Here is a 138,924-nt window from a genome sequence, read left to right on the forward strand (position 1 = left end):
TGGTTATTTTTAGGACTCACATTAGTCTAATTCTTACAATTGTATGGATTTTTGAAGTCCGAGAAGATCGGATTGATTCCCTTTGGTTAATAATTTAAAATCAATTTTTGTTAATTCAATCATAATTTTTTAAACGGACCTACCAATAAAAAATCTAAGAAGAATCAAAAAATACTCAAATGATATTATTAAAGAAAGTAGAAAAGATTATATAAATTTCGTTTGAATAATCGAGATACATAGATATATATGTATTAGGGTGTTTTTTTTATTGAACTATTAATTTTTTTTCAGACCCGTCACGAAATTTCCTTGGAAATACCCTAAAAAAAATCCCTGAAAATTTTACCTCTTAATATTAACATTAAGAACGGGACCAAGATCTGTAAAAATTTTCCATAGAAAATACACTGCAATCGTGAGTTTTTATCTTTAAACTCCTACAGATCAGAGGTATTTTATGGCATCGCTTTGACTTGAGACGCATATTTCTCAGAATTGTTCACTCTACAAAAGTGCCTAGTGCAAGAAAGCGTAACTCACACCGTCGAAGTAGTACGGGGCTCTAAACCCGATTTTTCCAAGAATTTCGCATTATTTTGTATATATCTCGTAAATGACAGGAGCTATAGAAAAAATTTAAATGAATTTAAATTTGTAGGAAATTTTATTTGCTATAAAAAAGGTCGAGGTCAAAATAGCTATCAATAGTACTTCTCGAGATATTCGGCTTTTTCCGTGAGGCAGGGTCCTGGCGCCTGTTGCACGATAATGCGCCGTATCATCGGCCGACACTTGTCACTGATTTTTTGACAAAAAACTCCATATTAACCATTAATCACTCACCCTACTCACCTGATCTGGCACCCTGTGATTTTTACCTATTTGGAAAACTTCATTTGACCATGAAAGGACACTGGTTTCAGGACATTTCAGCTATCCAAAAGGCGACGACCGATATTCTCAAGAGCATTCCGAAAAATGACCTTAAACACTCAATTGAAATGCTTATTGACCGGACTAAACGCTGTATCGAAGCACAAGGAAACTACTTTGAATAAAAAAATATAAATTTTGAAAAATATTAATTTTTTGTGGTTTTTTTAACAGTCCTGTTTATTTTGCGAAAGACCTTGTATATGAGAATGAGCAGTAATGCAGGAACTTTTAAATCGTATTCCAAATAAACTTTAAAATTTTTGAAATGAAGTTATATAATATATTAAAAAGACCTGTGAATGTAATATTATTTATAAATTGTAACACAATTTCTCGTTCTAAAAAGTTTCTGAAGCAACATGAGTTATTAAATGGGTAATAATATACTTAGTTGTTAAGTCAAAAAAATAAAATCCAAAAAAAATAAAGATATTATTTAAATTTTATTTAAATGTGGTCTGAAAGCACTTGCCTAATAGAATATATTTTTATTGATAAACTTTTTGAACAGAAAATATTGAGTTTAGTTCAGACCTTGTTCTAATAAGATCTCCTGACAAATTTCTCAAATTTTATGAAAATATGTAAGCGAATTTTTAAACCAGAGACTAAAAGCCTAATAACAATCACAAACGAGCACTGTATAGAAAGCAATTTAGTGAATGCCAAACAATAGATGGACATACGAACAGAGTTGATGCGCCCCGTTAGCAATTATACAGCAGGTACCTCAACCTCAGACACTCCCGTCAACGTCACTGTGCACGGCACTGCCGCAGTCCGATCAGCACGAGAAAGGAAGCGTGTGTTAGTATGAGTCGGCGGTGGTGGTCTGCTAAGCACTATTGCTGTATCTCTTAAATGCAGTCACACATGCGTACATACATGTACCAACCAAGGTGTATTGTCGGAGCAGCAACTCCAGACTGTCTTCGTCATTGCTTGTACCTTATTTCCAAGAAACACATACAAAGTTGCCGCGCCAGCCAAGCCAACGCAGCTCCGGTGCTGAGTAAACCTTTTGTTCTCGTTGCCATATTATTAACGTGCACATGGTTGCGGCTATTGTTGCTGTTGCGAATGCTATAATCTGACATGTATTGTTGTTGTGCAAAGTTGGTACATGGGTATATTATACGAGCAAAGGATCCTTTCTTCTACAGCAACTATGTAGTAATAATACTCTCAACTGCCTTTCGATTGGAACTGAGTGTTTCTATGCCTATCCAATATAACTTGTATAGCACACACACATACACGGGTAACCTTCGGCTTAGAAATAGTGGTGGGCTCATCTTTTCAGTTTCGTATATCTCTAAGAAATGCTGGCACTGTTTGCCTCGATACTTATAGTTATACCAAACAAAAAATCCCGTAAAGACAACAGAGACGACCTAACGGAAAATCTACCTGTTCGAGTTTGCTGAGTTATTGCGACCGTACCCGCCTATGGCCGTGCAGTGCTGGCTTCGGGGGAAAAATGTGTAAAGTCGCTGATTTATGTACGATTTCCATCGACACTTTTAGTCCCTTCCTTTTCAGCATCCTTCGTCATGCCATCGCATTTTGTCCGACACACAAATATACATACATACATATGTACATATGTATGTTCGTTATAAGTGTGTGTTTCAACCAAAATGCTAACGAAATGCAATTGTTGAAGCATCTTCTTTCTCCGCTTTCAGCGTGCGGACGTAAAATCACTGACGATCAGCGCGACGATCATTGCTTCGCATAATAATGAATTCTACCTGCTTGGCATGCCGCTGTGCAGCGTTTCGAAACAGGTTTCTCCCCACATCGCCGGCGCACACTTACGCTTATTGGGGTAAATAATGAAAGATTTTGAACTCGAAAAATAATCTTTTCGCTGAAAAATACACGGGGGAGCGGCGGAACGATCGAAGTGAACAAATATCGAAGGTGAATGCAGACGCGCACAAAAGCCAGCGCACAGGAACAAACGTGAGAAAACACCTGAAAGCGTACCCCGAAAGTGCATGCAGATAATAATCGATTGTATTACGCTTAACCTGATATTTAGTAAGTGTGGCGGTCGTTGTGGTGGCGGGGAAAACAGTAGAATGTCAGTTTGCTTGCGCAAGAAGCTCGACGAATTGAACAGTGCATGTGAAAATATAAGGCATTAGTTCGTCGATCGCTATAGAGTTAAATTTAAGTAACACAACCGAAGATTCAACACTGTCAATGACATAATGAAAGTATACTACTAGTAGTCCACATTGAGTGCAAATTTCAGGATCCGTATATTTCAGAACTGTTAATTTTCTGGCTAACATCATCAACATAAACATTCATAACGCCCGAATCCTTATAAAGTATGTCGTCAACCAAAATGCAAAACAGCGTATCATCAAAAAAATCGAAATTGTGTTTTTTATTGTTTACGATTCACTGCATCATACTACATATGTACATACATGTAGCATAAAATTTCGGCTTCCACTGTTAGATATAACCAATATATAACCATTTTATAACCAAAACTCAAATATTGTTTCAATATGAGTGGTTCCTATTATTGTATATCGTTTTTCCTTCGCCTGTAAACTCATCAAAACTGAGTTGTTTAGTCAAAGAGACTGAAGTCCATGTCGTCGTCTTCCTTGGACTCCGATTTAGCCAAGTCTGGTTATATATACACGAACAAGTCCCTGAGTTTTTGAGATACCGATCTGTAAATTTGCACACTCCTTTTTTTCTTGGGGAGCTCTTGTTTGAACCGATATATAGGAAATATAGGATAATCCCGTCATGTCATGGATTATTGCCACAGGTAATAATACAATATATATTGTTCAAATCGGAAGAGTAGATGAAGATAATGATCTTAATAAAAAACATTTTTTTTGCTAAGTGCTCTTAAGTCGTCTTGAAAATCGTTTATATCAAACAACATGGCTAGAAAAACCAAAAAAATTTGATCTTGAAAGCAAACCGTTGGTTAGGTTTTCAGAATAAATTATACTTATAGTTGCTATAAAAAATGCATCTATGAAAGGTTAGAATATGTATGCAATGTCTTTCCTGATTATGTGATATACTACTGTGATCAAATTGAAAGGTCGAATCGGTAAATTGTTTTTTTCTCTAAGTTCATAGTATTGTTAGTGACATCAATGCTAAATTTCACGTCAAAATATTAATTAGTATTTACGATACGCGTCGTTTTGTGAGGCTCTAAAAGTGAATTCTTCGATTTTTACTATGTCTTTATGAATTTATGAATATGAATTTATTGAACAAGGAAGTCCGATAATGCACCATCTCATACTGCATTGATTATTCGTGATCACTTCGCCACATTTTCAACTAATATCGTGCCGCAACCACCGCATTTGCCTGATTTACCTTCGTTTAACTTCTGGCTATTCCGCAAATTCACATGACCACTCCGAGGACACCGTTTTGACTCAATTGAGGATATAAAAGCTGAATCGAAGAAGGCCACATGGCCATCACGACTTTAAAGGAATAACAAAATTATATAAAAGGAAATGGAAATATGATGAGTAGATCAATCAAGACACATGAAAGCCTACCGGCGGTTAAATGGTCATTTTCTGAAAACACCCTTTAAACAAATTAGGCAAGTAGCTTCTTCAGTGGCACGCGGCCAATATTTACCGACGGAAAAGTATTCACTGTTAAGAAAATTTTTTTATATATAAAGGATTGCCAAATCTATACAAAAACTTCCAATGATGCAGGAAACTGTATTCCAAAGGTTGGACGTCGACACCATCCAGCTGCTGTAATGATTTGGTGGGGAGTCTCTTGTTAAGGCATTACAAATCTTTACTTTTGTGAAAAAGGAGTTGAAATTTAAGGAAAAGTGTTGCTGCAAAATGTTGTTGAAGGCGTCGTAAAGCAGTTAAGCAATATTAACTTCGATCGAGATTAATAGATCCTCCAGTATGATTCTGCTCCTGTACACAAGACAAAAACCACACAGCAGTGACTTAAAAGCACAAAATCTGGTTTAATAGCTCCAGATGATTGGCCGTCTGGAAGTCCAGATTTGAATCCATTGGACTAAAGATAGTAGTCAGAGTTGGGGAACAAAGCTAATCGAATACCACACAGAAATTTAGAGAGTCTCTCAAAAAATCTTTAATTCGAGCAGAGTCATCAAATCCAGCGTTGCAAATTTCTCACTTCAAATTATGTTTAGATTATATTTTAGTTTTATAATGCCGATCGGAATGCCCAAGATGTTTTGGATTAAACATTGAAAATTTCAATTTTTTAATTTAATGTGGAAGTTTGCCAACCAGTGTACTTCTAGAGTATTGAAGATGATGGATCTGTGCGAGCTCTAGTTTAAAATACATAGCAGTATACGGCAGGACTAAGTATAATCCAAACTCATCTACTAAAAAATCTCAGAAATTACACAGTAGATATCTTATCTCAAAAAACTATTTCACCATGATTACTGACACTCTCTGCACCCCGTAAACCATTCATACTAAATTATTGTGGGCGTTTTACAGCGCTAAACTCAAAAATGCTGTAAAAATATGAAAAACAACAACTAAATGCAGTCTGATTGGCTCACATTGACAGTTTTGCTGCACCCAAATCAGTAGAGATTTGTAACACTGATTGTGATGATGACACTTTCGCATTAATGCGCAGCGCTGTAGAATGAAATACACGCACGCATGCGCAGAGATGCAGCAAGAGATGTATAGTTATGTATGTACATTTATATATACATTTTCATATCGATCTGTATATTTTTGGTTGCAACCGCGATAAAAGTGAAATCGGCGTTAAGGCACAAGCACAGGCAATAAAGCTTGTTTATTGAGCCTCCAGTCTGGTGCAAGCTGTGTGTGTGCCAAGTTATAATATTCGCACATACAATAATATGCCATACGTGTGTGTAGGTGGGTGGGTGATGTGCATGTGGGAGATATCCTCTACAACTGAAGTGCCAATTTGAATTCAACAACGCAACAGTATTGAACCTCAGCGCAAACATACATATATGAATAATTCGTAAACGAGTGCGATAATGAAGTCCCAATTTCTGGAATACCAGTTCCCCTGTGGAGAACATTTTCAGCAGTGAATACTTTATATAATACGTTCTGGTCACTGCAACGGGTATAAAACCGTGTGTAGATCCGATATTTTTTTCGTAATATTATGATTTTTTTCCTGAACTAATGAAAAGCTTAACAAGTATGAATCTGAAGCTGATAAAAAATGATCTTTGTCGGTTAATTTTGGTGATTGTATTAACAAATCGTGCAATGTTTTTTTGATAATTTTTTTCTTCAAACGCGCCGCGGCGAGACGTGTAACATCCGCTTCTATGCAAATTTTAAAGATAATCACAACATTTTAATTCGACCGGATAAAAATTGTCAAAGTTATTTGTCTTGCCAATTGAAAAAAAGTACTTTAGAGAAAAAGGAGTTTATAGTTTCATATATGTACATATGTTTTTAACAGAACCGGAGTTGGGTTTACTATATAAGTATAAAGGCTTTTGAAAAAATGTTCCTCACTACAAATCAGCTCGATACATATTTTTATGACTATAAAGCATAGTTAAAGCGAAAAACGATTTTTTGAAAACTCTACAGTGGCCATACTGCGTAAGTGTAGCAAACGGTGTGAAGATGGTGCAAGGAGGAGAATTCTACATAAGTATTTATTCATAATCGCTATTGATGCACCGAGAGCTTTAGTTCTGAATAAGTAGCATTCCCATATTCATAATATACCCCAATATTCAATACCGCCAACGATATTGTGATGATATAGTCATCAACATTGAGTGCAAATTTCAAGGTCAGTAGTTTTGTGTTTAGCACTGCGCTGACAGCCAACTGAGAACAGTTAATTCTCTCAACTCATTCATAACAGTGTCCGCATAAAGAAATATAAATAAGTGGTGATAAAAGGTTTTAGTTAGAAATTTAATTTTTTATCAGGACAATTTTTAGAGACTTACACCAATTTAGTTTGCATTTTTTTTTTCGTTTGCTTGCCATTTTCAGCATTGTATATTGGAATGATATAGTTCGAAATAACCCTAATACCACCACGTTTCAGCAAAATAAGCAATGCAAAGCCTGAATTATTTTACGTACTGAGGCAAATTCTCCAATAATTTCCGTAGTTATCTTTTTCTCTTTTTCTCTCTCTCTCTCTGAAAACATGTAAGTATAACTCTATACGGTTAAACCTAACTTTTCTGCGTATTGGAACAAACAGTTCAGTATGAATAAAACACCGTTTTCATGTTTACCACATTAAAAATAATATCTATTACACATACGGATACGGCTAAATCGGCTCAGCTCGTCGCGCTGATCTTTTTATACTCTCGCAACAAAGTTGCTAAGGAGAGTATTATAGTTTTGTTCACATAACGGTTGTTTGTAAGTTCTAAAACTAAAAGAGTCAGATATAGGGTTGAGATATCATGATGAAACTTGGTACACGTATTCCTTGGCTTCATAAGGAGGTTAAGTTCGAAGATGGGCAAAATAGGCCCACTGCCACGCCCACAAAATGGTGTAAACCGAAAACCTATAAAGTGTCATAACTAAGCCATAAATAAAGATAATAAAGTGAAATTTGGCACAAAGGATCGCATTAGGAAGGACGTAATCGCATATTTGGACGTAATTTTTTTGGAAAAGTGGGCGTAGCCCCGCCCCCTACTAAGTTTTTTGTACATATCTCGGAAACTACTATAGCTATGTCAACCAAACTCTATAGAGGCGTTTCCTTCAGGCATTTCCATATACAGTTCACAAATGGAAGAAATCGGATAATAACCACGCCCACCTCCCATACAAAGGTTATGTTGAAAATCACTAATAGCGCGTTAACCGACTAACAAAAAACGTCAGAAACACTAAATTTTAAGGAAGAAATGGCAGAAGGAAGCTGCACCCAGGCTTTTTTTAAATTGAAAATGGGCGTGCCGTCGCCCACTTATGGACCAAAAACCATATCTCAGGAATTACTATACCGATTTCAATGAAATTCGGTATATAATATTTTCTTAACACCCTGATGACATATACAAAATATGGGTGAAATCCGTTCACAACCACGCCAATATAACGCTATTTTGAATTCCATCTGATAACTTCTCTGTATAATATATATGTACATTAGGAACCAAAGATGATAGCGGAATAAAACTTTACACAAATACGGTATTTGAAAAATATGTAAATGAGGGATAATGAAATCTCGATTATCATGTCATGTAAAAATTTAAAAAAAACGAGTGCATATGTGTATGGAAAGCCGTTGAAGCCATTTTCCCGATATGTTATTCCATAAATAACTCTATCCGCCAAAAATATTACAATCGAAAGAACAAAAACTGTGCTTTCTATTTATTTACAATATTGCGTTAATGTTGGGACACCCTTCATATAATAGTCTCCGACGTTTCCTTCTTGGTTTATAAACTTCGGGGGAAACTTAATATACCTTACTTAAGGTATAAGAGAGACCAAGATGCACTTATTTAATCTTCTTCTGTCATTACAAGTTGCTATTAGCAAAGAACGACACATCGCTATTCAGTGTAAAAATTGTAATTTCAACTTCGGCTTTTAAAGTTTCATAATTATTTACCTACTCTTGACAGCTTTCAATTTCCAATACTATACAGAAAATGTAACAAAGCTTTCACGCAACGAAATATTAAACTTTTCCTATGCACGAAGGACTTCCCTAGAGGGCATGCACATATAGACACATGCATACATAAGCACTCATTCGAGCGAGTATAGATATTAACATACATATGTACATACATATATATGATATGTACATACATATGTATGTGCAATCGTGAGCTCAGGTGCGCAGACTGAGTATTTTCCTCACATCCCCACCATCTTCAAACAGCCGACCGCCACACAGTCTGTTAGCCAACAATTAAGTGGTCTTGCTATTTTTAAACATACACATGTTGTTGTTGCATTGTTGTTGTGATGTGGAAAAATTTGCATGCGATGACGGTTGTTTGTACGCTTTTGTCGCGCATACTTGAGCCATAAAATGTGCGCTGTCAAGCGTCTAACCGGTCGTGACAACTGTTAATGCACAACGACTGCGGCAACAACAACAACAAAAACAACAACAATGTAGCGATGGGAGAACGCGCAAATAAGAAATCAAGAACTACTCATACTCGGCGCAACAAGTTGCTGACCACAATAAACCGCAGCAGAATCGGCCGCAGCATTTTAAAGGCACAGCAGCCCACCAATCGGCCGACGCTGCGGCAGCTCACGGGCAGTATGGACCAACCGTGCTAAGTAACTAACGAATGTAAAACTCCATTTTTATGTGCAAATGGAAACAATAAAATGAAAATTACGACAACAACAACAACGCTAATAAAGCGAGCGGCATCAGCAGCAGCAGTAAAACGAGCAATGAATGAATCAGCAACAACAAAAGTGATGTAAAAAGCAACAAAGCTGGTTCACATCAGCTGGGCGCCATGGTCTACACATGTTCACACAACTGTATGTTTGATTGTGTGTGTGAATGTAAACACGATTTGTAAATTTGTTGGTCATCCGCCACGGTTGCCTGACGTTTGTCGGCCAATGGTTTGCACTGCTCACTCGTCCGTTCGTCCGTTTGTCTGCCTCATAAAACGGCAATAAAATTGATTGGCAATGTTAGGGGCGTCATAATAAAGCGGGCAAATGCTGATGCCAATAGACAGACATTCAGAGTTTATTGCTCAGCTGGTTAGCCTCTTGTTTCAGAAGTTATACTTTGCATTTACTGCCACAAACGAAAGTACGAGCATAATCTTAAAAGTGAAATTAGTCGTTCCTTTCTGCCTGGCGGCACCAAATTTCATAAGATCTTTGCAAAAGAAAAGTGAAATGAAATGGATTTGGCGCAGTGCAAAATATAGATCGTATTGAAGCGTAATTTAATTTTATGAAAGAATTTTACCCAAATTTTGTTTAAGTATTCCTATAGAATTCTCCATATATCCCTCATTGTCAACTATATACTATCGGCCAGTTTTGGTCATTAGCGATGCCAATTTGGATCATTGGAGTGCCGTTACGTAGTACATGAGAAATAGTCATCCTTCAGGATGCCAGCGTTTGACGCGAATTTCAATTTCTGCTTCCTCTTCCTGTGTCTCATATCGTAGGGCCTCTAAATGTTTTAAGCATTGTGTTCATAGTGCGAGACAAGTTCCCTTTTATTCTGCCCTTGACATTTCCTGCAGTTACCTCGATTGACCATTATGCAGGCGTCTGCAACCACCAAACTGTGACCAGGTATTATTCCAAACATGTTTCTAAAGTCTTTTTTACTAAGAGTAGTAGGTACTTTGTGTATTTCTTAACTATCGCTTTGCACGTGACTTTTGCAGTTTTGCATTCCGATAAATCATTCCATAGTATTTTAACCTAATTTCCATGGTCTTGTCTAGAACGTCGTAAAAGCAATTTATAGGTTTATCAGTGGTGGTCACGTTATTTTAGTTGGCAGCCGTACACCACTGTTGGTAATTTCGTCCACTACCCCATTGTCATCGATGCCTTTGGAATCTGGCACCCAAAGAAAGTAAAGTCGCTTGTTCCGGGCGACACTCTCCACTGCTGTCCTGCTTCCGAAAACACATCTGGCCGATATGCTAACCGAGTTTACTGCCGTGATTCCTCTTAGCTGTCAGCTGTCTTAGATATGAACTGTGAAGTGGTCTACTGATGCTGGTTTTCTTATGCCTAACTCTGGAAAGTATATCTCCAACTCCATACACCGTTTTTGAGCCATCGGTAAAAATGTTTTCTTTTTGCGCACAGCTAACATACCTTTACGCCAATCATCTTTTTCTATATATGAATACTCTGAATCTTATTTCCCAATTTAAAAGTGGTAGCATGCACCATAGTCGGGGTTTACCATACCACCATTGCCCACCGAGCTATGCCCGAAGGTATTGTATGGAAATTATCCCGCAGCCAGTAGTCGCCCCGCCGACTTTGCATCGCAGTTTTCAGCGTAGAGATCTATTGGTGGCTTGCGGTAGGTAGATTTACGTACGTGTGTCCACCACACTACTGCACCGTAGAACAGAATTGCCCTTAAAATAGATGGCGTACCGAGCATCTGCTTACATGCATATAATGCACTGCTGGCCTTCTTCACTCTTGCGGTCCTTGAGAAAGAGAGTGTTGTGCCCCATTTATCGAAGGATTTCATATTTTCCAGTGAACATAAAGAGATTCGTTTTCTCTGGATTCAACTTAGACAAATTATGGACTGTGTTGAGAGTAGTGGTCATAATACTACGAATGATGTTTAGACACCCTCCCGATATTAAGATGGTAATGTCGTCTGCATATGCCACTATCTTTGGGCATTGTCGCCTACCTTCCTTAACACTTTATTTACCACTATTGTCCAGAGGTCAAACGTTCTGTGGCAAGACTCAAGCATTTCAGAATATATTCTGTAGAAACGTTGTTGCACGCTCTAGAAATGTCCATCGTCACTTTTTTAGAAGGAAGGGGGTTAAGCTAATAGGCCCAAACTCTTTCAAGTAGGTTGGGTAGCGTTGTTTCTACTGACATTCGGTATGAAAACTACCTTAGTCTCTTTTCATGAGTGCGGCACTCTCCGTAAAGATGTATTCGGGAAAGATTGCAGAACTATTATTTTCATAGCTAGGACCTACTGCGTCCTTACAGCCACTGAGTACTTCTTCTACTGAGTCCTCACAGTCATTGGTCTATTTAAAGATGCTACTGTTCCTCAAAGATTTTCGTTTTGTTCTGTACCCCGTGAGAGATTTTCATAACGTAAGGAGGCTTCGTTTTGCACTTGAGTCGCAGCGTAGAGCAAGCGTACTGAAAAGCGGTATTAAAAGTATTCGTGCATAAAGTCACGCCCTCTTCAAGCTCTTCATTTAGTTATGTATACATGCAAGGTCTATGTCTTTCGCATAACAGTATCTGCCTTTAGAAATCCCTGCCTGTGTTTCTGAGATTTCTTCTTAACTCGTTTCTGAATTTTGCTTTCGATCTAACCGCCATCAACTCCTGCTTCCTTCTAGTGCATGTAGCCACCAGCCTTTGAAGACCTGCCATTGGTGCCTCGCAATCGTGTGGCAGCGTGCAAAGTGTAAATGCTCATCCTAAACACCATTCACTGTCACAACCATCAGGTTATCTGTGGAAAACTAAAGGCTATGACATCCCCGCCCATCAATAAATTCAGAAGAAGCTCGGCAGAGGGATCTTACCATTATGGAGATTCACTTGAAAGACCTTCAGCTGTCGGTTTTGGATAATCAGAATGCTGAATGGGTTCTTTCTCCACCTCCTGTAGAACAAATGAAGTCGCCATGATCTCTCTCTACGCTGAGATCTTTCTCCACTTCACTTTTCTCCAAGTATTATTGGTGCCGTCGACGGGTTTGGTCTCTTTCTTCATTTAATTCGCTAGTCCTTCGGGATTCTGTGGTTTAGTAGCCGTAGCGCATATTCCGGATTCACCACGCGATATATAATTACTATGACCTTGGGCAATGTGGAATATTGCTCCGGTCCACCATCCAGTTTTGCATTCTTCCGTAGGTTTGGAAGCGTTCTGAATACTTCTCCTACCCATGTTGGAGACAAGTCATCGTTACAATTCAGGATTTTAATGCCTTCGGTTCGCTCTCCATCGCACGCTTAATATGCTCTTCAATTCACAAACGATGGATCTGAGACATTGCACCAGTTGCGAGCAGCGAAGTGTGCTCGGTCGTTTTTCACCTTCCCTGGCCCAAGTCAACCGTTTTACCTCTTCTTTCTTCAGGTTGGACTTGCCCTCGCTTACTCAAGCCGACCACCGCCTTGTACCGTGCGTATGCCTTCAATCCCTCTTTGCTTGGCTTCTTCCGGGGTTCTCTCTTGGAACCATGTGTTTACGTCACAGTATTTTCTTGCTCCGAGTCTTTTTGGACTGTGGCACCCATGCGCTGCAGAAATTGCTGTACCTGCCGGAGGTTGCAGCCTCGCTTCACCGACGTTTGGAATGATATCACAGTCCGCTTTTGTCCATTGTCGACATCCAAGTTGAGTTTTTAAATTCGGGAATGCCTACCCCTAGCGTTTTATACCTATCGCCAAGTAACTTATTAGGAATGTCAGTTGTATTTACCCATTCAGCTCCTTCCAAGGTTCCATATAAAGAAGTCCGTCACAAGGGGTTGAATTCATTAGGTTCCGCCTGCTTGAAATATCGTGAATCAGCCAGAGCAAAATTGCAACCATAACATTGTAACCAGCGACACCCATTACCCAGTCGACATCTGCGCGGAGAATAAAGCTAAGAAAAATTTTTACCGAGCAACCTAACCTTCACACAGCTAATGAAGTTCTAACCGCTATATTACGGACTACACCAACTTTAGCGCTTTTTGCCATTTTACATATAGCACTCGAAGATATTATCGGCGCCGCTCACATCGGAGTGGAAACCAGTTGAATGTGAAATGTCATCTTTCATTCTACGGCCAGCTTCGGAGTAGAATCCGCTAATGAACTACTGGCCTTTCGCAAAGTTTATCTTACAGGACATTTATTTTGGCTTGAATACCAAATTTTTGATGGTCTTATTATCAAGTATACATCGTGACAAAAAGCACCCGTATATTGTAATTACGTTCTCCGGTTGTAATGATATTTTAAAATGAAATGTACTTTCCTAAGTTGGCAGGAGTATTCTTAATTACTATATGAATTATGAGCGCGACAACCAGTTGGTTTACAGCCGGTGCTTAATTTGGAACGCCTCAGTAGGGTATTGCGATTTTTGCAATGGATAAAAGTATCGAACAAAGAATATATCTCAAATTTTGTATTTCTAATAAAAGTTTGATGAGCAGTATCAAAAACACAAGCCTAGGAGTGGTACAAAGCCTTCAAAGACGGGAGATAGATTATTGAAAACATGTCTCGTTCTGGACGGCCATCAACCTCTTCACCTGATGAAGATACTAAAAAAGTTAAGGATATTGTGCTTGAAAATCATTAGGCAAGTGTTAGGAAAATGGCAAGAGAACTCTCGCTTCTCTCCGTTCGAATGATTTTGGTAGATACTTAGAGTATTAAATGCGTTCTTGCTCGCCTCGGCTAATGCTATATTTTTTCAAAAAGAGTACCGTAAACAGGTCTATTTGGATGATGAGACATGGGCTAGTTCCTGTTAGGATCAAGATCTTAAGGTAATCACCCTATCATCGCCGTTGTTTATATATTGGACTTAGTTTTTCCGATTGATGGTGTTTTGTAAATGTTCCGATTTTGCCCATCTGATAATTAGCCAAGATTCGGCAGATTGCTTATACATAACATACATACTATTTACTTTAAGTCTGGCAGGAACAAATCAGGTTCTCGATGGAGGAAATCAAAAAAATTAGGATGAGAAACTACGCACCACCTCAAACATATTCAGGATATTTGGTTATCTATATGAAAGAAACTTTATTGCTTTTCTAAATTGTTGTATTTGTTCAATAATGTTGTGTGGGAATAAACTGCACGAATTTCTTGTAATCATCTTGGTATGTAGAACGGTCTGATGGTTAGCTTTATCGAATTAAAATGCATATTCTCCTATGAGCAAAGTAAAGTAAAGTAAAGTAAAACTTTGTTTAAAACTCTGAATTTATTTATCCTTGGTTACAAACCACTGGGCAAGTTTTTTTTTAATCCTTGAACCAGTAATTAAATTTAATTTCTGGAATAGCTGTCAATGCGCGTAGCGATTCACGTTTAATGTTTCGGCTCACCTTTGCAACGATATTCGACTGATTGATCATCTGTTTCTGGGTCATAAGCATAGATCCAAGACCCTTCGCCAGTAATAACATGTTTCATTACATCCTGGTCACGCTGTTTTTCAAACAAATTAGTGAGTTTTTTTTTTTCTTAAGCCCAATGTTGTTTAAAACTAGTTTTCACTGATCCTTCCGATATTCCAAAGTTGCCAGTAAGATTTCTGACTGTTAATCGTCGATTCTCAAGCACCAATTCCATTATTTTATTGACGCGTTGATCATCAGTAGATGTTGATGGCCGTCCTAGACGTGGTTCGTCGTCAACGCGTTCTTAACCGCCTTTCAAAAACCCTTGCTCCTGACAAACACCGAAGGCCTTTCCAACATTCTGAGCGTTTCGGCACCAGAAATTTGATTCCGCGCACAAAAATTAATAGAACTTCTTTGTTGAATAATGTACTTCAAAAAGACAAGCTACTAAACACTAATGGTTATTTTGATGTGACATTTAGCACAGAAGTCACGGACAGTCATACTATCCTAGCAAATAAATATTTCGACGAATGGATTTTCGAACGAAATTTAAACTAAATAGTCTTACTAATTTTTGCTAACATAGATCTATGTTTAATTATTCAAATCCTAACAGGATTATTTTTAGCTATATAGTATACTGCAGACATTAATTTAGCCTTCAATAGTGTAAATCACATTTGTCGCGATGTAAACTACGGATGATTACTACGAACTAAAGAATGTGAAACATGCCCTTTGGCACATAAAGGGGATGCAAAGCCTTATTATTGCTACCATTTTACTTCAATTTTTTGTCGAAACATATCTTTCGCACTATCCACCAACACTAAAAGACCCCAAAGTCAGAAATTTCTAAAGCAACACTTTTGGAAAACTGGGATCGATATTTGGAAACAATTTTGAATTGCTCGTGACTTAAAATTGAAGTTGCGGAAGGCACCATTTAATGATGTGTATTGTTCTGTATGAGTAAGGACTGCTTTAATAATCATTATATTTTTAAATTTCAGTTTCAACCAAACAATTAGGCATCTGCTGGTGGCGGAAGGAAAAGTTCATCGTATTTTCCTACAATTCGTAGACGCTTACACGAAGGGGATATCTGCGATAGGGTACCACAGAAAATTCCTCATATAAACAAGGTTATATTCGCAAAACGGAAGAAGTTTGATGCAGTCCATGTCTTGAAAGCAAGTAATTTTTGGTAAAAAGTTCTTTGGACGGACGAATCAATGATTTACTACACTTAAAGAATACAATAGGGGTCTCATAATATAGGGCTGCACTCTGTCGAAGAGGTAGGCAATATAGTATTACTTGAACGAAACGTTAATGCTTAATTTAATGAAAGAAGTCAGCATACATGAAGGCAGGCGATTGATTGGCTAGGATTTTATCTTTCAGCAGGACATCGCTGCTATTCATAAGAGCAAAAATGTTAGTCAATATATATTTTACTTTCTCTAAAATTAATAATATTTTTTTACCATATGTTAGGTCCCCTCGAAGTCGGTCACTCTCAGCCCATTATGGGATGTTTCATGGCTCTTATAGGTGCGCTCCAAGTGCTCATAGAAGGTATTTTGGGCGCAAATCAGCGAAATGTTGAAGAACTTCGCTTTGATGCGGATTGTGGCTAGATGTAAAGATGTACCGGGGTAAATGCCAGGATTCTGCGAGCCTCTCTCCCACCACGAACGGCGGTGATGTCAGTCTTTATTTTTCGAGGACTTCAACTAGTTGTGTAGCGACACCCTTTCAATTAAGCGACCGGACATTCCAGGTGCATGCCCTCAAATCTTAATTATTGATGAATTTGCCATGGTCGTCATCAAAAAGGAGGGGTTTCTGGTCCGAGGTTATTGTTTAGTTTTCATTGCGGACGATTTTTTATGTGGCGGGTTCCAAACCCAGCGCACAACGGCACAGAACAGAACAGAAAGATGGTTGGCCTCCAAACGGATGTTCTTCAGAGGATACTTGATCTAAGACCGGACGTTGTGAGCGGTAAATGTAAAAAAAATCATTTCTGGCCACTCCCAGGTGAATAACAAGAACAGAATCATTAAAGAGACATTAATTGAATCTGAAAGAGTATCCTTTAATATCACTCGTTGTGTTCTATAATAAAGATAAGAAGATACCCATTGAAGAATTCTTGGTTGAAAGCTCAGAAAATCAAGTGTTTGTACCAGAGTCGAGATATTTGTTTTATCAAAAGCTTTGCTAAAGTCAGTGTATAGTATATAACATCCGCATGCTTATGTTCCCTAAAACCCAATGATACATTGTTTACAAATTCAAGATGTGTTTGGCACTATTTTTCAGGAAACATGAGAATATCATATCTGGGCCGTAATTAAAAGATGATTTTAACTTATTTAAACTATGTAAGACTTCTTCAGACTATATTCGTATTTCATCATGGACGGAAATATGGAAATCCTTGCGTATAAACAAAATCATAAAACATTTTTGGATATCATTTTTTACCTTATTTAAGTAAATTGTATAACATTTTTTGTTTAGGTCCGAATACTGTCGATGCAGTAAAGAATATTTAGAATAGTCGACAAGTGAAACAGTTCCTTAAAAAAGTTTAAAATCTTGAGTTTTCTGTTTTTTTTTAATTTATATACAACAATTACTACAGGGACATACTTCTCAAATAATTTCATAATAGTGTTATTAAAACGCGAGACACTCAATTCAAAACCTCCTTAATAGCCAATTTTGAGTTGTTGCTTTGTATTTTGTCCTTTAGGTGCGTATGTTTAATACGAGAGTAGTTTCTTTATTTGGATCTTTCATTAACTACACAAAATACCTTGAATCTGAAAACACCTCTTGTTTTCCTTTGGTTTGCCACATTTAGTCTGAATGGTTATCCAAATTTCTGAACTTAGCAATTTGCCCATTTCTTAATCTGTTTGTTTTAGTTCGCTGGATTTTTTTATTTTTAGCCTTGAAAACACAATAACAACTTCAGATTCTATAGAATGAAAATTGAAGTGGGCGTGCCGCTTACACAAAGCCATAATTTTTAGTCATTTGTTTGATCTTCGAAAATTTTATGTTGTTTACGATTAGCAGAGGAGTGAATATTAAAAATACCTTTCCATATGCAAAATTAAAATTTTAATGAAGGGCGGTTTGAGGTCCCTTTCTTCTAACCTTCTGTTTCGACTTAATCTTTACTTCCACCTAATAATTCAAGGCTAACTGGGCGTTTTAGCGATCGTGGTATTCGCCTTGATCACTTAGAAACGAGAAACAAAAGCAGGTAGATTGAAAAATATATGTGAAATTTGCATGTCAAATATTTCTGATATTTCTACAAACTACCTAATAACTAATGTTTTTCTTTTGTTAAAGTTAGTAAATTTCAGGTACAAGGGCATATTATTGATTATTCATGGGCTGTAGGAAATTCGCTATTTTATACTCTGGCATCGTTCTAGAAAAATTATAATCCAGATAACACAAAAAAAAATACCAATAAGGAATTGTAACCAAATATTTTATACTAACGCAAGTTGCAAGGAATAAAATTGTTATTAGAAAGAAGTTCTTTCTGAGCTTCATTAAGTCAGCTGAAAGTTTGAAAAAACAGATACATAAGCTGTATAGTAAGTATAGGGAGGCTAAGGGAAGTATTGATCCTGGGAACTTTATTTTGAACATTTAGTTTATACGCAGCTATAGGCAATAGGAGCAAATCGGAACAATTTCTGCGAATTTTTGGTTTTGGACGTGCATTTTGTATGACAGCTATATGCCATAGTGGTCCGATGCCGACAATTTCCACAAATGTGCAGCATCTCGGGGACGAGTGCAAAATTTCTGAAAGTTATCTAAAATACTGAGGGGTTAGTATTAGACATAAATGCATTTATTGCTAAGTCGACTCAGCTCGTCATGCCGCTCATTTACATTTTGTAGGGTCTCCAACGTTCTCTTTTGGGTGTTACAAACTTCGTGGCAAACTTAACAGTTCAGGGTATACAATTTTTTTAGCAGTCACCTTCGTCAGTTCAATGAAAGTTGACTTTCATTTACTTATTTAGTTACATAAATCTATGAACATTAATTCTTACAGACTATTAAGAAATTATGATTTAAATTAGAATTCTAAGATAATACATTTACAATTCAACTTGAACTTTACTAAAAAATCGAATTAAAGGTGTTAATGAAGAAAGCCCTTTAGATACCCTTATTGCAGCTGTTCTAGTCATCTGTTTAAAATAGTCCTCAATCTGCGATTACTTCTCTTATTCTCGCAATAATTCTTTCCGGCAAGCATTTCCTTGAGGTCTGAGAAAAAGATAAAATTGTTGAGATAGACGGATGACTCTCAATTTGATTCCAGAGTGAAATAATTCAGAGAGGTTTCATCCATTATCACGTATCAATGCGATACTAGTTCGACTTACGATCGCACACTTCCAAACGACGCTAAGAGTTTCGACTTCTTTGTTGTTTTTAGTTGATTGGGAGCTCCGCATTACCTTTCCAAAGAGCTTTCACATACCTCATACAGCCGGTTAAATACTACCAGGTGTTGGGAAAACTGTGTAAGTAATAAAGGGCTAAGTTCCGGTGCAACCGAATATTTTATACTCTTGCAATTTACAATAATCAAAGCCAGGGATATACTTTATGGGGTAAAACAGGATCGAAATCCAAGCAATTTTATATATGTATGCATATACAATATATAACCCCTATACTGACAGGCACATAAGGTTTGCTAGAAAAACGAAAACCATTATATTGGGTAGTTGGAAAAGTCTCTTCGTATTTTGTCAATAGATATCGTTACAGTCGTATGTATGTCTCCAGCGCTACCAATCACATTGTGTCATACCATATAGTGTTGGATAGGTGAGATTTTAGGGTTCATTTAACCAAAAAATTTAATTCGGGGAAGTTCAAAAAAAGTTATAGCTGTTCAAAAATGAGTGAAAATAATGAAAAAATTCGCTATATTTTGAAATTTTGTATAGAAAAGGGTAGAATGCCACGCAAGCCACCAATGAAATTTGTAAAGTTTATGGAGACGATGCTGTAGCAGTTCGTGTAGCACAACAATGGTTCGTTTGCTTCCGCTCTGAAAATTTCGATGTAAAAGATGCACCTCGCTCTGGTCGACCTATCGTTGAAAAAATCGATGAGATTATGGAAAATATTGACCAGGACCGTCACATAAAAGGTCTTCGTCTTCCATCAGAACAACGCTAGACCGCACACATCTTTGATGATTTGGTAAAACACTGGGAGAGCTTGGCTGGAAAGTTTTGATGCATCCATCATATAGCCCTGACCTTGCACCATCGAACTACCATTTGTTTCGGTCAATGCAGAACTCCTTTAATGGAGTAAAGTTGGCTTCAAGAGAATCCTGTGAAAATTAATTGTCGCAGTTTTGGTCGACCAAAGTGTTACATATTTGGTTCATTAAAGTTCGTTATTACTTTAAAAAAATAAGTTAAAGTTTGATTATTATTATATCAATATGAAGTATATGGATGTTGGGATAGTATCGACCAGATTTTATCTATTTTGCCCAATACCACATACTATTAACATGCCACTTACAAAAAAAACGAATCGTATAGAGTAAAGTCGAAAATCCTGATATGTGCAGTACAAGGTCACACGGAAGTTCGATTACTTTCATATTAGGTATATGGGGGCTAAGGGAAGTATAGGTCTGACCCAACCAATTTTTGACATACAGACATACCACTGTCAGAGAAGTACTAAGTATTCCTGAATTTCAATTATATATCTCAGACATTGGCCGATATTTTCGGTTAAAATATTCGGCACCTAGGGGCTTGAACAGTTTTTGTTAGATTTGATTAATTTTTAATCATAAGGTGGCATACACTAAAGGGATTAATAATGCATTATTGATTTGTGTACTGGAAACTGAACGAATGAAGTGGAATTTAAGATGACGTGGTTGTTATCCGATTTTACCCATTTTCATAATGTGACATAAGAATATAAAAAGAATGTCACTTACGAAATTTTGTAAAATTCGGTTGGTCGGGTCCCGAGATAGTACCAAAAAGTAGGCGGTGCCACGCCCGTAGTCCAATTTCCACACCAGCTCACATAAAGCTTTTTCATACCATCTCAATGGTAAAATTTAATGTCTCTGGTGTATTCAGTTATTGATTTATCGAGCTTTTAGTAGTTTTTAACAGTACCGTTATATGGGGAGTGAGCGGCGTTATCTTTCGATTTCATCCATTTTCACAATGACGATAGAAGTGCTTATAAGATTTGTACTCAGCAAATTTGGTTGTTGTAGCGTAAGTGGGTTAAGAGATATCTGGTGCTTCTTACTACGGCGATTCTCTGTACCAAATTACAGGTTTATATCTTAATTTAGTGCTTAGTTATGGCACTTTGTATGTTTTCGCTTAATGCGATTTGTGGGCGTGGCAGTGGTCCGATTAAGCCCATCGACGAACTCGTATTTTTTTGTATTAAGAAACCCACATACTTTGTTTCATCGAGATATCTCAATTTTTTCTCCAATTACAGCTTGAACGGACGGACAGACAAACAATCAACCAGATTTCAACTTTTCTCTTCACCCTGATCATTTATATATGTATATATAATCGTATATCTATCTCGATTAGTTTTAGATGATACGTACAACCGTTAGGTGAACAAAACTATAATACTCTGTAGCAACTGGTTGCAAGAGTATAAAAATGTTGCAAAAAATTCAACAATCATTGTTCGACCGAATAAAGTATCTCACATTTTGACCAACCTAAATGGTTTAAAGTCAGCTGAAAAGTCAAAAATCACTCCACAGGAGTTGCTCAACTATAATTGAGAACATATTTTCAAGCAAATTCAGAAATATATTATATATATCACATAATGATCACACAATTATTACTTTTTAAATATCAAAACTTATAGTATATTTCTAAAATTGATATATGTCACAAACTCTCTGAAATTGTGACGCCTTCTTATGGAAATTACGGCTTTCTTCTCGTGATTTCACATATTATCACTGCTTGTCGTTGCGACTTTTGAAAGCAGCTTACGAAGAATATTTTCAGTTCCATGAGGTCAATTCTGGTGATAAAATTTTACTTTTTTATATACCTTATTTTATGCATGCGGCTTTCAAAAAGAAACAAAAGGTATAGAAGTTAATGTTATGGGCAAGAATTTAGCTCTAATATATTGATAAGGACATGCATTATGTTTAGAAACTGATCTCGGGCAAGTCACGGTGGCCCGGCTGGTATAAATTTTATTCAAATGGCCCAACTTTCGACCACATATTTCTGCAAATAGAGCCTTATGTCAGTAATAACTCACCGTATATATGTATTTTACAAGGTGTATATCGTCTCGAGCTTATCCGCGTAGATAAGTCACTTCACTTAGTCCCACAAAAGTAGTCCAACGGTGTTAAATCGGCCCTCGACGCGAAATAATACTCTCACCAAATGCTTTCTTCAATAAACTGGTTGTTTCGTTGGCTGTATGGCAAGTAGCGTAATCTTTTGTATCCAAATATTGTCCACATTAACAACATCCAATTAAAGCAAGAAAAATACATTAATCATGGCTCTATAGTGTTTCCCATTGACCATAACATTAAGGCCGGCTTTATTTTTGTAGAAATATGGACAATAGTATGGCCATAGAGCACACCAAACAGGAATCTTTTGAGGAAGTAGCCTTGACTCAGAAATGGATTGAGTCGCTCGAATATTAAACGCTGCGTACGATTCAATGCGATAGCCGAACCATTGTTTCGGTAATAAATTTCCACGATCTGCAAACCTTGTTCCGGAGTAAGTCTGTACATTATGAAATGTGAAAACAAATTAAGTGTGAATGAAGTAATACCTGTAGAAAAGATCGAGCCCGAAAAATTTGTTGTCCCATTGAAAACTTCACCCCCAAAAACTCCCTTTATTTATGATCCGTAGCCTAAAAATTAAGCAAATTGCGCCATTAATGTAGATTTTAAGATATTGCAGCTACACCGTCTTCAACGATTTCCACCACGGCGGCACCGCAAAGTGTCGAACCAGCAGATGAGATGACTTCTCCTTACGAGTCTCGTCGTCGCTGACGGAAGCAAACAATAACGCTTCTAACGTTACACGTTTGGAACATATTTTATTTGCTGCATTAATTAATACTTGTTATTTAAGAAATAAATAGTTGTTACACACAGTAGACCTTGTTTTTTGGGGGAATATCGCAGAAGACGCTAGAAAATGTCGACAGCAGCGTCATCTGGCATCAATCATAACTTAGATGATATATGGTTTAGAATAGAGCTCTTGGTATTCGACTAATCGACTAACCAGATAGGATATTATTCTAATAATAATATTCAGTTTGCAGAGCCCAAGTTAAGGACTCTGTAAAATACGAAGTACATATACTAAATTTTTATTTCTAAAGATTCCGTTACTTTCTTCCTTAACCAGTAATAAATTCTTATATTTTAATCCTTCTTTATTTTGATGGATATCTAGTGATGGTATGGAAATACAAACAAAACCTTGTAAAAAACTTATACAAATACAGTACAATAATAAAAAAATATGTTCTACAAAACTTATCTGATATACACGTACATGAAATATCTCTCATATCCAAGGCTTCCTGAACTTCCTTGAAGTCCTTTTCACTGATATACATACATACAAGTATGTGTGCCTCGCACGTGGCATGGTCTATTTTCGTGTATGCAACAATTTGTTGCACACTCTTTGCACGGGCAGTTCCATCAGCACATAGGCCAAAAACGAAGACAGCACCGCCAACACATTCACCGCAATAAAGTCCGAGCCGGAGGCAATTTCATTGAAGCTGGTCGGCTCATTGCGCAGACCATAGCTGATCAATGTAATTATGGGCGTTAGCAAATAAATGCTGAAGCAGAATTTATTCAGCAGCCGAAAGAGGCGCGCGCTCAGCAACACATTCAAGCGGCCACCGTGTCCCCAAGCGCACATCAGAATGCCGCCACCGATGCTGAGTGCGAAAAGCAATTTGCCAAAGGACATAATTGTCGCCACCAGCCATGTGGGTGTGCTGTGCCAGTAGCTCATGAAGTTTGCCACCGCACAGACGATGCCGACGAAAAGCCAGAAAGCCGCACGCCACCAACTAATATTATTGCTCGCCAACGAATCGACCGTTGCATTGGCCGCCGACGACTCGTATGGCTGTCGGTTTGGTGATTGTTGTTGTTGTTGTTGCGTTGGCACGTGTGGCTCTGATTGTGAGTGTGAGTGCGGTGGCTGCTGCTGCTGATTTGTCTGTTGGTGATTATGGTATCGGTGTCGCCGCTGCTGGGCGTGATTGTGCAGTAGCCAGCCGCAAAGGGCACCGCCGAGGTATGGATTGATGCGCACCCACGGCTTCACGTACAGCTGATTCAGCGTGGAGTGTATTTTGTCAATGCTATGTGTCAATTTATTTGAATAATGTGAGTACTTTTAGACGAACTATATGATTGTAGGAATATGTAGACGATGCAAATATGTATCTAAGTATGTATGCATGCAATTTTCTTGTAGCAAAGTATCTGCTAACGGTATCAAAATCTTGCATGTTGCGTCTAAATTGTGAACCGCATGCAACTTCATACAATACAAACATACATATTTGAAGATTACCATGTACATACTTACTCGAATGTTATGCCATTGTAATAATTGCAGAGCCAACCGATCGCTGGAAATCCACAGATAAGTGTGACGAAGACGACTTTGGCAAAACGCTCACTTTTGACATATAAAAACAGCAGAGCAGTTATGAGCAGATAGAACTGCATTTCACACGCCAGATACCAAGTCCACGAGCAGCAGATGTCTTTCATGTCCAAGAAGTTCTGTATATAGAGCACATTTTGCCACCAGCGTCTAACAAAATACGAAAATTTAAGCATCAAAAATATGCGAATATAAAAATTTTGATACCCGGAATGTGGTAGTTTCCACGCTTGTAACACTCAGAAGCAAAGATCTTAGACCCTATAAAATATATATATAAATGATCAGCGTAACGAGCGGCCTTTCTGCCTGTATGTACGCGAATTGGTCTTTCAGTTTATTGAGATATCGATCGATATTGCAAACGTACTTTTCTCTCTAAGAAGCTGCTAAGGAAAAAAGTTCTTTTATGACTTTATCTTGAGTTGGACAGTTTGAACGTCAGCTATGTATATTTTATAGTTGTCCGACTTAAACCATTTCTTCGGAGATTCTTGGGTTGCTTTTAGCACTAAAACATACCAAAATTCGTGAAATTTCTTGTCAAATAAAAAGGCTTTCCAAACAAGAACTTGATTTCGATTGAACAGTTTGTATTGCAGGTATAGTGGTCCGATATTGGCAGGTTGGACAAATACACAAAGACTGTTTGCCTCTCTGGGAGAAAGAACGTTTCCAAATCTTAGATCGATACCTCAAAAACTGTAGTCCATCAGCTTTTGCGTATATGCAAACAGAAGGACAGATAAACGAAATGGATATGGCTAAATGGACTCAGGTCCCCACATTTAACATTTATATGCCATATGCCATATATATATTATATATATACATATTTATATACCATATGTATGTATATACTTTATAGGTTTTCCAATGTTTCCTTCTGCGGGTTACAAATGTTAGGGGTATAAAAATGTTGCACAGCATTCAATACTCAACGAATCCGATTACATCAAATTTTTTATCTATAGGGTCCGGCACTCGAAGTGTAACCAATTAAAAAAGCCATGAATTCGGTTTGGAAAATTATTTTTATTTATTTTAAGGTGCAAAATGTGTGAAAATAATCATAAATTCAGGACCAATTCACTTTTGCTCGATACGACCACCTTTTGTCTTAACTATGGCCTTGAGACGGTCAAAAAACGAATCGCAAGCTGCCCGAATGTGACATGCCGGTATTTTGGCCCACTCACGGGCAATTGCTTTCTTCAGCATCTCGAGACTGGTGTATTTTTTACTTCGGACCTTGCTCTGCAAAATGGCCCAGAGGGAATAATCTAATGAATTCGCATCTGGTGAATTCGAGAGCCATTGTGTGGTCGTAATGAAGTTCGGAACGTTGTTTTTCAGCCATTCTTGGTTCACTCGCGCTTTGTGAGACGGTGCTGAGTCTTGTTGAAACGTCCATGGTTTGCGATCGAAATGTTTGTTTGTCCACGGCATCAAAGCAGCCTCCAGAATACTTTTCCGATAATATGTCGTATTTACTTTGACGCCAGGCTCGATGAAAACAATTGGAGAGCGCCCATCTGCGGTGACAGCGGCCCAAACCAATATTTGTGGCGGGTGCTGCCTCCTGGTGGCCAACCGAGGACTTTGATTCTCGTATGAACGATCGGTCAAGTAAACCCCATCGTTTTGAGAGTGTACCAATTGCTCAATTGGAAAAATTTTTCGTCAGAAAACACAATGTTCGGAATTTGACCGCTTTCGGCCAAGCGAAGCAATTGCTTCGCTCTCTCAACTCTTACTTGTTGCTGCTTCGGTGTGAGATCATGGGCATTTTGGAACTTGTAAGGCTTGACCTTGAGCTCATTTTTTCAATATGCGTGGGCTGCTGCGGTTGGATATTTTCAGTTCTTTAGCCATTTGATTGGCACTTCCTCGTGGATTTCGCTCAAGTCGCTTCTTCACTTTCCGAACCATCTCACGTGACGTTGCAGTCTTTTGATGACCACCGCCATGGCGTTTTGTGATGCTACCAGTATCATTGTAACGAGTGATGGTACGATAAACAAAAACTTTATTCACATTAAGGTGTTTGAGCTCACGAGCAATTGCTGGCTGTGATTTTCCTGCTAAATATAAATCAATCACACTATTACGTTTGAATTCCATCGCTGAACACTTTTTTTGCGTTCACTTTTGTCAAAACGCTTTTGTACACTTGTGAACAATACTCCGAACTGTCATTCAGCAAATTTATAAACAGCTGATTCCAGTGCGACAGCTGCGCGAACGGTCTGAAGTTGGCACACTTCGAGTGCCGGACTATTATTCACTTACATACACTATAGGTCACAGACACAATTAATTTCATTCCGTTATTTTTCTTCTTGTAGACCAATGCTTAGACTGATATAATATATGTTATGTAAAGAACATTACGTTCAGGAAAAGCTTTCACTTAATTCCACATTCACAAATTTCTACTAACAGAAATGTTTTCAAGTTTAAATGACATCAAGACATACTACAACCAGAAAAAGATGCTCTTTGAGTTTCACTAAGATAACTCACGTATAGACTTTATAAAGTCAAGCGGAAATTGGAAAAGCCTTATATTAGGTATATTGGGATTATCAGCAGCTTTGACCCAATTTCCCCCAATCTAAGCACAAGGACACTATTGTCAACAAGAAAAACCGTTCTCTATGTTCGGTCTTAAATCTCACAGATTCACCGCTGACTCATGTCCACATATTTGTTATGCAGGTGGCCTGATAAGTTATGATTCGATTTCGACTTGTGGTCACAATTTGTGCACAGTATTATCCTCATATCTTCATTTATTCTTGATTTGTATACTGTAGAACAAAACAATAATATGAAATTTGAAATTTTATTTTAAGGTAAGCTCGAAAACGGGATGTCTCTGTCTACTTATTAACGTCCAAGTTTACAATCCTTATATTCATATACTCCGGTATAATCTGACCTGATTGAGCTGTATTTATTATTGGTTTTCAAAATCGTACAAAACAAATTTGTTCCATCGTACATCAAAAAGAAAGTAATGTTAATATGTCATAGGAGAGCATACGAGTATAACACTGCGTTATAGTGGACTTATTCTTCAAAGCCACTGAAGTATTGAGTGGCAACATAGCCAATAGAATTTATAAATTATCACAAACATTCCTGTAAGGAGGGCCCATTCTTTTTTCCCTTGGACCCGGTTATTCTTTCGGCGTTGTTGAGTCTTGGCTTGTATATTTTATAAAAGATAAACCAAGAGGTCAACATTTTTCTACACCTGAAGTGTCGGTTAAGTTGTTCAGAATGCAGGCTTAGGAGATATCTCATTCAGAGTAGCAAAAGTGCTCCGACAATAAGAATATTATAAACAACAAGTAAGGAAGGGCTAAGTTCGGGTGTCACCGAACATTTTATACTCTCGCACGATAAAGTGATAATCGAGATTTCATTATCCGTCATTTACATATTTTTCAAATACCGTATTTGTGTAAAGTTTTATTCCGCTATCATCATTCGTTCCTAATGTATATATGTACTCGTATTATACAGAAAAGGCATCAGATGGAATTCAAAATATTGTTATATTGGAAGAAGGCGTGGTTGTGAACCGATTTCACCTATATTTTGTACATGTCATCAGGGTGTTAAGGAAATATTATATACCGAATTTTATTGAAATCGGTCTAGTAGTTCCTGAGATATGGTTTTTGGTCCATAAGTGGGCGAGACCACGCCCATTTTCAATTTTTAAAAAACGCCTGGGTGCAGCTTCCTTCTGCAATTTCTTCCGTAAAATTTTGTGTTTCTGACGTTTTTTAACGCACTTTTAGTGATTTTCAACATAACCTTTGTATGGGAGGTGGGCGTGGTTATTATCCGATTTCTTCCATTTCCATTGAACTGTATATGGAAATGCCTGAAGAAAACGACTCTGTAGAGTTTGGTTGACATAGCTATAGTAGTTTCCTAGATATGTACAAAAAACTTAGTAGGGGGCGGAGCCACGCCCACTTTTCCAAAAAAATTACGTCCAAATATGACCCTCCCTAATGCGATCCTTTGTGCGAAATTTTACTTTACTTAACCTTCTTATGGAGCCAAGGAATACGTGTACCAAGTTTCATCATGATATCTCAATTTTTACTCAAGTTACAGCTTGCACGGACGGACGGACAGACGGACGGACGGACGGACAGACAGACATCCGGATTTCAACTCTACTCGTCACCTTGATCACTTTGGTATATATAACCCTATATCTGACTCTTTTAGTTTTAGGACTTACAAACAACCGTTATGTGAACAAAACTATAATACTCTCCTTAGCAACTTTGTTGCGAGAGTATAAAAATGAAGACCAATATTTACTTTGTTCTCTCATACCGAATTTTGAAAGGCATCCCTCGTATGTGAATTATTAACTCTGTTTGGATTGGAGACTTTGAAATTATGAAAAGGAATTTTACTTCTCTTACTCTTCACTTTAGAAAGAGTATTGGATATTTACAATAATATTGTTTACGGATGCGCTCCTAGATATGAAACTACTAAACTTTTCCTAAAAAAAGTTAATTTGAATTATGTAGCTTGCTTTGCCACACTTTATAAAAACATTCCGGCTATTATTCAACTAAAAAATTAAACAATTTATGCTTGATTGCATCCACGTAATTAAATCTCGCATTCGATTACATAACCGTTACATGTAACGGAACAGCGGTTGGCTTACAACGTATGATAAGCGTTTGACAAATATTTTATATATGTAAGTGTGTCTACAAGGATTACATTCATCTAAAATGTACATATACATATGTAAGTGCGTGTGTGTGGCAGCCGCTGGAGCATTTCCGTATAAAATAAATTGTACGTGTGGTTCCTAAACCTTTTTTCGGCTCTGAATCGCCTTTAATTGAAAATCATTGCATTAATCAACATATATTTCATTAAATCATATGCACGCATAACCAAATCCGATTTAAATTAATTCGGGTTATGTGTTATTTTTCCCATATCAAAAGCATATATACATACACACATACATATGCACTTGCAATTAACATGCATTCTCCTATTTTGTAACAATTTGAATAAATTAACGAAATAAATAACCCTCAGAATTCGCCTTAAATAATCAACGAAAACTCTTCAACCAATAAAAAATGTACAAATTATTATGAATTAGTTGTGCTTATCTGCCATATATGGTAATATATACATATGTATATGTATATTTATTACTCGTGTTTAGCTTGCATATACTCACTGCTTGCAGTAATACCCGCTGTTCACTCCCAAGTAAAAGGGTGAATACGCGTTGGTCAAGTCGTAGAATACATCGCTTAGAAGCATTGTGGTAATCAGCATTGGCGTGAGTCTAGTAACGAAAGCAAGGAGCAATTAGGAAACAATACGCAGCTTCAATTAGTACTTTGAAATAGATTGCCGCATACCCACCGCAAATACCGCTGCAATAGAAGTTTCCCAAATAATTTCGAATTCTGTACGAAATCATTTTGTCGAATCTCCTTTAATCTCGACTCGGAAGAGAGAAAATTGTAGACGAGCAGTAACGCACTGGAATTAAATAAATGTGAGTTTAGTGATTACAATAACAGATTAGTTGTTTTTATTAAATATGTCCATGGTATATATGTACTATATGTATGTATAATTAACAGATTTGTAATTATAAGCAATTATATTATCTCTGAACAGGGTATAGTATTAATCGTGCGATTCTGGACTGTGACACAGTCACAAGTCTCTAAAATTGAGATTTTAAATTAGAGAAATTTTTTGTGACTTGAGACGATTTTGCAATTCAGTAAGTGGCAGTCACAAAAATCTCTCAATTGAAAATGAACAGGTCTAATCAACTCTTACATTTCATTATTTAGAGATGTAATTACACTTGAATGAACAGAGACCAAGACACCTTGTGCCTCCTTATCGAGTCTCTAGATTGCAGAACTAACGAAGCGAGAACTCTGCAGCTTGAATTATTTTCTAAAGCAGTAGATTTAAAAACCATCTCATGGTAGCAAGCTGGAGAAGTATTCCCTCCATAATTTTAGTATGCTTTAGACGTCAGTCACCAGATCACCTCCACCTTCTAGAGTATGCTTCGGTCTTGAAACCTTCTGTTAGCCGGCATATTTTTGTAGAATTTTCGAGCATTACGCGTGTCGACCAGCTTGTCAAGCTCTTCATACTCACGCATTTCGGCCTCTCACTTTTCCTGTCTACAACTGCGTTTCGCTTCCCTCTTCAACTTTTGGTATCTATCCCATCCCACACGTGTTGTGGTCGATCGTAACGTTGCGAGGTAGGTAATCTGTTTTCTCTCCGCTGCGACACGGCAGTCCGCGTCGTACCAGCTGTTTCTTTGCATTTACTGAAAAATGTTTTCGGTTGCAGCTATACATAAGAAGCTTGACATGCCGTCCCACATTGTCCTTATATCTGTTGTGATTTCAGCTTCTCGACGGCGAACCTTCCTTCTGTTTGTTGAAGTGCGTTTTTTGCCGCACTGAGGCGGATGCGTCAGGATCTTGGAGCGTACGCACGTCTATCATAACATGATCGATCTGGTTGGTGGCCTTTCGATCCGGAAACAGCTTGGTGAATTTTTCTATGCTAGAATTTAGTACTACAGATAACCATATTTCGGGCCCCAGCGAAGTCGATTAGCCTATCAGGATCAACCTATTTAGGGATGTATCCTCGTGGAGGCTGAATTTACCGACTGTCGCGCCAAAGATACCTTCTTTGCCCACACTGGCGTTAAAGTCGCCAAGCACGATATTGACATCGTGGCGGGGGCAGCTCTCATAGGTGCGCTCCAAACGCTCATAGAAGGCATTTTTGGTCATATCGTCCATCTCTTGCGTCGGGGCGTGGGCGCAATTCAGCGATATGTTGAAGAACTTCGCTTTGATGCGGATTGTGGCTAGACGTTCATCCACCGGAGTGAATGATAGTAATCGGCGACGGAGTCTCTCTTCCACCATGAATTCCACACTGAACTTGCGCTCCTTTATATGGCCACTGTAGTAAATGCCACAAGGGCTTACTCGCCTCAGTCCTTGTCCCGTCCATCGCATTTCTTGGACGGCGGTGATGTCAACCTTTATTTTCACGAGGACATCAACCAGCTGGACAGCGGCACCTTCCCAATTAAGGAACCGGAAATTCCAGGTACATGCCCTTAAATCGTCATCCTTAGTTCGTTTGCTATGGTCGTCATCAAAAGCGGGGTCTCTCATTCGAGTTTGTTTGTACTTTTTCATTGGGAGCGCACAACCCTGTGGATTGGATGTTTCGCCTTCTCACTTTAGTTCGCCTTCAAACGGATGTTCTTTGGCTACCAAGAGGATATTTGGTGTAGGACCGGAAGTCGTGAACTGCTTGAGCCATATACAGTGTATCACAGAAATAAGTATGCACTATATTAGGTTGAATATCTCTCTTCCGCTTTTTTGCTCTGTATTCAATGCTTTATAAAAATTGTTGCGGTGATCGGATTTAGTTCAAATTTGCGATTTCGTTCGATAATCTGTTTCCATCTAGACGGCAACTTCATATTACCCACCTCGTAGAAGCCCCCCTCCTTATTTGCGAAGTACTCGGACAGCCACCTTTCACAAGCCTCTTTTGAGTTCAACTTTACACCAACAAGGGCGTTCGCCATGGACAGAAACAGGTGGTAATCACTTGGCGCTATATTCGGGCTATATGGTGGATGCGATCAACTCTCCCATCTGAGCTCTCGTAACATCTGACGAGTCATCAACGAAGTATGTGGTCTGGAGTTGCCTTGATGGAATACTACGCCCTTCCTGTTGGCCAACTCTGGACGCTTCTGATCGATCGCCTGCTTCAAGCGGTCCAGTTGTTCGCCGTCAATTGCGGCTTGGCCAATGTTTGGGACGATTCACCGGCCATCGACCACGACCGTTTTCGCTTGGTATTGTCGTATTGATCTATTTTTCGTCGCCAGTCACCATCCGCTTCAAAAATGAGTCGAGTGCGTTCCGTTTCAGCGATTCGGTCCAGAAGGTTTTTTTGCGTTAAATCATGCGGCACTCAAACATCAAGCTTTTTTGTGTATCCAGGTTTCTACAGATGGTTTAAAATGGTTTGGTAACTAGCTCCCATCTTCTGAGCGATGTCACAAGATGCCACATGCCGGTCTAACTCGATGTTTTCCATGATTTGATCGATATTCGTCGTCACAGGTCTTCCGCTGGTTGGCTTATCCATGAAGTCGTTATTCCCTCCGCAATTCGAAGTGATCCAGTATTAATCTCACGGAACGTTTCTCTAGCGGCTTTGCCTTTAACGAAGGAAAACTTTAAAATAGCGCGAATTTCGGCATTAGTGAACTCCATGTTTACACGTCTATAAATGTTGAACGCAATATCCAAACTAATCATCCGTCGTTTTGTAGGTTATGTCAAGATCTTGCAAAGATGTATACTTGATACGAGCTCTGTAGCGCTTAAAGACAAAAATGCGGAAGGGAGATATTTGACAACCTAATATATTGGCGTAAAAAGGTCAAATTATTTGCAAAAAAAAAAAAATATTTTGTGTTTTTTATAAAAACAATTACTCATAATATTGCTTTCACGAATATGACAGACTGATATCATTAACATATTCCGTTATTAAGAACCGTTAGATTTTCTCAGTAAAAAGCGAAAATCACGTTACATAAATATGTATGCAATTTACCATTTCAGTATGGTTTCGTTTGATACACAGTGTTCACACGTTTCTGAAGCAATAAGTAGTTGTTCTTTTACAAAATAATAATTTTCCAAAGTTTTCATTAAATTTCATCCGTATTGGCAATTAAATTTGTATCATGGCGCCACGAGGCAAGGAATTATCACAAGATTTGAAGGATGTTATTATAAAACTACTTATGTATATAAAAACAAACAAAAGTCAGAGGCAAATTGGAAAAATAATATATAAAAGTAATTCTACTATTCAAAAAATATTAGAAAAATATGAAAAAGAGGGGAATACCAAAAATAAAGAAAGACCTGAACGACTAAACATATTTGATTCCAAGCAGCGGCGTATTATCACACAAAAAAAGTGCACCAAAAGTGCGTACTGAAATAAAAATGTCAACACGACAATGATCCAAAATACACCGCACACATCGTTAAGGGATGGCTACTTTACAAGGCACCCAAACAATTAAAAACACCAGCCAACTCTCCTGATGTGAATCCTATTGAACATTTGTGGGATTATTTAGAGAGAAAAATCAGAAGACACCAAATAACCAGCAACGAATCTTTGAAGGCTGCTTTAATCGAAGAATGGGGCAAGATGCCACCTTCAGTGACCCAAAAACTGGTAAAGTCCATGCCATCCAGATTGAGTGCAATAAAAAAATCCAATGGCTATCCAACACAATATGAACGGTCCATCAAAGCTAAAAAATATAACCGTTGGAACTTTTTGTTTGGAATTTATTATTATTTAAACATTTTTTTCTCTAATTTGAAAAATTATTAATTTAAGTTTCTGTTTTTTGGTTTTTGCTTTTAATTAAAATATGAAATAACTGAAATAAAAAATGGATATTATTATTAGTTCTGAGGCACATTTTTCTCACGAAAAAACGGATAAACACAGTGCATGCTTATTTTTGTGATGCCCTGTATAAATAATCGTTTCTGGCCACTCCAAAGTGAATGACAGTGAGAGAACTTTCTTCACTTGCGTGAATTTTTACAAATGACTCCATCCTCCAATTATGATCCAAACAAATAATTTTTATTTTAAGGAATGTACTCTTAATTAATCAATTTTTGTCGTAAATCAATTTGGTTCCAGTTCTGTTCTACCATTCCCAATATCGTATTATATCTGAAGGTGGATCTAATTGAAAATTTTCGCATACCTTTATGGTAAATTGAGGTATTTCAACACTCCACTATAAAAACGATTCATTCGTTAATCTCAGTGGCTTAAGAACACCGAAAAATTACCGGGCTGTCGGCTATCTCCAGATAGCACTGCTGAAAATTGCATCGTTGCCATTTAAATATTGCATTGTACTGCATAATTATAATTGAACTTTTTACCATTACTTCAGCTTCTTCGCTACTTTTTGTGCTCCGTTCGCCTATAATCTAGCATGTAGCAATGACTTGGCGATGCAACAACTATCAAGGCAAATTGTTGTTGATATATTAAAAGTGTATTACAGGTTCCACATGAAACCTAAAACAAAATCACCTTGTTCAGTAGCAACAATCAGTATAATCCATGTATACGAAAATTACTGTACTATTGCAGTAACTAAATGTTGTTATTATTCTTAATATTTTTAATACATCTAGCGGTTGTACGTATCACCTCAAACTAATTAAGATAGATATAGGATTATATATGTAGTATATACAAGGTGCGGTAAACAGGGCATTAAAAAAAAGGGGCAAAAGGTTTTTTCGGCAAAATCAATTTATTTTATTCAAAATAGTCTCCGTCTGCTTCAATACAGCTTTTTGCACGGTCCAAAAGCATGTCGAAGGAGTGTTTTAGCTCGTTGGCCGGTAGGGCAGCCAGTATGCCAGTGCAAGCCTTTTGAATGGCCTCTAAGTCTGCATAACGCTTTCCTTTCATGGGCAAATGCATTTTTCTGAAAAGGAAGAAGTCACACGGTGCCCTATCAGGTGAATACGGGGAGTGGTTATTGGTTAAAATGTGATTTTTGGTCAAACAAACGGTCACAAGCGTCGATCGGTGAGACGGATTCTGAGCAATTTTGGTCCTCAGTCAATTTGCGCCCAAATGTTCGGTCAAAATGCAATAAATCGATGTTTTGCAGATGTTAAATTCCATTTCCATGAATTTCAATGATGATTTAAGCTGATTTTTGATGAATTCACTCACAGTTTCAGTGGAATTTCCGGTGATCACGGATTTTGATTGGCCCACTAGTTGATCGTCATTTATGTCCTCACGACTACTTTGAAAACGTTGAAACCACTCGTGCACTCTGCTACAGGAAAGGCAATCATCGCCATAAACTTGTTTCATCAATTGAAACATTTCGGTAAAAGTTTTACCAATTTTAAAACAAAATTTGAAGTTGGCTCTTTGTTCGAAGCTCATTTTCGCACCGATAACACAAACATATAATAACAATAACTTCACCTCCAATCGATGAAATGTCATGAAATTCTCACTGGACAATCGATAAAGATCGATAGCAAACTCTAATACGAACGCCAGTCAATATATAGATGGCGATAACAGGGGGCGCTAAATTCAAAAAGTCCTGTTTACTTTGGAACCACCTTGTATATAAATGATCAGGATGACGAAAAAAGTTGAAATCCGGGTGAATGTCTGTCTGTGCGCCCTTCCGTTCGTTTGTCCGACCGTGCAAGCTGTAACTTGAGTAAAAATTGAGATATCTTAACGAATCTTGGTATGTGGGTTCTTTGGCACAAACAAAATGTGTCGTGTTCGTAGATGGGCATAATCGGAGCACTAAATTAAGATATAAAATTGCTGTAGAAAGGAGCACCTGCTGGCGAAAAATTAAAAAAAGTGATAAAAATAGAAAATACATAAAAATATCGTATATCCGTCCTCTGGTTCTAAGCTACCTGCACACCAATTTTCAGCCAAATCTGTTTAGCCATTTTTGAGTTATAACCAGCGTAACTAACAGGTTCTTTTATACATATATAAAGAATAGGCGTATTCTGCTTCGAACACCGGATTTCTTCGTTCTTTCTGCGATACTTTAGTACCGAACGCTAATATCAAAACTTGATTCAATGAGTGAAATCACGTTGATTAGGTTTTAAAACTTTGAATTTTTTCATTCAAACAAATAACTCCTTATAATCAACTGCAAAACATTTTTCACGAATATCTTCCACCCCTCAATTTCATGAGAACCTTATCAAATTGTTCTGCCATAGAGTAGAAATATGTCTATGTAATGTTAGTAAAATCTAAAGTTTACCTCGCATAAACAGTTACATCTGATTTAAATTCCAATGACTTTTTTTTAATATATATGTAATACATACCTTATGACAAAGAAAACATCCACGAAAAAAATGGCCTCTAAAAGCGGTTGGTTGAGAAAACTCCCCATTGCCACGAACAGCATCGGCGCATTGGACAGAGCGAAGACCGAATAGTAGTATACGTGAAAAGTGGAAACCCACAGGCAAATAACAGTGCGCACGCCGGCAATAACACCCACAAAGTTTGAATTTGAATTCATGCGGTCGGCTTTCAAAGCGCGCTGCCAATTCTCAGTAAAACGGAAACATAATAAAATCTCTTCAACCGTTGAGCTTTTAACTGCAGTACTTTCATATGCGGACTCTATCGGAACATTTGTTATGTGCACGCCATCTATCATCACAGTAGTGTGTGGAGCTTTTGTATGTAACATTTGTTGGAGCTTCAATTTCGCTTTCGACCGGTAAACCATCTCCGCTGAAGCCATCAGTAGAACCAGTGTGGTGAGAACAATGCTGGAGGAGAAAAATCATGTTAATTATAAAAATGCATGATGACAAGTTAAATGCAAGTAGTGAGCTTTAAGTTTGTACATGCAACGAAATTTCACCACACGACCTACTAGATGTATGTTTGAGACAAATTGCGGAGTGCATACATACATATAACCGCGGGGAATATATTCGAATTTTTATACCCTGAACAGGGTATATTAAGTTTGTCACGAAGTTTGTAACACCAAGAAGGAAGCGTCGGAGACCCTATAAAGTATATATATAAAAGATCAGCGTGTTGAGCTGAGTTGGTTTAGCCCATGTCCGTCGGTATGAATGCGAAATAGGGAGGAGAATCGATGGCTGAAAAAAAAATTTTAAAACAGGAGTTGGTCCAAACCGTTCAAGTTATAATAACCAAATTCGCTGAGGGCAAATATTTTTTCGGCTTCCCAACGTATTCCTTAATCAGCTTGGGTTTGTTACAAACTACTAAAAGTGCGATAAATCTATAGATGGTACAAAAGGGCTTTATAGGAGCCGGTATCAAATTTTGAAGACGGGTGTGGCCCCTTTCATACCATATTTAGGTGAAAACCCAATACTCTGGACCTACTCAACCAATTTCAACCAAATTCAGGAAGGTAGTATTACAGGTATAACTAAATTTTCTATGTTACTGAATGAAAATGTGAAATGTGTAAAATTAAATAACAACCACGCCTACTTACCATACAACAAATTTCTAAATTCCACCTGATTCTTTTATACATACATGTACATATGTATATGTAGAGGAGTTCAATTGGATCAATAATAGAAGGATTTTCAAACTACCGCATGACTACATACTGCATATTTCGGCAAAGAGGTGAGTCATCTTAATAAAATTATGAGAGTGCATTTTTCTATTAATTATATATCTTTCTCCATAAAATGGATAAAATCGGGTGAAAGCTTACCATAAACTTTTTTTTTAACATCTAGTTAACCTACTCCCTATAAAGGGCTTTACAATAGGGATGATATGATTTGTAAGTGTCGTTTCGGCCCTTTTAAAATATTATTATCAAAATAATCGTTCTCCAATTGCAACATTTCGTGTGCATTTGTCGATTCCAAGGCGTTTTCAAGAATTGGGACTGTCACAACCCACAACCTGGCGAATTTTGAAAAAAGATGTGGGCTTGCATTCGTATAAAATTGATCTCACTCAAGAAATGAACCCATTTGACCACCGTAAACGTCGTGAATTTGCCTTGGAACAAACTGATAACGATTTTTTTAAGAAATCATCTTCTCCGACGTGACTCACTTTCATCTGAGTGGTGTGTTAAATAAACAAAACTGTCAATTCCGTTGCGTAGAAAATCCACAAACTATTCATGAACCACCCTTACATTCACCTCCTCCAGGAAGTTGTGATTTAACCATTAGACTACTTCTTTTGGGGTTTTTTAAAGTCATTGGTCTTTAACAATAAACCAGACTCTCTTCTTCTCTTTAGAAGTCAATATTAAACGAGTTATTCATCAAAGGAAAAAAGTACTCAAAAATTGGGTTCATCGATCGTTCTTATAAAGGAAGCCGAGGAGACCATTTGAATGGCGTTATATTCCGAATTAATTCAAAATCATTCTTAACAATTAGTGTGTTTTTTTTTAAGAAATCATATCACTTTTATTGGAAAGCCCTGTGATGGTTTGTGCGGTACCTTAATGAAACTCTGAGCATATTTCTCTGTTAATAATATGTAGTAATCACAAAAATATATAAAACCGGGTTAATACTACCCCGATCTTCCATATGCCTTATATAACATTTTCGAACTACTTTAGGAAATATTATCATATGTTATATATTAATGCATAAAATATATAAAAATGGCAACTCCTGATTACCCACACTTCCATATACAATACTACTTACAATGATTTGGTTATTACAACTAATATTTTGCCGAATGGCCGTAAAAAAAGGTTTGTTCTCGTTGGATCATGCACAATTTGACAATCGCTCAAAAAAATGCTCGTCTGGTTTGGTGCGAAGTTACAGACTTTCATTTCTTTGGTGTAGAGAAATGCTGAAAAAATACGATCGCGGTGCTTCAAAAGACGTTTATAAGATCGTCACAGGCGACGAATCATGGATCTATGCGTATGAGCCCGAAACAGAACAGCAATCGACCGTGTGGGTCTTCCAAGACGAGCCAAATCCAAAGAAAGTTGTTCGTGGAAGAAGCACTTCGAAGCAAATGGTCGCCTGTTTCTTCGGCTAAACTGGTCATGTGGCGACTGTTCCCCTTGAGCAACGTATGACGGTCAATTCTGAGTGGTACACCACCATTTGTTTGCCTGAGGTCTTCGGAGAAATTCGAAAAACGAACAAGAGAAGACGAATCATTGTGCACCATGACAATGCGAGCTCTCACACATCGGCTAACACCAGCGCCTTTTTGACCGGCCAAAACGTCGAATTTATGAGTCATCCGCCGTACAGCCCCGACTTGGCACCCAATGACTTCTTTTTATTCCCACACATCAAGAAAATAATGCGTGGTCAACGATTTTCGTAACCAGAAGACGCTGTTGAAGCATTCGAAAACCATGTTTTGGAGGTGTCTCAATCGGAGTGGAAAAAGTGCTTCGAAAATTGGTTTGAGCGCATGCAAAAGTGTATAAATCTTGATGGAGAATATTTTGAAAAACAATAAAACCATTTTCGTTGATAAATATTCTTTCTTATTCAGCTAAAATTCAGAACCAATATTATCATATACATATGTATCTTTTACTTTTCTTTATATATGCAGCAAGGGACTAAACTGTACGAATATATGAAAATATAATGAAAACCATTTCCATTGAAAACCACTCCATTCTGTGAATGAAACTATCCATTCAAATTCCTCTAGTAACACTGGTTATAACGCTCTCATACACGAAAATCAACCGATTAAAATAGAAATGTGAAAATTGATGGTGTAATAATTTGACATCACTTAATAACATATAGTTTGCAATCACATTTTCTGCAAACCTTTTTTGAATGCCATTGAATGTCCCTTATAAGGGTTATGATGACTCTGGGTATTACATTAACATGCACTTATGATACGAAATATGTTCGTTGATTGAAACAGTTTTTTAGGCAATTGAGAAGGAAAGTCCTCTTTCGGCGAATAAAAGCCAAGGTGCAGAGGCATGGACGATGACAACATCTGATGAGTCAACATTACGAGTTTTGGAGAGAAAGGTCTTGCGGTTCAGATGATGGAATGATGAAACTACTGCGGAGAATGTGAAGATTCTTTTGTTAGTGGCCGTCCACGGCGGCGTTTTTAAAATGCAATCAGAAACTTTACCACGAAAGTTCAAAAAATTGAAAAGACGAGAAGAAATTGTAAATTATGTGCAGTTCTCCGATTGCTAGGCTGAGCAGAAATGACACTTATGTATATGCAGATGGTTTCTCAATTGGAAGATTTATTTGCAAAGACTCGTTTCAACATCTGACAAGGAACATTAGAAAACGTGGAAGCTTCAAAATATCAAACCTTTCTAATGTGCACAAAAAAGGTGCGCGTCGAAGGATTTGGAGAATTAATTTTTTTTTTAGGTTGGTAGTACTGTCAGTCACATTTATGTCAAATTTCATGTCAAAATATTCATTAGTGTTTCATACGTGTCGTTTTGTGAGCTGCTAAAAGTGAGTTTTTCGTTTTTTGCGATGTCGAAATTTGTTGAGCAAAGAATTTGCATTAAATTTTGTTTACGGGATCAATTTTCTGTTGCGGATACGTTGAGGATGGTGCAGAAAGCCTTTGGTGATGAGGCTATGTCTAAAAAAAATGTTTACAAATGGTATAGTGAGTTCCAAGCCGGCCGTGAACGTGTCGAAGACGAAGAGCGTCCAGAGCGACCATCAACCTCAACCGACGAAGCTTACGTTCAACAAATCAAAGATTTGGTGTTGAAAAACCGTCGATTAACAATTAGAGACCTCGCTGATGAAGTTGGCATATCGAAAGGCTCAGCCAATACCATTTTGAAGGATGTTTTGGGCCTCAAGCGCGTCAAATCTCGACTGGTACCGAAAACATTGAATTTTTTGGAAAAAAGGCGTCGCGTTGAAGTGTGTGAAACGATGCTTTCCGACTACCAGGGTGTCATAAAACGCATTATAACTGGCGATGAGACTTGGATCTATGCTTACGACCCCGAAACAACCGATCAATCGAGCGAATATCGTGCCAAAAGAGAGCCGAGACCAAAAAAATCGCGCCAAAGTCGCACAAAAATCAAGGTCATGTTGACTGTTTTCTACGATTATCGTGGTGTTGTGCATATGAATTCCTTCCAACCAGTCAAACAGTCAACAAGGGATATTATTTGAACGTTATGCGTCGTTTGCGTAACGCTATCCGTCTAAAAAGGCCGGAAATGTGGAAAGGCAATTCTTGATTTTTACACCACGATAATGCACCATCCCATACTGCCCTCGTAATTCGTGATCATTTCGACAAAAACTCAACCCAAATCGTTCCGCAACCACCGTATTCACCTGATCTGGCGCCGTGTGACTTCTGGCTGTTCACCAAGCTCAAAAGACCGCTCCGGAGGAGAATCAAGCCGCAGCGAAGACGGAACTGAAGGCCATCCCGGAAAGTGACTACAACCAGTGTTTCGAAAATTGGAAAATACGTTGGCATAAGTGCATTGCATCGGGAGGGGATTACTTTAAAGGGGATGAAATTGATTTGGAAGAATAAATAAAGAATTTTCAAAATAAATACATGTCAAAAAATATGTCACCTTATTTTTTGGTCACAGTATAGTAAGCTGCTCTTACAAATAACTTGTCATTCCAAAGGAAGCAGAAAAGGAATACTGAGTTCTTTCGGTGGTGTCGTTATCAGCTAGTGGAAAATTAACTGATTAAAAGTACGCGATTTTCTAGTCTTCCATGTATGCTTTTTTTTATGTGCACCGGACGACTGGAATCTCTACAAGGATATTTGATTTGATTTGCTAGACAAATAACACTAGAATTAAGCCATTCAGTAGCCAACCCAGCAAATGGTTCTTTAGAAATTTCCGGCAACACAAGTTTCAACATTTTCGATATCTTCATCAGCTTCCACTGCATCTGAAACAATTTGAGTAATCTTGTCCCTTTTAAGGGGCAGCTACTTTTTACACCGTGAGAAATAATTGGCGCATCTATATCACTTTTTTGTAAAAGAATTATTAAATATATACCACATATTATATTGCAGGCACAGAGCACTAGGCTAATAAAATTATTATTAAACGACTGAAGACCAAATAATTAATGAAGAAACTATTTTTAAGTGAATAACATTGTATGGACCGGTTAAATTCATTAATAATTTTGAACATTATACTGTTGACGACTTGATGAATGTCTTTTGGTTAGATGTATTTATTGTAGGTTCACTCACTTTTGCCACGCAAGTGTATGTTTTCGCGAGAGTTAGATAGGTGTTTTTCGACGCATTAATGATATCATATTATGCGTGCAAATAATTACATTAACATCCTCGAGGACTCATATCTCCCACGTCTTGACATATTTGGACTTGAGCTTTGGCGAGGCGATATATAAATGCAATAGGATTAAACTCATCGATTGGCCTCCACAGTTCTCAGACTTAAACCTGATAGAGCATATTTGGGCTATTTTAAAACGAAAAATTTTTTCAGATGAAGAAGCCTCAAAGACCACCGATAAAATATGGTATCAAATTTACAGCGTAGCAAAATAGCAGCCCAATTATTTATTTCTTAAAGATAAGCTCGCTTATGGATTTTTTTGAGTTTATGTGAACCGTCTGGTCCCTTAATATAATTATAACACATTTTTAGCAAACAATGAAAGGGTAGGGTACTGAGAGTAAAAAGAGTTTAGCCGTAAATACCTGAACTAGTGTTGTCTGCATTAACCGTTAATATATACGTTCACTCTATCAGAAAGCTTTATCACACAGCTTTTGTTACATTGACCTATCTTTGATCAACTTTTCCTAAGTGTATGTTACTTAATTTGTTTTGATATCTAACTACAAGCAGCTTTTATAAATTTTTCCACGCTCCCCGCCAATAAACGCGGCTTACTTTCTCAACAGAAAACATATAACAACATGGGTACACTTACATGGAAATTAGTGTTCCGGTTTGCTGCAAGAAATCCAAGCCTAAAGACGGTACTCTGGCCGCAACGGATTGCATTTGGAGCTCGAAATCGCGTTGCATCGTCAACTCACCGCGCAGAAAGTACTCATCCGTGTAGCGACGCAGAGCGGCACTTGAGCAGGATTGCGGCAAACACAGGCCGATATGAATGAAAGACTACATTTCACGAAAAATCACAAATACACATTTGACACAGATTTACATAAGCACACCATTAAAAAATGAAAGAGTTTGCAGATTTGAATCACCTCATACGGAAGCCGCAAGTCGATAAAGTGGGGCGTTGAGAAACGCATATACACCATGGTGAGACGCATGCGAAAAGGGCTGGTGACATTAAACGGATCAAAGGTGTAGGTGCGTAAAAACTCTGGCGAGGTCGCGACAACGTATGGCCTATTTAAATCGTTGCACTGCCACTGCGGACCGAACCAGTGGTTATTGCCCCAACTGAAGGACTTCGGTGGCACGCCAAACGAATCGAGCACTTGCGGCGTGTCAATAAGAAACAAGAAATTAAGTTAAACATAAACAGATAATAATAATATGGTGGCAAAAATAATAAACACACTGATAAAGTGACCGCTTTGAGCGGCAGCAATCAGCACACAGAGACCTTTTATGCTCCAAAACTCTTTGGCCGCTACAGCCTTCAGCAGAGTTTCAAGTTCTCTGCCACAGCGCGTGCCGTTTTCATAGAGCTTGCCCAACTGCGCCACACCAACCAGGAAGTTGAGACGCGCCAGCGAAGTCTCCGCCGAAGAGACTGGTTCAGAGCGCGGCGCGACTGTGGCTTCGACGACAACGATTGCCAAATGCGCGGCCACAATCACGGCTACAATTGTCCGCATCTTGGTGTTTTCGTTGTAAAGCGCGGAAAGTGACTGAGGAGCCAAAGCGATGAAATGCTAAAATTAGCGTAGGCTGCCGGGCTTTGGCGATTTGTCGGTTTGGCGCTTTTTCATAAACGTACGCTGACGTTGCAGTTTTCCTGCTGGAGCCACTATCACGGGAAATACGCTAAATCGCTGGTTGCTAATATTTAATCAACGCAGCTAACTTGAAGGGATTCGCACAAGCGCTTTTCGCACTACGCGTACTCACTTAGGAGATCAACTGCAGCAACAACGCACTTTGCTCCCTTTTTATTAATTATTTCTCATTTAAATGCGCAAACGAATCAACACTTATCCGTATTTTTATGAATTGCAAAATCTGTTCATACAAACACATCTACGTCGCTTTATAAAGGGTGTCTCAAAAATTTAATACGAATTTTGACTTTTCTGCGGAGGCCGTTTTATTGGCGATCGACTGTTATTGAAATGAACCTAAATTTTTGGTAAATGACGCCAAGAGGGGAAGTCATTTCCAGTACGTTAAAGAGGTTAAAGAGGCTAGATGGTCTTAGCCAAATTATTGGAAAATATAAAGATGATAATGTTATGTCCCAATACTATCGGTATTGAGACGGTATCACAGCTCAGTTGCCCACATGCCTAGCCAGTAGGTTCAGAAAAAGTACATTGATAAACTCTCTCTTTACGTGTCATTGTCAGCCATCCAAGTGAGCGTCAGCCATGGAAGTGAGCGTCAGCCATGGAAGTGAGCGTCAGCCATCCAAGTGAGCTGGTTGCAAACGAAGTAACCTCTCAAAGAAATTGAGGATAGGTTCGTGATTCTATTTAAACACCCTTTATAAAAACTTATGAATGTGTACCTAAGCATCACAATTATGGCAAAATTAGAATGGTCAACAAGTGTCGATCATCAATTGATATTCGTATTTGACAGAGCCACAAACTGTGCAAACTAAATGGGGGCAATACTCGTACTTCGATTAAGTGTCACTGTGCACGGTGGATTTATTTCAAAGTATAAGAGCAAACATGATTATAAAAGTAAATATTTTTTCTGAAGTGGGTTTTGAATCACAATGCAATAAAAATTATAAAAAAAATTAACAAATTGGACTTTGAATCGCTTTTGCACACACTGCACGGCTTACTCCAGATCTGGCCCCAGAGCCATTCAATCCTAAAGGAAAAGATTTATAAATTTAACCACCAAGAATGAGGCCTATTTTGAAGCAAAAGACAAATCTTCTAAACCGTATGAAAAATGTTTAAGACCATTATGTTGCATTTTCTAAAAACTGATTTTCAAAAAAAAATTTATGATTTCTTATCTACTGCGATATCAAGGTAAAAAACTTCTCCAAAAATGTTTTCAACTTTTCATTTATATAAAGGTACAGCCTTTCATCTGTAGTGTAAGCTTATGCTTATGACTTCTAGGGCTTCCTTCATTTTGCTAATAATAAAAACAAAGATGTCTAATGTTTGTTGTTTTTACATACAATTCAAAACTAAAACCCCTTTTTCATACAATATTTCTCTTCCTTTGTTTCTTTCATTAAGGGTCTTATGTAAGAAATGCATACATTTACTCATACATACTCGTATAACTGTACACAACATGAACCACACGACCTTTTCCACTACTGAAACTAACTCCTTCCCATAAATTCTTAAAAAGTAAACAGACCACTAACTCAAACCTGTTTGGATGCAATTTTAAAGTCGATTACGGAGTCAGTGTCACCCATGTACGTCTGTATGTTCATATGAACTTATATTGTATATGACAATATTGTTGAACTCCGGCACTTTTGGGGATATTCCAGTGGAGAAGCAAAATCAAAACATTGTCTGCCTCATTTGGCCTTACAATATCGTTTAATTTTACTATTTGCCTTGACTTTAATTTGTAGCACGTTTATTAAAGCATATATACGCGTCTGTTTGTATGATAATGGACTGCCCATATTTATTAAATAAGAAATTTATGAACATGAAAATGAGCAAAAGATGCAGTTGTCCTCCTCAATACTGTGGACCGGATTTTGAGTAATCACTTAATAGATTGATAAAGATAAAATCAATCTTATGAACTTTTTGAGTTATTCGGATGATTTTTGTTATACTCAACCCACAGTGCTACCATATCTAAAGCACAAATAACTGACCAATTTGAAAAGGGCTCGGCTTTGCAAATATTTATGATGTCTTCTAAATAAAGGCAAAATCGTTGCCTCTGAAGTGTTATAAGCTTAGTCATTTGATATAACTGTGACATACATACTTTATATATAGTAAGTAACGCAAAACCCATCCATCAGGTTAAATTCAAGTGTAAGTACGTTAAATGAAATTATATAATCTAAATAATGTATTGAAACGCGTCATATTATTATAAAGAGTGCGATTTCAAAGAAATGCTATTTCACCACAAGTTATTAATCGTGTCTCTCTTGTGCTCGCTACTTACTGTAACATTGTGGTGGACATTCTTTTTGTAGAAGTATGGACCAAATATTCCCTTTGCCTATAGCGCCCAGTGTAACTTTCTAAGAATGTAACGAATTCTCAACAATGGATGTTGGTTTATCATCACTTCAAATGTAACAATTTTCTTTCTAACGTACTACCCATTTAACCAAAAGTAGCTTCATCGCTGAACTAAATTTTCTTCAAAATATCGGGTTCGGTGACCCTCTCGTTTGGTCCCTTTCACCGAATATGCACTCAAGTGAATCTTAATTAAGCACCTTTCAATAACTCGCTGGATTCGTCAAAATTTTCAGTGGCCCAATTTCTTTTAGATTGAAACATTGGGAGCAAGGAAAGATATCTTAACTCAATTGAAGACGAGGCAATTGCCTATCCTTTCATCCGTTTGACCAAGTTTCTGAAGGAAAAGAGGACAAATGCCCTGTGACGGCGCATATAATCATGCATTTTTATTTTCACCCGAACGAATAATTTGTATTGCGAATTTCGTGTGAAATGTTCGAATTGCGAAAATATTATTGTGAAGCTGTTGCATATTGTTTTGTTTTGATTTAGTGGCATTGAAAAAACTTTGTAAACTTATAGAGCCAATTATGGAAGTATTTTAGCTTAAACATTTTTATTTTTAATTATACATCGTACATATTTTTTGACCGAGTGGTATTAGCTGCATAAATTATACAGATAACAATTTTCGCATGTATTGGTATATTTTAAGGGGTTAAATATAACTAGAATTTTCAAAAATCGATTTTTTTATTTTATTTTCTTAATGTACATAAGTATATTCAGGAATACACAGAAAATTGCATATCGTTCCGGTGAATATTTTCGAATATTTCGAACACGCAAATGCTGGTTGGAAATATAAAGTCGGTGACCAACATTACTCGAAAATGACTGAACCGATTAGTCTAAAATTTTCACATATTAAATATATTTCGAAATTTGACATATTGTTGAAGATTTTTTTCTCACCGATAAATAATTTCAATAATTTTAAATTTTTCTCAAAAATAATTCTGGAAAATTTCTAATTTTTTCGGCTTCTAACTGTATAAAAAACTTGAATGACCTCACATTGAGTTACAACTTCAAAATCGAAGGATTCTAAAATCCATTTCGGTGTTGGCCCCTTGCCATTGGAAAATTCATGTAACTTCATTCAAAATATTTACACTTTCTGGAGGTTTTCTTTTTTAAAACCCTTTCCTTTATCAAGATTTTCGGCATTACTGCTTACCAAAAACGACAAATGAATTTGGTTAATAGGTTTTATTTCGTATAAAAAAGTTTTCAAAATCAAATAAAAGCTAATAAAGCACGCTAACATTTTATTGAAAATTGTTCCCAACTAGTTCAGGATAAAAAAACACAAATTTGTATATTTTTCCATATGAAATGGCATTCATGTAAGTTTACGATAAGGCTGAACATCACCTATCCCACTTTCCTAAAAGTGAAAGCTTTTTGTTCTGTCCGCCATCCTTACTACATCAAAGTAATATTGTGATACACCCTGTATGGAATATGTTCCAAGATCTACGTTGTTCCTTCACCAATATTGCCTTTACTTTAAGGAAATTCCTCGATCGTTTGGTGGATCTACCATCCTATTTAACCTTAGGTTCCAGAACTCAATGATATTTCTGGCAACTGTGAAGTAGATGAACTAGCCAGAGCAGGCAGCTGCTGCAATTAAAATCCGGGAAAGAGGGAACTTATATACCTCTGGCTACTTGTAGATATTTAATCGCCAAACATGTTAAAAATATGGCTGTGACTCAGTGGAGTCAATCCCTAAGTTGTTCAACAAGCACACAAACGTGGCAAGAATGGAATATTGGAAGATGGCAACACCCACAATGACTATTGTCATATGTCAGGAGATAAAAGAAGAGGAGACTATAGAGCATCTGTTATGCGAAACCAAATGTAATGAACTGGAAGATATCCACAAACCACTTTCCGCAGAACTAATCAGTAACAGAAATTTCGTTTAAAAATTAACTTATTAGTAGTAACGTAGGAGACATTGTATTGTATATACATATACATATGTATATAAATAATCAAGATCTTCATGTATAATGTATATATACAAATGATCATCGTGACGAGCAGAGTCGATCTGTCGCTCAGTCCGACTACGTATCTGTAGATATACGAAATAAGGATTTAATTTTAAAAATTGGGATATAAATATGGCTAATTCTTCTCTCTCATAAAACTACTCACTTTTTGCAACCGCCAATATCGGCCGACAATGGGATATAGCTATCATACGATCAAAACCAAGTTCTTGTATGGAAAACTTTTATTTGAGAAGATTATATTCGCAAAGCTGACTTAAGGGTTATTTGTATCAGACAACGTGGGTGCAAACAAAACGTTTTTCGTTGTATAATGTCAATTAGATTAAATATAAGATTTATTTGATGTTGACATATACCAAAACCCACAATGCGGTCAATACCCGCCTCTATTTGAGTACTCCGTGTATGTACACATTATACGTTGGATAGTAATTAAGGGGTCAGTAGGGTAACCTGGCCTGTTTTTTGACATTTTTTTTATAGAAATTTTTATTCTACAATAGAACTTTTTTCATCTATCATGAGGTACTATATGTCGTGGAGTGTATAAACATATTTTTTCGGAATTATCTGAAACACAAACACCCAATTTATTCTTAAAAAGTACGTGAATGGTTATCGTCCCTACTAGTATAATGAAAAAATGTTGATAAATAAAAAAGTAATTAACCTTTTTTTTTTTTTTTAATTTTTCCCCATGTTTTTTTACATAAATTTTGTCATAACATTGTCAATAAATTATAAAAAATTATGAATCTAGTAGGAACGATGGACAGGCGTTTTGTGAACATTTAATAAAAAAAATTAAGCAAATCGGTTGAGTAGTTCGACCGGAATCATGTCCGCCAGTTTAAAAAAGTGTGTTTTGAGAAAAATGCGTTTAAAATTTGAGGTACTAAAAAGCATACAAAAATGGACATAAATGTTAAAAAATTGACATAGCGGTATTATTATTTTTGAGCCTTTTTCAAAACCTTCCAATGGTAAAGTGGGTTTCTACGTTAATTCTAAGGGTATAAGGGAACAGAATATGCAAAACAAAAAATGTTGAAAAAATATTACCCTACTGACCACTTAAATCGTCACTTGCAAAATGTACCGGAGACTATTACGCTCAGTAGACAACTATTTGCTCGTTTATTTCAATATCTGTGGATGTGTACATTTATACAAGTATCTACAGACGTAGACGTGTATGTTTGATTTTTGAGGCTTGAAGATCAATTGATCGATTCATCGTCCAACAGGTCATCAACACGATAGTGACTAAATTATAAATAATTGCACACACAGTTTTCTTCATCACTTGCAGAGCTCATACCCAAATCGACATTGTACTAAAAATTATCAATTTCCATTGCTTATAACATTGGTTCAGAATATATCGCGGAAACAGCGACTAAAGAAGGATTGCATTGTTTATTGAGCACTTCCTGTTAGCTTTTGAACCTATCACAATTTGTTGAAACGGCTAATGTCAACAGACCAATATCATCAGCATAGTCTAGATCTTCTAAGCGGCCATTCCCATCCCCAAAATACCTCTTTTTACCGCACAAGGTCAAGCAGTAATAAAATAAGAGCGGTGATAACACATATTTTTGTCTTACATCGGTTTCGAAGAAGAGTAATAACTCTTTCATTAAGCTTACATGATATTTTTCCGGAATTCCAAACGTTTTTCAGTAAGGGTAGCAAAATCCGAGCATTTATCTTTGGGTTAGCTTTAAGTAGTACCAGATTGATGTTGTCCGGTCCGGGAGCTTTGCTGTTTTTTTAGCGATTTAATCACGTTGAAGCGTGTGATAAAGATTTCGGATGCGATAAAGATTTTTTGTGCGATGTGTTTCAGCTTGTGCTTTGCTTGCTAGTTTATCACTTCAACTTCTGTTATCAGCTCTGCCATTTTTCTTCATTTGCTTGTCGATATTGGTGTACCCTTGTTACAGATCTGTGATTGTTAATTTGTATTTGTTTATGTGTGATCGAAGATCCGGTACTCATTTTGTGGTCGATGTGCTCCTCCGCTGCGTTAAGGAAAACTTTCTAATCCCAAGAGTACTGGTGTTGTTCCAGGGATTCCGTAAATCGATTAAAAGTTTCTACGTGTTTTAGTTTTTCAACATCGAATATCGTTGGCGCTTTTTGGCTAGTTAACTTGGAGAGGAGAAACTCCACACCACCACCATTTAATGTTGTGATTTTGCCCACAAAAGCCGAGCATAAGTGTTGAAGCGTTGGACCGCTCTGCGTAGTAATTTGATTAGTTCTAATAGTGAGCGCACATTCCATGCTCCCATTCGTGGTTCTTTTTCATGATATTATATATATTAGTATATTTCATTTAAAATGAGTAGAGGATTACACTTTGGTATCCGTACTAAGATCCGAGGTTGCCGATCTGTCTACTTTTCTCCACGCTGGTAATAAGGTTATAATACCATTACATGGAGTCAGACCCTCGTTTGTATTGAAAGGGGGTACCATGTGAAGGTTGGATTGATATTTTGGAGGGATAGGCGGTGTGTTCGTACCCCCAACTTTTCCCCTATAAGTTTTGGCTAATCGTATTATATGACATATGGCATTTGAATACCATTGCGCATTCTTCGACTCATAAAAACCCATTAAATAATAAAAATAGAAACAAGAACATAAGATAAATTGACTCCGATTACTTTCTGACATTATGCTGTCCATTTTGAGGACAAAAAAGTTAGTGAAAATAAGTAATACAGTTGATTGCTGAGAAAACCAAGCTATATCTATAATAAAGACTTTATCTGCAACAATTGGCGCGCACTGTTTATTTGGGTATAAGTATGATGTTCTTCCAAATTTAGCTTGAGAAGTCTCTTTAAAATTTTAAGTTTTTGAAATCTCTTATAAAACGAAGATAATGTTCAAAATCCTTGAATTGATGTGGAAATTTGTACTGCCCCCATTAACCTTTGTATTTACTTTTGTTGGTGAAATAACCAAATCCACAGTAAAGAAATATATTGTATGAGAAAATATAGTTAATAGAATATTGATAATCATTATACATACATACATATATCACCGAAACGAAATACATAATAATGATTATATTTAGGTTAAGCAATTTTAGTATAAAATAATAAAACATCTAATAAAGAGATATCAATCTGACTCTCGAAAATGTTTTAAAATTGTTTAAAACAAAATAGTTTTTCCCCACTGAGACCATCGCTACCAATGCCAAGTTTTGTGCATTCATTTATAACTTAGTCATAAACCACTATAGGCCCATCAGTTATCTGATTTTGCACCTCCGCTATACAAATCCTTTTAGAGTGCCAAGATATAAATGTATGGAATGAGAGGAGAGTGTAAAAATTCATGTAGAATGGCTAGTTAAAACTAAAAATTAATTAAATTTGTCCGATAACAAAGCAAGATTACATAATCTAGTACTGATACTATTTAGTCTTAAACCCTTCAGTGTGTTAAACACCCATGTATACTATGCATAATAGCTACATTTCTAAACTTACGCGTCATAGCCTTTGTTATTATGAAGCAAACGTAGTATTATTTTTTGATCCATAGATTATACACACTTCACAAATATGTACATACTTATACATAAATACTAGTTTATCGGTAAAAATTGTCTAGCTCCGTTTCCCACTATGTTCCCTTTCCACAAAAAACGCTGTAGCGACTGTAATAATTTTAATTTCGATTTCAAAATTTTAGTGAATGTTTATTACAGTATATACTATCCTGGAGGATGGAGTCATGTGTAGAAGTTCACGCAAGTGAGGAAAGTTCTCTGATCGCCATTCACTTGGGAGTGGCCAGAAACGATTCTCACTACTTCCGGTCTTTGACCAAGTATCCTCTGGGTAGTCTAAGAACATCCGTTCGAAGGCGAGCTAAAGTGAGAAGGCGAAACATCCCCTGCATAGGGTTGTGCGCTGGGTTTGGGACCCGCCACGTAAAAAGCCTACCCCAATGAAAAATGACAAACTATCCGATGATGTAACAAAAAAAATCGATTTTTTCAAAAATTTCATTTCTTTAATAATATTATTCTGACAAAACATAGCAAACATTTATTTCCTTCACTCTATTCTCCTGGTACGAGGGCTGCTATATACATTATGGCCTAGGGCAACACTAAGTCTTGCCAGGTGCAATCTGACATTTCCATTGGAAAGTTTGACATTTTCTAGCATAACATCACTCAGAATGTTTTGACATTTAATCGTGAATTGTTTTATTTACAGGGAATTAAAAAATTCATCTCGGCCAAAAAATGGAATTAACTCGTTAACATTTTCGTGCGATCATTTTTCCCAACTTTCGACGTAGATTATCACGACAAGAGTGCATCGATGAACTAAAATCTTTGTATGGCTATGAAGCACCATCCTATAGCACTGTGAAAAACTGGTACAACGAATTCAATCGTGGCCGACGCTCGCTCAAAGACGAATTCCGTGAAGGTCGTCCAAAAACAGCCGTTGTGCCAGAAAACATCGATGCCGTACGTGAAATGATAATGCAAGACCGTCATGTAACATACCTTCAGATAGAGGCATGCCTATGCATTTCTCCCACCAGCATACATTCGATATTGCATCAACACCTGGCCGTAAAAAAGGTTTGTTCTGGTTGGATCCCGCAAAATTTGACAACCGCTCAAAAAGCTCGTGTGGATTGGTGTAAAGAAATGCTGAAAAAATACGATCCGGTGCTTCAAAAGACGTTTATAAGATCGTCACAGGTGACGACTCATAGATCTATGCGTATGAGCCCGAAACAAAACAGCAATCGACATAAAAACAAAAAAAAAAAAAACAAAAAAAAACATTTTCGTTGATAAATATGCCTATTTACATTATTAGGCCAGAAATATATTTAGCAACCTACTTATACACATGTAGTATGTGATTTATACATTCTGAAAACACACACATATAAGCATTTACAGCTGTTATCAAAATAATAGGAGTGCAAATCGATTTCACGGATAATGCAGAAAAAAATAATGTAAGCGTGACCTAAATGTTTCGAATTTATTTTTTTTATCTTACATAGGCAGTTATGAAAAAAATATAAACAAGTAAGGAAAATCTAAGTTCGGGTGCAACCGAACATTTTATATTCTTGCAACTTGCAAGAATCAAAGCCAGGGAAATACTTTAAGGTTTAAAACGTCAACCAGAGGATGGAAATCCAAACAATTTTATATATATGTACATCTTATAAATATATATAGCTCATACACTGACAGAAACATGAGATTTGTTAGAAAAGCGAAAATCCTTATATGTATGTAGTATGGAGATGGTCGGGTCCCAAGATATGGGATTTCACTAAAAAGTGGGCGGAACCACGTCCAACGTCCTATTTTCAAACCAGCTCCATAAAGCTCTCTTATACAATATCGGTGGTAAAATTAAATGTCTCTAGCGTATTTGGTTATTGATTTATTGCGCTTTTAGTAGTTTTTGACAGTACCGTTATATGGTGAGTTTTCTACTCGATATAAGAGAACTGAGAGACGGCATTTCAAGCTCCTTACCATTAGTTTTCGTAAAGTCCTTAAGAACAGCTGGTACGATGAGGACTGTCGTGCCGCAGTGGAGAGAAAGCGAACAGGCTACTTCGCTATGTTGCGTTCGATCACAACATGAACAGGTTGAGATATATACCGAGCGTTAAAGAGAGAGAAGAGTGACGCATATGCAGACAGAAAAAGAAAGAGACCGAAATGCATGTGTATGAAAAAATTGTACTGACTTGTGTCCAGAACATACTGAAATTATGGAGGGAACATCATGCATCAGCTTCTTTGCAAGATATGGCCGCATGAAAGCATGCCCGATGATTGGAACATAAGTGTGCTCTGCCAATCAACAAAAAGAAGGATCTACAATCTGCTCCAATTACCTTAGGATAAGACAACTTGATATCGCATACTTATCGAGCGTAGTGTGTGAAAGACTGCAACCTCCCGTCAACAAACTGATTGTTCCTTATCAGAGTGGCTTTAGATCTGGAAAATCTATCGACCAGATTTCCACCATGCGCCAAATCTTGCACGGACGGACAGACAGACATTCACCCGGATTTCAACTTTTCTCGACATCCTGATCATTCATATACACAGTCTGACAAAAGTTTACATACGACCACAAAATTTTAATTTTATTATAAATATCAAAATACTGCTTATATGTTGCTGGTTTTTATAACTTTAAACGAAAGATAAAACCATTATAAATACTCTTCAATACAAAATATGTTGTATTTGCTAAAGTAACAACAAAAAAGTTAAAATGCTTAAACTCCCATATTTACATAAGTATACATACGATGCAAAGAACAAAGTGTACCGTTATGAGTACCGCTGCAGATTTTTTTGATATTTGCTTTAAATCATCAGTACAGCTTGACATTTCATAGAAGGCGATCACAATTATAATTCTTTAGTCGAGAAGTGTTTTCTACTATAAATATGGGCAAAGGAAAGGAAGTTCCCGAACCAATTCGGAAAACCGTTGTAAAAATGAGGAATGAAGGTTATTCATTAAGCGAAATTGGAAGAATTTTAAATTTAAAGAAGCCAACAGTGCAAACAGTTGTAAAAAATTTCAAGGAAAATGGAAATTATGAAAGTAAACCACGCACCGGCCGTCCTCGGATGTTAGACGAAAGAATAGATAGAACCGTTATACGATTAATAAAAGAAAACCCCAAACAAAGTGCGGTCGAAATAAATCGTAAGATAAAAGCAGATCTAGGAGTAAACGTTTCTGATCAAACAGTTCGCAGAAGTATTAAAAACAGTGGTTACAACAGCAGAGTTGCACGACGAAAACCGCTTCTCAGAGCGGTAAATATACAAAAGCGGTTTGAATACGCTCAGAAGTATGCGAATATTCACATAAGTGACCCAACGTTTTGGGAAAGGGTAATATTTACTGATGAATGTAAATTTATGGTCTTTGGAGGTAATGGTCGGGCAAAAGTTTGGCGAAAACCAAATACAGCATTACTGCCCCAGAATATAACCCCTACAATCAAACATGGAGGCGGTTCGGTCATGGTATGGGGGTGTATGGCCGCAAATGGTGTTGGCAAATTAAGGATTATAGAAGGCATTATGGATAAGGCTATGTACATTGACATTTTAAAAGATAGTTACCTTCCTAGTGTGGAAATGCTAGATTTGGAAGGAAATTCTATATTTCTCCAGGACAACGATCCGAAACATTCTTCTAAAGTGGTAAGGGAATGGATTCTCTATAACGTCAGACATAAGCTGGAACATCCCCCACAATCTCCCGATCTTAATGTTATCGAACATTTGTGGGATATTTTGAAGCGGAATCTGAAAAAACGGCAAATATCATCCATTGCAGGTCTAAAAGTAGCACTAATGGAGGAATGGAATAAAATTACTCCCGATATTACAAAAAAATTGGCATTATCCATGCCCTCTCGACTGGCAGACGTAATAAAAGCCAAAGGAGGTCATACCGAGTACTAATTTATTTATTTTTTCTTTAATTTACTAGGCGTATGTAAACTTATGTAAAAGTTCTCAAAATGCAAAAGTGAAATATTTTGTGTTATTAAATATAAATTTATTAAATTGAACTATTTTTAAAATTCCTTTTTAATATTTAATACTTTAAAATAAAATAAAACAAAAACAATTATTATATGCTCAGTTTCCTTTATCAAATTGCAAATTTTAGTACCGTATGTAAACTTTTGTAAGACTGTGTATGTATATATAGCCCTATATCTATCTGGCTTAGTTTTAGGTGATACGTACAACCGTTAGGTGAATTCCTAGAAATAATAATAAATAATAATGAAATTATTACAAAAATGGCTTTCTCAAAATAATAAATAGGAGTGCCCTGGATAATTCATTAAAAACCTAAAAATTAACAAATTTAATAATGCTTTTTTTTTTAAATTTAATAATTTTAGACAAAAAGGTTATAATAAGAACAAATTAATATTTTTTTGCACCGCTTTTGTTGCATAAAACTGCAGCATAGCGTCTTTTCATTGACCCCACCAATTTTTCGCATTTTTGTGGGGAATTCTTCAAAGCTTCAAGCAGCTTTTACCATATCCCAAAGCTCATTAATATTTGTGGGAGCCTTATTAGCGACTTCCTTCTTTATAACTGCCCACAATTTTTCGATCGGATTGAGATCGGGCGACTGAGCGGGCCATTCAAGAACTTTTATGGCGTTATCAGCGAGCCATTTCTTTGCCACTTTGTTGGTATGCTTCGGATTATTATCTTGCTGGAAGACCCAAACCTGTGTTTTGGGTTAAAAATCGGTTTTGGGCGGTCTTCTCACATACTGACGAGAACCTTTTCCACCAAACCAAACAATTTTAGATTCATCTGTCCATAATATGGTACGCCATTTTTCTGGTGACTAGTCAATGTGTCGTCTTACAAATTAAATCAGGGCTGTGTATTTAGCTAGGGGTTTATTTGTATGAAAATGCATTTTCTTCGGGCTGTGTGCTGCTAAATTATTATGCTTTAATCGTCGGCTAATACTTTGGATACTTGCAACGTAAGCTTAGTTCATCTTTTATTTTTAAGCTTGAGAAAAGATCTAGTTATGCAAGTAGTATGTTTATTTGATATCACCTATGGTCGTCCGCGAGTTTCAGCATTTCGTATCATCGAAACTCCGCACCCGATAATATTTTGTACATTCTTGTAGGTTTTTTCCATCAATTTTTGGATTAATTCACGTTACTCAGGTGTGCAATGCTTCCCACGACCTATTTCGTTAAAATTAAATGATCTAACAGCCTGATTTGTCCAAGAGTTAATAAAAAATAGAGCTAGAGGTACTTCTGCAACATTTTGAAAAGCCGAAAGCCGAAAAGCCGGCGTCATGATTTGCACTCATATTCAAAGTAATTAGGTGAAAAAAGAACACAAATAAAAATAAATACTACAGCGTAGAGAAATATGTAGATATGAAACAGCACTCCTTTTACTTTGATAACAGCTGTATATAAGTAAAATGCAGTGGATGACGTAAGGGGGAAGACTTTAGTATACCGTCCAAGGATTTCGGGAATAAAATGGGTATGGTCGGATAGAAGAGATTCTCCAGATCAAGATTATATATAGTTATAGCTGCAAGAAGCTTGTAGTTTTCGAGATATTCGCGTTTAAAGTTGAAAATTTCCACTATTTGAAGTATATATTTTCTCGATATAAAATTAGTTTTGCACTTATATTTTGCACTTTTATATCCACTAGCACTTCACTAATTTGTTTGTACACATTTATTTAACATTATATAGTACAAAAACAGTTTAGTTCAATATTTAACTTAGTCGATCGAAGAAATAACACAAAATTCGCTGAGGGAGCTGAAGACCATCCCAAAAAGTGCTTACGGAAAGTGTTTGAAGATTGGAAAAATAGTTGGAATAAGAGTATTATATCTGGTGAGGATTACTTTGAAGCTGACAATATAATTGATGAATAATTAAATATTTTGCGTTTTATTTACAATTTCCGGGTAGCTTTTTGTCACAATATATATGTAGAGTGTTTTGTTTCGCCAAAATTTAGAGCAATCTTAATTGTTTGCAGAATTTGTAATTAATGGCATATTTTGACTACCCTCTTCTTCTAACAACTAGGGTAAAATTAGGCAATATGGCGTATTCCACATGCATTCATATTCACAATCTTATTCAAGATGCGATTTCGTTATATACTCGTACTAAATTGTTTGCTTCTGTTTTCATGCATTCGTTATATTTTAACCATAAGTACTCATTTCAAGTTATCCACTTGCTGTAAAGTATCACTTTAGACGTGTCTTCTATTACTACAACAAAGTTTTTAAAACATATACATAGTATAGTATACAAAGGAATGATAGACATGAGCACATTAATTGCTACTGCTGTGAGATATTTAAATAATTTTCGTGTTAGTGAATATTATTCCATAACATTCTGACAATGTAAGGGAGCTGCTCCTTATCTAAAAACTAGAGTTTTTAAACCGACCCATTACTAAGATCCTTCTCAATAATTATATTAAGATTATATATTAAGGGTTTTATGACACATTCATTTGTTGACTTTGGAGATAAGTAGATTTGTAGAAGTGTTTACAAATTACTAAGAAGCTAATCGTTACATCATTTTTAACACGTTTTCTGCTTGAAGAAGTACTTGTATAGATCACAAACACAATTCAATACTAGACGAGGCAACAGAGAGAAATCAAAGTAATAATTAATGCATTTACAAGTGCCATTACCTATAAGTACCGAAATAAAATGACCATTCTATGAACTTGTAAACAACCTCAAAAGTTCTTACCAATTTAAAATTAGCACGACCAGAATGATGTACCACACAGTTAGCAACTAATTAAACGAACTCTACAATTTTTGTGTGAAAATATTAAGTAAGCACTCGTCTAATACTTGACTGGCTACTTATAATTAGACATGTAAACAAGTAATAAGTATAAGCCATGCAAATAAAAGATAATATGCATTAAAAGTCCTTTCTTTCCAAGACGTGATTACCGTTTCCACTCATTAAATATCACTAAATATTAAGGTAATGCAAAAGTGGCTTAAAGCGGAATAGCACGAAATTGGTAAATCCAGCAGTCCACGATTCCCCACACGTTATGACTTTGACGCATTTCGACAGTGTTTTAAGAGTGACCTGAAGAAATACTTTTTAAGGATTTCATATTTGCTGATGTGGATAGTCCTACGATTTAGCTTATCAATGAAATCCTTTTTCTCATTTCCACATCGCAAGAAAATATTCACTATTTGTCTCCAAATTCTTTGCATTTTCGTGCAAACAGTATTTATGCTTATTTGAAGTTTTCTTAGAAACTCAATTAAAATAAATTTGGGTAATTTTCTAACCTTCCTAATGTATTTGCAATAGAGCACTCCATTACAATGGTGAAGATTAAGTTAAAATAAACTCAAAAGCGACGCAAAACTCAACTACCAAACACTTCAAAATTTAGTGTAGCAGACAGCGTGCAAATATTACGGCTATAAGTATGGATACACCGTTATATCAGTCGGAAATATTGGCTGAAGTAGTCGTGCGATCGGTTTGTTTGCTGCCTTTAATTTACTTTCGTTTGCAAGTTTTTATAGTGGCAGTTTTCAATTTCACTTCCAGCGCGGTACACGCTGTTATTTGTTAGCATCACAGGACTAAAATTCAAATAAAATGGGCGTAGAATCCTTACAACAGCCGACATATGTTCTCGAGCCACAGCCGATTCGATGGACAAGAAGGTTTGTTTTAAATTGAATACTTGTGTATTGAAAGTTGCGACATCAACAGAAGTGAATTATTTAACCAAGAACCCGGTTCTTAGGCAACCTGTTAAATGAACTGCGGGGAAGGAATTAACAGATTTATTATTTTTTAAAGAAAATGCCTCATATATCTTAACCTGACTTAGCAAGCACAATTCAGAGCAATCTTACAACAAATAGGCTGTGAATTTTGTGAGTGTATCAAAACAAATTTATCAAAATAAGTGCTGTTATCGTACTAATTAAAAAAAAGTATCGTACTAAGTATAACTTGAGGCATCATAACTGTGCTAATGATACTAATGATTTCTGTTGTAGAAGAGCTATAGGGAAGACGTGGGGACTCTTACCAAAAGCTGTGTTTTGGCTCTGCGAAACCATAGTCAAGCCAATAGGGGTGTATTCGTTCAGTGCACGGTGCTCGAAAGGGCTATACTCGTTAAGGTCCGTATCCAGCTCTGAAGTAATTGTTCAAGGAAAAAAGTACATTATTTCTTCAAGTAATTTTGACAGCTGGTTACGCATTGTGAATGTTCCACATTAGAAGCACAAGAAAATTTACCGCAAGAAATTTTTTTCACTATTTCTTAAGCGTTTTTTCATATGAAGTTTTTACATTTCTTGAGAGCTGGATACTAAGCTTTAAGAAGCTTGAAAGTGTCAAAAGAACAGCTCTCATCGAGATCTGCGGTGCACTGCTGAATGCACCAACAATAGCACTCAATGCGATTCTACACATAGCACCGGTGGATATTGCCGGCACTTTTATTGTGAAGTTCGCTCTGAAGCTCATAGAAACTGCGTATATGAAGGGGTTTAAAGACGGTCACGTTAAAATTTTTATCTCTTTCAATTGCATCCTTGAGGATGTCAAGGACAGTCTAACCTTACAATACATATATGTATAGCATGAAACTACTTCATTTTCAGACTCTGCATAGCCTATGAACTAGCAAGAAAGGTCGTCCTTGCTCCGCTCACATCGGAATTAGAAAAAGTTGGATCCCTCTTGGTAATTTTGCGTTCTAGCACTGAACCTAGGGATCTCGTCAACGCTTCCTGGGGATTGTCCAATGGACATTTAAGCGCTAAGGCTAATAGTTTAGTCGGAGTGTTCCAGATACCACAAGCTATAAGCTGTCCAAATTAAATCCCTGTTGGGAACGGCCATTTGACGTAACCATATATGTATATGTACATTTATTCAGTTATATTCCAATTTGATTTAAGTTGTCTATAAGTGGTACGATTCAAATAGTTCAGTAGAAAAAGACATTAAGGCTAAGTTTCTTTTCCGGTAGAAAATTATTAATGACAATCACACCTTATTTTTCAGTTGCTTAAAAAAATTGAATATAGATGTAAGTACCTTTGATTACATATGCCAGTTTCTCGGCGAGTTAATCGGCACCGCAATGCTGGTATTTCTCGGCTGTATGGGATGTTCCTATAATGCCAGCTTCGAACACAGCGTGTTTCAGTCGGCATTTACGGTTGGCTTAGTAGTAATGGTGATCGTACATTGTTTCGGTTGCGTTTGTGGAGCACATTTGAATCCCGCCATCACATTGGCCGTTTACATTTATGATATGATCTCACTAACAATGGCGGGCGTTTATTTTTTGGGACAATTACTTGGCGCCTTTCTCGGTTACGCTCTAATGATGGCATTAATACCAGAGAGTGCCGTGAAGTTGGGCGGCGCCGAACATGGTGTCTGCGTTGCAACACCACATCCACAAATTACCACAATGCAAGGATTCTGGATTGAGTTCATTCTCACTGCAATGCTGATAATCACCACCTGTAGTGCGGCCGATTCACGAAACATTACATTTCAAGACGCATTGCCGATCCGCTTCGGCTTAACCGTTACCTGCCTTAGTCTCGCGGGGGTAAGGTGTAACTAAAGCAAGCACACAAACATAAAATGTCTTAATACAAATACTAATTTTAGGGTCAATACACTGGTGCCATGGTCAACCCTGTCAAAGCTGTTGCCTCAGCTGTCTGGAATTCCGATTACCAGGACCATTGGATATACTGGGCAGCGCCAATGCTCAGTGCAGCGGTGAGCGCCACCTTTTACAAAGTGATTTTCAAGCGGGATATGGTGGAGCGAGAGCTGAACGAAAAGAGATGACTAGGAGTATAAACATATAAAATTACGATGTGATTAAACGTACATATCTCTCGAAAAAGTTAAAGTGTGCTAGAAAAAATTCAAATATTGGTGGCTAAAAAAATTTCCGGGCGTACCGACGTGCACACTATCATAGATACATACAAACCAGCTTATGGGCATGTCATTCAAGCAACGCCTTCAAACAGAAGGAATTTCATTCAACTTCAATGTGTCAAATAGCATTCATATGTCAAATGTACATAAATTTTTTCATCTCCTCAATCAATTTGCTTCATAAATTCTATATTCTTTCATTGTCCATTTTCTCGATGTAATAAAAACATATACGATAAGTGTTGTGTACAACTTGATTTTGTGCAAAGTTAATTCCTCGTCCTCTTTTGTGGCAAATGAAGTTCAACAAGCTTTTCTTCGTACAAATTTTCGGTGAATTCTGTGCCGCTTCGATGTGGATGCAGTTACATTGTTATGGCATTGATCCGTTAGTTGCCGAAGGTGGCGTAATGTCGTATGGTCTCTGTGACGGCTGCGCACTGATGATAATCATACAGACATTCGGTTGTGTATCTGGCGCCTACATGAATCCCTGTTTAACAGTTGCCGGCGTCATTATGGGACAACTGAAGTGGGATTTGGCCATATTTTATGTGATTATGCAATACTTGGGTACGATGCTCGGTTTGATACTGGCTTATTATACAACACCGGCGATGACGAGATCAGATCTCTATTGTGTAACTGATTTGTCACCACAGACCTCTATACTCGGTGGTTGCCTTTTGGAATTCCTCATGACTTCAGCATGGGTGTTGGCCCAGTGCTCTGCCTGGGATAAACGCACTCAAGGCATTCAAGAATCCATATCTTTACGTATGGGCGCGGTAATGATGTCACTGGTACTTTGCGCGGTGAGTAGATTTCGATTGTGAGAAAACTCTCAACTGCTCAATTATTTGCGGAGATAATATTTACATATGTACATATATAAATAAGTCATTAGAGGTAAGTGGAATTTTCTGGAGGTGATCTTTCCCTAATATGTTCAATATAGGGTCAAATATTTGACAAATTAAGGATTTTATAAGTTTCAGGTCATCGCGATATATCTAATGAAAGTTTTCCTTGTCTTAAATATATTGGCGTAATACAAAAGTAAAAAGTGTTACAGTTTAAGATTTATTCTTTTTTGGTTCACGATAAATTTTGTGGACTTGAGTTTATGCTTACCATATATTCTTCTTTTTCTTTACTGGCGTAGAAACCACTTACGCGATTATAGCCGAGTTAACAACTGCACGCCAGTCATTTCTTCTTTTCGCAAAGTGGCGCCAATTGGAGGTTCCAAGCGAAGCCAGATCCTTCTCCACCTGGTCCATCCAACAAATTGTAGGTCTTCCTCTTCCTCTGCTTCCTCCAGCGGATACTGCGTCGAATACTTTCAGAGTTGGAGTATTTTCGTTCATTCGGACGACATGACCTAGTCAGCGTAGCCGCTGTCTTTTAATTCGCTGAACTATGTCAATGTCATCGTAAATCTCATAAAGCTCATTGTTCCATCGAATGCGATATTCGCCGTGGCCAACGCGCAAAGGATCATAAATCTTTCGCAGAACTTTTCTCTCGAAAACTCGCAACGTCGACTCGTCATCTGATGTTGTCATCGTCCATGCCGCTGCACCATATAGCAGGACGGGAATAATGAGTGACTTGGCGCAGATTGTGGAATCTCACTTTTGTGGATTGGGCAGAACACACTTAAATTCCAGTCGTCGTGCATGTTTTCGTCCAACCATATTCTACAAAGAAGCTGATGCATGCTCCTTATCAGTCCTTTGCCGCCGTGTTTGAATAGCTCGGCCGGCAATCCATCGGTGCCCGCCGCTTTGTTGTTCTTCAGACGGGTAATTTCTATTCGAACCTTTTCATGGTCGGGCAATGGAACGTCTGCTCTATCGTCATCGATTGGGGAATTGGGTTTGCCTTCTCCTGGCGTTGTACTTTTACTGCAATTCAGCAGGCCAGAGAGCTGTTCCCTCCAGAATTTTACTATGTTCTGGGCATCGGTTACTAGTTCACCTCCTTGGCTTCTACAAGATTATGCTCCAGTCTTGAAACCTTCTGTTAGTCGCCGCATCTTTTCGTATAATTTTCGAGTACAACCCTTGTCAGCTGCATAGAGACGGGTGCGAATCTTGGCTGCAACAAGATAGTGGTCCGAGTCAATGTTAGAATCTCGGAGCCTACGCACGTCTAGAACACTGAAGACGTGTCTTCCGTCTATCACAACATGATCGATCTGATTTTCAATCCGTAGACAGCCAGGTAGCTGATACCATATATTATCTGTTGCAAACCGTATTGCGGTGACGGCTTCACATAAGTGTCGAAAACGAGCAAGTGAAATTTATGAGCCTGTGAAAACATTTAATATCTCGAAAATGTTTGTTCACCGCACTATTGATAAAATTTCCTAAACACGCCCAAAGTGAATGACTGAAGGAAAAGTGGTCAGCCGGGCGTGCTCCGAACCAATTCAACCAATTCTTTTCGCAAAAACATTCGCAGAAATCCTCTTAACACACGTTAACAGAAAATGATGGCAAGGGAAAAGGGAATCAACGCCAAGACTTATTTGAGATGATCTCCATATAGCCAGCCAACTGGTCATCTTCTGACAACACCCTTGAAGCACATTAGGCTGAAAGATGTAAGTGACCAAATTTTCAAAGTAGTTAAGCTCTCTTGGGTGGAAAACTGTGACTTAAAAGCAATATTCCTGGTTACACATCTGGAGCTAATTGGCGTCTGTAAGTCCGGATTTGAATCCAGTTTGTGGTCCGAGTTGGAGAACATGACCTGTTGAAACCCTCACCGAAATTTGGAGAGTTTCAAAAATCTTTGGTTCAGAAGCTGTGTTCTTTGGTTCATTTGAGGGCTTGTTTAAAGGATAAATGTTGTACATAGTTCATCTAATCTAGGCATTATAAAATAAAACTAACTTTATTAAAAATATATTATAGTTTAATTTATAAGACGACCTGAACTTGTAACTAAAGTGTTGGCAGAACTAAGTAAATAATGACAGGTTAGTTCTACTATTTATAACGACGAGACCGACTTTAATTATCTCTGATTTCTTAAATTCTTGAAGATTCACTTAAAAATAAACAAGAAACTTATGCAAATGAATAGATATAGAGTAGAAAATATTTGAAACGAAATATTAAAAAAAATTGTGCGAACTTCTAGAACGGATAAGATTTGTTAAAAGTATTTTCAGAAATTATGAACACTCCAAAGAACTTAACTCGTATTAACTTATACGAGTACCATAAGTCATATAATCAAACTGTTTCATGAGTACTTTTTGCCTCATGTGCGAGATATTCATAACGGGTGTTTCTTTAGATGAGTGATTTTCAATGAGCAATACTTCATTCTTTGCCAATATACAAAATTATCGTGTTTGGAGTGATGATAATCCACAAGCCATTGTTGGAATTCCGTTACAACTTCAAAGAGTTACTGTTTGCTGAGCTCTATTGAGGAAATAGGCGTGGTTCTAGTCTCATTTCGCTCAATTATCCAACACATTTATCCAAAAAAAAATTATTACAAACTTATAGTTAGAAACACTAAATAAGAACTATTCTTCTTCAACAGGGTTACATGAGCGGTTTAAGCATGAACTCAGCAAAGAGCTTAGCTGGTGCTCTCTTCAACTGGTATTGGTCGAACAACTGGATATATCATGTAACAACGTATCCGGCAGCAATTCTCATGTCACTCGTGCACAAATTTTTACTTAACGAAGGTTCGAAATCTGCCGAAGAGTAAACAACTCTGATATTGAAATTACTGCCGTATGAAGTCATAATTTTTTTGCTTTGAATATCGAAAAATCATCAGTTTATTTGTTTTTTTTTTTTTATGTGACTGGCAATAATATTCGAACGGTCAAATATACACTTATATATTTATATTAATATATAGACATTTTCTCTTCAAATTTGGCGTATTATACTAAGTGAAAGCATATCTTAAAATGAAATTCGATAGGCATTTGTTTATGGTGTGTGTCAGCGAATTCATCGGCACCGCGATTCTGATGTGTGTCGGCTGTGCGTCTGTGGTGGGCATTACATTACCATTTTATGAACGAAACTTGGCAATGATCGGAATTGGTTTTGGACTGGCCGTGCATATTTCCGTGCATACCCTGGGCACGATTTCCGGCTCGCACATCAATCCGAGCGTTACCATTGCGGCCGTCATGCTTGGCAATATGGAGTGGCAATTGGGTTGCTTTTATGTATTGTGTCAGTTTCTGGGCGGTCTCACCGGTTATGCACTGCTATTCGCGTCCCTTACGGCATATGTACGCACCGACAGCTTTTGCGTCACTAAGCCAGTACTTGGTATCGAAATATGGCAGGCAATCTTGATTGAGTTCTTCCTAACATGCATACTTGTGTATTTTTGTTGTGGCGCCTGGGATAAACGCAATCCACAGGTGCATGATTCATTACCTATACGTTTTGGTTTGTTGATTGGCGGTCTTATTTTTGCGGCGGTAAGTTTCGGAACAATAATGATGAAAGCATTGAAGAAATCTTTCTTTTAATAGGCACCTTATACCGGCGCCAGCATGAACGTGGCACGCTCCCTACCGCCGGCCGTTTTAACAAATACTTGGACGGGATTTTGGATATACCCCGTTGCCCATGTGCCCGCTGCAATTTTGGTACCGTTAGCTTGGAAATATTTACATACAGCCGGCTCCTCCGACGCTGGTGGCACTGAAGGAGAGGCATAACTATCAAATAAATCGAATTCTACAGACGCAAGACTTACGACGGTTTGAGACTAACAAATTTTAATAACAGTTTTTAAATAAAATAATTGTTAACGACAAGTCAGCTAAACGTATTTTTCTCCAAGCACACAACTAGCATCGTGAGCAGTGCGCAACCCTAAGTTGGCTTTTCAAAGTACCCAACCCGAAGTAGTATCGATCTCAACTCGGAAAGCTTACATCTTAAACTAAGAGTTTACTACACTTATAATGTACCTTAGGTTCCTTTCATAGTGAGGCACACCTAACTTCTTAACTGTAGGATATTTTCAGTGATACACTCTAGAGCACTGGACGTATCTGAGAATAATTTGTATGAAAGTATGTGAACTGCTTCGAGTATATAAAAGACTTAACTCATTAAGTTTAATTTCATATACGTACATCCTAAGTATTCTGATCGGTTCTTTGAACGCTCAAGGAACTAGCGAACCGCACAAAGTCATGTCTCTACAAAACTGTATCCAGACTGTCTTCTACAGTGAGTGGCTACCCTTTCTAGTCCAGTCATTATAGTAAGTTCACCTCGGAATTCGATATACCCATCTATATGTCTGTAAATACTTGTATATTGACACCCTAAAGTTGTCTCAAAACCTACATAATGGGTATATCGAATTCCGAGATTCTTACCTAATTTAAGCTTAAATGACTGGCCTATTCCTTTGCTATCGCCAATTAGAACCGCATTAAATTATTTCAGAGCGAAATGATGTGGACGGAGTGAATGTGTGCAGCTGAAGTATTGGCAAGAGAACACTATTAGTTTTAAAGGTTGAGATTGTTTCTAAACCTTTAAGTTATATCCTATAGTGAAAAATATTCAAAGATTAAGGAGCCGCTCTGCTTCAATACTCGCAGACGTATAAGTCTTCACAGATTCTGTACTCAAATGTGATAACAAAAAGGAGTATTACTAATCATACGTTGGCGGTTCATATTTTCTTTATTTTTCCAGATTAGCCGAATTGTAAAATCTAGTTTTTCGTAACAAAGTCAAAAGTTTTTGTAATTAATTGCCAAGAGAATTTTAGGTGAAAAAGACGTACCAAAGGTAGGGTGAATATCTGAGGACTCACCGAGATACTTAAGAGGCGCAATTTGACACAAGCAGAACTCTTTTATGTACATTCTGCACCACTCTGTGCTCCTGACGAATTTCATAAATTCGAAAAGTTTTATACATATGTGCAACTTCCGCAGCATCGCAAAAAAACCCTCGATCGAAAGTTGCGATTCTTTCCCCATCGGCCCACAAACCACACTAAACCGTTGTTTTCTGTGGCTGAAATAGCATCTCTTCAATCTCTTCGGGTTGCTCTTCGTTCTAAATGCAGCAATTTTGCTTGTTTATATACCCATTGAGCCAGAAATGGGCCACATCACTAAACAAAATTTGGCACAAAATTGTCGGATCTTCTTGGAACTTTTCAAGAGACTACAGAGCGTAGCGATGTAGTTTGGGAAGGTCGAGCGGCTTTAGTTCTTGCACAAGCTGTATTGTATTCATTTTCAATTTAAGATCTCGACGTAAAGTGCGCCAAGTCGTTTTATACGTCAGTCCGAGTTGCTACGAATGGCGACGAATGACTCTCCACGGTCTTGGTGTACACTCTCTGCTACGGCTGCAATATTTTCTTCACTATGTGCTGGACGTGGTCTAGTCGGTCAAATATTATCCAATAATGAATGCTGGGTCTCAAGGTGGGTGGTTGTGTTGCGAATAGTACGCTCAGTAGGTCGATTATGTTGAACATAAGCTGAACAAAACGGGGGAAACACATTTTTTACAGAACGTGAATTTTCGCAATAAAGTTGAACGATTTGTAAACGTTTTTTGGGAGTAAGTACCTCTACTTGGAACACCCGTTACTATACTAGCTTTGAGCTCACTGACTGTGCACTCAAAACTTGTCAAGGGGTGCACAGCGAAATCGCTGGAACGTGGAATCATCTTGCTACTTCCTACTCTTTTTCCCAACTATTGCCACACAGAGATGGAAATACCTCGGTAGACCCACCTTTGACGAATCTAGCGAAGCTGCTGGGATTGATATTAATCGCCTTAATAAATTTGTGGTAAGAATAAAAGGATTTGTCGATGATGATGTCAGGTGATCAACCTTTAGGAGCTTATGGGTAACACAAATGACGAACTTCTGTCCAAGTGGGATTCATCGATTTTGGACCAATTAAACGACCTGTGGGTTAGGACCCAATCTAACCTAACAATATGAGTTTAATTAAGTGGCACAGTATCGATTATTTGAAATTTTTAGGATATATTTATAACACTTCTTCTTCTTCTTAATTGGCGTAGACACCGCTTACGCGATTATAGCCGAGTTAACAACAGCGCGCCAGTCGTTTCTTCTTTTCGCTACGGGGCGCCAATTCGATATTCCAAGAGAAGCCAGGTCCTTCTCCACTTGGTCCTTCCAACGGAGTGGAGGTCTTCCTCTTCCTCTGCTTCCCCCAGCGGGTACAGCGTCGAAAATTTTTAGAGCTGTGGTTTTTTCGTCCATTCGGACGACATGGCCTAGCCATAGTAGCCGCAGTCTCTTAATTCGAGAGCTATGTCAATGTCGTCGTATATCTCGTACAGCTCATCGTTCCATCGAATGCGATATTCGCCGTGGCCAATGCGCAAAGGACCATAAATCTTTCGCAGAACCTTTCACTCGAAAAATCGCAACGTCGACTCATCAGTTGTTGTCAACGTCCATGCCTCTGCACCATATAGCAGGACAGGAATTATGAGCGACTTATAGAGTTTGGCTTTTGTTCGTCGAGAGAGGACTTTACTTCTCAATTGTCTACTCAGTCCGAAGTAGCACCTGTTGGCAAGAGCAATCCTGCGTTGGATTTCCAGGCTGACATTGTTGGTGGTGTTAATGCTGGTTCCTAAGTAGACGAAATTATCTACAACTTCAAAATTATGACCGTGAGAGCCAAGTCGCGAGTGCGACGACTGTTTGTTTGATGACAGGAGATATTTCGTTTTGCCCTCGTTTACTGCCAGACCCTTTTTCTGTGCTTCCTCGTCCAGCCTGGAGAAAGCAGAACTAACGGCGCGGGTGTTGAGGCCGATGATAATAATATCGTCGGCATACGCCAGCAACAGCTGTACACTCTTATAGAAGATGGTACCTTCTCTGTTTGGTTCTGCAGCTCGAACTATTTTCTCCAGGAGCAGGTTATTTGAAGAAGTCGCACGATAGGGAGTCGCCTTGTCTGAAACCTCGTTTGGTATCGAACGGCTCGGAGAGGTCCTTCCCGATTCTGACGGAGCTTTTCGTGTTGTTCAACGTCAGTTTACACAGCCGTATTAGTTTTGCGGGGATACCAAATTCAGACATCGCGGCATAAAGGCAGTCGAAAGCAGCTTTGAAATCGACGAAGAGGTGGTGTGTGTCGATTCTCCTTTCACAGGTCTTTTCCAAGATTTGGCGCATGGTGAATATCTGGTCGGTTGTTGTTGATTTTCCAGGTCTGAAGCCACACTGATAAGGTCCAATCAGTTTGTTGACGGTGGGCTTTAATCTTTCACACAATACGCTCGATAGAACCTTATATGCGATGTTGAGGAGGCTAATCCCACGGTAGTTGGCGCAGATTGTGGGGTCTCCTTTTTTATGGATTGGGCATAGCACACTTAAATTCCAATCGTTGGGCATGCTTTCGTCCGACCATATTTTACAAAGAAGCCGATGCGTGCTCCTTATCAGTTCTTCGCCGCCGTGTTTGAATAGCTCGGCCGGCAATCCGTCGGCCCCTGTCGCTTTATTGTTCTTCAGGCGGGCAATTGCTATTCGAACTTCTTCATGGTCGGGTAATGGAACGTCTGATTCATTGTCATCGATTGGGGAATCGGGTTCTCCTTCTCCTGGTGTTGTACGTTCACTGCCATTCAGCAGGCTGGAGAAGTGTTCCCTCCATAATTTAATTATGTTCTGGGCATCAGTGACTAAATCACCTTTGGGGGTTGTACAAGAGTATGCTCCGGTCTTGAAACCTTCTGTAAGACGCCGCATTTTTTCGTAGAATTTTCGAGCATTACCCCTGTCGGCCAGCTTATCAAGCTCTTCGTACTCACGCATTTCGGCCTCTTTCTTCTTCTGTCTGCAAATGCGTCTCGCTTCCCTCTTCAACTCTCGGTATCTATCCATCCCGCACGTTCGTAGTGGTCGATCACCGTCAACGCGTTGCGAGGGTAGGCGGCCTGTTTTCTCTCCGCTGCGACGACGGCACTCCTCGTCGTACCAGCTGTTCTTTTGCTCTTTCCGAAAACCAATGGTTTCGGTTGCAGCTGTACGTAAGGAATTTGAAATGCCGTCCCACAGTTCCCTTATACCGAGTTGTTGACTAGTGCTCTCAGAGAGCAGGAGTACAAGCCGAGTAGAAAATCGTTCGGCTGTCTGTTGTGATTGCAAAACTTCTCGACGTCGAACCTTCCTTGTGTTTGTTGGCGTGCGTTTTTTGCTGAGTGCGAATCTTGGCTGCAACAAGATAGTGGTCCGAGTCGATGTTAGGACCTCGGGCGCGTGCGCACATCTAAAACACTGGAGACGTGTCTTACATCTATCACAACATGATCGATCTGGTTGGTAGTTTTCGATCCGGAGACAGCCAGGTAGCTGGATGAATCTTCTTATGCTGGAATCTAGTACCACAGATAACCATATTTCGGGCCCCGGCGAAGTCAATCAGCCTCAGCCCATTTGGGGATGTTTCGTCGATGGAAGCTGAATTTACCGCACCGTATGATGCCAAATATACCTTCTTTGCCCACCCTGGCGTTAAAGTCGCCAAGCACGATTTTGACTCATCGTGGCGGGGCAGCTCTCATAAGCGCGCTCCAAAGCGCTCATAGAAAAACGTCTTTGAGTCACATCGTCCTTCTCTTCAAATACAGGAGCAGCGTGGGCGCAAATCAGCGATATGTTGAAGAAAACTCGCTTTGATGCGGATTGTGGCTGGGCGTTCATTCACTGGAGTGAATGATAGTACTCGGTAGACGGAGTCTCTCTCCCACCACGAATCCAACACCAAACTTGCGATCCTTTATATGGCCACTGTAGTAAATGTCACAAGGACCTACTCGTCTCTGTCCTTGTCCCGTCCATCGCATTTCTTGGACGGCGGTGATGTCAGTCTTTATTTTTGCGAGGACATCAACCAGCTGGGCAGTGGCACCTTCCCAATTAAGGGTCCGGACATTTCAGGTGCACGCCCTCAAATCGTAGTCCTTATTCCGTTTGCCATGGTCGTCATCAAAAGGGGGGTCCCTCATCCGAGGCTGTTTCAACTTTTTCATTGGGGGTGTTTTTTTACGTGGCGGGTCTCAAGCCCAGCGCACAACCCTATGTAGGGAATGTTTCGCCTTCTCACATTAGCTCGCCTTCGAACGGATATTCTTAGGCTACCCAGAGGATACTTGGTCAAAGACCGGAAGTAGTGAGCTGCTTGAACCATGTGTAAAAGAATCGTTTCTGGCCACTCCCAAGTGAATGGCGATCAGAGAACTTTCCTCACTTGCGTGAACTTCTACACATGACTCCATCCATATCAGAACTATGTACAGTAAAAAATATTTATAAATTTCTGTTTGTTTATTATATATAACAAATAATACACCTGTTCCAATAAAACAAAAAACTTAAACCAATAAAGTATAAAGCGAATGTAGTGAATAATAAACATGTGATCAGGATTAGAGAATATGGATAGAGAATGCTCTGTCCGGATTACATACATAATAGAATTTTGAGTTTTTAACCCCTGTCCGGGATTACAGTGGAATCTGGATTAGCCATGTCCGATTAGCGGGCCTCTACTATATACACAAATATCCTTTCATGTTTATGTTTACGCTATCTTTCTGGAATTCGAACCTTCTTTTATTTAATTTTAACACAACGAAAAGTTCTTGGATCGTTTCCTTGATATCTCGACAAACTACATAAATTTACATACATACTTTTTTTTGGACCTTCGAATGCTAGAATGAGCTACATGTAATTATAATTTCCTTCTGTCTGCTGTTAGCTCAATTGTTATGTGTGAAAGTCATGGAGGTGTCTACGCCAGTAAAAAAAGGAATAAGGAGAAAGCCATCAAAAATTAGTTAATGCGTCTAAATTCTGAAATAATTACAAATATCACACAGTTAATGATTTTTGTGCTATAGTTACTGGTGTGGTCCAAAGCAGCAGTATGTGGGAAATGGACTTGGATTTCTTCCGATTCAGCTGAAATTCAAATTGTGTTATGAAAGAATCAAAATATTAGAGTACTATCCAATATACCCTATTGTCATAAAGAAACGAATATTTCTATTTTAAATATAAAAAATTATTTCTGCGAACATACTGCACCTAGACGTGGTGCAGGGGCTTCAGTCACATAAACTTTAATGGAACTTATTTTTTAAATAGTTTTACTCATCGCAAGAATCGACGAATGCATATCGGGTGATTTTAAGAGCTTGATAACTTTTTTTTAAAAAAACGCATAAAATTTGCAAAATCTCATCGGTTCTTTATTTGAAACGTTAGATTGGTTCATGACATTTACTTTTTGAAGATAATTTCATTTAAATGTTGACTCATGTGGTTTCAACAAGATGGCGCTACATGCCACACAGCTCGCGATTCTATGGCCATTTTGCGGGAAAACTTCGGAGAACAATTCATCTCAAGAAATGGACCCGTAAGTTGGCCACCAAGATCATGCGATTTAACGCCTTTAGACTATTTTTTGTGGGGCTACGTCAAGTCTAAAGTCTACAGAAATAAGCCAGCAACTATTCCAGCTTTGGAAGACAACATTTCCGAAGAAATTCGGGCTATTCCGGCCGAAATGCTCGAAAAAAGTTGCCCAAAATTGGACTTTCCGAATGGACCACCTAAGACGCAGCCGCGGTCAACATTTAAATGAAATTATCTTCAAAAAGTAAAATGTCATGAACTAATCTAACGTTTCAAATAAAGAACCGATGAGATTTTGCAAATTTTATGCGTTTTTTTTAAAAAAAGTTATCAAGCTCTTAAAAAATCACCTGCCATACCAACCCAGAAAAAAAATTAATTTAAAAAGTCTTGCTCTTTTTTGAAATAGTGTACAGCATAGCATGTAAAGCTTCCGACCACTTGTTAACTTTGTCTCGCAAACAAGTCTGTCTTGAGGTCTAGTCAATAGTGAAAATTGCAAAATTTCCATTTATCAGAAGATGAGGATTCTCTTCTAGGTGGAAAATAATTTCAAAGAAGATTCTTCTCCAAATGTGAGATTTTTTAATTTCATTCGCGTTAAATTATACCCCACATAATTTCGATGACAAATTGAGTTGAATGCCACATAAATACTTCTTTCCATTCCTCTCGCTGCCATTTGTCAGTTGGAGCACAAAACATTAGTAAATTGCTTCCAGAAGCTGTTTGATGCAGCATTTGCGTTTTCTTTTATTAATTTAAAAAAAATATATTGAGTGTAAAGGTTAAGACAATATAAACCCCAAATAGCTTTTTGTAATTAATAATTTTGATATACTATATGTACATATATATATTCAATTCCTACTTCCGTTCACATCTTTCTGCCGTTGACCAGAGAACGCATATCATATGATATCATCATATCATATGATATACAATCCAGAGAACGTTTAATATAGAGAAGGTTCACCGCGTTGCCAAACTTACGATATTTCATTTTTTGGAGGGGTACTCTTTTCTATTAGTGGATTTCACCGCAAAAGGAGGGGTACTCTTTTCTATAAGCGGATTTCACCAATATTTAACCGGAGCGTCGAAAATAGCAGAATTGAGCATTTTCAGTGTTAAATGAGAAAAATAATGCTAATTTCAATGTACGCTTACAGATTCGCATATTTACAATGCGCAAACGGCTATGGATATCATTTATAGATATTCTCCATATATGTATGTATGTGCAATTCGACATATTTAATGATAAATTCCATTAAATCTGTTGGTAATTATAATAAAGTCATATTTCCATTATTACCTAAATAAATATACATACATACATACAAATACTTGTATTGGGCATTAGAGGTTTTGATAACGTTTTGAAAACCAAGCCGACGTACATATACATATAAGTATTCGCATATGGATGTAATTATGTGTACATATACATACATACTAAACAGATTTTTAAAAACCATACCCGTAATGATAACATTTTTTTTTGATAAAATCCCGTTTTGATAAAATCTTAAAAGTCATATACATATAATCATGTGTATTGTAAACAGATTTTAAAAACCGTACGCATAAAGTTCACATATTCACATCCATATGTATGCACATATGTAATTTTGTGTTCATGTAAACAAAATTGAAAGAATCATTCGCATAATGTTTGTAAATTTGTCTACACGCAACTTTATGTGTAAATATATACACCCATTGTTTCATACAAAAACTTCGTTGTCACGGACAACCAATGGCCGAACTTCACGTTTTGTCAAAAAGTCAATGTGTTGTTGGCAGAAAATCCGAGCTGTACCGAAAAAATCAAACGATTGTCACCGCTTTCCTTGCCGCTGTACAGCTTCGCCTACAAACCGGCGTAAATACGTACATATGTATGTTTGTGTGCGAGCTTGCATACATAACGACGCAGCTGCGTAAAAATGTTTCAGAATTACAAAATATTTTTCACATTCCTTCACAAATACAGTCAATCCCTGTTATGTGCCACAATCAAAGATACCGAATTTTTTGGTTTGTTAAAAATAAAAATGTAATATGGCACATAAGCGACTGCGGACTCTTAAGCGAGTGGTCCTTAAAACAATAACTTCTATGTATTTCAAAAAAACAAACCGTGAGATGCACCAAGATATAATATAGGCTGTTATGAGTGATGAGGGAGGGATTTGATTTTCATTTAAGCGGAGTACTACTTAGCCGGGATTGACTGTACACAAAAATCAGAAGAATATTGAATAATTTCTTTGAAAAATTTATAGACTTGAAAATCGACAAATAAACTATGTTGTCTATTTTATTATAATATTTTTTAATACTTATATTTCCGAGGTTGTCACTTTTTCCTTCCCATACATTTCAGAAATATATTCAATTTATGATTTTTAGCTTTTGAAATCGTCGCGAAAAGACGCTTGTAGGCAAGGCATGCTCGGGGAGATGTAATGGCGTCTGCTTTTATGAATGAATCAAATATGCGTTTTGAAAGTACGTTTGCGTTCATGAATGAAAATTTTGTTGTTGGGTAATTTACTATAAATTTTGACTGAATTTGGCTGCCATATTGGTTTCTGATGCTTTTTCAAACGATTGTTGGTTTTGTAAAACAATATTTGTAATATTTGCGGGTGACATATCCACATGTTAACGCATGTGAGTATGTATGTTGTGTATGCATTGTTTGTGTGGGAATGTCATACGGACATATTTACAGGTGTACTCATATTGTATTGTTTTTTTCCAGAAGAATGTTTGTATCTTTTGATTTACATGCGTACGCATATATTATTTGTGTGAGAATGCCATACGCACATACATACATAAGTATGTGTGTACGTAAATATAGAGCAGCGCGCGCCTTTTTATATTTCTGATAAATGATATTTTTTTGATTTGTACTTGCATACATACATATCTGCAGGATAGATGCGTATGAAAGTTTGAAATGATAAGAGGTGTGATTTACATACATATATTATTATTGTAATATATTATGATTTTGGGATATTACGATATTTCATATATATATATATAGCATATACATATGTACATACATACATATAAGTACATGCATACGAAATTATATAATATTATCAAAGATAAGAAATATTTGAAAAGGTAGCTTTAATTTGAACGTTAACTACAAATATTGTTGTGGAAATTGCATAATTTTATAATAATGTTATCAATTTTGCATGAATTCACAAAAATTCGCAAAATGATATTCATATCAATTGATATGATAGCATGTAAACGTATAAAAATATAAGCCAAAAGGCCAACATGAGTCTGTAAAAGCAATGTATATTTCTGAGCATAATTTTCTCATTGAATTCTCAGCTCTGTTCACTCATTTCTGTTAAAATTTCTCCTGCCGAGCCAAAAGTGGTGAAATCCACTAATAGGATTTTGTTAGCTCTTGACAGTTCACACGCTTGTCCGTAGTTGAACCTTCTCTATATTATACGTTCTCTGCACATCTTATTGATAAGTGATAATATGATAATATGATTTGAACTCTCGAAAGCGAACATAAACACATACATATGTATGTATGTATATACATACATAAGGTCATGAGACATGTGAATATACATACATGCATACATAAGTTTTGAATGATAAAATATACGATTTATTTATCCATATGCGAATACTTATGTATTTACGTCGGCTTGGTTTTCAAAACGTTATCAAAACCTCTAATGCCCAATACAAGTATATGTATGTATGTATGTATGTATATTTATTTAGGTAACAATGGAAATATGACTTCATTATAATTACCAACAGATTTAATGAGCTTTTTATGAGCTTTGTTATCAAATATGTACATATGTACATATATGGAGAATATCTATAAATGATATCCATAGCCGTTTGCGCATTGTAAATATGCGAATCTGTAAGCGTACGTTGAAATTAGCATCATTTTTCTCATTTAACACTGAAAATGCTCAATTCAGCTATTTTCGACGCTCCTGCTAAATATTGGTGAAATCCGCTTATAGAAAAGAGTACCCCTGATTTTGAGGTGAAATCCACTAATAGAAACGAGTACCCCTCCAAAAAATGAAATATCGTAAGTTTGGCAACGCGGTGAACCTTCTCTATATTAAACGTTCTCTGGTTCAACTACGGACAAGCGTGTGAACTGTCAAGAGCTAACAAAATCCTATTAGTGGATTTCACCACTTTTGGCTCGGCAGGAGAAATTTTAACAGAAATGAGTGAACAGAGCTGAGAATTCAATGAAAATTATGCTCAGAAATATACATTGCTATTACAGACGCATGTTGGCCTTTTCGCTTATATTTTTATACGTTTACATGCAATCATATCAATTGATATGAATATCATTTTGCGAATTTTTGTGATTTCATGCAAAATTGATAACGTTAATATTTAATTATGCTATTTTCATGGTAATGTTTGTAGTTAATATCCAAATAAAAGCTACTTTTTAAATATTTCTTATCTTTGATAATATAATATAATTTCATATACTTACATTTGCTTATGCATACATATGCATATGCTATATAAGTACATATATGATATATTATCGTAATATCCTAAAAACATAATACATATATTACAATAATAATATGTATGTATGTAAGTATGTAAATCATACCTCTTATCATTTAAAACTTTCATACGCATCTATCCTGCAGATACATATGTATGTATGTATGTATGTATGCAAGTACAAATCAATTTCAAATCAAGATATTATCATTTATCAGAAATATAAAAAGCGCGCGCTTCTCAATATTTACGTACAAACATATGTATGTATGTGCGTATGGCATTCTCACACAAATAATATATGCGTACGCATGTAAATCAAAAAATACAAACATTCTTCTGGAAAAAAAACAATAGTCTCAAAAATCATTATACATACTTACAATATGAGTACACATGTAAATATGTGCGTATGACATTCCCACACAAACAATGCATACACAACATACATACTCACATGCGTTCACATGTGGATATGTCACCCGCAAAAATTACAAATATTGTTTTACAAAAACAACAGTCGTTTGAAAAAGCATCAGAAACCAATATGGCAGCCAAATTGCCGACGCCAAAATTTTTAGTAAATTACACAACAACAAAATTTTCATTCATGAACGCAAACGTACTTTGAAAAAGCATATTCGATTCATTCATAAAAGCATACGCCATTACATCTCCCCGAGAATGCCTTGCCTACAAGCGTCTTTTCGCGACGATTTCAAAAGCTAAAAATCATAAATAGAATATATTTCTGAAATGTATGAGAAGGAAAAAGTGACAACCTCGCAAATATAAGTATGAAAATATATTTAAATAAAATAGACAACATAGTTTATTTGTCGAATTTCAAGTCTATAAATTTTTCAAAGAAAATATTCAATATTCTTCTGATTTTTGTGTACAGTCAATCCCGGTTAAGTAGTACTCCGCTTAAATGAAAATCAAATCCCTCCCTCATCACTCATAACAGCCTATATTATATCTTGCTGCATCTCACGGTTTGTTTTTTGAAATACATAGAAATTATTGTTCTAAGAACGACTCGTTTAAGTATCCGCGGTCGCTTATGTACCATATTATATTTTTATTTTCAACTAATTACAAATATCTGTATCTTTGATTGTGGCACATAACAGGGATTGACTGTATTTGTCAAGAAATGTAAAAAATATTTTGTAATTCTGAAATATTTTTACGCAGCTGCGTCGTTATGTATGCAAGCTCACACACAAACATGTATATTTACGCTGGTTTGTAGGCGAAGCTGTACAGCGGCAAGGGAAGCGGTGACGTTTGATTTTTTTCGGTACAGCCCGGATTTTCTACCAACAACACATTGACTTTTTGACAAAACGTGAAGTTCGGCCATTGGTTGTCCGTGACAACGGAGTTTTTGTAAGAAACAATGGGTGTATATATTTACACATAAAGTTGTGTGTAGACAAATTTACAAACATTATGCGAATGATTCTTTCAAATTTGTTTACATGAACACAAAATTACATACATATGTATGTGAATATGTGAACTTTATGCGTACTGTTTTTCAAAATCTGTTTACATATACACATGATTATATGCATATGACTTTTAAGATTTTTTAAGATTTTATCAAAACGGGATTTTATCAAAAAAAAAATGTTATCATTACGGGTATGTATGTATATTTACACATAATTACATCCATATGCGAATACTTATGTATTTACGTCGGCTTGGTTTTCAAAACGTTATCAAAACCTCTAATGCCCAATACAAGTATATGTATGTACATACATATATTTATTTAGGTAATAATGGAAATATGACTTTATTATAATTACCAACAGATTTAATGAAATTTATCATTAAATATGTCAAATTGCACATACATACATATATATATACATATATATATACATATGAGCTTTGTTATCAAATATGTACATACATACATACATATATGGAGAATATCTATAAATGATATCCATAGCCGTTTGCGCATTGTAAATATGCGAATCTGTAAGCGTACATTGAAATTAGCATCATTTTTCTCATTTAACACTGAAAATGCTCAATTCTGCTATTTTCGACGCTCCTGTTAAATATTGGTGAAATCCGCTTATAGAAAATAGTACCCCTACTTTTGTGGTGAAATCCACTAATAGAAACGAGTACCCCTCCAAAAAATGAAATATCGTAAGTTTGGCAACGCGGTGAACCTTCTCTATATTATACGTTCTCTGAAAAGAGTACCCCTCCAAAAAATGAAATATCGTAAGTTTGGCAACGCGGTGAACCTTCTCTATAAATATACGTTCTCTGCTCTGCTTAGGGTGCGAAGACAGTATTATATAGATGTCGCTGTTTTTCTTTTGGCAAACTTTTATATCACATCAGCTGTTTATAATGACTGCGGATGACCCGCTATGGGATCAGCTGAGTGTTGAAGAGATAAGAAAATTAACTTTTACTTTATTTTATTTTTGTAATTTAAACACAGATCTACCTCAGTCCACAATAAAAAAGTATTTCATAAATGTATTGTTGCTATAATGCATCAATAGTTTCAGCAATCGGCGACTGCAATAGTGTGTTTTCGTTTTGTGTAGTGTTCCACAATTCATCGGCACCACTTCGTCGTTAGATACTTAAAATGGATATAACAGATTTTATTATTGGCGGTACGGCTTCCCTTGGGGCTACATACTTCACAAATCCACTAGAGGTTAGTACCCGTTAGTTGAAATTGTATATCCTTATTACCCTCATTGAATATAAATAGGTGATAAAGACGAGAATACAACTTCAAGGCGAACTATCTGCAAGTGGCACATATGTGAAGCCTTATAAAGGAGTAATTAATGCGTTTATTGTGGTCGGGCGGAATGAGGGGATAAGTGGTCTACAAAAGGGACTAGTGCCGGCGTTGTACTTTCAATTTGTATTAAATTCTTTTAGGTAAGATTATGTACATATTGGACGAACAACTTTCTATGAAATATATTTTTTCTTAGATTAGGCTTCTACACTACGGCTATGCAAAAAAAATGGATGCACAAGAAGAATGGTGATGTTTCCTTCCCATTGGGTTTGTTTTGGGGCGCGTTGGGTGGTTGTGTGGGCACATATTTTTCTAGTCCCTTTTTTATGGTAAATTATATAATTGTTCAAATGGTTTTTGAATCATCCTCGAAATCATCTGGTAAATTCTTTTGCTGCGTTCATTAACGAAAAACATCAGTATGTTTTATGCATGCTATATGTTTGTACAAACGTATATTGTCTGTGGCAATTCGTAACAAAAACAACATGCTCCTAGAGTGATAAGAAGTAAATCCATTCATATATAATCACTTGAAAAATAATTACTCAAACGAATAGTTTATGGCAAAAATTAGTCTTGTGTAATGATATCTAATACTCTATGGATTATTTCAGATAAAAACGCAATTACAATCACAAGCAGCTAAAGCTATAGCAGTCGGCTACCAACATAAGCACACCGGCACTTTCCAAGCCTTGCGCCAAATCTATGCAGAGCGTGGTATAACTGGTTTGTGGCGGGGTTCAATGGCTACTGTGCCACGGGCAGCTTTGGGCTCTGGCGCTCAAATTGCCACTTTCGGCAAAACGAAGTCTATGTTACGCGACAATGGCTGGGTAACGCAACCCACATTGAATTCCTTCTGCGCCGGCAGTATTGCCGGCACTATTATGTCCCTGGCTATAACACCACCCGATGTGCTAACCACTCGTCTGTACAATCAGGGGGTTGATGCCAGTGGTAAAGGTATATATTACAATGGTTGGCTAGATTGCATAGTAAAGGTTGTGCGCACCGAGGGTTTGCTTGGTCTATACAAAGGATTTTGGCCAAATTACTTGCGCATCGCACCGCATTCTACGTTAGTGCTACTATTTTATGACGAATTAATGTCCATTAGAGACAAATATTATAGTTAGAACTATAAATGTAATTGACAAGCAACAGAGGCCTTATACATATGCATGCACAATAGAAGAAAATAGAGCAACTGTCCAAGTAACTAAGCAATAATATTTTTCTATTTTTCTTCCAAATTATTTGTTTTTGTTGTTCGTAAATATGCCAATTGTTATCTCTCATCTTGTTCATGTTTAAACGTGATATAACAGTAATCTTTTACATTAGTATGCTTGTATTTGTATATAGCATTAAAAAATAAAATATTTTTGAAAATAGTGAATATTTACTTATATAGATGAATGATAATAAAATTATGGTTTTAATTACATTCTATTGAACTTTAGTTTTCACAAAAAGTTGTAATAAAACTGCAAACTTAAATCAAATTATGAGTATGAAGTGTAAGAAAAATAAGTGGATTGCACTCTGTTTTAATAGCTTGACGAAATCTCCTCATCTCAATAAATCTTAATTATTTCCTGCCTACCTGCTTAACAAAGAAATTAAATAATATTTTAGATGTACATACATACATAAATTGTATTAAGCTTTATTTGCTTAAAGCTTTATTTTTATATCAATAGAAATATACATATATAAACGTATCTAATCATAAAAACTTGAGTCTTTCACCATCGATTCTCTTATTCTGAATCCAGATTTAGGTTAATTTCCGGTTTTCATTTCAGGTCTTGTACAATTTCAGCTTTTAAATTGCTTCATTCAATTGATAAAGCTCATACGCCGTGTTACCCACATGAATTAATATGTATTGCCACTACTGTAATCATATGATAGGAAAGATCACACCACAACTTCCTTCTCTTTATTTTATTTCTAACAACAATGGTTTAGTTAGATAAGAGCTGCAAAAATCATAGTTAACCAGTGACTTCATTTACTTTATAACAGAATTTAACTTAAACTTTTAGTGTATCGTTGTCGTTTGGCGAAATGGTGAACTTGTTTAGGTCGCTGAAAGATATTTGTTAATGTAAATTATTTGCGTTTTGGATTGCCGAGTGATGAAGTGTCAAGAGCTCTTTTCCATTTAGTACTATAATACTAAAGTAAACACCGTTGAATATTAAATAAATCTTTAAATGTGCAATATCTGATTAATCGCCTACGTTCAAACAATTCCACGTAATGAGTGATTTTATTATTGGTGGTTTGGCCTCTGTGGGGACCATACTATTCACAAATCCACTGGAGGTAATCTACAATATATCTTCTTGTAAAATATGTATAACCTATGTGGGCTGTCTCTTCGGCAGGTGATTAAGACGCGCTTACAACTGCAGGGTGAGTTAGCCGTGCGCGGGACCTACGATGTTCGCTATAGGGGTATAGTGCATGCCTTTGTGACAGTTATCAAAAATGACGGTTGGACTGGACTGCAAAAAGGGCTGGTGCCGGCAATGTACTTTCAATTTACAATAAATTCAATACGGTACTCCTCACTAAATGCCATGCAATGGACACACATTTCAAATGTATATTACTTACAGACTTGGGATGTACAACGCCGCAGTCAATAGGCAGTGGACTCGCACCAAGGATGGTGGTGAATCATTTGGATTGGGGCTCTTTTGGGGCGCTGCTGGTGGCGCCGTCGGAGCCTATTTTGCTAGTCCATTTCTAATGGTTTGTATTATAATTGACTTTAGTTAGTTATGTAATTTATTTTAAAGATTATGTGATAAAAATATATATTTACGTAGCTAAGAACTTATGATATCTTATCAAATTTGGGCAGTGTATGCTGCCAACCTAGTCTTTATTCGCTAATTAATCTCATTACTTCATTTATAGATAAAGACTCAGCTGCAGTCACAAGCGGCCAAGAACGTGGCTGTAGGATATCAACATCATCACACTGGTATGTTTAACGCCATGAAGCAGATTTATCTAAGTGGTGGACTTGCAGCATTGTGGCGTGGTTCTATAGCCTCCATACCACGGGCTTCAATTGGTTCGGGCGCACAAATCGCCACATTTGGCAAAACAAAATCAATGCTTCGCGAACACAATTTAGTTGTACAACCAACATTGAACTCAATGTGTGCTGCTTTCTTGGCTGGTTGTGTTGTAACATTGGCAATCACGCCGCCGGACGTTATATCAACACGGCTCTACAATCAAGGTTTGGATGCTAATGGCAAAGGCTTATTATATAGCGGTTGGTGGGATTGTTTTTTCAAAATAGCGCGGAGCGAAGGTTTATATGGGCTCTATAAGGGCTTTTGGGCAAGCTACTTGCGATTTGCTCCGCACTCGGTACTTTTGCTGGTATTTTTCGATGAACTCTTAGCTTTGAAACATAAGTACCAAAGGCGACATAAAACTGTAAATAAAGCGTAGGCGAAATACTTCAAACCAAATTACAACTAGAAAGGCTATACAATTTAACGGAATCGTTCCTTCGTTTATGAAACGATATTTCCTAATTCGGATATTCTACATTACAGTTGCGAGAACCCTTAACAACGTATGCAATCTACAAAATCATTTATTAAAGAAATATTATTAGCAATATGTAAATACATACATACATACATATGTAGGTAGAAAGAAGAAGAAACAAATCGATTTTAGGACTAGAATGCACAATTATCTTTGCCGAGATGAAAGCATTGCTGCATGAATACAATTTAAAGATGCAACCTTCATTGAATACAGTGTGTGGGGGTTTCTTAGCTGGCTTAGTAGTTTCAATCACCATTACACCGCCAGCTGCTATTGCAACACGTCTCTATAATCAGGGATGAGCAAGGTAGAGGTTTGTTCTACAATGGTTTGCCGCTGTTGGAATTATACTTTGTTGGAAGTATACTTTTTTCTTCACCGGTGAGAGTAGCTCTGCAAAAAAAAATAATGTGCGACCACTTTAAAACTCGTTCCACCAAATTTTGTCAATCGTCATCGAAACAAAATTGTCACCATATTCAACGTCCAGGTTTTTATTGATTTCGCTAAGCAATTTCGCTTCCAATTTTATGTATTAATACAAATATCTTGAAGTTCTTAATGGTTGAGGCTATGATATAAATTCGAAAAGACGTTCTATAATCTTCATACCGGAAACAACATTTGAGCATGTGAAGGAAATGGCTAAGAGTTACCAGACTTCATAAGCAGGTATTTAAAAAACACTCGAAGGATTTTGGTCTAAAACCCTTTCAAGTATGACTTGCTCAGGAAAGTTAACACGACTTCTATAACCCAGTATTCGGAGGTAAAAGCAGAGCCCAAGAACCTAACTTCATCTGGTTAAATTGTAATTGAAGCGGATTCCTCTATACTGACTCCATAAAAGTCGAATACTCAGTAAAATTGTATATTGCGCAGAAAATCTCCTACATACGCCTCGATTCGATAAATAGAAATAACCTGATTTTAATACATCCAACCCATAATCAAAATAATGTGTTTCTTTTGCCGCAACGAAGGGAGTAAATCCGTTTTGAAAGGACTCATTTGTATTAAGTAATTTTCTATAGAAATCAGAGGCGAATACACGGGATGGTGGTTTTGGATTTTATAGCATATTATAATGCCGTTTTGTGGGCGAGGCAGTGGTCCTATTACGTCCATATGCAATACCAAACCCCCCTTGGATTCAAGGAATACATATACCAAGTCATCCGAATTTTAACAAGTCTCATCATCCTGGTCATTTATATATACATATGCACACATGTATATATAGCCATATATGTATTTATCTCGAATAGATGACTCAAACAACCGTTATAATATTTATCTATCTATCTATCTAACTGTTAGGTAGAATGTAGTAACATGTCGCAAGAGTATAAAATTATGTTAGAAGGAAACCATGGAACCGCCACAAACAGAAATAAAATTATATTAGTCTAAATAAACTTTTAAAAGTGTGTTTTATGAGAGTATACAAATTTTATAAAATAAATGTTCACTATAATTAAATAAATTTATTAATTTATATTGGATATATTATCATTTTTACATTTAATTGCACACAAGTGTATTTGTTCAGCATAAAGATAAATTACTTATCATCAATTGTCTCCCAACTATTAAACTCCATAAGGTTTGTTTTATAACTGCTAATAGCTACAAGCCATCAGAGGGAATAAGATTGAAAGTTACACTTACAGAGAGCGAAATAACGAAAGAGGAAAGATCAACATTTTTAATAGATCAACACTTGAAAATTATTAATACAAAATCAAAGCAAATGCTTCAAATTCATATGCATGTTTAACAGTTGTTCCTTCGCATGTTACTAGCTATTTTCTGCAATATGAAATCTTACTAACTTTGCTCTCTCAACTAGTGCTCTTTTCTGCCAGCATTTCGTTTTAAGAAAAACTTTTCAAGCAAAAACTTGGGTAGCTAGTAAGGGCCCATTCACATACAACTTTGCTCGTTTTCAGTCCATACTAAGGGTGCTCGCAGAGTGGACGCTCAAAGCCAAGTCAATCGCATTTTCCCATTTACGCTCTGCTCCGCTTTGAGCCTAAGCTTTAAGCCAAAGACTAGAAACCAAAGGGTATGCCACAATGAACGGTTTTGGTGTTTCTCTCTAATAAAATGGTGACTGTTGCTTGGCAAAGAATAAAAAGATGAAAGTTGCCCAAAATTTTCCTTGGCTTCGCGTCGAAAACTTTTTATGCGAACGTACTCATTCATAAACGGACATAGAACTTTTCTGTCAAAACAAATTTCAGAGGCAAAGCGAAGCAAAAGTTGCATATGAATTGCCCATAACAGTTGGCAGTTATGAAACAAACCTTTTAATTAATGCTTACCTTCGTAGATAACATTTGCTGTTTGTAACTTCAATATTCTGTTGATAGCAGCATTGTACAGGTTAGTAGGTTCATACAATAGCTGTTAATTTCATTATAGAGTAAGTAAATTTAAACAATGGCTAGCTGATTACGTCGATTCAAATTAAATATTAAGATTTCATTGTGTAAAAATATAATTATACTAAATATTTGATAGCTACGCTCTGCAACAATAAAAAATATGGATATCTCTGATTTCATGATCGGAGGTTTAGCCGCGATGGGTGCAATCTGCTTCACCAACCCACTCGAGGTACAAATATAGATAGGAATTACAACAAAAATGCAACTACATTCTAAATACATACTTATGGCAATTATATTATATAAAATATACTTCAAAATAAAATGTTGATACTCAATTTAAAGTACTTAAAACTGGTGTTAACAAAACTATTTGAAAAAGTTTTTATGCTTTAAAGCAACATAAAGCGATTTATGCCTCGCTTTTTTCAGGTAATAAAAACTCGCTTACAATTGCAAGGTGAATTAGCTGCAGTTCATATTAAATTCAGTTAGGTGAGTATATAATGCAAAAGATAGCAAACAACAAAATATTTAACATATTTTTATTTAACAACTTAATTTGTTCTAGGTTAGGTGTTTACAAGACTGCCATGAATAACAAATGGATGCATAATAGAAATGGTGATGTTTCATTTTTTCGCGGTATGCTATGGGGTGCTGCCGGTGGTGTTACTGGCTCATTTTGTGCAAGCCCGTTTTATATGGTGTATAGTTTGCAAATGTTGTTTGCAGATGAAAATTCAATTAAAAGCCCGATCGAATAGCGAAATTGCCGTTGGTTACCAAAACCAACACACTGGAGACATATGTAAATGCATTTAGAAACATTTTAAAGGAAAGATTGCAACTTTTGGTAAGGCAAGAGGCTTTGGCGATTACACCACTTGATGTAATTTCAACAAGGCTGTATAATCAAGGTAATGACTCATTCGGCAAAGGAATACTATATAAAGGCTGTTGGGATTGTGCTCACAAAGTATTCAGATTCGAAGGACTACAAGGCTAATATAAAGGATTTTGGTCAAACTATTTGAGGCAGGCCCCACATTCAACACTTGTGTTGTTGTTTATTGAGTTACTTATTTCGGCTCGAGACAAATATCAAAGTATCTAAGCATTCAGTGACAATCGTAAACAAAACACATTTAATTTGATTATTTAAATCATACTATTTTGCAAAATGATTGATATATTCTATATATTAAATTAAATACTTATTACAGTTTTTTCGATGTGTTTTAATGTAACAAAAATATATGTATGAATGTTTGTGATGAATCGGAAAATCATGCTAACTATTACATTATACTCCCTCATAACTCGAACATCGATGTCATACTTTCAATAGAGTTCTATAAAAAAAATTGGTAGCACATATGCCATGTCTTACAAGAAAACAGGACACACAACAAAATATATAAACGCACATTAGGAACACCTCCAAAAATTCGATGCTTTTAGCAACACATTTCCCTTAACATATTTTGCTTTCACCGTCACCGCCCTCTTATGATATCCTTATAGGTACGCAGTGTGCGGACGATGAACCGGCGAAATAAATCTCCATGCGAATTGCTTACTGAGTTTCTCCTTGTACACGTACAAAGCGATTCAGTATTGCTAATATACCGGCCATGGCGTTAACACGGCTATCTGTAGGCAGACGCCTTAATTGTTCTACCAAGTGTGCAGCAAATGCTGTATTATCCTCAAAGTCTGTTAATTCCAATTGCAGGGATTTATGAGCGCGATAAGCAGCTGTAAGTGCGTTCTTCTTTGCTTCAGTCATTATTGTGTGTATATTCCTTCGAAGAATGAGGAGAAGTCCAGAAACTAAACTGTAAGAATGTATAACAAGTGTACACTAGCAAGTAAGATGAATCTGAATAAATGGAAAAAAAAAAGTTAACAAAAATAGTAAAATCACATCTATTAATAAATATATTACTTTATTTTATTGGATATTTTAAAATTTTCCTTGGTTTATAACAATTGTTCAAACGAGCAAAAATTGGCAAACTTTTTTTTAGCAATTCTTCAATTACGAATAGGAACGTAAACAAAAAATGACGTTTTGAAAATGAAGCAGAATGACAGAATACAAGTGCTGCCAGGCCGTTCCTTCCTTCCTTTAAGCTAGGGTCTGCAAGAAAATGTATAGTTGTGTTAGTGTTCGAAAATTGTTTGACAACCCATAAAGTCATAAAAACTTTTTGTAAAGCTTTCCCATGAGCTTGTTTTTATATACTTATGTATATGAAATAAATTTCCATACATTGTAACAGTTGCAAAACTACAAAAATTACATTTTGAAAAAAGTTCAATGGCAAAAGTTCTCTCAGATTTGTTTTCCTATGTGTTGTAATACAGGGCCTTCAAAAAAGCTAAGTATATTGTTTGTCACAATAATATAATAGAAACTATTCATTGAACAGTTTTTTTTTAAATAACTTAGAACATTCGTGTATTGCTTTTTGCCTTTTCTAAAGACACCAGTGTAGCTTTAGATCATTGATATAACATATTTCACTTGTGTTTTCTGTATAATCCCACCGTGGCAACCACGTAAGAGAAGCAAGTGTCTAAAACAAAATAAAATTGCAACAAATGACAGTGAAAGAATAAATAAGAATTGTAAAGAAATAAACTGAGTAATACATGCGAGAAGAAATAATTAGCTCTAGTAAAACAATGTTGTATCAACAGAATTAAAAAGCAATTTGTAACGTCCTTGAGTGTAGTGAATGTGTGCACAGAATGAAAATAAAACCAAAAATTTCAGTACCTTATTGGGCTATTTTGCTCATGAACGCGTGTAGTTTATGTGAATGCTATAAAAACAGTAAGTCACAACTTCAATATCCAAATGCATAAACAATTTACATTTCTTTCTTTCTAAAATAGTAATCCTAAAAGATTATCTATGCGCGGACAAATTTTTATTAGATATACAGAGATCCCTTCATGTTCATCCCGCATTTACTCTGACTGAGGATCGAGATTCTGCAGCCATCATAACCCAGATGTGGAATACAACGTTACCTGGCTATTACTCGTCTAACAAGTTAAAATACGATTGTTATTTTCGCGTACAAACTCCTCATCGACCGCCTCGCGGAATTTACACTGTCATCACACGTCTTAAATTTCGACGTGATCCTGCCAATAATGCTTGCATAGATTATATTCAATTTGTTGGTGGTAATCGTCCAGCATCTGAAAAGATATGCAACGAAATAGCAATAGACGGGCCGGGTCGGTTAATATTCGATGAACGTAATCGTGAAGTTAATATTCACATTTACATCGATAAGCGAGTTTCGATAAAGGAACCACTCGAATTGCGAATGGTGATGACAGCGCACTCTGAATGTAAATACACTGGAGATTTTCTCTGTGATCCGAAAGACCAGTACTCGTGTATTTCCCGTCATTTTGTGCGTGATAATATAACGAATTGTATGTATCCATGTCGAGATGAAATATCATGCTTTCACGATGCACCTACTTCAGTGGAAGCTGACACCACCTATGTAGCACTTTCAGCGCTAACTTCGCTAATTTTTACAATGTTGGGCGTTGGTTTCTGCATATGGGTCTGTTGGAAGTATTGGAATTGCATAACCGTGCAACAGCATGCACACGAAGCTTCAGCGGCTGCTCATCGTAGAGGGCAAACGGTTAGTACATATTGTAGTAAGCTTTCAACGAAGTGCTTTATGTTTTTAATGAGTAATCTTTGTTTTTGTGCTTGTGGACATCTTCATAATGATGTAATTTTCAATTTCAGGAAACCCCTGTAGTTCAGATACCAAACGCACCGTCTTTTAGCGGTGCTATTACGTCGAGTATTGGATATGAACAAGATAATCGACATCATCAACCACAATCACCAAAAGATTTACCGCCAAGCTATGAATCATTATTTCCAGAAAGATAAGCGGTAGTGTGGCGTTGTAGTCAATTTATTTAAAAATGTTACTGCTAGACGCAATCCAAACTATTATCTACATGTTTAAGGAATCTCTTTTACAACTAAATCAAATGTGGGTGATCTAGTTTTGTGAATTAATTAACATTGAAGTGTCAAACTTGTGCCACCAGATTTTTGTATTATAATTTTGTTTTTGTTCTTTTTTGTTTTTGTGATGTAATATGCCGATCAAATGAATGTCTAGAGTGCCATCGATGTACAGTTAAAAATGTACAACTCTGCATTTAGTACTGTTATTATTTGACAATTTACCAACTCGAATAAGATGTATGTACGTATCTGTTGAAAATTGTAACTGCCTTCAAAATATGACCATTCAATTATAAAATGTTAGAAATCACTGTCAACCAACACAAAGTCAATATGTTATACAAATACATGTAAGATACTTATTTATATAAAGTCGTAATATATGTATCTTCATCGTAACTATGTAATACAATAATACAAAATACGTAACATCAGTATTTGCGGCACCGTTTGGTGTAAATTAAATGTTGAATAAGTATCATAAAACGTTCGAATATGAAGATGAAAATTTGAAATGTATACAAATATTCTCACTGTCTTTAAAACACCATTTTCATTTATATTGATATATATGTAAATATGACTGTAAACGAAAAGCAAATTATAGCCAGTTAGTAAAGCAGCCAAATGTTGAAAAAATGTAAAAAGTAAATCTTATTCCCAAGTTAAAAAATCAACTACACCATAAATACTAATTTTTCTTTCAAAAAGTTTTTTTTTTGATTCACCCCTACATTAAATTTTTTTATATTTTTTAATTTTAAGTAAATGTCGAAAATTTTGTGTTTACTTACAGACTATATTTATTGTTTTTTTACTATTTCTCATTTTATATTCTTTGTCTAAGTCTATAAAGTTTCTAGCTGTCTAAATGCACACGAATTTTAAAATATATTTAATTTATGTATGTTCTATTCGCTAATTGTTTAATATATTTCCTACTAATATAAGAAAACCTTATTGGTAATAAATTAATTGTAATAGTAATGTGTAGTTGAAATTTTGTCACATGGTTAGTGTGAATTTACCTTGTATTACAATTTATTTTATATTGAGTGTAAGAAGAAAAACTACATAGGTAATAAAAATTAGAAAGACAAAATCAATAAATATAGCAAATCCGGGAGGAGATGTTGTTATTGTTATTGCAAGAATTATCCAGACCCTGCTTGAGGGAAAAACAATAAGTTAACTGTCATCGAAGTCGAACTGTTTCGACGGGTTCGGACATGTATGGTCTAAGGGACCGGAACGGGCCCGTAATTTTTATCCAGCCAAGGTCTGTCGACTCGACGCCATGCCTTGAATAGAAGTGTATAATGCTCATTTACAGGGAGCATGTGGATTTCACCATGAAGATGCTTTATCGGTGCTCTGACAGGTTTGCCGATTGATTTGTATGTTGCCAACAACGTCCCATTGTCCATGTCTCATGTACTGTCGGCTAGCGATTTGAGGATTCTGTACTTTTGTAACAAAGCGGTTGTATGCGAAGTGAAATAGTGCAGACTGTTGATGTTGTTGTATCGGCAGAAAAGATTCCTGAAATATATTTGAGGAATAAAGAAGAGATTTTATCCGGTTAAGGACTAATATAATTGACCGAAATGTTGAGGTTCAGTCTGTACCCCTTCGTTCAGTTTGTGAATAGGGTGGCCGTGGATTTGGCTGGCGAAAATATACACTCGTCGCAGTGAAGAAGCGAGAAACTTCTAGGACATATACGTTCGCTTTTGAACACATGTCAATTTGTTTCATTCTCCAAATTTAGATTGTTCACCTCGAAAAAATACTGATAATTGTTGACCGTTCAGATAGTTCATGGTCCAATGTGTTAGTTAAGTCGAAATTGTAGCCGGCTAAAATTTGTACCTCACTGATAGGAATATCCCGTCATAAGTCAAAATAAAAAAGAATGTCTAATCTCATCATATACACTTTTTTCTTTAAATTTAATAATTCTTTAAGTAATTATTAGATGCCCAAGACGGCACTCAACGCCTGAGTATTTGTTCAATTTGTTGCTGTTAACTGTGATTTTGAATAGTGAAGTAAAACGAAATTTCTTCATGGATATGAAAGCTTGAATCAGAAGGAATCTAAAGAAAAATTTGAAAATAGTAAAGATAGCGCTGCCAATATTTGTTTGAGTTCACGCGTCCCAGTGTGATTGGTTGTCTTAGTCAATAATTAAATCAAAACAAGTAAGGAAGGGCTAAGTTCGGGTGTCACCGAATATTTTATACTCTCGCATCATAAAGTGATAATCGAGATTTCATTATCCGTCATTTACATATTTTTTTTATTTTGCTGTAAAATTAATTAGATTAGTAGTTCCTGAGATATGGTTTTTGGGGCGAAGTGGGCGACGCCACGCCTATTTTCAATTAAAAAAAAAAAAGCCTGGGTGCAGCTTCTTCTGCCATTTCTTCCGTAAAATTTAGTGTTTCTGACGTTTTTTGTTAGTCGGTTAACGCACTTTTAGTGATTTTCAACATAACCTTTGTATGAGAGGTGGGCGTGGTTATTATCCGATTTCTTCCATTTTTGAATTGTATATGGAAATGCCTGAAGGAAACGACTCTATAGAGTTTTGTTGACATAGCTATAGTAGTTTCCGAGATATGTATAAAAAACTTAGTAGGGGGCGGGGCCACGCCCACTTTTCCAAAAAAATTACGTCCAAATATGCCCCTTCCTAATGCGATCCTTTGAGCCAAATTTCACTTTAATATCTTTATTTATAGCTTAGTTATGACACTTTATAGGTTTTCGGTTTTCGCCATTTTGTGGGCGTGGCAGTGGGCCGATTTTGCACATCTTCGAACTTAACCTTCTTATGGAGCCAAGAAATACGTGCACCAAGTTTCATCATGATATCTCAATTTTTACTCAAGTTACAGCTTGCACGGACAGACGGACGGACGGACAGACATTCGGATTTCAACTCTACTCGTCACCCTGATCACTTTGGTATATAGAACCCTATATCTGACTCTTTTAGTTTTAGGACTTACAAACAACCGTTATGTGAACAAAACTAATTTTGTATATTTTTCTCTTTAATTGCTGAACAAAATATACCAAAATTTCCACACTAAACTTCGGACATTTTCTACAAACTTAAACAAAATCTTTCCACGTCCAACGCTTTGACAAATTGATTCCTAACTTGATCACATATTTATTTCATTTTGAGAAAATAACTTTGGAGTAGATTTTGCATCCTCCCATTCACATTCATTGGTAAAGTGCACCGATTTCTGGGAGTTTGGCGAAAAAACTTCAACATTTGCTAACATATCCTTTATTTTATAAAAAAAAAAAATGAAATTTATAAAATATTAGTCTACAAGTTCAAGAGACCCCACTGTGTTTTTGTTTTCAGATGATCAGAAAAGTAGAAATCGTAACCAGACAGACACAGCTTTTTGATCTCTTTTACTTAAAAATCGTGTAATTTTGTGAAAAGTTTGTTTGTTTGAAATATTAACACGAATAAAAAATTAATAGTAAAACTTTTATTTATTTATTTAGAAGAGAAATAAATATAAATAACTATTCCACTTATATACATACTTACATATGTATATGTAAAGCACTGGCTGCTAGGGCCTTCGGCTTGATTAATATTTACAGATTAAATTATTTCATTTATATTACTTAAGTCTAAGGCAAATTAGGGAGGATGGAGTCATGTGTAGAAAGTGTGGAAAGTTCTCTGATTGCCATTCATTAGGGAGTGGCCAGATTCTTTTACATATGGCTCAAGCAGCTCACGACATCCGGTCCTACACTAAGTATCCTCCGGGTAGCCAAAGAACATCCGTTTGAAGGCGACCTAACTTGAGAAGGCGAAACATAACCTCCACAGGGTTGTGCGCTGGGTTTGGGATCCGCCACTTAAAAAACACTTACCTGTCTGATGATATTGATATCAGGAGCCTCAACACCCGCGCCGTTAGCTCTGCTCTCACCAGACTGGACAAGGAAGCAATGCAAATGGGTCTGGCAGTGAACGAGGGCAAGACGAAATATCTCCTGTCATCAAACAAACAGTCGTCGCACTCGCAACTTGGCTCTCACGTCACTGTTGACAGTCATAACTTTCAAGTCGTAGATAATTTCGTCTATCTTGGAACTAGCGTAAACACCACCAACAATGTCAACCTAGAAATCCAACGCAGGATAACTCTTGTCAACAAATGCTACTTCGGACTGAGTAGGCAATTGAGAAGCAAAGTCCTCTCTCGACAAACAAAATCCAAACTCTATAAGTCACTCATAATTCCCGTCCTGCTATATGGTGCAGAAGCCTGGACGATGACAAAAACTGATGAGTCGACGTTGCGAGTTTTCGAGAGAAAAGTTCTGCGAAAGATTTATGGTCCTTTGCGCGTTGGCCACGGCGAATATCACATTCGATGGAACGGTGAGCTGTACGAGATATATGACGACATTGACATAGTTCAGCGAATTAAAAGACAGCGGCTACGCTACCTAGGTCATGTTGTCCGAAGTCCAGCTCTAAAAGTACCCGGCGGGGGAAGCAGAGGAAGAGGAAGACCTCCACTCCGTTGGAAGGAGTGGAGAAGGACCTGGCTTCGCTTGGAATATCCAATTGGCGCCACGTGGCGAAAAGAAGAAACGACTGGTGCGCTGTTGTTAACTCGGCTATAATCGCGTAAGCGGTGTCTACGCCAATAAAGAAGAAGAAGGTCACAACACCCGCGCCATTAGTTCTGCTTTCTCCAGACTGGATAAGGAAGCGAAGCAAATGGGTCTGGTAATGAACGAAGGCAAGACGAAATATCTTCTGCCATTAAAAAAATAGTCGTCGCACTAGCGAGTTGGCTCTCATGCCTCTGTTGACAGTCATAACTTTGAAGTCGTAGATAATTTCGTCTATCTTGGAACTAGTATTAACACCACCAACAAGTGCAGCCTCGAAATCCAACGCAGAATAACTCTTGCCAACAGGTGCTACTTCGGACTGAGTAAGCAATTGAGAAGTAAAGTCGTCTCTCGACGAACAAAAAACAAACTCTATAATTCAATCATTATTCCCGTCCTGGTATATGGTGCAGAGGCATGGACGATGATAACATCAGATGAGTTGACGTTACGAGTTTTCGAGATAAAGGATTATGTTCCTTTGTGCATTGGCCACGTCGAATATCGTATTCGATGGAACGAAGGCAAATTAAAGATTAGTTTGTACTTTAGGTACTTATATATTTAACATTTAATTTTTAAAATTTAGCATGTGTATGTCCCAATCTGATGCCTATAAATGTTTTTATATTCTCACAGGTGTTGGTATTAGAATAATGTGAGTTTTGGCCTGATGGGTTAGAAAGTTTATATTAATGATTGTACTGTCTCTAATCGTTTAGACAACAGTCGGTGATGTGTTTAGGTTCTTTGTGTGCTTCTTTCGCTCGTTTGTCAGAAATTTTGTTTCCTTGAATCCCTGCGTTTCCTGGTTTGGGTGTTTGGGTGACCCAAGATAGTATTTTTTTATCGAGTGGTCAATATGCGTCTAAGGATACAAAAATATATCTAATTTGTTGACACTGATCCGTTTCACAGCACTCTGGGGCAAAATTCCCCCTCTAGTATTTCTCCATATTTTTTCGTTGAATTGCTGGCATTGCTTAACTTAGAGTACTCATGAGACAGAGATAAGAGTACTGGTCAAAAAACTTGTGGTAATGTACATATGTACATACATGCTTGCGGACTTGTTTTTAAATAACAATTCGCATTAACACAATTAAACAAAAGAAGATTTGATTGTTATCGTCAGCGTGAGTGCACTGACCAACAAATGAAGTGTTGCTGAAAACATCACAAAATTTGGATTATCGTTCGGACGCAGGCACCTTGCGACATGTGTCATGCTTATAGGTTATAGTATATGTAGATCTTCATTGTAGAAACCGTTTTATTGACGAATAATCCCTAGAACGAAATAACCAGAAGCGGCTTACAATTAAAGTGAAAGAATTGCAATTGCTATGTCCAACTAACTGCTAAATTTTACATAGATGTTTTCTTATTTCATTCAAAAATGTGGGTTCTAATCACTTACTCTGCATAAAAATCATACACATTAACCATGAAATCGCCGCTGACGATTATTAGAATATATTATTTTAATTTTTGTGAATGTGGAATTATGACTTATAAAATTCGCTTTGTTTTTGGAAATCTAGTTGGGCGTGTCGCCTGCATCAGCTTATAATACTTGATATAGTAAAACTAATTGTGGCACCTAATAGTTTCTTTCTTCCAACTAACAACCTTTTGTCATACAATTAAAGGTCATTTTGGTTTGACATTTTTATCCACTTAAACCGTTAGTAATAACTGAATTTGATTGGCTGGTTAGCCGGCTGCTTAGATCATCGCGATTTTGTTTTGTTTACCAGTTATTTAGTTGACACTTGACCTTGAATACAAACGTTTGTGGTGCGCGTTGTTGTGATTATTTAAAAAGAAGAAGGAACAATGTCAACTGAGAACCAATCATCTGATGATGAGATTAACATTCCAAAAAAGAAGAAAAGAGGGGTACATAATTTTCACCTTTATAAAAAGAAAATACAAAAAACACAGCGTCTATTGTGTCAATCGTACACAAGTACAAGCACAGGTAGGTTAGTAAAGGCAAAAAGCTATAAAGAACGTGATTGTAAATGCAAAAAAAAGTGCACTCATCAGTTCAGTAATATAGATAGACAAGCAATAATGGATACAGTTCATAATGGACGACCCAAAAATGAGCAAGACACGTATCTTATGAGCCTTATTGAACGCTCAAATATAGCCCGCCGCCGCCAATCGGACAATGAGAATAAAAAATACCGTGAGAGTAGCTTTCATTACTTTGCCATGAAAAATACTGAAAAGATAAAAGTATGTCGTGAAGCATTCTCCATATTACACTCTGTGAAAAATAAACATACTTATATTCCGATTGACTCGTCTTATCACCAAAGGTAAACCCCCAGAAGATCAGCGTGGTAAACATCATAATCGAGGAAATAGCTTACCAAATGAAGCGAATGTTGCGATCGATCAACACATACGATCATTTCCCCTAAAACTATTGCATTTCAGCAACAGAGAGCTTTATTATTTAGAGGCTAGCCTTAATGTCAAAATAATGTTTGAACTTTTTTCCAAGGACTACCCCCAATATAAAGATGTTGTGAAATATGATTACTATAGGACATATTTTAAACAAAATTTCGACTATAGATTTGGGCGGCCACGAGTCGACGTTTGCTCTGTTTGTGAAGAGCTAGAATCCAAAATAAAAAGTACTTCACTTAATGATAATGCAAAGAGAGTAGCTGTGGCTGAGAAAATGGCACATGTGAAACGAGCGAAAAAGTTTTATAATAAACAAAAAGAAATATTAACTTTATGCAATGAGAGAGACGATGTAGGCGCTATAGTTTTTGATTATATGCAGTACCTACCTTTGCTAAAGATTCCTGTTCAAGAAATGTTTTACTTAAGAAAACTATGGCTGTACGTGTTTTGCATTCACGATTTAAAAACAAACGAGGCACATTTCTATACTTATCATGAGGGAGAAGCTAAACGAGGTACGGATGATGTTTGTAATCTATTATGGATGATGGTACAGAAAATGGATCGTAAAATCAAAGAACTACACTTTTTAGCGATGCTTGCAGAGAGCAAAAAAGGAACATCACACTCATAGGGTTTTTTTACTCTCGAGGACATTCCTTTTTGCAATGTGATCGTAATTTTGCAACAGCCAAGAGACTTATTAGAAGAAAAGATAGAATATACGTCTCAGCTCCGTACAACAACTTGATTTCAGAAGCTAAAAGTAAGGGATTTTTGGTTGAATCCATTAATAAAGAGAACCTATTGAATTTTAAAACAACATGGCAGCCGTTCTACAAGAAAACCTGCAAGTCAATAGATAAAAGTACAACTTTTAAAATATCAAAATATAGACATTTTGAGTACAAAAGTGGTAATAAAGGTTACTTAACCTGTTCCAAATTCATTGACGGATTTGTAAATACATCTTTTTTGCTCCGAAAATCAAGAACTACTCCTAAATACCTGACGAAAAAGCATACCGGTCAAAACTACCCATAAACGAAAAAAAGATGAATGATGTGCGAAAAATCATACCATATATTCCTGAAGAGTATAAGACGTTTTATGATTTGATTTTGACTTGGCCCACAACCACATTGGATGGTGCTGATATATGTAGATGAGGATTAATACAATATCTTTTCTATGTTATTAATATAATAAATGCTAATATTCTTTAATATTTGTGTCTTTATTTTCGTAAATTGGAAAAAGGGAATAATTCCAGGAATTTCAAACTACCCTAACTTCTGTTTTTCTTTACATCAAATATTTTTTGTTACAGCATATAAGCAATGTTTACTACATTTCATTTTAAGATATCATGGGTATTTGATCTATACGTTGAGAGTAAATCAGTTAATTTTGCTAAAATATCATAAATATTGGTATAAAGCGAAACGGAAAAAAATCTTTCATTAGGTATATGGGAGATAGGGGTAATATTGACCCGATTTTATCTAAATTTGGCATTAGAAAATCACACTCATTCAATTGAATTAAGATAACTCATATTGTGGCCCATATAAAGTCACTCGGAAGTTCGAAAACTTTTATATTAGGTATATGGGGGCTAAGGGAATTATTGACTCAATCCAACCCATTAGCATAGATATGTCAGAAAAATGTTATTTACCAAATTTGGTTGAAATCGGTAGAGGATATCCCGAGATATACACCTATTCACCTAAAACAGGGCGGTGCACGCCCATTGTACAATTTTGACCCCGGCTCCTCTCATATCATCTCGGAGGTAAAATTTGAAGTCTCTGGCATATTTAGTTTTTAATCTATCGCATTTTTAGTAGTTATATGGGGAGTAGGCGGGGTTATCATCCCATTTTGTACATTTTCAAACTGTCGGTAGGAGTTCTTATAGTATTTGCTCTAGGCAAATTTGGTTGTCGTAGCTTCAGTGGTTTAGGATATATGTAAATTGAGCCTATTAGAGAGCGGGCCACGACATTTTTTTCAAAAAGTTTAGCCGACAAGTTCACCATGCCACTGCGATCCCCTGTGTAAAATAGTTCTGTATCTTATATTTCAACTCGTCTCATCAACCTTATGATTTATATATGTAGGTATAACCTTATATATAACTCGGACCTTTTTCCTTTACCATGATTGAATAAAGTTTTAAATATACTCTCTTAAGGGTTTTTCCTTAGGGTTCGATGAACAATCACAATTTGCTACCGACAATGACGCCAAAAAATCGACGCGGTCATGTCTGTATGAGTATATGTACATATATAATATGATAAAATTATATTACCGTTGACGACAAAGTACTCATGGGTATAAAAATAATGTTTTTGAACTTTTCAATTAATGAGTTCAATTAAAGTAACGCGTACTACCGGCTTCATGCCACTTGTTAATGGCCGTGCTTGTTATTAGTTGTTTGTCGTTTTTGTTCAAGTATTTCGGAAGGTACTTGAATTTTCATGCTCTCAGTAAAACTTGAATAAGGAAATTGTTATTATTGTGAATAAGAGAGTATTTCTTGATATTTTCAACAATGCACTATATTTACACTGCAATCTATACTGGACCTGTAGACTCATGGAAACAGCTTGAATTCTCCATATATAATATTATATTTTTAAGTGTAAATCCTTTTTCTATAATGGTTGGGGAGTTAACCATTCGAGTTAACCAACGTAGATGCTTATAGTTATAAAAACAGTTCAAGTTTTTCAGCAAAGAAATAAATAAGGAATTATGGTAAATAGCAATAGCAAATATAAAATAATAATTTTTATGGAGAGAATGATTCTTTATAAAGTATAGTGATGCTTATGTATATAGCATGTTTATGTTTGGAGAGTTTGGAGTTTGGCCCGTGCTAAATCACAAGAGATTAAGTGAGCTTTAAGTCCTCAGTAAGGTTCGTCTTCTTCTAGTTGTAAGAGTTTTAACCGGACATTGGTCAATGAATGCTGTAAGTAAAATCTTAGGGCATCGAAGTTTTAGAAGTTGTTGAAGAACTTCATAGTAATTCATATGTTCTAGCCGAACCTCCGACAACCATCGTTAGTCATCCAGTGGAACGAATGTAAGGAAATGGGAACTAATTTTAGTAGTTCTTTTTTTTGTAAATTTTGGTTTGATCGATCAGTTTATGAGACAGTTATACGCTAAAGGGATCCCTGGGTATAATTAAGTACTCTGTTTGTATTTTATTATTTAACTCAGTTCAACGAAACTGTAATATCCTTCACAGGTGTATTTTTATTGCATGAAAAGATATGAAAAGATACTTATTCTGATTTATATCGGTCAGTTTAGATGGCACCTGTATGTTATAGTGGTCCGATCTGAAAATATATTCGGACATTTCAGCAATGTTTTGGATGTTAATCTGCACCAAATTACTTGAAGATATCTCGTCAAATTGAAAAGTTTTCCATACAAGTCCTTGATTTCGATAGTTCAGTTTGTATGGCAGTTAAATGTACATACTATATGTTATGGTAGTCCGATCTGAACTATTTCTCCGGAGATTGCGGCGATGATGAAATAATTTCTGCCGAATTTCTTGAAGATAGCTTGTCAAATGATGACCTCATTGGTGAGAAAAACACAAGAAGATACATATCTCAAAACCTGAGAGACTAGTTCCCATATATACAGACCGTCAGACGCGGCTAAAACGAGACTGCTTATCACGCTGATCGGTTATCTGTATATAGGGGCTCCGATGCTTCTCGTTTCATACCCAAAGTATCCACCAAAATCATCGTAAGAGACGTCGGCCCTCTTGCCATCTCCCTAACACAAATTTTTAATATTTTCATCAGTTGAAGAGGTCGAAAGTCGCCCAGAACCAGGCATGTGTTCAACGATAACAATGTAGTGGACAGGTCGCTCTCATATTTAATATAGTAATAAAAGACCGGCCTCATTTACCCACGGAATTTAATTACAATTTTCGGGTGCATTTTTGTTACAATTTTATACTCTTGCAACTTTCAGGAATTAAAGCCAGGAAAATACCTTGATATGTAAAACGTCAACCAGAAGATCAGAATCTAAGATTTTATATATCCATATGTATACTCTACATAACTCATACACTGGCCGACAAATTCGGCGTAAGAAATGTTATTTAGAAAAACGAAAATCATTATATGTGACCTGGTCTACGAAAAGGGAGCTAACGTGCGAAAACTAGTTTTCGGAGAAACAGCTGTTAAAAATAAACAACTCGTTTCGTCAGTTTCACGTTATTTCGTATTTTTTGACACCTAAGCCCCCTTTCCGTAGACCATGTCACATATGTAGGATATCTCTTAACTATTATCATGCCACATACTAAAAATTGTTCCCTGGGTTTCATTAAGGTACCTCACATACAATCACCAATCATATGGAGGAAAGTCATTCGGATGTTCAAAAGTTCTGGTAATGGTTATAAGGGGGTTGGGTCAAGTTTTCGCTCAAATTTATCCATTTTAGTCACAAAGATAAACTGTCATAATTAAAACACGCTCTCCCAATTTCATTAAGATAAATGAAGTATTGGATGATAAATCCAGTATCACCTGGAAGTTCGAAAAACTTTATATGGGGGATCAGGGAAGATTTGTTCCGATTCGACAGACATAATATTGTCAGAGAAGTATTATCCCCGAATTTCAATTATATATCTAACACATTGACCGTTATTTTTGGTTAGAAGCCAACTATAGATATTGTGGTCCACATATTCGGTACCTAGGGTCTCGAACAGTTTTTATTGGACGATTTTTGGTCAAAAGGAGCCATACTTTATGGGAATTATTACTGCAAAATTTTACTCCGTTATATTAATTACTTCTTGATTTTGTACTGGAAAGTGAAAGAATTAAATGGAATTTTAAATTGTGTTATATGAGAAGAATGCGTGGTTGTAGTCCGATTTTGCCTATTTTCACATATATATAATTAATGCATTAATATTCTACAAATGATGCATACTAAATTTAGTAGAAATCGGTTTGTCGGATTCCGAAATATGGGATTTCACCAAAAAGTGGGCGGGTCTACGCCCATTATCCAATTTTCACAACGGCTCTCATGAAGCCTTCTCATACCATCTTGGAGGTAAAATTTAATGGCTCTGCCATATTTAGTTACTGGTTTATCGTAGTTTTAGTAATTCGTTGTAACAAATAACAGTTTTGTATCTTAATTATTGGTTTAGTTATGGCAATTTATAGGCTTTAGATTAATGACGATGTGTGGACGTGGCAGTGGTCCGATTACGCCCATCTACGAATTCGAAATTTTTTTTGTACCAAGGAACCTGCACATCAAGGTTCATCAAATATCTCAATTTTTACTCAAGTTACAGCTTGCACGGGCGGACGGACAGACGGATAGTCTTCATTTCAATTCAACTTTTCTCGTCATCCTGATCATTTATATACATATACATATAACCCTATATCTATCTCGATTAGTTTTAGGTGATACGCACAACCGTTAAGTGAACAAAACTATAATACTCTGTAGCAACTGGTTGCAAGAGCATAATAATCACATTTAGCTGCAAAAGTTATTTAATAATTTTTCTTTTGTTTAAGGAAGTAATTACAGAATAGTTCAAAAACACTCGAGAATTTAGTTCTTGAATTCAAAAGTAAACGGTAATTAACTTTCACTGAAACCCGGCAGACAACCCTAATGCATGCTGCTTGGAGATCGCCACTTCCACTGACAGCTGAGTGAACATCTGAGCTTGGCTTGCCGTTGCGGGCTAGGTCATTCTAGAACGTGACTCCACTTAAGGCGGGTGTGTCGTAGTAAAGTGCCCACTTGTGCGCTAATAGCAAAGTAAATGATATTCAGCTGCTCACACGCATCGGTAAATTTACGCAAATTGTGCAAACGAAAATTGGTGCATTGGCAATGTTAAACAAAATCAAATATTTAAATATAAAATATAAATAATTGTTTTTGCCATCAACAGTTAAATAGTGATAAGAGAGCTCGTGTGTGTGCCAAGTAAATAACGCAAAAGATATTTACATTGAAAATCGCCCTTTTAAAATTTTTTTGACTAACATAGCTTGCAATTAATTCTTTTATTATGTAATACAGTATAATCCGAATATAACGACCTCGCTTACAGCGTCCGACCGCTTTTAGCGACGTAAACGCAACTTAAAGTTTCGTTTTAATACAAATTTTTGAAAAAAACATTGCTTAAAGCGTCACCGTTTTTAGCGACATACCGGCTTTAGCGACGTAATTTCACGAAATTTTAAGATAAGTTTACTGGTTATAACGACGACGCATGCTTTTTTATTAAGAATGAATGTCGCCGATCAGTTGCGGAATCAATAACGGTAAAGTACGGTACACTGTTTTTAAGTCTTTCGCTAGTACATATGTTGATAATATGTATGTATACATAATTTGAATTGGAATACATTTTATTTTTACTGAAAACGGTTTTTTAATAGCAAAAAAAAAATATTCCAGCGTACTACAGTTAGTATGAAAACACTAGGGGAAGGGTAAAAGTAAAAAAAAAAAAAATCTCTAAATTCTGTTTGAACGTCGACCGGTTACAACGACGTATTTTCATCGGTCCCTTGAATGTCGTTATAAGCGGATTCTACTGTATATACAAACACTTGCACAAATTGATGCACATTGCTTGCTATGGTCTTATTGATGTCCATATTTCACTAGTGTGCTGATAGAGAGAAGATTTCATAGCGTTTTGCTGGATTGGATTTAGGTTCGTGCCTAGATAATTATTACACGAGAAAATGCGTCCTTAAAGCAATTAGGCATATGAGTATAATCGATGCAGCAAACACAAAAATGCTAATCGCCAATAACAATTGCAAGCAACAACAAAATATATAATATACTGTATAAAAGCTATAAAACGGCGCTTAAGCCACTTATGTGTGTACATATATACATATACATGTGTATGTATGTCAGCTAGTTGAGCCACGCACCTTTCACCGATAATGAGCTCTCTTATGTCCATACAATGCATTTACTTACACTCAAAAATCTCTAAAAGTATGCTAATATAGAAACGTCATTAGACACTGGGATTTGACGTATGTACATACATATGTACATATGTATGTCTTTCTAAAGAAAAGGCAAAGTTTCGTACTCGTCACAGCCGCTGCGCTTTTTGCAAAATGTGATTCAGCTTACATTTCTGGAATTCCTAAACATCACTTCATTGAGTTCGCCACGCTTGGCTGGGGGAGCCCCTCTCAACGGCCATTCTACCGTTGCGCTTTCCACTGCCGAAGCTCCCGCACATGCATTGAATCGTTAGCGTCGCGAGATGACCAACCGATCTGCCGCTTTGCATTGATCTTTCAGCCGGTTTTCTAACTATTCGCATTTCAGTCGCTCACTGTGATTGTCGTGTGTTGTTCATAACCAATATTTCAAGCTTGTTGTATTTTTTGAGTTCGCGTGAGTGCACCGAGTTTCGTTGACTGCGCGTTATTAACAGATGAATTAAGCAAATTAAATTGTACATAAAAATTAAAATTTTGTAATTAAAAATAATTTGTATTGTTTTTCACGAACAGTGTAGTTGTACGCGCCGATCGATTCAGTATTCGAACGAATTGAGGAAGTGATCGCTTTGAAAGCAACGAAAACTAGAAGCAACAAAATTATCAAAATACAAAAGTGATCTGCATTAGTTGGTTAAAAAAAAACTAAAAAACTGAAACTAAACCATAAACAGCAACAACAAATACAAATAGCAAAGATGGCAAAGTACGCCAAACTGGATCATAAATATCTTCTGAAACTAATCACAGGTAAGCACCGCCACTAAATTTAGCCGAAGCTGCCAGTTAACGTTTAAGTAGACACACATGCATACCAGCATTAAAATCATAAATACGGCACTAATGCAGTGATTAATATTGCATAATACACTTAGGGTGAAATCCCCTTAATCTGGACAATTACAATTACCCAATGACCGATAAGGACTGATTTGATTGCTTAATTCATGAAATAACTAATTATCTGCAATAACCCAGTCTAGAAAATCGTGCAAATGTTTTAAATATTATTTTTTTACATAAAAAAAGCTAACATCGGACCCTTCACAGGTTAAATTTTCTTATAAGATCTGAATTTAGTTTGGTTGGTTTGGTTTGGGTGCGATCAGAACAGTTTCTTCAACGATTTTATTGTTGGCTTGGAGAGTGCTACATACATCCAAAATTTTGTACAAATACATACATATCCTGTTATAAAAAAAGTTTTTCCATGCAAGAACTTGTTTTTGATCGTTCAGTTTGTATCGATGCAATATGCTATATTAGACCGACCTCGTCGGTTCCATGGGGAGAATAAAACGTATGCAAAAATTTAAATTGATATCTCAACAGCTAGGCATGACTAAATCGTCTCCGCTCGTCACGCTGATAATTTTTATATACATATGTTTGAGGGACTCCGACGTTTCCTGCTGGGTATTACAAACTTCGTGGGAAACTTAATATACACTGTTCAGGGTATAACAAAAATGCTACTCATTTTCTGCAAAATTTAAGTCTTGTGCTATTTAAAGACAATAAGTGCCATTAAATAGATAAGCAGACTTTTCTAAGTGCACATCTTTATTAAATTTTTAATTAGTTCTCTTGCTAATATAATATTTGCAGTGTTATCTAGCTCTACTCTACACATGTGCCCATATTCAGTTTCTTCAAGTGTTTGCAGCGTAAGAGTGGTTTCGGTTGACAGTTTCGCGTATTTAGAATTGTGTAATGTACTGAAGAATGAGCTAACAGGCAATTTTAATGCGAATATTATGATTATACGGAATTATGAAATAATTTTTAATTATCATACAGACAGTATGTTTAATGAAATGTAAGTTGGCGTGAGAAAGCGTAGTAAGCAGAGGCTTTTCGAAAGAAGAAATAAAATTTTTCTTATCTAATATGGTTTAAAATTAGAATTGAATCGTTTATCATTGAAACTTTAATGGGCTGACAAATTTTATGATCACGAACAAGCATTTATATTTGAGAGACATTCATTATTGTTATTATAGTTGCACGAAACGATTTCGAATTATTTATGTGGGATATTTTTTAATTTAAATTTCGCGCGCGAAAAACAAAGTTCGTCGAAATTTTTTTATAGGTTGGTATGACTTTCCGTGACATCTGTGCCCAATTTCACATCACAGTTATCGTTAGTATTTACTATATGCTCGTTTTTCTGAAGTACATTAAGAGCATTCGGCAATACGATAAGTGAAATTATTCAAAAAATCCATTCAAATTTCTGGTGACTAGCAGTCGGAGATTTTACTGGCATCGTTGAAATATCGGAAGGACCAATGAAAACCATTTTGAAATGTCATTTGAGCCCAAGAAAAGTGATAGCACTATTGGTTCCAAAACCACTCAACTATTCGTCGCGTTAACGTTTGTGAAACAATGCTTCCCGACTATCAGGATGCCGTGAAACGTATTATTACTCGCGATGAGTTATGCTTACGACTAGAAACAGACGATAAATCGGCCGAATGTCGTCGCAAAGGTGAGCCGAAGCCAAAGAAACCACGTCAAAGTAGTTTAAAAATCAAGGTTATGTTGACAGTTGTCTTCGATTATCGAGGTGTGGTGCACTCCGAATTCTTTCCGATTCATTATATTTGAATGTTATTATGGGCCGACAACTCATGGTTTTTGCACCACGATAATGCACCGTCGCATATTGCATTGATTCTTTCTTGAATTTTACGCTAAATTTTCAACCAATATCGTCAAAACCACCGTATTCGCCTGATTTAGCTCCAAGTGGCTTCTGGCTATTTAGCAAACTCAAGCGATCACTTCGGGGAAACCGTTTTGAGCCAATTTAAGTTATTAAACGTGAATCGCAGCGCACATTAAAGGCTATTCCGGAAATTGACTTCGACAAATATTTCGAGAATTGAAAAAAAAAACTTTGACCCAAGTATATTGGGGCCGGGGGATTAGTTTGAAAGGGACGACATAGAGCTTGAAGAGTAAAGTAAGAATTTTAAAATTATTAACAAAGTCTATACTATTTTTTTCTCATAGTAGCATATAGTACATATGTAAAAGAAGAAATTACACGCTACAAAGGTTCACAGTACAGAGGTTTAGCTGTATCTTCAAAGCATATTACTAATAACCAGAATAATATATTAAATATATAACATTAAGATTTAATATACCAAAGTGGTATTTTTTTTCCTCTAATCCACTAGTTTAAGAGAGAATTGCTTTCAAGGCCGGTTTGGGAAATCTTACTGCCTCTGATTTCTTGAATGAGAACTAAGTGTGTATCTAAGTAATAACGATGCGATTGATTTTTGACGTTATTACGACTAAATAAAATGTGTGTAATATTTGCACTCTCCTTCTTTAACTTTTTTTTAATTATTATTCATCAGTTTTGGTGACCTTGAACCCAAAATATTAACAATGGACTTTCCAAAAACTTTTCTTGTTCTGTTGTCGGACGTTCGTGATGAGCCATTCATTGGATTGGACATTCATTCCATAACTCCGACAGTCTTCCTGTGTTTCAAGCTTTTTAGTCGGCGTCTAGCGCAGTTCAAGAAACATTAAAGAGATATAATTTTTGTATTCTTTCGAGATATTGCGCTGCTACATTCCTTGGTCCACTTCAATTCTAAATACCATACATATATAAACCCATATATTCAGCTACGTATGTACATACCTATTGCGTTTTTTGCAAGCATTGTCACTACGGCGTTCGTAACTCGAACAATCAACAATTAACTTCCTTATAAAATGTTGACAATGAAATTTATATGAGTGTCAATGAGTTATAAACAATCTTTGGGAAATAAAAGGGTGCACATATCGACACTCATTTAAATAATCAAAAGTAAAGCGGAATGTCAATAAAGTTGAGTAAACGTTTTATTTGAAAATATTTGTAAAGATGAAGTGTTATTTTGTTATAAAAGTACACTCGATTTATAATTTCGTCGGTTCTCAAAGGTAGGCATGCGTCTAAGTGCGCCAATTGAAAAATCAAAACATTCATTTGACGCATTTGGAGCCATCTCCTTGGGGCACGGCTAGCAGTTCTGAGCGTGTCTACTAAGTACAACTGGAGTTCGGCGCAGTTATCATTATTATACCTGCATTGTGTTAATTACGAATTCAGACACTTTATGAACTCCTAGGCGATTATGTACATATGTATATATGTATGTGCCTATTTGTGAATCTGCACGTTTCTCCTTATGTACTATATATGTATACTATACATACGTATCTTGCAGTAACATGACAATTACTTAGATACACAAACAAATCAAATGAAACGGAGCAAGCCGTACCACACCAAGCTAATGACAATAGTAAATATACAAATATTTATATATAGGCACATATATGTATATGTATATACATAAATTGAAAAAGTCAGGTATATAAGTATGTACTTACATATATACATATGAAGCGCTATTATCTAGTATGTAAATCATGTTTGTCATATATTTTATATGGCAATTAACGGCAGTTTTTTTTTTGTTGGCAACATCAACAGATACCGTCAAACGATCATGTGATGAACAATTGCTCGAAAGTGGTATACTGTTGATAATTTTAAACAACCCCAATAAGCATTTAAGTTCGAGCGCAACTCGAGAAATTACGTACCTCTCAGATTTGCGACTGCTCTTAGCAGCACCTTCACTCGAGAGTTGTCATTAGCACAGCTTTCACGGCGACATCAACACTTTTGTAGAGATTGCAGCAATTGACAATGAGAAAAGAGTTAGAGGTTCTCAACTTGAACTTAAACCTGACTCGCAAATGAATTTCAAATATTTGTTTCCAGACTGAAAGCTTCGCATCTTTCCAATGGAAGCGAACCACCAGAATTTACTACAACTTTTGGTATTTAAAAAAAAATGATAAAAAGATATTTCGTGATTTAATGAAATACTATTTAATCCATCGTAATGAGTTTGAAGACAATGAAAGCAGTGCTCGGTTCAAAGGGAAAAAGTCACAAAATTATTTTGGATGGCCGTAAAGTAAAATTGATCGAAATAGCCGACAGCAGAGATAAAGAGATGTCCAACTCCTTCCAGTGAGAGAGCAATTGCTAAACGTCAAAACCTACTGAACTTTGGCAGCTAATCGAGTTCAGTAGGTTTTGACGTTTATCAATTGGAAATGAGCGATGGCCAGATTGAAATCTTACCAAAAAAATATGTAAACGGAGGAATTTGTTGCATCGTTCAGACTAGTTATAAAAATATTAAACAATGAAAATTAAATAAATTTGCGAAATTTAAAGGTATTTGAGAAACGTTTTGTAATTTAAAGCATCACAGTATTATTGTCAACAGAAAATGATTAAAATCATTTAATGATTGACAGCAAACAAGCTTAAATTCTTTTATTGGGTATTGAAAGGTCAAAAGTCAGGTGTTCTAATATACTTTAAAAGGATTCAAATAGTTTCTCCATATAATAAATAACCACTATATAGTAATTTTTAATAGTACTAAATGTTGGGTATTAGGTTGATAAATGCCCAAAAATTCTTATTTTGTTCGATCTGGCCACAATGGAAAATGTTATAAAAAACACTAATTTTGAAGCGCTCTCACACTGGAATAAGTTGGATGTCCCTTTATTCCTGGCCGACAGTCTATCAAACGGTTGGGTTGGACATATCGTTCATGATTATTTGTGTATTCGAAAACTCGGTGCAAATTGGGACAACGTGAACACATAAACCATCTCAGTGTCACAAATGATCAAAATGATGTCCATTTTGAAGCGAATAACAAATTTTACTACAAAAAAGATATTCAACAGTTTGATGGTCGGCATAGTCGATAATGATCATTGTTACTTCTTTACATCTTTTATACCCTGAACAGGGCATCGGTCTCATTTGTCGGAATCGCCGATATCGAACCACTCTAGCACGAATCAGTCGGACAAATTGAATGATCAAAACCATGCCCATGTATGGAAAAGGAAAAATTATTTTCCATAGATTACTGTCCAAGACAATGTTATAATCTCCTTATAATCTTATTATAGTATACAGCTGCTATACAAACTGAACGACTAAAATCATGTCTTTGTATGGACAATTTTTTATTAGACGAGATATCTTCACAAAATTTGGCATGGATTACCGCCCAAGGAACCAGTACAAACTCCGAAGAAATTGTTCTGATTGAATCATTATTGCATATATTGTAGCTGCCACACAATCTGACCCATCAATGTCATGTTCTTGATAGGAATCTATTGATTTTGTGAAGGGTGCATACATTTTCTTGTTTTTCTTTTTATTACCTCAACAAAGGTTTTATAATCCATATTCGGTGTACATTCGACTACTTTCTACTTATCCCAAAATATATACTACAGTCCATTCGACTCTATTTATTTATTTTTAGTATTTTATTATCTTTTATTGTTTTACACAGTCGTCAACCGGTCTGATGGGACGTTAGTAGGCCATATACTTTATCACTTAATTTAAAAATTGATTACAATAGATTTCATTCATAATTAATTTATTGTACGACAATTTTCAGATTTATGCGACTTTCATATGACTTCAAGATTTCATAAGTTCTTCAACTATTTCAGAAAAATATCGTGCCGCGTGTATAAACTATCTTTATAATATTATCATATGCAAATGATAACAATTTTTCACTCGACACTATCATTTTTCTAAAAATATTAATAAGAAAATCCAATTTGATGACTGGATGACAGCGTGCGCCATTAATTTAACCTTATAGATAAAGTTTTTACTTAAATAAATGTGTCCTAAAATTTTCTGGGGAGATAGTTGTCATTTCAATTGGTCTCATACACCATTTTTTTGTGCGAATAGGTCAAGTCAATAGGACACATGCCGGGGCTGCAGCGAAGCTATCATACCCTTCATTCTGCATTATTATTGCTAATGGGTAGAAAGATCTTAATCTTGACTTCGTTCGGTCAGTTTGAATGAAGGTCCGATCTGAGCTTTGTAAAGACAAGCACTTGAGTTTTATCGGTCCGTTTGTATGGCAACTATATACTATATTTGTCCGATACCGTCGTTTCCGACAAATGAGCTGCTTTATGCGGGAAAAAGTACGTGGGCAAAATTTCGAATCAATATTTCGAAAATTGGTGCACTAGTTCGCATGCATAAAAATGGACAGATATGGCTAAATTGGTTCTACCCGTCACGTTGGTCATTTTATATAAGTATACTTTATAGGGTCTCCGAAGCTTCCTTTAAGGTGATAAATTTAATGTACCCTGCTCAGGTTATAACGATTTATTTGACTTGCGTTCATTGTAAGATAATTTATTTCATATTCTTCTCTCTCATTCTGAAATTCATTATGTCACCGCTACTTGGGTCGCGCAATCTTATTGCTATCATTCTTGATACCAACCAAAAAATATTGAGATGATCAGCTGGAAATGTGAAATGAATGTCAGACGATTTGTCGAAGTAGGTTGGTGTTTCAAATTTTCGACCTTGTGTTTCAGGAAATTGCGACATAAATTATATTATTGTACAATAGTTGTAGGTTTGGAGGTCTTTAGAAAAACCTTAGGAAAAAAATCCAATAGGGGATCTTCCGATTCATTGTTGTACACCGACCTACTTACTGTATTCATAGTAAAGAATGTTTTGATAGTAACCATTATCTCAATGTATATAAATAATGATATTGATAAAAAGTATCGAGCAATTAGTTTGATTTGTGACGAAATGGCCACTTGTCGATCAGCTGATGCGGTCTCACTTACTACCCTAAGCAACTCATAGTAAATTGAAGTGCTGTTTGCCATGAATGTGTCAATATTAGCTATAAATGCATGCATCACTTGCTAAAATTATTTAGCTAACTAATGTTGTTTTCTTTTCCAGAAAGCTTGTCGCATTGTATACATATATCACTTTACTCGACACACTCTCCTTATTTATTTACCCATGGCCATTATTACTTTTTTTCTTAATTCAAGTGGAAATATGTCATATAGGGCATGTTTATTGGGGCATAAGAACGTAAAAAGTCTGTAAATAGTATCTATGTCTATACACCAGGTTGGCGGCTGGTCATAACTATCATATACTATAGGAAATCGGAACCAGTTTACGATTATTTGTTAATTGGCTTTTATGAACCATAAAAGACCGTTTTTGACCATTAATCAATAGAAAGCGTTAAAGACCACGACTCATGACTAGTAATATTGAATTTGGATTATATTTTCTATTTCGATAACTTTTGGCTCGTTATCTGTATTACATATATACTAGTCTTCAACCGGGTGCAGTGTCCAAAGTTTAAGTACGGCAAATCCGAATCGCACTTAACGGAACCTACAGATATACTGTATATACTCGTATTAGGTACGTATGTACGTACATACGTACTCAAGCGTTGCCAATTTACATCGGCTGCGATACGTGATGGACGCCTTTTGTTTACCTTTCTTATCACAACGGAATGGTTCGTGTTTTCTGTCGAAAGAGCTGGCTGAGCAGGTGCGGAACAAACTGTTAGCCAGTTCACCCCGATACGTCAATTCAGAACGGCTGCGTCATACTGTCGATAACCGGATTATACCAGAAGAACCTTTGCAAGCGTTCTATTTTTGCGCATAGATACTAGAAATGTAGGTTTCTGATAGTAAACCTAATGAAAACTACAAGACTGCTGTTACGACATTAGTAAAGTACAGTTGTAGTTAAAATGCGCATATTGTTATTGTAAGTTTGTATTAAATCTTGGCACACGCCCATATTTCGTCTGCGCCATCAATTACGAAGATGTCGTTTATTCACCACCCGAACAGTGTTACTGCTATTCTTTGTTTTAATTTAAAATCCACCTCAACATGCATATCATTGTTCACACTCATTGCAGTATACATACAGACTCTGCGCTTTTATCATTACTTTTATTTCGTTATCATATTTTTTCATGAGTTTTTAATATTGATTTTCGATATGCGATTTCATTTCAGTTTTAACTGTTCTAGTGCAAGGAACGCTCGGTCAATCGTTTTTGCTCAGTTTGGGACAAAATCAGCGAAACTTCTTTTCGGAAGGCAATTCACATGAAACGTTTTTGAATCAACCTCTTAACGAACGTCTAAATTATACGGATACAGTGCCGAACATACATTTGGAGACGCGTGGAGAGTTTGATGATAACAACACCACGATAATTGTTATAAAGAGTAGTGAGTATCTGTGCCTAAGAGTACCACTTTAGTTTGCGGAAATGGGTTAAAACGAGTGCTGCGAAATTACCGTTAAAATTAAAATTAATTATTAAGTATTTACAATGTATTTGAAGCTCTAAACTTAAAAGTGCACTTTGCTTTGTTTTGCTAGCCGTTTGTGTTATCGTTCAGTGTTGTTGCACGACATAAAGCCATATCGCATACGTGAAATAAAGCGCGACGCCATGTGCTATTAATAAACAGTAATCAATTATGTATCAGCAGAATTAGCCATTAATAAATACTTATATTTAATGGCTTAGAGTACAACAAGTGTCTAAATTTCGGTGTACGAAGTTTCGGTACTTTCCACTATGAAAGCTACAAGTGGCTCTGTAAAATATCTTTCCTATTTCCTGAAATCTGGAATTTATTCTACGAACTTGTGAAACTCTCTCGCTGATTTGATTTCGAATTCACAGAATTTCGACGAAATTATTTAAATACAAAAAAAAGCCACAGTGGTCCGGTCTGAAAAATTTCTTCGGTGATTGTGTCATTGTTTTGAATAACAACCCATGGCAACTTTTGTAAAGATATTCTGTCAAATGAGCAAGTTTTTCATACAAGAATTGAATTTTGCACTATAAATTTATATGGCAGCTATATGCTATAGTGGTCGATCTGGAAAATTTGTACGGAGATCGTTAAGACATCTCGTCAAATAAAAAACTTTCCCTTTACAAGGACTGAATCCCGGTCGTTTGAATGACAGCTATATGCTATAGTGGTCCGATATTGTTCTGCTTAAGGAGAAAAGAATGTATAAAAAATTTCAGATCGATTTCTCAAAAACGCGAAATAAATACTTACATACAAACTGGCAGACGGACAAATCGATACATTTTATATGGTCTCCTACAGTTCTCTTGTTTTAGGGTGTAATTATGTTTATTAACACTACCCTTTGTAACCAGTCTTTATTTATATATATACGATCAGTTTGAGTTATAACCCCTGTCAAGAAAGTATCGGGAATTTATAAATAAAAAGAAAACATTTCGGTCATCATCCTAACTTATTTTATTGCCTTCAAAGTAACATCCATTTGAAGCGATGCACATGTGCCAACGCTTCTTCCAATCGTCAAAATATATTTTATAGGCTTTTTCCGGGATGGCCTTCAGCTCTCGCGTCGAATTTGTTTTGATGATTTCAATTGAGTCGAAGCGTGTTCCCCGAAGTGGATATTTCAGTGTGGAGAATAAGAAAAAGTCATAGGGGGCCATATCAGATGAATACGGTGCTTGCTCAATGATATTTGTTGAGTTTTTGGCCAAAATTTAACACAAATACGTTAAAAAGTTTTGTAAAATTCGACAAACACTTCTGAGGTCGACTGACATAAACAGCTGCTGTAAACACACTGATTGACAGATCGAGCTAATTTTTGTCTTCATAATTAAGGACAGTTGTACCAACCTAGAAAAAGAAATGTACCTGCCTTCCATATAAGCGGGAGATGAGAAGTAGAAATGAAGAATTCCCGATACTTTTTTGGCAGGGTGTATGTTGAAGTCATAACAAATTGTGGAACATTATGTGATAGGTGGTCTTTATCAACGCTAATTTTTAACTTTTCCTATTATAGCGCTAAAATATTGTATATCGGGGATTGGTTAGGTTAGGTTAAGCTGATAGGCCATTAAGCCACACATAGACCAGTTTTGGTCCTTTGTGATACCAGGTGGAGTTCAGTTTTTAGGTCTAAGAAGAGTAGTCATTCCTTAGGATACTTTCGCTTAACGCGAATTTCAACAGACTCACCTCCTCCAGTGTATCATTTCGTGGGGACCTTAGATGCTTACAGCCTAGTCTTGCCAATGTGGGACAAGTACACAAGAGATGGTCTATTGTTTCCCTGGACATTTCCTAGTTCCATCGGGTTTTGATTTTCTTTACCATACCTCTGTCGAGATCGTCGTATAGACAATGCTTGATTATGTATTCGGATGCCAGTCGTACACCATTCTTGGCAATATCGTCCACAATTTCATTGCCCTCGTTGCCTTTGTGGCCTGGCACCCAGTAGAAGTAAAGTTGCTTACTTCTGGCAACCCTTTTCATTGCTGCCCTGCTTCCCAAGTTTCGGGCCGATATGCGATACGAGGTTATATTCCCGCACCAACTTAATCGTTCATTTTCGAGTCATCCGTATAGATATTTAGAGTGCTCCGCGTAGCTAACATATGTATGTACCTCTACGGAATCCATTTTTTTTCTATGTTTACTTTGAACTTTCTTTTCCAGTTGAAAAATATCGATATAATTGTTGGCATAATTTTTTACATGAAGGAAATATATTGGTAATATAAGGGTTAAAATTTTACTCTGCTAATACCCATTATTTGTCCACTATCAGTTGGATCACGATCTACTCCATGGGATCTAATATTTTACCAGCTGTGATTAAGAACTAGACGCGCAGTTCTTTAATTAGAGAAATGTAAAAAAATCGTTAATAATTTTGTGTAATCAGTAGCCTTGGAGTAAAGAAAGTTTAATCGCGATTTTCGGCACTTTACAGCACAATTACCTTTACGAGTGGAACCGTAGATTATGTTAACATATTGTACATTTACATGTGCAATAAGAATGCTATTTTTAAAGAGCTGAAACGATAAAGAAGCCATTGAACCATCATTATTTGGGTTCGCAGTTTTTTCCCTTATTCGTTTTTGGTAATTGTCGCTATAATCAGTTATGAAATTCATACTTAAAGTAACGAGCTGTTTAGCCAATCAGCATGCGCTGCGTTTTCTATTTCACAACAACGGACTAATCGTAATCATCAACTCGATTTCCAACTAGCGATTCAAGCCAAGTCATTATGGGACTTAGTGTGAATTCCAATGTACAGCTGAACTTGTATTTGTTTTTACACTGCTTCTATAATTAAACTTGAATAATTATTTACTATACTTTTTTACAAACTGTTTAATTGTATTTTTTTTTTTTTTGTATTTTTTGCAGCAGTACACGAACAATCCAACGAATTGTCACAGACTGCAATGGACATCATAACCATAGTTTGGTATGTGGCCACATTTCTGGCGCTGGCGGCATTCTTCCTGCTCATGGCCTGCTCGGATAGACGCTGCACAGAGACCCGAGGCAGCGTGCTGCGCAACGAAACGCCAATTGCACCGCCCACACCCTCGCCCTCGTACAGCGAATTCGCACCGCCCAGCTACGATTCAGTGATCAAAATGCAGCACGACGCCAAAACCAGCGTCTTCGTTATACCTTTCGCGCCCATGGATCCATCAGCGAACAAAGATGTGAGCAATAACAGTAATGGTGGCGGTGTGCACACACCGCAGACACCAACCACGCCAGCAATCAATTTCTACACAGTGAATGAGTTGGAGAAATTCAGCTGTTAGTTGGGCAGCTGGGCTAACGGTCGCCAATGAGTGCGCATGTGTTTATACATTTAATCGATTTAAATGTGACAGTATGTGTCAGCATGAATCACACCCGGCGCGCTTAACGTAAAGCGTATTCTAATACGTCATAGTCGATTTGCGCAAGTGATAGCTCTAACTCGTAACTACCATGTTTAACTGTATAATTGTGTATATGGAGAACACATTTATATATATGTATGTATATATTTACACCGTAAAACGAATCAAATTTTCTCAAAAGAACTGTGATATTAGTTAAAGTCGCTTCTAATTGCATTTGTTGAATACATATTTAAGCAAGCTCTGTTATTATTATGTTTTGCAAGTGAATGAGAATAACAAAAGTAACAATCGCCATTAGTATATGTACATATGTAAATATATGTAAGTAATTGCAGTGCGTTTGTAAATGAAAACCAAAACACCATATGTAAATATTACTTTGTAAATAATATGCGTGCGTACATATGTATCATTTCTATTACGTAGCCTCAATTACGTAACGTAATGCTAACGTTATGTGCATACATAAAACGACTTAGCTTTACCTTGATTTGTAAGTATGTAAGCGAAAGACTGAATTATTTGCGAAGATATGCAAAAACCATATTTTCCACTGTAATTAGTCGGTGCTTTAAGTTTTGCTGTTATTAAACTATATGTACATAAATATATATATTATATTATAAGTGTTTATTTGAAATGAAAAACAAAATATGTTAAACAAATAATTAATATTTTTTGTATTTAATACAATTAAGTGCACAACGTGCGAACAAGTATTATGTAGTATATTAAGAAAAGATAATAAAATGAATTAAATTATCATTAACAAATTGAATGAAAATTAAAAATGGCACGTTTTTATTTGATTATAGCGCAATATGGGTGAATGGATTGTTCTACTGAAAATTTCAGGGTCTACTATCTGTAATAATAAACTTTTATAGTAGGATGTCCTTCACTTATAGTGGAGGTGAAAAACTTACGGGAACCAATAGAATTTATCAAGGAACTGCTCATTACTAACTCATTCATAAATAACAACTATTTGTGCTATGTATTAATAATGAATTCGGTAATACGACTCATGAAGGTCAAACAGATTAGTTACATTACGCAAAGTCTATAAAAATTACATATCATAAGCATAGTCATAAGTTTTATGAATCATAGATGCGTATCAACTAGGGAAAGTGCAAAAAGATCAAGTAAAATTCATCCATGAAAACATCAAATTCGTTAAGTTTGAGTTAAGGGATCGTTTCAGTGTGACCCTCCGAAAAATCACTGATTTTCGCGATTTTTTCATGTTGGAATCAACTAATCAGTCCGATTTTTATACCCTGAACAGGGTATATTAAGTTTGTCACGATGTTTGTAACACCCAGAAAGAAGCGTCGGAGACCCTATAAAGTATATATATAAATGATCAGTATGTTGAGCTGAGTCGATTAAACCATGTCCGTCTGTCTGTCTGTCCGACCTAGTCCCTCAGTTTTTAAGGTATCCTTTTGAAATTTTGCAAACGTCATTTTCTCTTCAAGAAGCTGCTCATTTGTCGGAACGGCCGATATCGGACCACTATAACATATAGCTGCCATATAAACTGAACGATCGGAATCAAGTTCTTGTATGTTCACATTTGACAATGTATCTTCACCAAATTTGGTATAGATTATTTCTAAGGCAACAATGTAATCTCCGAAGAAATTGTTCAGATCGGTTAACTATAGCATATAGCTACCATACAAACTGAACACATAGTTACTAAAAGAAATGCACCTGTGAAGGGTATATTAGCTTCGGTGCAGCCGAAGTTAACGTTTTCTCTTGTTTTATAAATAAATACATTCATGACGAATACAAAATGGTTGTTTTTATGTTTATTTATTGGGTGTATAATAGTTAAATAAATTGTTGAAATGACACGTAAAAAAAGCTCCTATGCCATGTCACTATTCACTATTACGGCCGCAATTTTGGTTAAAAACAAAAATTTCAAAAAGATTATTAATCTGTAGGAAAGTCGATATCGCGCTATGGAATGTTTTTTTTTTTTTTTAATTTGACAAAATAGCGGCGGTTTGATCGGTTAAGTAGTTCTAGAGAAATCTTGCTAAGAGCGCACAAGTTCTTAAGACTGTATCTCCGAAACTATTCCACGAATTTTGACAATATTTTAGAGGTGTTGTAGAATTTAATAAGACAATAACAAATCGATTTTTTGAAACCCGTCAACCCATGTAACCCCTTAAATAAAAACATTTTGCTCAGGAACGTCCGGAACTTAACAGTAAACTAATTGAATACTACTCGATAGCATTCTCAATATCAAAATATTCTATATAATATATGTACATACATGTAGGCGAATGAGTTCACATCAATTTCAGATCTTAAAAGCTACGTAACCATTTTGAAGAAACTTTGAGCTTTCTTATTGCTCTTCGACCCCTTCTTAATGAAGTTTGAACTATGACAAACTCGGAACACAACCATGCTGATTTCCTATCGGAAAAAGTTTTCCGTCCCGTTAGCATATTCGACTGTACAACATACATACTTATATGCACGTATGTCTCCTTTTATATTTCCGGATTCGAGAACAAAAACTAATTTTAATCCTCGAAAATCGCTTTATTGTTTTACAAAATATTCTCCATTAAGATCTATATAGCTTGCTTGCTTTTGAACCCCTTGTCAAAGCACTTTTGACACTCTGTTTCAGGTATCTTCCAATACACGTTCTCAACGCATCAACCGCGTGCAGAAGGTTTCGAAAAACGTTGACCTATTAGTTTTTCTTTTACGTGCGGGAATAAAACTCGGACATTCGGTCCAAAGTCAGGACTATTTGATGATGATTGATGTTTTGAGTACTCAAAAATGCAGTTTTTTCAGTCGATGTGTGTGAGCTAGTATTATTGTGGTGAAGAGTGGTCCGTCTTTGTGAGTTGGTTTTCTGAATTCTTTGAAAGACAAATGGAAAACAAATGATGTATACCCATAGAGTCGAGTGCTCCGTACTTTCGGGCTCATACGCGTAAATGCGGGATTCATCAATTATCACAATGTCATAGATGTGAACATATGTATGTATATAGTTCGAAGCATCGCTTTTGTATTTTTTAACTTTTAGTTAATACTTACTTACATACTATAATAATTCTCATTTTGGGGCGGGGACAGGAAATTTTAAGTAGTTTTCCAGTGCACTTTTAAATGGATGTGATGTTGGGACCAATTTTGAATTAGACACGTTTCAGTTATCTTTATTAATTATTTTAACATAGCTTTTGATAAAGCGCTGTGAGTAGTTATGTTATACGTACATACATATAGTCCGAGTTGGAATCGGTAAATGAAAGTTTGTGTATGTCGATCTGTGTATACTCGTATTTATCGCTATTAGTATATTCTAAAATCTTCCGACTTTCTTCACTCTGACTCAATTCGTTATCTATGAGTTATCATATATTTTTTATTGACATCTACCTGACTTGTTTTCCTAAAATTAATGTTTTATAAATAAAATTACGATTAAACTTGTCTAAAATTTACAGACTAATATTTCTTTAGCTTCCAGAATCTCATATATGTACATTATATGTATCACAATCGTGAATAAAAATCAACAAGAAAGGAAGGGCTAAGTTCGGGTGTACTGAACATTTTATACTCTTGTAACTTGCAGATTAAAGCCGGAGAAATACTCACAGGTTTTGGCTATCAACATACTACTGCGATCAAAGTGAAAGGCTTTTCGAATGCTGAAGGCTCTGATCACAACGGAAGATTTTTCCCAAGTGCTATGATGACGGGAAAATTCGTTGGCATGAGTATATTGCAGCGTGAGGGGATTACTTTGAAGAAGATGAAATGGACAAAATTCACCTTTCAATTTGATCACAGTAGTATATTACGGTGAATAGATAACAATAAAGTTTGGTCTTATTCAAAGTCATGTACTCACTTGTTTTTTTTTATGAAATATCAGCTCTTGAATTTCTTTAGGTTGCTCTATATTCCGAATGCGGAAATTTTGCTTGTTTATATACCCAATGAGCCAGAAATGGCCTTATTCCTGAACAAAATGTGGCTCGAAAACGTCGGATCTTCTTGGAAATTTCAAGAGTCCATAGAGCGAAGCGAATGGTGTTGCGAATAGTACGCTCATTACCATGAGTGGTCATGTTGACCATAAATTGAGTGAAGGGCACGAAATGCATTCTTTACTGAACATGAATTTTTGTTGAACGATTTAAACGTTGTTCAGGCGTAGGTCTTTTCATGATGAAATGCCAAATAATCTTCTTGTTCTCTTATTGGTATAGACACGGCTTATGCGGTTATAGCCGAGTTAACAACAGCTCGCCAGTCGTTCTTCCTTTTCTCTATTTGGCGCTAATTTAAGATTCCAAGCACAGCCAGTGGAGGTCTTCCTCTTTACCTAGCTAGCCTCAGCTCATCAAATGTTGTCATCGTCCAAGGCTTTGCACCATTTAGTAGGACGGGGATGATGAGTGACTTGTAGAACTTGGTCTTTGTTCGACGAAAGAGAGGACTTTACTTCTGACATTGTTGTTGGTGTTGACATTGTTGTTGGTGTTAATAGTGTTCCAAGTGTTCTACAACTTCGAAGTTATAACTGCCAACAGTGACGTGGGAGTCAAGTCGCGAGTGCGATGACTGTTTGTTTGATTACAGGAAATATTTCGTCTTGTCCTCGTCCACTACCAGATCCATTGGCTTTGTTTCCTTATCCGTTCTGGAGAAATCAGAAATAACGGCGCGGATGTTGAGACCAATGATATCAATATCATCGACGTACGCCAGCAGCTGTACACTCTTATAGAATATTATACCTGCTCGATTAAGCTCTGCAGCTAGAATTATTTTCTGCATCAATAGATTGAAGATTGAGATGCCGCGCGATAGGCAGTCGCCTTGGCTCGGAGAGATCCTTCGCGATGTTGACCGAGCTTTTGGTATGGCAGTTGACTCAGCTGTTTAGTGCCAACACCGAACAAAAATAACATGACAGCTTGGCATAATTCACGCGTGATCTGTCAAAAAAGGCTTTTGAAAAAAGTACCTATTCTTGAATCACTCGTTACAATATAGGAATAATTCGTGTATATGGTATAGGGTCAACTAGAAATTTCAAAATTATATATTAGGTGTATGAAGTCTAAGGGATCAATCTATTGACCTTAGTTTTAGGATTCCACCCATTTTTAACATTCGGGTTTGCTCAGAATTTCCCTCGGCATTCAACTCGTTCCGTCATCCTGATCTTTTATATATACATATGTAAGTACTCGTAAAACAAACAATCTCTATGTAAAAAAAACTAGGATCTATAATCTAGAGTATAAATATAGAAAAATGCTAACACGCCTATATATAGTAGATGCGTTAAACATGAAATGAAAACGATCCATTGAAAAGATTTCATTGTTACGGTGCCCAGCTAATAATTGCCTTAATAAAGTAATTATTTTGGGTTGTTAGACTAATATTTGCTTAGTGAGAGACTGACAGCTCCATAAAATAAACTGAATATAATTAAGCACATGAATTGCTTTTATTTATTCATTCAACGCTCAATTTAGATTAAACTTCGTATGTGTGTTCATATTTGTGCAACATTTACCGGCAAATTGACTTGCTGATAAGAATAATATTTAAAACTTGAGGTATTTGCCTTGGTTTGATGGCACTAGAACACACCTTAGCTTTCGCAAACTGGGCGGCAAATTGGGTGAGGAGGCTAGTCAACTAAAAACTCGAATAAACAATCATGAATATCACTGTGTAACACCTGTCATGCAAACATTTTTAGATTTCAAAAAATTGTGTAGGCATCAGTTAACAATTCGACAGAACGAAAATCAAAAATTAGAAGAAAATTTGCCCTTCGACAAGCTCAATCAAATTCGGGATTATATTTCTGAAATAAAAAGCAATAATATTATTTTTCCTTTGCTATGAAATGGTATTTAATGAATGTTATTTTCGGTTCCATCTAATGCTCTTAGTTTTTAAAGGAACCACCACTTTTCCTTCAACTCAAAGAATCAAGAGAAATAACCCTAAATTGAGACTTATAGATATATAACTTGATAATTATCACACATGCTAAAATTGTGATAAATTCTTTTATTGAATATTTAATTCTGTACTCGAAAATGTAGAGTGAAAAGGTAAAGAAAAAGCATTAACTTCGGTTTCACGCTTCACAAATGCAAAATAGTCCTTACAAGAACTTTGATCGTTCGGTTTGTGTAACAACTGTATGCTCTATCACTCCGATCTAAACAACTTCTTCGGACATTGCATCATTGCCTTAAGAAATAATCCATAAATATGGTGAAGATATTTCGTCAAATGAAAAAGCACTTGATTCCGATCGTTCAGTTTATATGCCAGCTACAAAATGCGATAGTGGTCCGATATTGGCCGTTCCGACAAATGAACAGCTTCTTGGTGAGGAATGACCGCGTATAAAATTTCAGATCGATAACTCATAAACAGAGGACTAGTTCGAATATGTACAGACAAACGGACGAACAACGGCCAGACAGACGACGGCTAAATCGACTCAGCTCTTCACGCTGATCATTTATGAGTGCCAGAAACAAGGTTTAAGATCATATTACTAACAGCGTTTTCTTTTCTCACAATTACATGTATTGCATTTATTCTGCCCTATGCCCGGGTCTTCAAAGTTGTGTGTTTTTTTCTCAGAATGTAGCCGATTTCTATTCTTCGTATTTGATAGTTATTTTTTTAAATCAAAATTTTCTACTAATTACAAAGAATCGATCAGTTTTTGAAGCCCAATAATAGATTTCTTTTATTGTATTCAGTTGTCATGTCATGAATGGAACATTTCTATAATGTTGCCATTTTCAGCTAGAAAAGAAAGCGCTATAACAGCTGACTTACTGCTCCTTCACATATGTACATATATAAATGTTAGTCATATTATGCAATTATGTATATGAATTCTGTAATTTAACGTTCCATAGAATGTAATCGTTAGTGATTTATTTTTAATTAAAAGTAAATCTGTTGTTTTTAATAAGCACATAGTGCTATATGCTAACGGCTTGGGAACGAATGGGGTATATAGAACCAGTTGAACTTGAAATTAAATGCAGTTCAATTTGCCTTAAATTAATTTTCCATTATTATTGGCTTTACCAGATGCATGCTCGAGAAGTAGTTAGTAAATTTGCATTTTTGCTGTGTTTGCTTTGTGTGTAAATTCTAAATTGCAAACACGTGTTGTTTACAGTAGAGGTTGATTATCGATTAATTCTTCAAAATTTATATATGTATATTGTGAAAGCCACTTTCTTTCTGATCCCAAAGAGCTTGAATGGTGAAACTTTCGATTACGACTACGTTGCTTTCGAAATTTTAGTTACGGGCTTCTCATTGTTTTAGAAAAAAATTGGAAATTCAAAGTTTAATTTCTCGAAAAGGTAATTCTATAGAATTTAAAAAACTATATGAACCTTTATTGCTGACAAAAATAGTTCGCCTCTATATCGACCCCTTGGTTCGCTGTGCATGACCTTGCCACAATCAAATATGCGCCGGAAAACTATACAAATTTGAATTAAAACATAATATTGAGATATAAATGTGATATGAAAACTACTTCAATAATTCCATGGTCCACATAAAGTATTTCTAACTTCTATAAAATTATTTTAACGCGCTATTATATGAGTTTGGCTTTATTGTACTTCCAAAGTGTGCAATATTTATTAGAGGGTGTGAGCACAACCAAACTTTCGTTTGTTTACCGTAACTATTTGAACCATTAATGAAAACAACTCTGCTTTTTGCGAGTTTCAGCCTAGTAATAAGATTCTTATATATAATTATTTTATATTTCGTGGAAGAAAGGACAATTTTTAGTCCACAACATCCGACCATCAATGCTCTTCCGACTAAAGAAATGGAGCTGTTTAAAAAAAGATATTGAATAAAAGTAAAATATTTTTATCAACATGTTGCTAGAATATGGTAAGTTTATATACACATGTGTATAAACATATCAGAAGCTTTCTCGAAAGTTTATGTCTTCAAACGTTGACACAAACCGGAAGTTGGCAAACATGAAACATCTCCAAAAGTTCGAGACACTGTCAAGAGCTCGCATATCAAGCTCAATTATGAATGTTAAAAGTAAAGTGTGACCAAAACTATAAAAAAATTATATAAACCAACTAATCTAAATTAGGTAGGTACTTAGATAAATGAAACGTTTTGATTTTTTTTTTACAAATTTTAAAGATTTCAATTACATACATACTATACATACATACATACATATGTATACTCGTATATACATAAAAATGCTAAAAAAAAGTTTGCCACTCGATGTTACGTTCACGATTTGAATATTCGTTTTAAATATACATTTTTTTAATATATACATATGTATGTATATAAGTATATTTATACCAAAGCAAAGATTGGCAAAGCATTGACAGTAAAAATAATCACTTTCACAATATTGCTGCAATTAGATGCCCAAGCGATATTCAGAAGCGAGAAAAGTGAGCTAGTCCTGGCTTGTGTAAAGTAAGCTTAGATTCCGGTCTATAGCAAATTAATGAGTCCATTGCAAAGATAAGCAGCAAGGGATTGGAGTTAGAAATGATGTACTCCGCATACGCGGTCATGAAATTCTCTCTGGGGGTTGCCATAGTTTCAAAAGTCCTGGAGGAAGGACAGATTGTTCTATGTCTTTTATGGCTTACTGTGTCAAGAGCACGAACTATCTGGGCATTATAAGTGCGATGGTGATGCTGTGACCTTTATGGAATTTATGTTGATGCTCTGCTTGACTCTGATGGTGGGTGAAGGCCGGGAGTAAAAATTTCTAACTATAAACCGATTTATTGGACTTGTGTTGGGGGATTTTCAGGTTTCAGTATAGGGTGCAGTGAAACTGACTGCTAAAGTAGCTCGCGCGTTTCTTCAAGCCTGAGGAGACATATCTTTATTTTGTTAGTTGCGACCTCATCTTTTAATTAAATAAAAGCAATTTAAAAAATATTAATCTATTCAAGTACAATATAGACCGCTGTTATTTCTTACTAAATCCAAATTACATTTTTCTTACATTTGTTAAGGAATCCATTACAAAAGTTGCTCAAGTTCTTTACGTCAGTCTTAACCCTCTAACAAGCAAAACTAAAATCGTGGACAGAAAAGATAGGGAATTTTTTTCTGGGGTAATTAGGCTCCATAAACCTCAAAAATATCATCATGTGATTTTTTTTCATTTTTTTGAGCTCACAGGTGAGAATAATCTGACGCCCGCCTCAGGGTAGCCTTGCCGGTTTAGGTCAAAATAAAGAAATATGTGTGGCTTCAATTAAAAATTTATTTTATTTCAAAAAAAAAAATAATAATAATAATAAGAAAAACAAAAGAAGAATTTCAGTAACTTGGGGATTCAAATAACAAAGTTTCTTAATTTTTGCGATGATAGTCAAAAAACAGTTTTTCGTTACATTTGGAACAAAGACATTGCGTTTCTGAGCTTATGCACAATTTACATTTTCTTTTTCCACCAACTTTAGGAAGCCAGTTGGGAAAGTGATCATACTGATCAAAACGCACATCCGCGACTGGATGTTCTGTTCTTTTCTCCACATTTAGTTTCTTTCTTACGGGTGTTGATGGTGTGAAACTTGGCCGAACAGCAGGACGATTGAGTTTGTACGCGTCGAGACCAGCAGCACGGAACTCAGGCAACTTTAACAGCTTGTCATCTTCCGTTGATAGATTGTTGTAGCAATTTTAATCTTTTGTTTTCGATCGTAGCGTGCAACTTTGACCGATTGCTCGTGTTCATTTTCTTTTTTTAATGGCTGAATGCCAACATAAGTAGATGCCAATCGGACTGCTTGTTGACTTTCCTCAAAACCGTCTTAATATCGACACCATATGCAGCACCCACGTACTCAATTGAGTAGCCTCTTTCTTCGTTCTTTACATGCTTATCCAACGGAAGCTTACACTTTGGTATTCAGTTCGCTCGTATTGTGCCCAAGCTGTAGATGATCCTTGCGCGTAAATATACCAACAAAAGTAACGATGTATAGAAATTGTCGAAGTAGAAAATGTGATGAGCAAAATCAGGTATTGCTTGTGGTAGTCGTATAACACCATTTGCAGTACTTCCAAGATCCGGTTGATCTGATAAAATGACACGAATCGATACGCAAATCCAGTGGAGTCACACAAGACGAACAATTTTATTTCCCACTTGTGTGGCTTATATGGCATATACTGCCGAAGATGATGTTTTAATTTTATGCTACAAACGGACATATAAATAAGTAAGTCCATGTATTTAAAAATTTCTTCAGCGTCGATCTTAAACTGGCTGTTGACGTTAGAATTAGTTATTTTGTAAAAAAAATAGCAGAACATTTCCATCGGTGTGTCAAGCTTTGTAATACGCGGCGGTAGGCGTGAGTTGCCGCGGAAAACCACTTCAATCCCATGCAAACACATATTTTTGTTTCGCCAAATAATGTTTAAAAAATCATTTGCACTTTTCGAGATATTTTCAATATCTATAAAACACGTGCTATCGATTGAGGCAATCAAGTGTAAACTTTGAAAAACATATACCTGAACCTGTAAAACCACCAGAAGAGGGAATGACTAAGTAGTTTCCGGGATTGGTAATGGAGATCGAGGTACGTTTTTTCTTTGAAGTGTATTGCTGCCAATGACCTTGCTGCGGTAGAGGAATTTGCTTAAGGTATTTCAGTAACCGTTGATGATCCCAGAGGTATATCATCTATTGAACTTATACGAGTATTCAAGGACATATCGGTGATTTGTATAATTGAATCAGTTGCTTCATTCATTTTCTGAATACACGCTGAACATGCTATGCTCATCTTCCATAGAGACTTCATCAGGCATATAATAGCGGTCGTCCAATCTATCGTCACTGTTAAAATCACTATCATCTTCGTCTATTTCCACTGATTCCATTAACTGGAGCAACCCTTCATCACTAAGTTTACTTGGATTAAATGCCTGCCATTTCTGTGCCCCATTTTTATACTCTCGCAACAAAGTTGCTAAGGAGAGTATTATAGTTTTGTTCACATAACGGTTGAACGTATCTCCTAAAACTAATCGAGATAGACAGATATAGGGTTATATGTATGCATATATACACAAAACATCATTAGCCGAAAACCTATAAAGCGCCATAATCAAAGACTAAATTATGATATAAAACTCTAACAAAAGTGATCGCAGTAGCAAGGGCACCTGTGGGCAAACAATTTTGAAAAAGTAGGCCAGAGGCATTAAATTTCACCTCCGAGATGGAATGAGAGAAGTTTATGGGAGCCGGTGTGAAAATTATGCTCGTGGCACCGTCCACATTTTGGTTAAATCACATATCTCAAAACGCGACCTAATTTTAGATGCTTTTTGATTCTTTCACTTTCCAGTACACAAATCAATATGTAATTAATATAACGAGACAAAAGTTTTCAGTAATAATTTAAAGTATGCCACCTCATGACCAAAAATTACGAAAATCCAACCAAACCTGTACCGGAAATGTCGGTATGTGAGGTACCTTAATGAAACCCAGGAAACATTTTTTTAGTATGTGGCATGATAGTAGTTATTAGATAAAATCGGGTCGACACTACCCCAATTCCCATATACTGCAAATAATGATTTTCGTTTTTCTAACTGAAGCCGGTTTGACTCGACTAGCTGAATATGTCGGTCAGTGTATAAGTTATATATAGTATATGTGTATATACAATTGATTGGGTTCTGATCCTTTGGTTGACATTCTCTAAAGTATTTCCCTGGCTTTAATTCTAGCAAGTTGGAAAAGTTTAAACTATTTGTGTTGCACGAGAACTTAGCCCTTTATTAGTAATGGAATGTCCTGAGCTGTTACGAACATTCTCCAAATTTTTATTTTACTCAAGTGTCGAACTTGGTATACTTAGTTTTACGGATTTAGCATTATTCTGCGGTGATCTATATATTTATGTACATAAGGGGCGGATATATACATAGAAGTATATATATACATTAGGGTGTTTTTGTTTTTTTTTTTCGAAGTATTAATTTTTTTCAATCACGTCATGAAATTTCCGTGGAGATACCCTAAAAAAATTCCCTGAAAATTTGAACCCTTAATATTAACATTAAGGACTGGACTAAGGCATATAAACATTTTCCATTGAAAATACACGTAAATCGTGATTTTTTATCTTTAAATTTCTATAGCTCAGAGGCATTTTATGTCATCGCTATGACTTTAGACACATATGTATTCCTCAGAATTAAACACTCTACAAAAGTGCCCATAGCGACAAAGTCGAAACTTACACCGGCGAGGTAGTACGGGGCTCTGAACCTGATTTTCCCCCGAAAGAGCATTAATACGTAATATACTTACAAATAAATATATATATATTGCCAGAATATATAAAGTTTATAACCTGTTTTATATGCTCGGTATACTTACAGACACATACATATGTATATATTCTAATCAGAAAGCTTTCTGAAAAGATTATGTCTTCACAAATAGACATAAACCGGAAGTTAGCATTCATGTAACTTATCCAAAAGTTCGAGACATTAAGACGTGCTTTTAAAAGCTCGCTTAGTATGTTCTTATCGTTTTTTGTTACTTTTGTGTAAAAAAGTTTTAGAAAACTTAAAAAAATTTTGAACTAATTAACATCAATGACATATGTACTATGTATATATAAGAATTCTCCTAAAGTTTTGCTCAAAACTAAAAGAGAAAAAAAAAATAATTTTGAAAATGTTGATGCAATTACAGCCATGTACACATAAATAGCACATTTGGTCATCAAATAAAAAAAAATTTATTTTTTCAGTTTATTACTTACGAATCCTCTATGGCAGCTGGGCTACATAAATAGCATAAACTGAAAAGGATTTGTAAAAAAGTACAAAAATGGTTAAAAATTAACATAAGATAAAATAATATCACTTTCTTAGTATTTTGTACCATATCCACCCTTTTTAATCACCCCTTCACATCTTCGCTGCCTGTTGTCCAACAGCTTTTAACATCGTTCCTTTAGGGTTGAAAACCAACGTTTTTCAATTCCAGCCCATAAATCATCAAAATTTTTGAATTTTTTGCTTGCACTTTGGCCTTGACATCATTCCATACGTTTTCTATTGAATACAGATCCGGCCTCAATCCAATATTCTAATTTTTTCATTGTTTCATGTTTTATTACCTTTGCGGTATGCTTCGGTTATTTGTCTTGCATAAATGTCTAGTTTATGGGTATGGATTCAAATACAAATGGCTCCATTTTTTCATATGCATATATCCAATACTGAAACCGGTCCATTTTGTCATTTATTCGAACAATTGTCCCACGCCGTGCCATGAAAACGGGCCCCAGATCATGATCCTTCCACCGCCGTGCTTAAGGTTTTTTTTATTTATTCCTAGGGTTAAAGTTTGATCTCGTGGACGACGTACAAATGTTTTTTTTCTGGGTTCATGCTATTATTGTGCTGGCTTGTCTCTGTGAGCCTCTGCAAATGCCAGTGAATTTTGATGTGACAAAAAATTGAGCTTCGTTGAGTTGTCTTTCTACAAACTTTCTGGACACGTCCACACTATATTTATACCCTGAACAGGGTATATTAAGTTTGTCACGAAGTTTGTAACACCCAGAAGGAAGCGTCGGAGACCCTATAAAGTATATATAGAAATGATCAGTATGTTGAGCTGAGTCGATTTAGCCATGTTCGTCTGTCTGTCCGTCTGTCCGTCCGTCTGTCTGTATACAATATATACGAACTAGTCCCTCAGTTTTTAAGATATACTTTTGAAATTTTGCAAACGTCATTTTCTCTTCAAGAAGCTACTTATTTGTCGGAAAGGCCGATATCGGATCACTGTAACATATAGCTGCCTTATAAACTGAACGATCGGAATCAAGTTCTTGTATGGAAAACTTTCACATTTGACAAGATATACTTACGAAATTTGGTATAAATTATTTTCTAAGGCACCAATGTAATCTGTGAAGGGTATATTAGCTTCGGTGCAGCCTAGCTATGTATGTACTTTACGATTAAAGAAATTAAAAGTAATATTGGATTCGGATTTGTGCTATTTATATGTCCATGCCTGTAGATACTCCTGCCGTTTTTAGAAGCGAGCAAAGTGATGGCTAATGTAAAGTAAGCTTGGATTCCGGTCTTCAACAAATTAACGAGCCTTTGCAAGATACCAATTAGCTTTGTTAATATATTTCTTTCTTAGCAAAACTAAGAAGTAGTGCTAAATTTTCAACATTCAACTTACGTTTTTCCTATGTGCCAATCAATGGTTCATAATTTTTGTATGACTTATGAAGTGAAAGATTATTTTGCCGTACAGATTCCATTGCTTTAATATTAAAAATAAAATTTTCATTTGCTTGCCAAGCAAAAATTTCGACATTTCTCAGGTGTTGCTTCTAACCAGGCAAAAATGCAACATCTGAAATTTCCAAGGGTTATTAATCAAGTTTTTGCACAAAGTAAAATGAGTCGGTTAATTTTATTAAAATCATAATTGGTCGATTTGTCCGCATCATCATGAGAGAATGAAATGGAGATATTAGTTGTTGAACTACTCAGACTCAGAGGTAAAATAAAAAATGTTAAATGAGAAGATTTTTTTATTATTTTTATAAATTACAGTTTAAAAAGAACTTTCGTATCAGTAGTGACCTTTATAACGATCTCGTAGTCAAATATGCATAAGGCATATGATGGCAATAACATTAAATTATATGCGCTTTTCTTCTTCTTGAAAACCGTATGTCTTAAAAAACATTCTTTATAAAGATTTCCGCGCTGCTTATGCTGGCTCGAAACCGGTTTTAGAGCCATGGTACGGTCTCTTAGGCAAAGTTGTACAGAATCACAATCTTGGCTCGATAGTGCTTTATCATCGTGCAAATTTCATTAATTATTTTTCCACAATTCCGGCCGCCTCAATATGGCCAAAGAGAACTCCTTATTGACCGTTGACCGTCCCTCCGGAATAAATTCGTGATGTACAAAACCGCGAATATCGAAAAAAATAATGGGCATCATATTGATTTTTGAGCGGTTTTGGTGTGGTTTTTCTGGTTTTAGCCAGTTTTTTTCCCACCGTTTCTTTGGTTGTTGACTTCTTTGTATATCTAAACACATGAACCCATTTTTCATCGGCATCGGGATCGGACTTCGCAAGATCAAGCAAGTGCAAAGAGATCTGTTCACGGTACTCTTTTAAAAAAAACGCGTTTCATACCCAAAATATCTACCAAAATGATTCAAACGGACTCGCAAGAGTTGTTGAGCTCTCTTGCCATCTCTCTAACACTTGCCCGACGATTTTCTCGCACTATAACCTTCACTTTTTTAATTATTTCATCAGTTGAAGTGGTCGAAGGTCGTTCAGAACGAAGCATGTCTTCAATGATCTCTCGACCCTTTTTGAAGGCTTACTCGTAGACTCTTGTTTTTGATCAAACCGAATCTACGCAAGGCATTTCCAACATTCGGAACGATTTCGATTTCTTACAAAATTTGGTTACAATTACAAATTTTGAGGCAAATTCTTTGTTCGATATTTTTATCCATTGAAAAAATCGCAACGCACAACTGAGGGTACCGACTTAAGGGAGTACTCTCATGTGAACGCATATATTTTACCACTTTTAAGGAAAATTTTTTTTATGCGACAACAAAATTCAATCATTTTAATTTTTTAGTATATTTATATTTGTATTTTGAAATGTACAAAATTTTTTTTTTTTTTCGTTTTTTATATTTTTAATATATGTACATATATTTTTTTTAAATCAAAGTAGTCCACAACAAAAAAAGTAGTTCACTGGTCATGGTGATAGCGGCTGTTCATGTTGTCTGAAATAAAAACATCGAATGGATTATTATTCAGTAGTTCTGCGGCTATCGTCCCTACCAAATGTAATCAATTTCATTACAAAAAATGTCGAACTTCAAAAAAAAGTCACGAAAATCTTGTTTCGTTAAAAATCGTTTAAAAAAATATGAAAATATTTTCGAAAGCAAACAATTCTGGTATGGACGATAACTATAAATGAGTAGAAGAACATATGTATGTATGTAAATTTTAAAGCATTCGGTTGAAAACCTTTTTTTTTTAAGGCCCATGACAGTTTCAGAAAATGATGATTCGAGAAAAATGCGTTTAGAAACGTAGCAGCTGCAGACTTGTCATGGCGCCTGGTAGATAGTCGCTTACGACACATCGGTGACTATGAGCTGTAACTTATCAAATACTATGAATTTCTGTCTGAATTTTTCACAGCATGTTTTCAATAGGTTTTACTTTCAAAATATAAAAAAAAATCGATTTTTCGAAGTGATTACATGAGAATACCCCTTCAGCAGTTGCTGCAAACAAATTGGTTGATGATCGCGCTCATATTTGGCATAGCAAATAAGGGCAGTCCTACCAACTTAGCAAAATACATCTTTTGAAATATCATTTACCCGGGAAATTTAAATTACAATTTCGGGGTGCTTTTTTGGCTAAATATACTTATGCAATTTTAATTTTTAAAATAAAATAGGAGGTTTTTGAAACTTATACTTAGTTTATTGGAAAAATAGTCTCAAAAAGCCGAGACTTATGCTTGTATATACATACATATGTATATACTCCAGTACGTACGTATGTATGTATGTATATATTTCTTACAGTCGTTGGTATATTAAGTATGTAGTTTTTTTCATGGAAATACCGGCACAAAATAATTAGTATGCGTGTTGCATACATAAACGCGCCATTGGTGTTGTATTCGCCACCAAAACAACCAAAAAAAGTCGCTTACTAAATGGCATTATGGATCTACTAGACGAGTCAGTGTGTAAACACTTTGACGTGATTGTTTGGTGCTTGTCAATGGTCAGCGGTGTACCCACATTCCTACATATGTACATACGTATATGTACTTGTAGTATGCTTGTTTGTATGTGTGAACAGTTGTGTTCAAAATAATAGGAGTGCATCACAAAATTTAATAAAACTAATAATAAATAAATAAATAATAAATTTTGACTAGTACATAAGTTAGTTTTCCTAATATTTAGTCGAGTAACCGCCATTTTTAATTACTGCAGCACATCTGCAGGGCAGGAATCGATGAGATCACAACATCTTTTCAGCGGGATTTGCTGCCATGCCTCGTGGACTGTGCTCAATAATTCCCTTGTATTTGATGGTCTACTCTCAGCAACACCTTTTTTAATATCTGCCCATAAATTTTCTATCGGATTAAGGTCAGGCGACTGAGCAGGCCACGACATAACCTCAACTTTGTTGACCCGAAAGCATTCCTTTGCAGATTTACATGTATGTTTCGGGCCATTATCTTGCTGAAAAAGCCACTTTAATGACATATTCCATTCCGCGTATGGCAGCATAACTTTTTTCATTATATCTAGATACACGCACTGATCCATGGTTTTTTTTATTAGATGGATTGGTCCCACTTCCTCAAACCATCACTTTTGCACCGCCATGTTTGACAGTCTTAAGGGTGTATTGCGGATTATATTCCGAATTTGGTGAACGACGGATATACTGCCTTGACCCTGTGCCACCAAATAAAACTACCTACAGATATGAACTCAGCACATTGCAAATAATGTAAACAGCTGAAGTTTATGCTTTGTGTTTTACTCGCGAAATACCGTTAGAAATATTTCTTGAAAGCGCTTGGCGTTCATGTTCTTGATAATGATAAAATTTTTGGTTTAAATATTTTTCTCAGGGGCACTCCTATTATTTTGAACACAGCTGTATATGCCCATAAATTGGTTGTGTGCAATAAGAGATGCAAATATTATTGCACGGCGATATTAGGAGTTATTAATAGATAATTACAGCGCTTGTAATAAAGTTCAATACCTGCAATTTTATAGCACAGTCCACACATTTCAATAGTTTCTTGAACTTTTCTAGCTTATTTATACATACATATTTATATACATATGTACATTTTATATGTGTCATATATTATATAATTGTTTATGCAGCTTATTTCGATTGAAAAATACTCCCTCAATTTTGTTGTTATTCTTTCTGTTCTTTGACTGTTCAATTAAAACCCAATATAACCGGAACTCTTCCTTGTCTGCTGCGCTGAGCTGCTCTCGAACTATTTGCAGCGCTATTGCTTAAGGCCACGTGATGGCTATGGTCTCATGACACACATGAAACATTGAATTAATGAAAGAATATGGGTAACGTAACGCCTTCAATTGCAAATAATAATCGCATATTTTATGACACACATAATAACAAAAACACGCACGCGATTTGTTGTGACATGTGCAATTAAATAAGAAACTCTAACCGAAGGAAAGCAAAAGATTGTGAAAAACAAAAGACAGCATAACTCGCTAATTTCACACTGATAACTCATCAATTCAATGGGATTTTCGATGATCTTCAGCCAACATGAAAACGAGCAAGAGTTCACGAAACACGCACACACACACACCCGTGTTCGCGCAATTCGTGCCATGCGCTCCCAAGAGTGGCACTCTCTTTGGCATTGGCGATCGCCAATTGCGCGAATCGCGCGAGTGCCAAGCGCCAGCGGCAACATTTACCATTCATTTGAGCTGAGAAGAAATTCATTCATCGAATTGCAACGAACCGCGAAAGAGCGTTCTTTCTTAGTCGCTGAGCAACGAAAATAAATAAAAAATAGAAAATTGTGCTAAACAATAATTAATGAAATAAAATATTAAAGAGCAGTGCCCACACACATACAAACCGATATACATGTGAATATACATACATATATAATATATAGTGCACAAACAAACACATACACAACTATCGCATAAACAAAACGTTCAATACTAGCGAGCAATTAAATGTTTGTTGTTAATTTGGAGATTTGTTTAAAAGGAAACATCGCATAATTTAGAACATTCAGTTGTGAACGAGCTGGTGCGCAGTCAAGTGTGGCAAAAATAGAAATTGAAATTTTTGGAAGATCGTGCTAAGTGTTATTGTAATCACATTAGAAATCATCAAATTCGAGCTGATATAAATAACAGTGTCAAGTGCATAGAAACCTGCGAGTTTTGCGTTCGATAAGTGCATTTCAAAGTATTTCCAGGAGCGTTGCGCTTCAGTTTGCCAAGCTAAGCCATAAGCAATATTAAATAAACAAAAGAAAATATTATGTCCTGCAAAGTGTTCTCATATCTGCTAAGTGTTCTACTTATTGCACAGATACCGATAAACGGCATCAGCGCCGGCACAGATGATAACGAGATCGACAATGCGCCAGAATACTACTGTGAGTGCTCACTTCAACTCATTCCATAGTTTTATGTAATTTGAAAAAAAAATAATACAGGAAACCGTTAGTGCATAAAAAATTAATCGACGAAATTTTGATTTAATCTCAGCGATTTGTAAAATATTTGTGCTTTCAAAACATAAGGTTTCTGAGCAGTTATCAGCTGCAAACTCGTGATCTAAATGACATTTTTTTGCTTTGTAAAAATATTCTGCGTTTTGAGTTTGTCGCTGCTTTATGAAAACATCGCGCTTTGAACATCAAAATAAAGCTCAAGTCCATATATTGCACGAAACTGTCTGTATACGTGAGAAGCTAGAAAATGTGATAAGCATAATTTAACATGAAAAATGTGATTAACCGCTTGTTTTTAATTGAATTATTTCTAGTATTATAATATTATTTATTAATAATACAAATTTTACTAAATAAGTTTTTCTGTGTAATAAAATTCGTAATTTTATTGCAAAATTTTTATTAAAAATAACAGCAAAAAGTTGAAAAGTTACATAGGACTGCTGATTGCTCTAAATTCATGCAGGGAAAGAACTTTTACGCACATACTTCTTTTATTTTGAAACATAACAAATATTTGGGAATAATAATTATTAGTCTAACAATCGCCAATTCATTCCATTAAGCAAATATATTTTTAATTCTTAATTAAAAAATTGTAATACTATAAGCACTTTCTAAAAATAAAATTAATAAATATTAAAATTACTTAAAAACTATTTGAGTATATGAAAAAAGTTCAAAGGAGTGAGCCTTTGATTATGATTTTTTATAACACGATTTAAGTTCAATTATATTTGGAAGGAAAGTATTGATTTTTAACATAACCATAAAATTATCTGCTTTTCAATAAAATTGAAAAAATAATTAATTTATATATAATATATGTACATTGAAGTGCTTTTCAGTGAATTTAGTTATAATATTTTTTTTTAATTTTAAATTTTTTTTTGTTTTAATTTATATACAATTTGGAGAAAAGTGAGATATAACAATTTCTATATAATTAAAAAATATTAAATATAATTGCAATAAAGTTGGTTTACTGTAAAAAATGTTTGAATAAAAGTACAAAAAATAATTGAAGTAAAAATATTTGGAAGTGCCACAAATAATTATTAATCATTAACACTTAAATAATTCACTTATAGTGTAAAATTTATCATTTTCATAAAATTCTTTTAAAAACTCATAAGGAATGAAAACTTCAAAATTTTCATACAGTTTTATAATGTATTTCTAATCAAATTTTAATCCAAAAAATAAGTTAATTACAAATTAAATTAAAAAAAATTGATTTACATTTTAAGTGTCTCATAAATTTGAAAAGTAGGAAACCCTTAATTGCAAAAAAATGTAAAATAAAAAAAAAAAAATTAATTAAGTTAATATTTAAACATTAAAAACTTTGTTTAAATTAAA

The 138,924-nt window shown here is 36.2% G+C and overlaps 9 protein-coding genes, 1 long non-coding RNA gene and 1 pseudogene across 12 annotated transcripts in view; 9 read left to right on the forward strand and 2 right to left on the reverse strand.

Annotated features, from left to right (window-relative positions):
• Positions 1-23,343: 23,343 nt before the first annotated feature.
• LOC120771414 (nose resistant to fluoxetine protein 6-like) lies at positions 23,344-44,394 on the reverse strand. Its single transcript, XM_040099394.1, has 8 exons — positions 43,920-44,394; positions 43,552-43,790; positions 43,266-43,459; positions 36,654-37,109; positions 30,034-30,153; positions 29,843-29,953; positions 24,511-24,741; positions 23,344-24,280 (listed from the first exon to the last, which is right to left on the reverse strand). The coding sequence occupies exons 1-8, from the start codon at positions 44,152-44,154 to the stop codon at positions 23,548-23,550; spliced, it is 2,319 nt and encodes a 772-aa protein (XP_039955328.1). The 5' UTR covers positions 44,155-44,394; the 3' UTR covers positions 23,344-23,547.
• A 15,469-nt stretch (positions 44,395-59,863) lies between these two features.
• LOC120772509 (aquaporin AQPAn.G-like) lies at positions 59,864-62,600 on the forward strand. The gene is made up of 3 exons (XM_040101154.1): positions 59,864-60,082; positions 61,443-62,001; positions 62,064-62,600. The coding sequence occupies exons 1-3, from the start codon at positions 60,015-60,017 to the stop codon at positions 62,247-62,249; spliced, it is 813 nt and encodes a 270-aa protein (XP_039957088.1). The 5' UTR covers positions 59,864-60,014; the 3' UTR covers positions 62,250-62,600.
• Positions 62,601-62,641: 41 nt separating this feature from the next.
• LOC120772511 (lens fiber major intrinsic protein-like) lies at positions 62,642-66,110 on the forward strand. The gene is made up of 2 exons (XM_040101157.1): positions 62,642-63,160; positions 65,916-66,110. The coding sequence occupies exons 1-2, from the start codon at positions 62,642-62,644 to the stop codon at positions 66,087-66,089; spliced, it is 693 nt and encodes a 230-aa protein (XP_039957091.1). The 3' UTR covers positions 66,090-66,110.
• Positions 66,111-66,283: 173 nt separating this feature from the next.
• LOC120772510 (aquaporin AQPAn.G-like) lies at positions 66,284-67,103 on the forward strand. Its single transcript, XM_040101156.1, has 2 exons — positions 66,284-66,825; positions 66,880-67,103. Exons 1-2 carry the CDS (start codon positions 66,298-66,300, stop codon positions 67,066-67,068), a joined length of 717 nt encoding a protein of 238 aa, XP_039957090.1. The 5' UTR covers positions 66,284-66,297; the 3' UTR covers positions 67,069-67,103.
• Positions 67,104-80,765: 13,662 nt separating this feature from the next.
• On the forward strand, positions 80,766-82,716 carry LOC120772271 (solute carrier family 25 member 35-like). Its single transcript, XM_040100775.1, has 4 exons — positions 80,766-81,084; positions 81,142-81,317; positions 81,374-81,509; positions 81,798-82,716. Exons 1-4 carry the CDS (start codon positions 81,013-81,015, stop codon positions 82,320-82,322), a joined length of 909 nt encoding a protein of 302 aa, XP_039956709.1. The 5' UTR covers positions 80,766-81,012; the 3' UTR covers positions 82,323-82,716.
• Positions 82,717-82,933: 217 nt separating this feature from the next.
• LOC120770550 (solute carrier family 25 member 35-like) lies at positions 82,934-86,192 on the forward strand. Its single transcript, XM_040098123.1, has 4 exons — positions 82,934-83,520; positions 83,583-83,758; positions 83,817-83,952; positions 84,121-86,192. The coding sequence occupies exons 1-4, from the start codon at positions 83,455-83,457 to the stop codon at positions 84,667-84,669; spliced, it is 927 nt and encodes a 308-aa protein (XP_039954057.1). The 5' UTR covers positions 82,934-83,454; the 3' UTR covers positions 84,670-86,192.
• Positions 86,193-86,227: 35 nt separating this feature from the next.
• On the forward strand, positions 86,228-88,397 carry LOC120770551 (annotated as a pseudogene).
• On the reverse strand, positions 88,320-89,237 carry LOC120770552. The gene is made up of 2 exons (XR_005704940.1): positions 89,119-89,237; positions 88,320-89,052 (listed from the first exon to the last, which is right to left on the reverse strand). It is a non-coding gene; the product is annotated as an uncharacterized LOC120770552 (long non-coding RNA).
• A 546-nt stretch (positions 89,238-89,783) lies between these two features.
• On the forward strand, positions 89,784-91,841 carry LOC120772310. The gene is made up of 3 exons (XM_040100824.1): positions 89,784-90,012; positions 90,075-90,850; positions 90,961-91,841. The coding sequence occupies exons 1-3, from the start codon at positions 89,928-89,930 to the stop codon at positions 91,108-91,110; spliced, it is 1,011 nt and encodes a 336-aa protein (XP_039956758.1). The 5' UTR covers positions 89,784-89,927; the 3' UTR covers positions 91,111-91,841.
• A 12,266-nt stretch (positions 91,842-104,107) lies between these two features.
• Positions 104,108-118,368, forward strand: LOC120771935. Of its 3 annotated transcripts, none has more exons than XM_040100232.1 (4): positions 104,108-104,194; positions 105,906-106,142; positions 114,381-114,599; positions 117,615-118,368. In XM_040100232.1, exons 2-4 carry the CDS (start codon positions 106,091-106,093, stop codon positions 118,025-118,027), a joined length of 684 nt encoding a protein of 227 aa, XP_039956166.1. In that variant the 5' UTR covers positions 104,108-104,194; positions 105,906-106,090; the 3' UTR covers positions 118,028-118,368. The 3 variants fall into 3 exon arrangements, with proteins under 3 accessions (XP_039956166.1, XP_039956168.1, XP_039956167.1); XM_040100233.1 differs by lacking the exon at positions 104,108-104,194 and adding an exon at positions 105,537-105,786; XM_040100234.1 differs by lacking the exon at positions 104,108-104,194 and having other exon boundaries at positions 105,531-106,142; positions 117,618-118,368.
• An 18,566-nt stretch (positions 118,369-136,934) lies between these two features.
• Positions 136,935-138,924, forward strand: part of LOC120771818 (U-scoloptoxin(19)-Sm1a) — a 3,986-nt gene continuing 1,996 nt past the window's right edge. Inside the window, exon 1 of the mRNA XM_040100035.1 lies at positions 136,935-137,484. Within this exon, the coding sequence (XP_039955969.1) occupies positions 137,367-137,484 (118 nt within the window). The 5' untranslated portion in view covers positions 136,935-137,366. The remainder of the gene's footprint in view (positions 137,485-138,924) is intronic.

Source organism: Bactrocera tryoni, chromosome 3 (genome assembly GCF_016617805.1).
Source record: "Bactrocera tryoni isolate S06 chromosome 3, CSIRO_BtryS06_freeze2, whole genome shotgun sequence".
In the NCBI taxonomy this organism is placed as follows: domain Eukaryota; kingdom Metazoa; phylum Arthropoda; class Insecta; order Diptera; family Tephritidae; genus Bactrocera; species Bactrocera tryoni.

Excerpts from the sequence above, each read along its gene's own strand:
- LOC120772510 (XM_040101156.1), top strand. The coding sequence starts at position 66,298 with ATGAAATTCGATAGGCATTTGTTTATGGTGTGTGTCAGCGAATTCATC. Across the intron at positions 66,826-66,879 it reads GCGGTCTTATTTTTGCGGCG|GCACCTTATACCGGCGCCAG; the intron begins GTAAGTTTCGGA and ends TTCTTTTAATAG.
- LOC120772511 (XM_040101157.1), top strand. The coding sequence starts at position 62,642 with ATGAAGTTCAACAAGCTTTTCTTCGTACAAATTTTCGGTGAATTCTGT. Across the intron at positions 63,161-65,915 it reads TGTCACTGGTACTTTGCGCG|GGTTACATGAGCGGTTTAAG; the intron begins GTGAGTAGATTT and ends CTTCTTCAACAG.
- LOC120772509 (XM_040101154.1), top strand. The coding sequence starts at position 60,015 with ATGGGCGTAGAATCCTTACAACAGCCGACATATGTTCTCGAGCCACAG. Across the intron at positions 60,083-61,442 it reads CCGATTCGATGGACAAGAAG|TTGCTTAAAAAAATTGAATA; the intron begins GTTTGTTTTAAA and ends CTTATTTTTCAG. Across the intron at positions 62,002-62,063 it reads CCTGCCTTAGTCTCGCGGGG|GGTCAATACACTGGTGCCAT; the intron begins GTAAGGTGTAAC and ends TACTAATTTTAG.
- LOC120770550 (XM_040098123.1), top strand. The coding sequence starts at position 83,455 with ATGAGTGATTTTATTATTGGTGGTTTGGCCTCTGTGGGGACCATACTA. Across the intron at positions 83,759-83,816 it reads TTTACAATAAATTCAATACG|ACTTGGGATGTACAACGCCG; the intron begins GTACTCCTCACT and ends TATTACTTACAG. Across the intron at positions 83,953-84,120 it reads TTGCTAGTCCATTTCTAATG|ATAAAGACTCAGCTGCAGTC; the intron begins GTTTGTATTATA and ends CTTCATTTATAG.
- LOC120772310 (XM_040100824.1), top strand. The coding sequence starts at position 89,928 with ATGAAAATAAAACCAAAAATTTCAGTACCTTATTGGGCTATTTTGCTC. Across the intron at positions 90,013-90,074 it reads ATGTGAATGCTATAAAAACA|TAATCCTAAAAGATTATCTA; the intron begins GTAAGTCACAAC and ends TTTCTAAAATAG. Across the intron at positions 90,851-90,960 it reads CTCATCGTAGAGGGCAAACG|GAAACCCCTGTAGTTCAGAT; the intron begins GTTAGTACATAT and ends TTTCAATTTCAG.
- LOC120771414 (XM_040099394.1), bottom strand. The coding sequence starts at position 44,154 with ATGCGGACAATTGTAGCCGTGATTGTGGCCGCGCATTTGGCAATCGTT. Across the intron at positions 37,110-43,265 it reads ACCGGAACACTAATTTCCAT|CATTGTTCTCACCACACTGG; the intron begins GTAAGTGTACCC and ends TTTCTCCTCCAG. Across the intron at positions 29,954-30,033 it reads CTATTGCAGCGGTATTTGCG|ACTCACGCCAATGCTGATTA; the intron begins GTGGGTATGCGG and ends TTTCGTTACTAG.
- LOC120772271 (XM_040100775.1), top strand. The coding sequence starts at position 81,013 with ATGGATATAACAGATTTTATTATTGGCGGTACGGCTTCCCTTGGGGCT. Across the intron at positions 81,085-81,141 it reads ACTTCACAAATCCACTAGAG|GTGATAAAGACGAGAATACA; the intron begins GTTAGTACCCGT and ends GAATATAAATAG. Across the intron at positions 81,510-81,797 it reads TTTCTAGTCCCTTTTTTATG|ATAAAAACGCAATTACAATC; the intron begins GTAAATTATATA and ends GGATTATTTCAG.
- LOC120771935 (XM_040100232.1), top strand. The coding sequence starts at position 106,091 with ATGGCAAAGTACGCCAAACTGGATCATAAATATCTTCTGAAACTAATC. Across the intron at positions 106,143-114,380 it reads TCTTCTGAAACTAATCACAG|TTTTAACTGTTCTAGTGCAA; the intron begins GTAAGCACCGCC and ends ATTTCATTTCAG. Across the intron at positions 114,600-117,614 it reads GATAATTGTTATAAAGAGTA|CAGTACACGAACAATCCAAC; the intron begins GTGAGTATCTGT and ends TATTTTTTGCAG.